At 34.2% G+C, this 144,179-nt stretch overlaps 3 protein-coding genes, 1 long non-coding RNA gene, 1 other non-coding gene and 2 pseudogenes across 5 annotated transcripts in view; 5 read left to right on the top strand and 2 right to left on the bottom strand.

Annotated features, from left to right (window-relative positions):
* The window catches only part of LOC105788912 (kinesin-like protein KIN-5D), a 7,301-nt gene extending 1,819 nt beyond the window's left edge, over nucleotides 1–5,482 (bottom strand). The window contains exons 1-19 of the mRNA XM_012615993.2: nucleotides 5,295–5,482; nucleotides 4,677–4,893; nucleotides 4,456–4,585; nucleotides 4,170–4,325; nucleotides 3,319–3,795; nucleotides 3,042–3,139; nucleotides 2,804–2,960; nucleotides 2,576–2,645; nucleotides 2,397–2,473; nucleotides 2,226–2,279; nucleotides 2,058–2,138; nucleotides 1,841–1,952; nucleotides 1,530–1,616; nucleotides 1,272–1,447; nucleotides 751–912; nucleotides 560–667; nucleotides 315–473; nucleotides 146–229; nucleotides 1–37 (exon numbers count right to left, since the gene is read on the bottom strand). The exon at nucleotides 1–37 is cut by the window's left edge and continues 169 nt beyond it. Of these exons, the coding sequence (XP_012471447.1) occupies nucleotides 1–37; nucleotides 146–229; nucleotides 315–473; nucleotides 560–667; nucleotides 751–912; nucleotides 1,272–1,447; nucleotides 1,530–1,616; nucleotides 1,841–1,952; nucleotides 2,058–2,138; nucleotides 2,226–2,279; nucleotides 2,397–2,473; nucleotides 2,576–2,645; nucleotides 2,804–2,960; nucleotides 3,042–3,139; nucleotides 3,319–3,795; nucleotides 4,170–4,325; nucleotides 4,456–4,585; nucleotides 4,677–4,846 (2,395 nt within the window). The 5' untranslated portion in view covers nucleotides 4,847–4,893; nucleotides 5,295–5,482. The remainder of the gene's footprint in view (nucleotides 38–145; nucleotides 230–314; nucleotides 474–559; nucleotides 668–750; nucleotides 913–1,271; nucleotides 1,448–1,529; nucleotides 1,617–1,840; nucleotides 1,953–2,057; nucleotides 2,139–2,225; nucleotides 2,280–2,396; nucleotides 2,474–2,575; nucleotides 2,646–2,803; nucleotides 2,961–3,041; nucleotides 3,140–3,318; nucleotides 3,796–4,169; nucleotides 4,326–4,455; nucleotides 4,586–4,676; nucleotides 4,894–5,294) is intronic.
* A 43,807-nt stretch (nucleotides 5,483–49,289) lies between these two features.
* LOC105789885 (chitinase 2) lies at nucleotides 49,290–50,660 on the top strand. The gene is made up of 2 exons (XM_052623066.1): nucleotides 49,290–49,350; nucleotides 49,815–50,660. Exons 1-2 carry the CDS (start codon nucleotides 49,290–49,292, stop codon nucleotides 50,636–50,638), a joined length of 885 nt encoding a protein of 294 aa, XP_052479026.1. The 3' UTR covers nucleotides 50,639–50,660.
* Nucleotides 50,661–51,630: 970 nt separating this feature from the next.
* On the top strand, nucleotides 51,631–52,725 carry LOC105788906 (chitinase 2-like; annotated as a pseudogene).
* On the top strand, nucleotides 52,684–54,515 carry LOC105788907 (uncharacterized). Its single transcript, XM_012615987.2, has 6 exons — nucleotides 52,684–52,828; nucleotides 52,944–53,236; nucleotides 53,434–53,474; nucleotides 53,578–53,683; nucleotides 53,775–53,830; nucleotides 53,939–54,515. The coding sequence occupies exons 1-6, from the start codon at nucleotides 52,753–52,755 to the stop codon at nucleotides 53,994–53,996; spliced, it is 630 nt and encodes a 209-aa protein (XP_012471441.1). The 5' UTR covers nucleotides 52,684–52,752; the 3' UTR covers nucleotides 53,997–54,515.
* A 124-nt stretch (nucleotides 54,516–54,639) lies between these two features.
* Nucleotides 54,640–55,519, bottom strand: LOC128039248 (uncharacterized). The gene is made up of 2 exons (XR_008193745.1): nucleotides 55,202–55,519; nucleotides 54,640–54,930 (listed from the first exon to the last, which is right to left on the bottom strand). It is a non-coding gene; the product is annotated as an uncharacterized LOC128039248 (long non-coding RNA).
* A 1,278-nt stretch (nucleotides 55,520–56,797) lies between these two features.
* LOC105789708 (chitinase 2-like) lies at nucleotides 56,798–131,643 on the top strand (annotated as a pseudogene).
* LOC128039383 (small nucleolar RNA R71) lies at nucleotides 126,327–126,433 on the top strand. Its single transcript, XR_008193888.1, has one exon. It is a non-coding gene; the product is annotated as a small nucleolar RNA R71 (small nucleolar RNA).
* Nucleotides 131,644–144,179: the final 12,536 nt, after the last annotated feature.

Here is a 144,179-nt window from a genome sequence, read left to right as displayed (position 1 = left end):
ATGCATTTTCCCGGAGATCGTGGACTGCCATTTGGACCTAAAAAGAAAACAGAAATAAAGGAATTACTCCCAAAATAATTATTGAGCACAGATCAAGAAAACACAGCTCATAAGAATGTTGAAATTAGAACTCGTGTATAGTTACCAGCTTTTTCTTCCTAGCACTTGAACCTGCAAGCAGTTCTGCCACCTTTTGCAGCAATTGCTTCTCTTCATTAGCGGCACATTCCTACATGTATTATATAATGAATTGAAGTTATCTTTAACTGGCTTTAAGAAAAGCAAAACTATCTGAACTAAGAACCATTAAGTACCTCAAACTTCTTTTCAAATTCAGACAATTTGTTGTCGTTTACTGTTTGAGATTCTTCCACAATTTTGGTCAGCTTGGATGCATGCATGTCTAAAGTCTCGAAGAAATTCACTGTTATTTTAGAAATTGACCTTGCATTGTCTACTGCCCTGGAATGTGCCTGTAGATGAAATAGAAAGAAGTGAGTCCGCTACCAACACCTCTCAATTACAGTTTAGCTGAGACATGAAGCAATGAGTTACGAACCTCTCGCTGTTGTTGAGCAAATGCAGTTAGCTTCTCCTCTTGCTTGTAAAGACTACTTTGAAGGTCATTAAGTAACGCTTCAGCCTCAGCAGTAATTCCTTTGTACAGCTGAACCACGTATAAATAACTTCATAAGCAGAAGTAGAAAAGGAAATTCCACTTAGAAACTTAGTGATGAGAATACTGTTTACATCTTCTAGGTCACATGAGTGCTTAGCAACTTCAGAATTTAGATCACCCGAAATTGACATAAAATTTCCATCAAGCTTTTTGGCTATATCGTGCAAAGCTTTGACACCCGAACCATACATGTTCTTCAATTTCCCTAACCTTCCTCGAAGTTCTTCTGTGGCCTGCAGTTATACAAAGGATAAGCTATAGAGGCTATCAATCGAGTCCTTAAATATGTTCAAATGTGTTGTTGAGACTAGACTTGTCATTTGAGTGGGTTAAATTCGTTTCGGATCAAGTCAATCTAGATTGGGTCAATTCAGTTTTAAAATTTTTAGGTTTGGATCATTGGGTTTCCTAGTCGAGTTTTTGTTCAAGTCATTTCGGGTTACTTGTTCAGGTCCTTTTTGAATTCAGGTTTAGTAGGTTCGAGTTGTTGATATTTTATGGTCAAAGCAGGTTGGGTCGAGTTCAGATTTGAGTTAATCGGATTGAGTAGTCAGGTTTGGGTCAGAAATGACAGTTCAAGTTGAAACCATACCTCAGACTTTGTTGATACAAAGGACTGCATGTCTTCCTCCATGTCTTTCAGTTGCTGCTCTTGTTGAGTCGCAGAAGCTGCCACAGTCTTGTGCAAGATATCAAGCTGCTGGGTCAACAGGGACTGAAACTTTTGGATAAGTGATTTGTTTTCATCTTCAATTTTATCCTTCCTTTCTGAAAGCATAACAGCATTCGGAAAAGAAACCTTTAGAGAACAAGCCTGCTAAAAATAACGTGAGGTACTAAGGATACTAACCAATCTTGGCAAACAAATCTGAGACATCTGATGCAGCGTTTTCAAGCTCTGCTCGGAGTTCAAAAGCACGCTCAACAAGTGTTTTCTCTGAAAAGTTAGCAACGGGCATATTTAAAATTCAACTATAAAAAGATAAAAAGCAGAACGATTATTCTATACATTATTTTCTATCAGAAATGTGCATGTACATCTCATGAAGACCTTACCATGTAACTGATGAAAAAAAGTGACAAAACAACCATCAAAATGAAGATAATGAAATGGTTAAAAAAAACAGACCAGACAAGTTGCCCAAGCAACCTCCAACTCACCAGATTTAAGGAGGTTAGATATTAAAAATTCCTTCTCTTTAATAGTTGCATTTGCTTGTCTATGTTTATCTTCAAGATCAAACAATGCAATTTCAGTTTCCTCGAGCTTTTTCTGGTGAAAAAGGAAACGAGAAAGAGAATGTCACTTCTGTCACGGTATAAGACAATAAAAGAGCTAATATGATATTTGTACGTTGACCGTCCAAAACTGTAATACCTCCTTCTTTTCAAGTTTCTCACTTAAATCCACAGTCATCAGCTGCTGTGAGTTGTAAAGCTCCTGAAGCTCAGTAATTTGCTGCAGAAAAGTAAAGAAAGAATAATTAGCTTGACCACTGAATCCTACATCAGAAAAGAACTAAAGGGTTGATTTCAAGAAATGGACCTTCTCCTTGGATTCTGATTCAAGTTCCATGCGCTCTATTTTTTCAGCCATAGCCTGAGGTAAAAGTTAATATTTATTAGTAATAGTAATAGTTTATTACTAATAAATTCAATTCTCCATGAAACTTGGGACAAACATTTCTACCATTCAATCACATGGTTTAAATCCTACCTTCTTCTCTGCTTCTTCAAGGAGAAAACGATCTCGTGGAATGTAAATGCCATTTTTCTCTCTTGCAGAATACACCTCTGGTAGAACATAAAAAGGGAAGCAAAAAATTATCACTTATAAGAACCAAACGATGAGGTAATTAAGTTTCTTGGCAAAAAATTTAAAGAACAGCCAACTACCTTGCTTCAGCCGATCAATTTCAGAATATAAATCTTTTATTAAAGCAGATTTCATCATCTTCTGGTTAATCTGTCATAGTAACAAATTTCAATTATTTCAGCATGTTGCAAAGAGATCAAATATTTTAACTTTGTATAAAAGAGAAATGGGACATAGTTCATTTGTATAATGGGAAAGAATTAGCAATGAAAAGCTCAAACGGTGATTCATAAGACTAATCCATTGACCTCTGGTTTGTTCTTGATATTCTTGGCACGATGCGCATAATCTAGAGTGCTGAGTGTTTCTTCCAGACAATGGATGGATGGTGATATGGTGGCAATTATACATGTTTTTGTTTTCCCTCCCAAAGAATCCCTCAATAGCCTTGTTAGTTTGCTATCTCTGCCATTTGCAAATATATATTATTTATCCAAACTAAAACAAGATGCTAATGAGAAATTTTCACGTATTGATAATCCATACCTATAAGGTACATGACCAGAGTGCTCAACAAGTGCATTGATAACACGACCAAGAGTGAGCAAGCTTTTATTAATTTCTCCAGCTTCCCTTGCTCTGCCCTGTAAGAGCCAATTAACTTGGGATCAACAATTAAAAGGTTCAAATATCCTAACATTGGCAACACAAAATCAGTCTTTGAAGAGGGTAACATAGAATTTTTTGTCCTTTTTTGTCATTTGATTGATACATAAGACTCATAGCCATAGAAAATTATACATTCAGGATCGTGACACAATACCTCTCTCGCACCAGAACGTGAAATATTCTCAGAACCAGCAAGATCAACGAGATTTAGCTTCCCACATTTAATCATTTCTTCCCCCTCTGGAGTACACTCCTTAATGTGGATTGTGATTGAAAATATAGAATGAGAACGACTACTTTGTTTGTTAAGTAGAGTTTCAGCTGTTCGCCTTTTAGCAGAGCCCTTTTCCAAGATTTTGTAAATTTCATTAGCAGTTGTAACTATCTCTTCTTCAAGGCCTCTGACAAAAACTCCCCCTTTCCCATCTTCCATAAGAGCAATGGGTTTCTTAGATTTATCATCAACGAATTTCATAGTTTCCTCTGGTGCCAGAAGATCTGTTATTTCCTCATTGTAAAGCTCTAGAAACGTAACCTTCATACTATATTCAGCATTCTGAGCTTCTAATATATCAAAAATTTGTTTAACAGACCTAGGGATAACACCTGCATCACTTGGGAATTCCCCGTTCTGCGTAAACCACAAGTTCATTTAGAACTGAAAGCAAGCAAAAGATTATGAAATCATTTATTCTATGCCTGAAAACATAACCTTGAAAATTTGGATTCAAATTTCATTTTTATACAAAAATTGTGAGAATAAAAAAGCATATATTCTATCTAAAATATTTTGTAATTTAATAAGATTATATTTTTGAAAGGCATAAAAACATGAAATTCATTTACAAAAAGAATTTCAAATTCACAACTACATAGGCATAAAAGAATCAATGGTTTTGAAAAATAATAATGAATGTTGCATTCATATATGCTTTACCACACTAATACGATTTTCTAAATTCAAGTTTCCAAATGCAACCTTAACAAACTAGAACAAAACCAAACCTTTTTCCTTGCTCCCCCCTCCATTGTGTATGTCTTTCCAGTTCCCGTCTGGCCATATGCAAAGATAGTGCAATTATAACCCTCAAGAACTTCATTCACAATGGGAGACACAGCTAGATCAAATAACTCCTTTTGCTGAGACGACGGACCAAAGACCTAGCAAAAAACAATTAATGTTTCCAACTTCACTCTGTCTACATTTTCTCAAGAGCCTAGCAATTAATTTTAACAAAACATAAAATTTAATCTCCGCCAATGAAATGCAAATTTATAACAAGCATGAAACCTTGTCAAAAAGAAAGGTCCTATCAATTTGCTTATTAGCAATATTCTGTACAGCACAAACTTCTCTTCTACTTTCATTACACGATATCACCACCGGAGTATGTATTCTCGTTTCATCTTCACTCAATGGCCTACAAAAAGGAAAAAGAAAACCGAAATTGTTATTATTAATTTTTAATCCTTTAAATAAATACTAACTGAACAAAAAATGAAAACACTGACCTGCAACGTAAAATAACCTGAACGTTAACGCCTTTATCTTGTTTGGAACTCGAATTGGAATCGGCTGATCGCAGATCTCGCACCGATTTATCGTTTGAACGTGGCGTTTGCGATGGAGATAGCGATACCAATCCTCCTCCTCCTCTTCTTTGCTGCTGTGCAGATTCCATTGCAGAGAGCTCTAGCGACTCTTGCGATTCGTGTAATTGTAGCTACACTGAGAAAACTCGGATTCAGTGTAAATGACGTAGTATTGCTTCAAGATTTAGATACTAGTACGTTTCTTTAGCGAATCTAAAACTTTTTTAAGTACACGCGGTGACTAAAGAAAAGCTCAAACTCAGTGAGTTAACTCGACACTAATGAGACATTAATTCAGTCCACAGAAGATCAAAATTTTGATTGAAATAAAAAACAAAAAGAAAAGAAAAGAAAGGTGAATTATACACAGATTTGGAAGAAAAAGATGTTTTACCTCTTCAGAGTAAAAAAATGTACATAAAAAATCAAGCAGAAAAATGTGAATGAAATTTATCTATAGATTTGGATCGGAATTACCGATTTAGAGTTTCTAAATTAAGAGAATCGGCGACGAAAAATCATTAAAAGAGAGCTTACATTGAATTAAAACAAAATGCCGGCGAGCTAAATGGAAATTCAAATGGCAACGATTGTAGAGAGAGAATAAGAAGCTGAGAGAGTTTTCGAACTTTTAAAATGTAGAGAGAGACTTAATCAAAATCCAAATGGCAATCATTTTTCGTTCTCTTTTTTAAAAATGAACATGTGAGAGAGCTTCACAAAGAAGGGGACTGTAACTATGATATTGGTTCGGTTTTCGGTTCGATTATTAAAAAAATTTAAGTTTTCGATTCGGAACAGTGGTCCACTTTTAAAAAATAATTTTATATATATTTTAAATAATTTATACATAAAAGATTTGTTTTTATATTATAAAAATTAAAAACAATTATGAATTAAACAAAAATTATTTGTTTTTATACTACGGGTTTTTTTATCAGCCCTAGACGGACGGAGGCAGGAGATATGGTTTGATTTTGACGGCGTTAGTATGGATAAACTGTGAAGGGACGGCAACGAAGTTGGGGGAAGCTCCGTACATCGTAATATCCGACCGTTACAAATGGAAACGAAAGGCTAAAAGCCAAAGGGGAGAACAAAAACCTTTTGAAAAATATGAACTAGAAAAAAACCGGATATTGGACATTAGCATAATTGCCTCTCACTTTCCCTAATATTACGAAATTATCCTTTTCTTAAACTTGAGATTTTATTTTTCTAGTTAAATTCTGCTGTAAGTGCGTATGTGAATTTAATATATGTATTCTTATCTGAGCATTGTTAAATTTATATTTTAAAATTTCAAAATTATAACCTTCACCAGAATGATTGTCACATTTTATTTTTAAAATTTTATGCTATAAACATATTATAAATCTGTAATGTCACATGAGTTTATTAATTCAACAAAATACTCATAAAAATCATATCATTTTGAACAATAGATTTAATAATTATCGTTTGAATAAAATTTAAATAATATAAGAATTAAAATTAAATTTGAAAATATAAACTAAATCTACAATTTATGTATAATACGAGATTAATAATAGAATTTGGGCAAACAAATTTGATTACTATCATTTGGGTCAAGATTGAAAATTTAAAATTAAAAAATACAAAGATTAAAATAGATTAATTTGAAAAGCTCATAAACTAAAATTATAATATTTGTATGTAGATTGTTTTATTTTTCTAAAATATTTTAAATAACTGTGATCTAATTAATTATTTGAAATTATATTATTCAGTAAAAATATAATTATAAAAATTATTTAAATATAAATGTTTAAAAGTCTATTCAAGATTATAAAATTTTCATATAGTTTTAAGCATGATTTTTTATTTCAATATACGTGAGTTAAAAATAATAATATTTATTTTCATTTCCATAAATGATTTAAAAATAAAATAATAAATATTTAAAATTTGCAATACAATTAAAATTCTAAAACTTAAAAGATTTTGAATAAAAAACATGCCATTGTGTATATAGAGGGAGAGATTAATTTACACAAATGTAAAATTAAAGTATTTTACATAATTCTTTGGTATGATTAATATTCAATTGAATTTATCAACTAAAGTAGTATCATTAAGTTCTCAATCATAATATTTAATATACTTTTTTATATTATATTAATATTGAAAATGTAATTATTAAATATATTTACTTAATATTTCCTTTTACAATTCACTCTTGGTTTCATCTTTTAAAATTTTCATAGTCAATTACAACTTTTGTATTCTCTGCTTATGTTAGTATTAATAGTTTTTCCAATTCACTTATTTTATTTACAAAATTTCAGATAATGTTTTTAAGATTTTACATTTTAATATATTAATCCATATCCAGTATCTATATAATATATATTTCCAATTTCTAAGGATTTTATAAGAATGAATATAATCAAAATTGACTTCTCCCTTTTACTTTATTTATAGATTAACAGTGTTATCAAATTGAACTTATTACGATATGAATCAAACTATGTCAAATTACAGCAGAGTGATTAAATTTCAAGTTTCAACATAATAGAGGGACTAAATCCATAATTAGTCCCCATTCGTTTTTACCTGATTAAGGTTATTATTATTTCTTAATGTGATTAAGATTTTGGGGGAGAGTGAGGAAAGTTGGGAGCCACTAAGAACCAATGAGAAAGGGACCCATTACAAGAATTTTGTATTTAACAACTAATTTTGTCTTCTAATAATTTAAAATTTTGTTCGCTTTCTTCTATAAAATTTAAAATTGTTTTTAACCAATAATCATCAACCCATTAGGAAAACCTTTTATTTATTTTAATTTTTTTATTTCGTGTGAATGGATGTAATTTTGAATTTCGAATTTTGAATTTCAACTCTTTTATTACATTTTCTAGAAAAGTCCTTTTCTTTTTATAATTAAAGCTTGCATTCTATTTTAATCGGAGGAGAAAGAGTTATATTGGAACCGAATTCTAGATAACATGTTAACCACGGATGAAGCAAGGAAGACATACAATTTTAAAAGTTTTCTGAGGTGAAAGAGAAATTTAAAAAAAAACTTAATGGAATATTTAATAATTGAGAGGGACTAAAATGTTATTATTTCAATCAACTACCCTTAGCTATGCCCCTGATGTCAGCACCTGAACCTATGTACAAGTTATCTAACTTGTTTGAACATATTTATCTAATTAATATATCTCTATTTTTTATTTTAAAGTTTTTTTCACCCACATAATAAATATATCATAGGAGTAGTAACATATAGTATTTCCAATTGAGTTTAAAATTAAAATTATTTTATGTATATTATTTTAAAATTTTATGTGCATATTCCAATTGAGCACTTAAGATTAATTTATCTCATTCAATGTACCTAATTTATGCATTTATGTTCGGAAGAGGACAATTACTCAATGGAGTTAAAAGGATTGTAAAACTGTTATGTGTCCTATAATAATAATAATAATAATAATAATAATAATAATAATAATAATAATAATAATAATCCGCTTGATAAATGTAACGAGTTTAAAAAGAGTATATAGACTTCCTAGTATACTCAGCAACATCAAATGGAAAATTGAATTTAGGTAAAACACATGGATATACAAATACATACATATCTACCTGAAAAGAAATAGACAACTTAATATTTTTGAAAAGGAAAGACAAAGAAAATTCTACAAATTGAAAGAGTTAGTGTACCAAACACCACTAATATATATATATATTTTGGACACTTACATGGAAAGGGTCAATTCAATCTCAATTCCATATGTTTCTAATATAATTTGATTTCGATTTATTTAAAATTAAATATTAATTTATCTGTCCTGAACTCAATTAAAAAAGATTATATTAAATTTTGAATCAATTTAATATGTCATAATTTTTAATTTTATATATTTTATTATTTTTAATGATGTTTTTATTTGTTTTAATATTTTAATATTAATATAAATTTTATTATCAATTTTAAACTAATATTATATATAAAAGAATATTTTGGTAATTATCTTGAGAAATTTTTTCTAATTTCAACCCAATCTAATTAATTGGAGAACTAAACTTGCATGATCCAAAACCAAAATCCAAGAAAAGAATTTATCAAATTAGATCGAGTAAAAACTCACCGAATTTGGATTTTTTCATCCCTATAGGTCACTAGCAAACTATTTAATCTCAAACATTTAGTTAAAAACTAGTTTTAATATTACATGTGTTGCATGTGATTTTATGTGTTAAAACATTTAATCAAATTTTTTAAATATTTTATTTTTAATTACAATAATTAACATAAAATAATTTTTATTTGAATTATTGAATATAATTAAAGCAATTAACCTATCCATTCAAATTTCATAATAGAAAATTTTCAAATAATAATTAAATCACTTTTAACATAATCAACCTATAATATAGTTTTACTTTATATAATTAATGCAAGTAACATTATTCAAAACAATAACTAACATGATTAACTCTAACAATAATTAAGTTACAATTAAGATGCCTAAAATTCTATTTAATTAATAACTCAATAATTAATTAACAAAATTAACTCTAATAATAATTAAGTTATAATTAAGATGCTTAAAATTCTATTTAACTAAGGGTAAACTACATTTATGGTCACTTTTGTTTACCTTAGGTTACGTTTTAGTCACTTATGTTTGAAATGTTACGTTTTAGTCATTTACATTATCATGTTGTAACATTTTAGTCTCTGAGCCATTAATCGTCGTTAATGGTGTAACGGTAAGCTGACGTGGCACGTTAAATCATCATTTCAAACAAAATTTTAGGTTAAATTATACAGTTGATCCTCATATTTTTTTTCGTTTTAAGTAATTTAATTTTTTTCTTTTATGTTCTTTAAACTTTCCTATTTTTTTCCATTCTCTTTTGTTTCTCCCTTTGTTTTCATACCTTTCCCATTTCTTTTAACATATTAGGAAGTCGAATTGGCAATGAAAAAAGAAGTAGGAAGTCGACTGTCATCATTTATCTATAACCAAAATCCTATAACCAAAACCCATAAACCCATACCATGCTTCTTTCTTCACTACCAATTCGACTTCCTGGTATGTTAAAAGAAATAAAGAAGGTAGAAAAACAGAGGGAGAAGCAGAAGAGAATGGAAAAAAAAGAAAAAAAAGAAAGAAATTTAAAAGAACATAAAAGAATTAAATTGCTCAAAACGAAAAATTATGTGGACCAATTGTATAATTTAACCTAAAGTTTTTATTTGAAATGATGATTTAACGTGCCACGTCAACTTACTATTACACCATTAACGTCAATTAACGGCTCAGTGACTAAAATGTTATAACATGATAACGTAAGTGACTAAAACGTAACATTTCAAACATAAGTGACTGAAATGTAACCTAAGGTAAACAAAAGTGACCATGGGTGTAGTTTACCCATTTAACTAATAACTCAAATTTACATCAATAAAATTAGCACAAGTTATCTTTTATATAAAAAATTTTAATTAATAATTTTAATTATAATTATCACAATTTTTCCTATGTTTTATGTTTAGAGTCCCACTCAAGTAATATATCTATTTTAAAATTAGCACAAATTTTTAATTAATAATTATAAATAAAATATAATTATTTTTAAATGTGTAAATATCACAGCTTCTATTGAATTATCAATTAAAATTTATAATTATCACAACTTCTATTTTAATTGTATATTTAATAATGTAATAAAAATAAAAAGTATTCTTGTTAGTTCAATTTTTTAAAATTCCTATTTTTATAAATTATAGATATAGATAAATAATAAATTCCATTTGTTTATTAAGTTAATTACGAGGTTAAAATGATTGCTAAATTCGGAGGTGGTTAAGTTTAGGTAAAATGTCAAAAAAGTTGGAATAGGAAAAATTAACCAAAAAATAATCGAAAAAGAGGAGAAAAAAAAATACAAAAAAAAGTGAGGTTTGTATGAGGTGGCAAAGACGCCCCACGTGATAAAGAGTGATGCGAGGAGGCACATGCCCCTCTACTTATAAACCTTTTCAACTTACCTTCTCAAATTAATCTAACCATTTAAAACTTTTAAAGCTTACAAGCCACTAGTATTTTCCATATTTAAATTTAGGTTTATTTAATTAATTAAAAAAACCAATAATAATATCTATTAAGAGAAGGATAGTTACAGCAGGTCCAGTTGTTTCAAAAAATACAAAAATAAGTATGACAAGTCAATCAAAAAAAAAGTCAAGTTCAACCCAACTCATAGTAAACACAAATCTCGAAAAATAAGAAAAATAACCTAAACTAGCAGGGGTTTGGAGTCTTCACCAACCACCGCTCGAATGTCTACCTCCAGCCAAGGTCATTCAGCGAAATAAACCTCAAAAGCCAATACCAGAAAACATCATGGATTAAACAGAAAAATGACAAATGCGTGCTAAACCATTATCAAACGTGGCTTCAACCATCAAACTCATAGGTCTAGTGCATTGACACTACAACTTAGTCATGTCCCATTCGATAGCTTAGATGATGGCAGGTGATACCAGGAGAAGTCAACTTTTTGGAGGCTTTGCCAAAATCCAAAAGAAGTAGCCTAGAGTTAAAAATTGGGCAATGAAAGCCAAAAAGAAAGAAAGAAGGAAGATGAAATGAAAATGCAGGTTTGGGAAAAATCTACTAATGAATCGAAAAATTACTTTCATTTTGAATGGTGATAGCATTGTTCAAACATTAGTTGAACATGTTTCTATTTAACAGAAGTATTATGACCATTCGGGTGAGCCTTCTCAAATCGAAAAGTTACGTCACTAAATCCAACGAATACTTTTAAAATGTTGAATTGGGATGGTTTCTTAAAACCAAAAAAGATACTTAAATAATAAGATCACTATTCTGGTATGAAATTTTCTAGTGAGAATATATAACGTGATAATCATATATTTGAATTCGAGATCATATTGTACATATTTATGATGGTGAATGTGATTTTTTATATGGCTTGGATATGATCTATCATCTTGAGGTTCTATGAAATTTTGAGATGTTGTAAATTTTGAAATTTACTTTGGAAGCCATGAATCAAAGATCTCATGAGTATAAAAATAACAATATGAATGCTATTTAACCCATTTAGGTGATGAACATTATTTTGATCATAGTAAAAATAATTGATAAAGTCCATGGTGAATGGTGAATAAATGTGTGATTTTATAGTCATTTGATTGGACAACCGATGATCCTCTAATGTGACTATATATGTTACACCCTTGTATATATATGATGCAATAAGAAAAAATAATATTATTTGACTATGAATACAGAAAAAAAGAGAGAGAGCTTTAAAGTCATGTACTGACTTTGAAAAGAAGCTATGACAAATAGCAAATATGTTGTTTAGTTTCACCAAGAGATTTGAGGCATTTTTTCAACAACTTGGTGAAAAAGACATGATGTATGGTTTCATATATTGGGTGTTTGTGAAATTAATTTCTTGGATATCAAGAAATAAATAAAATAGCCAAATATGGAATTGTCATGATAAGAAAAAATAAAGTGATCGCTGTAATTTGACAATAGTAGAAAGGATATCCTTGATAACATTCTTTTGCAAAAGAATGGATAATTGAACATGGTGGGGATGTTGGTCTTGTGATTTTTCAAGACACAAATAAATATAAAGTTTCACCATGTGCTATAAATAATTAACATAGCTATGTTGGAAAGTTGACAATTTGGGATGAGATACAAGCCCATAATATTTGAGTCACCCATGATGGAAACTCGACTCAACGCTTGGTATAATATCAAGTCTTGAGTTCAATGAAACAAAGTACATCATCAGTTTGTGACTGCTAACACTATAAAAAAAATCATCTCAGGATGAAAAGTCTAGGTACCCGTAATGATAAAGGGAATGATGAGTATTATACTCTTAATAGACCCATAACATAAATGTGTTAGAGTGTTATAATTATGAGAGCACTCTCGAGATCTACCTATGTGAGTGGAAGTGTTGCCGCTTTTAAGAGCTCAAGAGCTTGGCTCTGATAGCACTCATGAAAAGAGGTTACAAACATATGGCTATAATAGTGTCCCTGGATACTGTGCATTGATTAGTGTTGAAATCATTGTGTGAGACGTGTTCAGTTAATTAAATAGAATAGTTAGTTCAAAACATAGTCTACCATGCAATTTTGATTAACTTTAACATGTTTTCACTAAGTGAAGGTTCAATCGTAAGTCACTTTTATTTATGCAATTGATTTCCAAGATGATCAAAATATAGAATATTTTGAAAATGGGGGGAGATTGTTGGAACATTTTCAAAATATATATAGTGTTCTAATAGTTACAAATGAAAAGGTACAAGTGATCCAAAAATAATGTCATGGTTATTAAGCAAGAGTTGTCACTATTCATAGTGATCAATTATGTCTCTTGTCACCAAAAATTATACCACTTAATTAATAAAAAGAGTCATAGTTATGCAATAGGTATTTATTCAAGTAGATACCTATTGAATAATTATCTTTATGGTTAAAGATATGACTATCCGTTTGGGTAGTTATATCCCCATGAAGAGACATGAAGCCTTCTATAAATAGGAGAGAAATTTCATTTGTTGGACAAAAAAAACAAAAAACATAGAAACAAAGTTTCTTTCTATTCTTCCACTATCTTTCATATTTATAGATTGTTTTGTAAAGAATTATTACAGAAATTCTATAACACCCCAAAATACATAGGGTTAGAAATTTAATTAATCACCAAGAAATGAGTTTGACTTGATGGTTGTGTAGATAGAGAAATCCCTAAGAAAATCTTAAGTTTAAGCCCCATTCTTCCCATTTTCCTTTTATTTTTTTTAGCAACTAAAGAACAAAATCAATCTAGTATGCATATTAAATGAAGTAGAAAATGATAAAGTATGGGTAGTAGCCCAATGGTTAAGCAACACTCTGTTCTCCTTAGTTCCTAAGTTCGATAATATGGGTAATTTACCAAAATAACCTTCTAAAATTTGGTTAACCTAGCTAGTTAATACTTTTCCTAATCATATTAGAATATTGGTGTCCCTTTTCAACCTAGAGAAGAATTACTTTTCGTATATCTTCACCCCTTTTTTTTTCACCCTTTCTTTTTTGCAACTAATTTCTTTCCTTGTTGAAAATTTTTTGCACTTTCTCAAATCAAAGATCAAATTCGAACGTGAATCGTTCTTCCACTGATAGAAAATCTTGCAATTGTTAACCCCATTTCTCTCATCCAAGTTCGGTAGAATTTGTAGTTATCAAAATAGTATCAATCTACGCTAATCTTGAAACTTGATTTCTAAATCTTTCTCGATTCTTGCCAGATGTTTTAATAACGCTGTCGAATCTTGAAATCAAACGTTAACTCTTATCTATTGATGTTCGAAGGACCCGATTTAGGTAACATGGACCAGATCCAAGCACGATGAATGATGTTCGTGAACCCGGAGACAGATGTGTGCCTTTTATGAGAAAATCAAGGTAAAATCGGGCTTAGGTTAGACCACACGAGTGTGTGGGCCACCCGTATGGACCACACAACCATTATATTACGATCATGTCCCCCGAAACCCTAGGTTTTCGCTTCTCAAACAGTCGTGTCACCTTTGTAGGTTGAAATTTTGAAATGCCACATATGCACAGCCTCTCACACGACTTAGCCACACGGTCGTGTGCCCCATCCATACGACCATGTGTCACCTAAAACTCAAAACTTACAGTTTTGACCCTCCGAACTAGTTTTAGTAAACTAAATTATGCGATTAAGTCCCTAATATTATGAAGTATGTTAGATTCCCTGATTGATCGAGTTAATGTGGTATTGATTTGCTTTTATATATACTTGCATGAGTTATGAACAATATATGTTACTATTGTATCTAAATACTTGCGACCGTATGAACGACATACCTTATATTACTGTTAATCTGAATTCATGAAAAACATGATTTTGCCACTGATTTGCCATGTGGCAGTACATTAAATGTTACCATATGTGATTTGTATTAAATTTGCTACATTGTATTGCATGCGATGGGATGATATGATTGTAGAAAGTATTGGTATTTTATCTGCATTTATTTTTGCTGTGTACCCACAGCCATAGGCATATTCCATCCGTGACAGTCTTGTTGTGTACCCACAACCATAGCAAATTTCACCTGCGATGTTTTGCTGTGCATTCACAACCCTTTGACAACTATCATCTGCAAGCAAGTTGTGCTTCCACGACCATTGACAGATTTCATATGCAATACTTTGTTGTATACCCTCAACCATATGCAGATTTCATTTATGGCACTTTGTTGTGTGTTCATAGTCATTGGTAGTAAAATTACAAACTATTGGTGGTTAATATCCACATTTTGATGTGTTGGTGGTTGGAGTTTTGAGGAACTCCTATTGTGGTGTACAGTGGTGAGGTAAGATATATTCTGTTTAAAATTGAAACTGTATGGCATCACTTAAAACATGTGCATACAACTCTGGAAAAATTATGTTATGATACATATATGTATATATGTGTGTGGATATGATTATTGTTGGCAAATATGTGAATTTAATTATTCTGAAAATTGTTATTGTGAGTTCATATATAATAATGATGGTTGCGTTGTAAAACTGATACTATGAACTGAATTGCTATCTATGATTATTTTATGCAATGTTAATTAATGCGTTTTAATAATTGTCGCATTGATTTTATAGTAAATGGATTCACATTTATCGTCATAGCTCAATCCACCTTAAATCTTCATCCTTACACATAACCCACTAGATTAGGACGCGGACGTGGCATCCGGAGGGTCTCGAATCAGAATGATTTATTTTATTAAAGTATTTTAAGATTATTATTTTTACTTAAAAACTTTATTATTTTATTTTGAACTGTGGCATGGGACTTAGGATTTGAGTTTGTTTTTACTTTGCAAGACACTTATTTTAAATTTTTAGGACATCATGTTATGATTGATAATTAGTATGCATGAACCACAATTTTTATTAAAAAACCTATATATTACTTACCACTGCTAAATTACAACCAAATTTTAAGAATTAATAGAATGATATTTAACTAAGTTTTCTACTAAGTTAAAAAAAAATTTAAAACGACTGTTTCCAAAACTTCGACAGCTCTTTAGGTCACTTCAATGACTAATGTAATATTCCGAATTCAGGTCTAACGTCTAGGCTAGGTTAGGGAGGTTACAAATTCTTTATAGAAATTGATGTTTTTGTTATAATTCGCTCAATGCTCAATGGACTGTTTCCATCAGTGCAAAACGTCGACAGTCATTGAGCTTCATTGTATCCTCAAGGTTTAATTTCCAGTAACTCTTTTGCACACCATAAAATAGGTGGAGACGAATAGTACCTTAAAGAAAGCGACATTGATACATACTTGAAGTCTTCCTTAATTTCTCATAAGTTTATTTTTATCTCTACGCACCAATATAGATTGATCCCAAATTATTTCCGAAAAGGAAAATAACAAGGCCAAAGGAATCTAGAGAGAGAGAGGAAACTAATCAAGCTACCAGTCACGCAAGCATCAATTAGGTTAGAGAAATGAGAGAGAGAGATAAGGTTCAAGAGAAAGAAGAGTTGTCATAAGTATTCTAAAATTATTATTTATAAATTTAAATTAATTTTGAAAAGCTATATCAATGGAATATTTGAATGGATAAATATTTAAATTTATTAATTTTTTAAAAACAAAAAATTTAATTAAATGTTGATGAACCTTATGTATTGACGTGACAGTGATGTGGTGGCTAATATGGAAATTAAAGTGAAAAAGTATTGATGTGGAGGACTTAATTATTTTTATTATTTTATGATGGCTTAAATTGATTTTTAATTATTTTAAAAGGGCTTAATTGATTTAGGATTATATAAAATTCTCAAAAAATTATAAAAGAAGTAGTAATCTTAAATTTTTATAACATTTAATACTTTTAATAACTTATATACTTTTTATAATTTTCTAAAAAATTATAATATTTTAGTAATTTAATTTTAAAACTTTTTAATAAAATTACCACTCATTTTTGTTTCCCACGCATACAACCCTACATCATATTGTAAACCATTTTTATCAATATCTCCCGATCACCTCTCCTTAACCAAAATCATTACTCATTATTCACCTTAAACTGCCAAATTCTAAATCTGTTATCTCTCAAATCCTTTACCCGACACCCCATTTAAATTTGATTACCATCATACTTCATACTCTCCATTAAAATCTAATTCAAACATTGAAAATAATAAATATCCTGTAATTTTCTTATATATATTTTTTAGTTTTTACATCTTTTATACTTTTAATAAATTTTTATAACTTTTTTATTAATTTTATCATTTTAATTATTCTTATATAATTTTCTATAATTTCTAAAATATTTTAATATTTTAATAATTTTTATAAATTTTGAGAATTTTTATATAATATCTAAAATTAAATTAAGTTTCCTAAAATAATTAACAAAAAAATTAAATTAAATCATAAAATAATACAAAAAAATCAATTAAACCCTCCACATAAGCATTTTTCCACATCACCCACCACGTCATCAAAATTTTCATGTCAACTGCCACATCACTTGTTACATCACGTATTATGTCAACACTTAATGTTCTATCAGGAGTCCTAACAGAAGTGATAATTTGACGGGCCCAATTAATTATTATTTTTGAATTAATGGTGCAATTGATTGCATTCTTCAACTAGGGACCTAATTTATTTTCAAAGGACTTAGTACTTTAGCCTTAAGATTTTTTTAGAAGTATTTGATTAAAACTTAATCGGTGGTTTGGTTTAAATAAACAAGTCATTTTTTGTTTTAAAAAATGAAAATTATTAAAAAACATATTTAGTTGAAAACTTTTAAAATATTTTAAAATATATATATTTCACTTTGATTGTTTTTACTAAAAATATTTTATAAAACCAAGATAATTGTAAAATTAAATTTTTTCGACAAATTTTAAATATCAAATCTCTTACTCTAATTGGAATCAAGCAATTATTTTATTTTATTTTATTTCTCATGTGTCTATTATAGAACAATAGATACTAATAATGGTTTCATATTTTATTATTGAAAACAATTTTTATTTTTATTTGCCAAACATGATTTTTCAAATTCTAAGAAATAAAGCTAAATTATTTTAAAATAAAAAATATTTTAGAAGACAAATTATGCATAATTTTTTAATTAATTAGTTAATAATCAATTAGATTTTTTGGGTGAATGGAATCCATTACAAGAAACTACTTAAAAGTACATCCAATCCCTTTTAGGGACGTTTTAAAAAGTTGAGTTTTACCATTATTACCAACAGACATTCTGGCTAGCCTATCAATCTCTTTATTATAATCTCTGGAGCTGTACTGAATCGACCATTTCACCAATTTCGTCATGCGTATTTTGATTCTACTAACTAAAGCGGAATTCAAAACCTTTGAAGTGCTCCCTTAAGCAGTTTATATCGCTTTTTGACTGTCTAATAAGATAAAGATCCTATCAAATCCTCTATTAATAGCAATCGCAAAGCCTGTCAAAATATCCCATAATTCAGCATCTAAAATTGAACAAATTCCCACAAATCGGTTATACCCAAGAATCCATCTATCGTATCTATCGCGTAGAATTCCCTTAACTGTAGCAAAACCAAAATCCTCTTTTACAACACCATCAGAGTTTAATTGAATCCAATTCCCTAACATGGGTGAAGCTGATAAGGGAACCTGCAAGTTGGAAACATTTACCTTAAGAGAAGAGGTATATTGTTTAGCCCAACTATATGAAACTTTAATTAAATCCTCAATACTCTACATTATTCCTTGAAAGACAAATAGGTTCTGGGTCTTTCCAAATACACCAAGCTACCATTCCAAAGAAACATTGCCAATCTACCTCTTCTAGTTGAAACCTAAGATTATTCTATAGATTAGCTATAACCCAATCATGCAAGTCTCCTGAGAAAAATGAGTTAAGCTTGTCTACTGGTATAATCTGTGTCCATATATTCTTAGTTGTGGGACAATCTCGAATGGTGTGAAGGATGTCTTCATAACCATTACCATAAAGGCCACAAGAACCATCCAGCCCAATCTCCCTTTTCATATGCTCCGAATTAATAATGAGACATTTGAGAATGAGCCAAATAAAATATCTAACCCTCTGAGGACCTTGAAACTTCCAAGGGAATTTCCAAATGATATTATTAGGATTGCATGACCCCTCCCAAATTTGCTGAGCTCTTGATTGAAAAGGATCCGTTTGAGGATCAAATCCAAATGATTCTATCCAATTTGGCTTCCAACTGAGATGGAGCAACACCCATTATGTGCCTAACCAAATCCTTCGACACTCATAAACAAAATAAGTCTAGACTCCAAGCACCATTCTCCGTAACCATTTCACTGAGCACGTTATCTCTTTCCATATTCAAATGGGAAAGGATATGATTTGCCAGAGGACCATAATTCGGGATCCAAGGATCACACCAACAATTAATTAATTTACCATCCCATACAGACCATAAAAGGTTTTCTTTGACAAGTGGCCAAGCTTTAGAAAGACTTATCCAAAAGAAAGAGCATCGCCCCCGATGTAATGACTCAAGTAATCCATTAGGAACTTTATACTTTGACTTGAGAAGTCGGACCCATAATGCATTTGAGTTGGATACAACATTGAACCCAAGCTTCATTAAAAAAATGCATTCTGATCTTCCAACCACATAAACCCAAGGTCTCTACAAGATCGTGGCTGAAAAATAAATTCCCAACTAACAAGCGCTATCTTCCTTTCCCCTCTCGACGAACCTCACATGAACTGTCTAACCAATTGTTCAATCTCCTCACATAAACCTTTAGGGATCATTATCGGTTGCATGAAATAACTTGGTATCATTAACAAAATTGACTGAGCTAAGATGGCTCTACCAGTTAAAGATAATTTCCTAGCCTTCCAATTTTGCAATTTATTGCTAACCCGATCAACAATGAACTTTAAAGTACTATTAGCCACTTTTTCATTAAAGAGAGGAACTCCCAAATGTAAACCAAGATTATGTACCCTTTTGAAACCCAGAATATCACTAAGGTGCCTCCTTGCTTCTTCACTCACTCCTTTAGAGAAGAAAATGTTAGGTTTCCTCACATTCAGCCGATGACTGGAATAAGTACAAAAATATTTTAGAATATCGCTTAGCAACCTGGCTTGATTCTCTTCTACTTTCTCAAAAATGATAAGGTCATCAGGAAAAAAAAATGAGAGATGACTAGACCTATACATCTTAGACGGATAGGTTGCAACTAATCATCTTGAATTATGGAATGAATGCTGTAACCAATCCACTCTATACACAGGACAAATAAATTCGAGGATAATGGGCACCCCTAACGGATACCCCTGGTCGGTCAGAACTTTGGAGATGGAACACTATTCCAAAGTATTTGCATAGTAGAATTAGAGATAGCAATCATAATAACATTTCTTAAGAGATTAGGAATATCTACAAGTTTAAGAGACGCATCAATAAGTTCCTAGTGAACATGATCATAGGCGTTCGCTAAATCAATCTTGATTGCCATTCAATTCCTAATATTCTATTTGCATCTCATGGAGTGGATGACTTCTTGTGTAATAATGATATTATCAGTGATGTTATGCCCTGCTATAAACTCCGCTTGTTCCTGAGCATTGATATTAGGAAAAACCGCCTTAAAATGATTGGCAATAAGCTTTATAATCAACTTATATAAGACAGAGCATAAACTGATAGACCTAAACTGGGAAAATTTTTCTAGGGCATGGACCTTGGGTTAAAACACAATCAAAGTATTGTTCAAACGGGGTCAATAATTTCCCCATCGAAAATCTATTTAATCCAACCACAAACTGAACTACCAATGTGATCCCACTGACTCTGAAAAAAAGAGCATGAAAACCATCACTTCTAGGGGTTTTCAAAGGTTCTATATAAAAAAGAACACCCTTAATCTCCTCATTTGTAACAACCTTACCTAAGAAATGAACATCCTTCTGAGACATTTTAAGAAAAGAGTTAGGAGGTAATCCCAACATAGGTTACGATTGCTCATCATAAAGCTTTTGAAAAAAATATTGATCGCCTTAATCTGAAGGGCGTCATCATCATCAACCCACACCCTAGGTCATTTTCAAGGTCGAATCTTATTTTGTTTTTTACACTGTAGTGTGCGTCTATGGAAGAACTTTGTATTTTGATCTCTTATATGAAGCCAACTACACCTATCTTTCTGTTTCCATAAAAGTTTCTCATGATGGAGGACGTTTTATAAGTCTTCATTAACCTTCATTTCAGCACTGATCAATACTTCTGACTCTAACTTTTCCAACGCCTTCTAAATACCAGGTAATTCTTGCAACAAAATTTTTTTACGGGCACCAATATGCTCGTAAATGTTCCTATTCCATTGCTTTATTTTATTTAGAACTATTAAATAGAAAACCCTATATTACTGTTAAAACTCCAAAAGTCTTGTACAAATTTAGAGAAACCCGAGTGCTCAACCCAACCAATAAGAAACTTGAAAGGCCTACCTTTATTCATATTCGAATCATGCCTTAAAGAAAGGAAGAGAGGCCACTGATCCAATTTGAGCCTAGGAAGATGGGTCACCGAACAACTCAAAAAATTTGTAATCCATGCATCATTACAAATGGCTCTGTCAAGCCTCTTAAGGATTCTAGCTCTCTACCAAGTAAAGGTTGAACCTTTGAATATTAAATCATGAAGCTTAGTGGAATCAACAAAATTACCAAAAGCTGAACACCTTTTCTCTTCTCTTTGCCCTCCCTCTTTTTGCTAGGAGAGAGATTGGTGTTGAAATCCCCTATCGCCACCCATGGAACAAACATAGTTGGTATCACTTGAATTGAGATCCTCCTATAGAAGTTTTCTCTTTTGCTTATCCAGGCTTCTATAAACAAAAGAAACTAATAAATGGCCTTTGGAAGGAGTTATCTAAAAGCCGAATTAGAACAAATTGAGGGTGACAGCAAACCACTTCAACTCTAATAGAATCCTTTCACCCAATCCAAATACCTCAGGAAAAACTAATAGCCTCAACCTCATGGGAATACTAAAAATAAAGGTTAGCAATAATCTCATCAACTTTACCACCACTGACTCTCGTCTCAAGCAACCCCACAATATCTGGCTTAAATTCTCGATTATACTTTTGAAAAATCCAGAAAAACTTTCTATTGGCACATCCCTGGTAATTCCAAGATAAAATAGATAAATTCATAAAATCAGAAAATAAAGGAAAGACAGCTAACCTCTACTGATTAGAATAAGTCCCAACATTTCGTTGCTTGCTAACCAAAGCCAATACAATCTTGTTAGACGCTATATCAATTTGGAAATTAATAAGCACCAACATATAGTTCATTGATTTTGAAAGAGAAACTATAGAATTTTTAACAGTGTTAAAATGCTCCCTACAATCCCGTATGATTTTATTATGTACCATTCCTTTCCTACCAACAACACCTTTCCTAATTGTACCACATATTTTAGAATTTAAACTCCAGATTCAAAAATTAGTGAGTCACTAACCTTTAAAGAAATAGTTGCATTCGACCCAATATTATCTTTAAATACCACTGTCGAGTGCTTCGAGAGGTTAAAGCGCATTTGAATTTAAAGTAATCCTTATTTCAGTCGGACCTTCAAATGTTTGATTAAAATGAGAAGTTGTATTTAAAAGAAAACTAGCTGAATTGTTAGGCCATTTTCCACAACTTTCCAAAATAATTCTAGCTTGTTTCGATGCTATAGATTTATTAAAAGGCAGCTTATTTATGCCAACCCCTAATGTCACAGGTTGTAGTTCAAAGCCCGTGAACACTACACCAAATGCATTCGATGGAGGTCTATTGTGTAGATGGGGATTATTTAGCCTGCAAAATTGACCCAATTTGGTAACCTGTTGGAGAAGCCTATCAGAGTGAAGATGTAGATATGACAACTTAGGCTTTTTGTTGTTCTTTGTAAGCTTCTTTTGGCATAAATTGCTTCCGCTCTACAAATTGGTGCCTTGGAGGAGTTCTTAAGGAATCCTCACTTGAGTAAAGACTGGCTTAGGCAAGTTTGGGCGAACGTATCGCCTAAGGCCGCACAGATTGCGAGATGAAAGATTTAGCCCCGTGAAGAGTGGTATCAGAGCTATTAGTTTGAAGGCACCTTTGGGATGTTGAAAGAAGAGTTCGAACAAAAATGGGCCAGAAAATCTTTGAGGGAGATGCTGTTGGTAGTAGAGAAACGTGTGGGTAATCTCGAGGGATCCATAGAAGACGTAAATGAGGCACTCGATAGGGTTGAGGATCGCATAGACAACTGGAAAGAGTATTCCAGAAGCTATGTAAAGATGTCTCTTGATTCCACCATGGATAAGGTAAACGAGTTGTTTAATTCACACAAGCATAAGCTATCAGATATGAACGATGCTCTCGAGGCCATGATGATTGTAACACCCCTATCCCGTATCCGTCATCGGATTAGGGTTATGAGGCATTACCAGACAAAACATAGTTCATCACTATCATTTATTAAAATTCATACACGAAATTATAATGACTTCTTTACAATAGTTATCAAATTCAAACAACAACCATTCTCTCATTCATATATGTCAAATTCATATATATATATATAAAGCACATAACCAATTAATTCAAACAAGCCTTATTAATCATATCACAAATACGAACCATTTTATATACCTATGCACTTTCACATAACAAGTTAAACAAATTATATTATACCATTATTAGTTATCAAAATATGATTCATTAGCAAACATTAACAAATGTTTAAATATAATCTTTATACATTACCAAATATCAAAATCTCATGCTTATCAAAATGAACCAAATACCATAGCCGAATATAAATATGCATTATATATATGTATATCATAATTTATCTCACCTAATGATCAAAGAAATTTTCATCATTTACAAAACAACTTACAAGGCAATTTATACATCAAAACATAGGTCATTAACAAGCCACACCAAATATCCAAATTCACATGACATAGCATAGTCATCACATAGCAAATAGAAACACACACCAATATTAACCTTTAACCAAACAACTAACTACATAAATATATCCAATTTGCCGAATCACAAGATAGATTATAGACATCATCTATTATTTACCAATGAACAAAATAAGCTAATTTAAATAGTCAAAGTACTTCCAACAATTACATAGGATTCGAATACCTAAACATAATCAAACATAATTCATCTCATATATCGAGCATACATTAAGACATCCTTTAGTACAATTTCATGCCTTTAACTAGAAATTAAACATACCATTTTCATTTGCTAAGCACCAAGTCAAACTGTCATGTCCCAAATTTAAGGTTGTCGGAATAGTGGTTTCCTAACCACAAATCCGATGAGGAAAAAAATATTTTTCTTATATTTTTATGGTCTACGATTTTACAAAATTATTTTGTGAAAATTTCGTTCGAAAATTTCGACGTTTGGGCACTCAATTTAGTCCTCAATTTAGTCAAAAGGACTAAATTGTAAAAAATGCAAAAGTTGAGTTCTACATGTTAGAGGTGTCAAATTGTTATGAAAATTTAAATTGGAGGTCCTTATATGATAATTAGACCATTGGTTAAGTTTTTAGACAAAAATGAACATGAAATAAGTGAAATAGAAAATTTTTAAGTTAGGGGCAATTTGGTAATCTAGTAATTAAAATAATTAAAAGGGAAAAAGATGGAAAATTGTGCTCATCTTCTTCATTAGGCCGAATTTAGCAAGGGGAGAAGCCATAGTTAGGGTTTTCAAGCTTCCAAGCTCCATAGTAAGTGATCCCAAGCCCTGTTTTTAATGTTCTTTACGTTTTTAGAGTCCCGGTAGCTTAATTTAGCTTATTCTAGCAATAATTTAACCTAGGGTTTATATTTGGAAAAATACCCATAGGTGAAAAGTGTTTATTTTGATGTTTTGTGGTAGAATTTGAAGCTAGAAATTATGTTAAACAACTTTTGCTAGTCGATTTTAAGCGAAAACGAGTAAGTTGACATAATCGGTAAAAATCCCTAATATACACAAGTAAGTGTTAGAATGAGAATTTGATGTTGTCATAGAAGAGAAAAATGTTCAGCATGTTAGAAAACATAAGAATATGAGATCAAATTTAATATCCGAGCCTTGGGGCAAAAATGTAATTATGTAAAAGTTTAGGGGCAAAATCATAATTTTGACAAAGTTAGAGTCGAGGGCTGTTTTGATGAATGTGAGTATTAAATAAGTTAAATTTTCTATTTTAGATCAAGAAGAACGAAACTCGAGGTTAGACAAAGGGAAGAATAAAGTTGAAGACTAAGTTGGTGAATTGGGCTATAGTTGGTACCGATGTAAGTTTACGAGAAATAAATGCAATATTTCAATAATTATTATTAATGCTGCTATTTTCCAGCAACTATGAATTTATTTCATGAATTTATTTGATGATGACCCAAGCATGAAATGGTAGAGAATTAAAATTAAAAAGTCTCGTTGATACATAAGGGTGGTACTGGATACGAATGTCATGACATTTGGGTAAAGAGGTCCCATGTAAGACCATGTCTGGGGCATGGCATTGGCACCAAGATGAGAGGTCCCATGTAAGATCATGCCTGGGACATGGCATTGGCACCGAGCTGAGAGGTCCCATGTAAGACCATGTCTGGGACATGGCGTTGGCACCGAGATGAAAAGTCCCATGTAAGACCATGTCTGGGACATGGCGTTGGCACTGAGATGAGAGGTCCCCCGTAAGACCATGTCTGGGACATGGCTTTGGCATGTTATGATCAGAAGAGACCCAAGTATCCTTATTGTTCCAATGGAGCTCAACGGGCTAGTAACCGAATCATGTACATGAAAGTTTAGTTAAGAGCAAAAATGGCAAGCTCATGTGAGTTATAAGAGTTAAGAATTTATTATATTGACAATTGATAATCAACGATGCAGCAAGAGAATAGTAAGTTATGCACACAAGTATACTAAGTAAACAAGCAAGAGAACTAGAATGAAATTAACTAAAGAGTAAACTAGAGATATAGATACTTGAGTAAATTTATTTGTGTTTAATGTTGCTATTTATTTGCTAGTAAACTTACTAAGCTTTATGCTTACTTCTTTTATTTTTCTTTCTCTTATAGTATTGTAAAGCTACTTCAAGGATCCTAAGAAGTCGGAGATCGTCCACACTATCAACCACAACTGCTCGGTATTTTATGATGAAACAGGTTTGAGTTATGGCATGTATAGGGACTTAGTTATTTTGCATGTTTGTAATTATGATTTTGCTAAAGAATGAGGTGTAAGGATTTGATGATGAATGATTATTAAAAATGGTTAACTATGAAGGTGTTTGTTGTTATAAGAGTCTAGGTGATAAATTATGCATGGAAATCATGAAATGGGTAAAATTTTGTAGAGAAACAGAATTCAGGCAGCACAGTGACGTGACTTTGAAAAATTACCTAGGATGGTATAAAATGAATTATAGGGTGAATGATATATGGAATTAAATCTTGTTGAGTCTATTTTCATGGAAAAATAACGGTTTAGCAAAAGGAATTTTATATTTTGAGATATGTGAATTTTAGTGAGACAGGGTCATATCTATTTTAGGGGACAGTTTATAAAATCATTAAAAATTATAAAAAAAATTTTATGAGTTATATTTTATATTATTAGATTCCTTAATGAGTCTATTTTCTGTAGGAACAAGTAGAAACACCATATGGAAATCCTATAATGAGAAAATTTATTTTTAGTAACAAGAGGTCAGAACAGTCGAATGGTGAAACAAGGGAGACTTTAACTATTAAACTGTACTGATTGGCTGAACAAAAATTTCTAAAAATTTTATGGTAGGAATATATATGAGTCTAGTTTCAGGGAAAATTTACGGAATTAAATTTTGAGTCCCATAGCTCAATTTATAATCAATTTAGTAACTGCTACGCGATTGGACAGATTTGCTGTAAATAGTGAAATTAATTTTCAGAACAAGTTTTTATGCTCCGAATTAGTAAGATAAGCTAGGTAATGCCTCGTGCTTGACTCCGGCAACGGTCTCGGGTAAGGGGTGTTACACAAAATTTACATATTCACACCCAATTCATGGGCAATTTACCATAATTTCATTAACCATTTTCAGACACAAAATACAATTTATAGTATATCCAATATGCTCAATAACCAATCCAAGCTGCCTATACCAAGCCATTTAACTTTATCTATTCGGTCATCAATACAACCTCCAAAAAAATCAAACCAATTTCACAACTCAAATCAAAGCTAATTATACCATTTCAAAGCCTAATACAAACATCAAAATGTCACTTTATAAGTATCCATATAAATGACTAAACATACCTAAATCATATACTTTATTTACCATATAAAATCGTACCTAAATGACCGATGCTCGATCAGTATATATATATTCATCATTTACCTCATTACTTAAACCAAAACATATAGCCATGAAACATATAACCATGAAACATACTTCCCAAAATGAACTTTTACCATAACCGAATATATACAAACATTAGCATCATTATCAAGCCATTTTCGCATGGCTACAAATATACAGATCAAAACGAACCATATCGAAACTAGCCTATACATGCCATATGTCAAAAGTACAAACTTTTAAAGTACCGAAATAGCAATCGATAGTGTGACAATGTTCCTAGACGATCCCCGAACTTGAGCTAGCTTTCAAAATCTATAAAACAATGAATAGACACACAAAGTAAGCTTTGAAAGCTTAGTAAGTCGTAAGCAATTAAATTATCACAAGAACATTAATAGTTCAATTCAAATAGGCCAAATTTGATCAATTTCATACACATATAAAATCATCTTACTTATATAATTACATATTACCACATTAAATATTACACTTAACTTGATCTTTCATTAATATATAAACTTCATACGTACCTGAGTCATTTAGCTCAAATTCACATTCGGACTCATTTTGATATTGCTCGTTGAACCATTCAGAATCGTTAAGGATACTCGAAAACACATATATCACATACAATGCCATATCCCAGACATGGTCTTACATGTTATCACATATCGATGCCACTATCCCAGATAGGGTCTTACACGTAATCTCATATCGATGCTAATGTCCCAGACATGGTCTTCCACGAAATCATATATCAAAAATCCTAATGTCATGATATATGTATCCTATACTATTCCTATGGTTCACACGGGGCTTTCGGACGTCATAATTCAATCGATTCAAGCTCAAAACAGGCCATCCCATGCTCAAATAAATTTGGCAATATATATATCAATACAAACACTTCAATTCGACTACATATAATATATATAAATAAATTTAAATTTAACAACATTTAATTACTTATGAACTTACCTTGTACAGAAATGAACGGATCGAAACAACTATTCGACAACTTTCGACTTTCCCCGATCTAACTACGATTTCTTTCTTTCTTGATCTAAATAAATTCAAATTTAACTTATTTAATCACATATCCTTTTAATTTCATCCAAAAACACATAAATGGGAATTTTTCACTTTAGCCCCTAATATTTCACATTTTCTCAATTTAGTCCCTATTTCAAAATAACTTAAAATACATAAAATTTCATCATGATCATGTTAGGCCGAATTTTCCCTAGGTCCCTAACAGCCCACTAATTCCATTTATTTCACATTTTAACCCATCAATTTACAAATTTCACAATTTAATCCTTAATAAGCATTTTTATCAAAAATCACTTAATAAAGCATGATAATCTAACATCAAATATTTATTTTCCATCATCAAACAACAAAAAACTTGAATATTCATCGATGGCATTTCACCAACTCACCATCAAATTCGAAAATTAAAGCATGGGCTAGCTAGAATACAAAGCAACGATCTAAAAAACGTAAAAATTATCAAAAACCGAGCTCAAAACATACCTCAATCAAGACTTCAAAGTGCCAAACCGTAAAACTTCAAAATATTTTCCTTTTTCTTTGAGTTTCAGCCAAAATAAGATGAACATGCATGAATTTTTTGTTTTGTTTTATTTATTACATATTAATATACTATTTACTAATTTACCCTTAATGAATAAACCTAAAATTTATAATGCATGTCCATTGGAGTCCATTAACACTACCAATGGTCTAATATCATCATAAGGACTTTTAATTTAATTAATCATAGCAATTAAGCATTTTAAACAAATAATATGCACTTTTTATATTTTACGCGATTTAGTCCTTTTATCAAATTAACTAACCAATCGGTAAAATTAAATCACAAAATGTTCACACATATTAAATAACATACTCTAAATACCAAAAATAATATTAAAATAATTTTACAACTTCAGATTTGTGGTTCCGAAACCACTATTTCGATTTAGCTAAAACCAGGTTGTTATAATGATGGCTTTGAAGGAGGAAACAATGGCTACGATGAAGGCTTTAAGCACAAGAATAGAGGAGCTCGAGATAGAGCTGGCCTTGTGTCGAGCAGCCCTGGGGGAAGGAGTGTTAAGTGCAGCACTTAGTAATGAGGGTGTCCCGAAGCTGAAAGAGTTTGTGGGGACAATGTCTGCATGTGATGTGGATAATTTCTTATGGAGGATGGAAAACTACTTTCGTGCCAAAGGCATCGTGGATAATACGGTTAAGGTAAGCACTACTTCAATGTTTCTTACTGATATTGCACTTTTATGGTGGTGGGGCAGGTCCACAGATAAAAGGCAAGGTGAGATTAGGACGTGACAAGAGTTCTAAAGTGAGTTAAAGGGACAGTTTTACCTAGAATTTGCCGAGGAAGAAGGTCGGGTAAAGTTGCAAGGGATAACACAATGGGGCACAGTGGGGGAGTTGGTTCGAGAGTTCAAGGAACTCATACTCCAAGTTTCAGATGTGACTGAAAAAGAAGCATTGCTTGCTTTGCAGAATGGGTTGAAGCCGTGGGTCAGACAGGAAGTGGAACAAAGAGGTGTCCAAAAGCTGTCAGTAGCCATGACGGTAGTGGAATTTGTGGTCAAGCTTGGTCTAGGGAAAGACAAGCTTGGGTGTTCCAAGTCCGAGGAAAGGGGCGTATATGAAAAGGATCACAAGGGAGATGTTGTTGATGGCAATGGCAACGGCGACAATGGTGGTAATGGAAAACCACGAGTTGAGAAGACGAAACCCAACAAGAAAAGGGACAAGTTGAAATGCTTTCTGTACGACGTTCCACATATATTGAAGAAATGTTCAAAGAAATCCATGCTTTCTAAGAAAGAGAAGCCGGTGGGTAAGGCCTTGGGACTTGGTTCGAGCACAAGAGGTGTCAAAGCCAATAGGGCCGAAAGCGAGAAGAAGCTAATGGAGTGCTTTTTATGTCATGGCTCGTATAGGTTACGGAAGTGTCTGAAGAACTCTATCATCGAAGGTGATGATAGAGCAGGCAAGGAGTCCAAGAAGCTTGATTCGAGTAAGGGAAAAGCCAAAGCGAAGAGGGCAAAGAGGAGCAAAAAGAAGCGAGTAAAGTGATTTTTGTGCCGTGGTAAGAATGAGTTGCGGAACTGTCCAAAGCAAGCCGTAGTAAAAGGAAAGGCAACGTCTGAGCTTGGTAAGTTATCAGAGGGGCTTCCGCCCAAGGAAGAGGTGAGTTTGTCATCGAACTTAAGGGATAAATTTGTGATGAAAATAGTGAAGCTGGGACCAATGAGGCTCAATTCGAGTGAAACATTAGAGTTGGCTGAGTCATTGACAAAGCTTCCACTTATGAGAGAGGTGGGTGGTGCATCAGACTTCAACGGAAAAGAAGTGATGCAAGTGGGACAGTTGACTAGAGTAAATGCAACGAGTAGGATGGTTTGAGTTAAGAAGTGACGTAAGCCGAGGCAAAAGTCTCAAAGGAAGGGAAAGGCTAAGGCGTCGAAACGAGACTGAGGTGAATTAATTTAGTGTCATTTGGAAGCCGCAACGAGTGGGGAGAATGTCACAGACCGCAGTTGAAAGCCCACGACCATCGCACCAAATGCATCCGATGGAGGTCTATTGTATAGATGGGGATCATTTGGCCCCCAAGAACTAGCCTGATTCGATAACCTGCTGCAGAAGTCTGGTTCTCCCGATAATGAAGATATGACAACTTAGGCTATTTTGGTAATTAATCTTAGAAGATTGATAGAATCATATCTTGTAAAGATTAGATTAGATTTGATAAGACATATCTTGTAAATCCCTAAAATCAAAGGATATAGTTAATCTCGTCCGTCGATGTAAATGCATCTTGACCGTCGATTTTGGGGGAGCTCAACTATAAATAGAGAGTCTCCCCCTCATTTGTACTCACTCCATTCATTGTTTCATTATTCTTTGTGAATAAGAGAATATTGAGAGCATTTACTCAAATGCCTTGTGTGCGCTCTTTCTGTTATTCTTTGTAAGCTTCTTTTGGCATAAATCGTTTCTGTAACACCTCTTACTCGTATTCAACACCGGAATAGGGTACGAGGCATTACTAGAACACATACACTTGTAAACGTATTTAACCGAGTTATAAAAATTCATCTAAATTAAAACTTTCAAATTATTAACATTCTTTTAAAATTCTTCATAATATATCCTCAAAATATTATATTCATAATAAATAGGACCTACAAGAGCCGATACATATTCATGCAGTTTACAAGTCTTAATAATTCAATGCTTCATTTCCATTTCATTCAATTCACAAATTTCTCATGTTCACAATTCAAATCATTAAGTTCAATTTTAATACGTATTTACCATTTAACTCAACCTTTATCGATTGTACCATTCATTTACACATTTATGAGATTCTCAATTTTGCAATGAATATATCAATTTAGCTTAAATAACAACATCAATTCAACTCATCATCCTAGTATAAATTCACTACCTAAGGTAAAACCCCTTACCCGTGTTCCTTGTAGGAACAGAGTATGAGGTATTAATAGAACTCAACACTTATAATTTTTTTTTATAAAAATTTCGGCTGCATTTCTGCTTATTTTTACATAAAACCCCCTGCAAATTTTCAAAGACAATTTCAAACAACTTCAATATTTCCAACCAATTACAGTTATATGTTCAGACATAATTTATCCATTAATAAACACCAACATATTAAACCGAACAATACTGAATATATACATATTTATACCACATTACATAAAGTCATCTATACATGCCATGTTTCCAAAGTATTAATTGCAAAATACCCAAAAAGTTGATGATAGTGTGGATGATTATCTGACGTCGTCCAAGTTCCGAACGATTGATGTCACTATAATCAAGGAAAATAAAACAAGTAAGCATATAGCTTAGTAAGTAAACATATGACCAATAAATAAATTCCTCACATGATTACATAGTAACATAATTTTAATCACACATAAATTTCATTGTTTGTTCAATTTCCAACAAGCTATTTTTCTCTGTCACGGTCACTAATTTATATTTATCTGGAGCTACAGGGCTCCAAATTAAGTTCCGTAGCTCCAAATTAAGTTCCGTAAATTTTCCCCGAAACTAGATTCATATAACTTTCCACCATAAAATTTTCAAAATTTTTGGTTTGGCCAATTAGTACAGTTTATTCTCTAAAGATTCCCCTATTTCACTGCTCGACAGTTCTGACCTCTCCTTACTAAAATTTACTTAACTCCCTGTACAGAATTCAAACAATGTTCTTGTTTGTTTATATTAAAAATAGACTCATTAAGGAATCCAAACATATAAATTTTAGGCCATAATTAATTTTTTACAATTTATGGTGATTTTCCAAAGTTGGAACAGGGGATTTCAAAATCAATTCAACCCTGTCTCAATAAAAATTCAAATATCCCCAAATATACAACTCTTTGCTTGCTCTATTTCTTTCATATGAAAATAAACTCATCCAGCTTCAATTTCATATATTATTCAACCTATAATTCATTTCCACCATTTATGGTGATTTTTCAAAGTTGCCCAACTGTTATTATTCAAAACAGTTTTGTATTTAAATTGTTCTTTTGTATTTTTGATATTTCCTCCCATCTTACATATGGGTTGATTAAGTATCAAACCTAATATTTCTCCTATAAACTTGTCCACCATATATAAATATTCACCTTTCCAATTTCCTCGTTGAACACTCGGAATGTTATCCGTTATCGGTGGATTCAGCACTTAGCAACCACCAATGAGTCGGGGAATCAACACTTAGCAACCCCTTTCACATTTAAGATACGGTGGGATCAGCACTTAGCAACCACCAATTATTTGGGGAATCAGCACTTAGCAACCCCTCAGGAGAATCAGCACTTAGCAACCCCCTTCACATTTAAGATACGTTGGAATCAGCACTTAGCAACCACCAATGAGTCGGGGAATCAGCACTTAGCAACCCCTTTCACATTTAAGATACGGTGGAATCAGCACTTAGCAACCACCAATGAATCGGGGAATCATCACTTAGCAACCCCTTGGGGGAATCAACACTTAGCAACCCCCGTTATATTCAATGTAATTCGGCCTATTCCGAGTGTTCAATCGGAAACCGTGTTTTTCAACACTTTACCACCTTTCCCAACTTAACCACACTTTTTGAATCTTTGCCAAATATTTATTCTATGTTCAAATAAATATCAACATATATCAAATAATATAAAAAATATGTATTATTTCACATGTTTACTTACCTCGGTGCAAAATATCGTAATTTTGCAATTTACTCCACTATCTTCTCTTTTCCTTGTTTGAGGTAGTATTCTCATCTTTCTTGATCTATAATAGCAAATTTAATTCATTTAATGTTCAAATTTAATAAAATAGTCCTCCAACCAACTTTTTGAAAAATTATAATTTTGCCCCCAAACTTTTGAATATTTACACTTTTGTCCCTAAGCTCGGAAATTAAATTTCATCTCTTATTCAAATGTTTTACAACATGATGAACACTTTTCCCTTCTATGGAAACATCAAATTCTCACTCTAACACATACTTTTGAACATTAACTATTTTTACCGATTATGTCAATTTACCCGTTTTCGTTTAAAATCGCTTAGCAAAAGTTGTTTAACATAATTTATAGCTTCATATTCCACCATAAAATAGAAAAATAAAAAATTTTCACCTATGGGTATTTTTCCAAATATAAACCCTAGGTTAAATTATTGCTAGAATAAGCTAAATTAAGCTACCGAGACTCCAAAAACGTAAAGAACATTAAAAACGGGGCTTGGAATCACTTACTATTGAGCTTGGAAGCTTAAAAACCCTAACTATGGCTTCCCCCTTGCTGATTTCGTTCACCATGGAGAAGATGAGCACATTTTGCCATCTTTTTCCCTTTTTAATTCTTTTTATTACTAAATGACTAAAATACCCCCATTTAAAAAAATTCTATTTCACCCATTTCTTATGTCTATTTTTGTCCATAAATTAACTAATGGTCTAATTAACATATAAGGACCACCAATTTATAATTTCATAACAATTAGACACTTCTAACATGTAGAACTCAACTTTTGCACTTTTTACAATTTAGTCCTTTTGACTAAATTGAGTGCCCAAACGTCGAAATTTTCGAACGAAATTTTTACGAAAATTTTTCATGAAATTGTAGATCATAAAAATGTAATAATATTTTCCCTCATCAGATTTGTGGTCCCGAAACCACTGTTCCGACTAGGCCCAAAATCGGGCTGTTACAACTTATCCATTTACTATAATTCTTTTGGACCCATTTGTCACTTACCATCCTTAATCAAAGTAGGGAACGGTTACGGAAAATTGAGTACTTCACTTCCATTTTGCCATAGTATAACTATGGTCTTGCGTATGATCACTTAGCACTTTTCGAAGCCATAGCCCTGCCATGGTCTTACACGGATCACATTTATCACTTGTCACTTGTCACTGATCAAATAAGTGTAGCTAAAGCTACCACTTGTCACTTGTCACCGATCAGATAAGTGTAGCTAAAGCTACCACTTATCACTTTTCACTTATCACTGATCAGATAACTGTAGCTAAAGCTACCACTTATCACTTGTCACGTATCACTGATCAGATAAATGTAGCTAAACTACCACTTATCACTTGTCACTGATCAGAAGTACTCAAATCTGACGTTCTGCTAAATTTGATCATTTATTCGGTTTTCACATTGTTATTTTATTTTCAATTCATCAAAAAATATATCTCATCATACAATATATAATTCATGAAATTAACATGTAATCATTAAATTTCAACCATATAAACTTAATATTTTATTACCTTTCTACACTCGTTTCCTATGCATATCACACAAGAGATAAACATATCATTCGACCATAGTCGCAAGCTAGTGTATTTAAACATAACTCTTTTTGGAACTAACCACATGATAAACCATTTCACTAGAGATTACATAATTTAATCCTTACCACCCTTTTTTTTTATGATCACAAGCATATTTCCAATTAGGCACATACCATTTCAATGCATAACTTATAAATTTAATGTGGCATAATTCAACCACTACTTGGCCAAAGCCTAAGCATGTACACCAAATATGTTGGCTAAATACACATATAGCATAAGCATTATAAGCATGGATGAGCACAACATTTATTCATGTATCACGCTTATCAACATGTGTTAATTCATAAACCATTCATGACATTACTTCATGTCAAATCATATACCGAATTTACCATACATACATACTATGAAACTTTATTTTCACACATGAGCTTAGACCATGATCAATAATGCACAATTATAAGCATCATTTCTATTTCATCGTTTATCAATTATAATCAAGCATATGACCAATTATACACAAATCATTCATATATTTTCCCAATTTTCCTCCTTCTCTCCATTCCACATCCTTAATGTGTATAACACATTTAAACAACATTTTCCAAACTATCACTGTTTTCCTGTATGTAAATTCAAGTTGTCTATCTGCGTCAAAGTCACTAATTTATTTATATATCGAGTTACAGAGCTCCAAATTAAGATCCGTTAATTTTCCTTGAAACTAAATTCAAGTATATTTTTACCATAAAATTTTTAGAATTTTTAGTTTAGCCAAATAGTACATTTTATTCTTTAAAGTTTCCCCTATTTCACTGCTCGACAATTCTGACCTCTCTTCACCAAAAAGTAATTATCTTATTGTACAAATTTCAGATATTGTTTCCATTTTTTTATCTTAAAAATAGATTTATTGAGGATTCTAAAAATATAGACTTTATCCCATAATTATTTTTTGAACAATTTTTGGCAATTTTCCAAAGTCAGAATAGATGATTCCGAACTCATTCTCACTCTGTCTAACTAAACTTCAAATATCTCAAAATATATAACTCTTTTACTTGCTCTGTTTCTTTTATGTGAAAATAAACTCATTCAGCTTCAATTTCATATATTATTTAGCCTGTAATTAAATTTCCACCATTTTTGGTGAATTTTCAAAGTCACCCAGTTGTTGCTATCTAAACTGTTTTGTTGCTAAATGTACTATTTCATAATTTCACTTTTTCTCATTTTTCTTTTTATCGATCAAGGTCAATTTCTCGTCTTTCTTGATTTATAACAATACATTTAACTTATTTAACACTCACATTATTCAATTTAGTTCAAAAATCACTATTTGGAAAAATTACATTTTCGCTCCTAAACTTTTCATTAATTCCTATTTCATCCCTAGGCTCGAAAAATGAAATTCATGGAATTCAATCCCCTTTTCAAGCCTAAACGAAATTCATATGTATTTATAACAGTTCATAGATTTCACAAAAATCAGAATTTTTCCTTTGAATTTCACAAGTTTATCATTTAGTTCCTAAATCTCAATTTCACCCAAAATCACTTCGTAAAAGTTGTTTATTTGCTAACAACCTTTCATTTTCTACCATAAATTTTCAATTTTCAGCATGTTCATCCATGAAACAATTTCCATACCTTGATAACTTTTCAAATAAATCCTCAAAATAAAAAGAACATGTTATCTCGATATCAAAAATATAAAATTATTAAAAACGAGACATGATTACTTACCAATTTATGCCAAGAAAGTCTCTTCTCTCTCTCCTAGGGTTTCCATATAAATTTTGGGGAAGAAGATGATAGAAAAAGATGATATGTCCATGTAATTAATTACCATCTTTTAATTTCCTAAATTTCAATTTAGTCCTTTTCTTTTCTCAAATTCCACGGATGATTCATCGATAAAAATATAACATCTTTTTATTGATAGTCTATTTACCATATAAGGACCTCTAGTTTTGAATTTCATAACTATTTAACCCTTCTAGCTTCTAGAATTCAATTTCTACATTTTATACAAATAGGTCATTTCCTTAATTAATCACTAAATCAATAAAATTTTCATATCAGTATTTTCATGCAACCTTCCTATCATAATGCAACCCATGTCATAATTTTAAAATAATTTTTTCCTCGTCGGATTTGTGGTCTCGAAACTACTGTTCTGACTAGACCCAAAAATCGGGTTGTTATAGATTTTGCTCTACAAATTAGTGCATTGGAGGAGTTCTTAAGGAATCCTCACTTGAGTAAAGGCTGACATAGGCAAGTTTGGGCGAACGGATCGCCAAAGGTTGCACGGATCGCAAGACAAAAGTGTAAAAATTAGAGTAATTCTCTGTATTTCTATGTCTACTATAGAACATATTACACCTTTATATATACAAACTATTTCTCTAATCTAGGAAACTCTAAGTTAGGAAAGATACTAATATTAGGAGATATGATCCTTTAAAATAAGGGATTGTAATAAAAAGAATATTTTCAAAATCCTTTAACTGAAGGGATGGCATATATTTCTATAATTCCTACACTCTCCCTCAAGTTGGAGGATATACATTGTATAATCCTAGCTTGAATAGGAATTTATTGAAAATAGGCTTTGTCAAAGCCTTAGTAAGAATTTCTGCAATTTGTCCTTCTGAAGGAATGTATGAAAGAGTGCCTGTCTTTTTGTTGACTTGGTCAGCAATAAAATGCCTATCAATCTCAACATACTTTGTTCGGTCATGTTGAACTGGGTTCTTGGCATTTGAATTACAGATTGATTAGCACACAAAACTTCAAAGTGATCCTCCTAATTAGCGCCAAGTTCTTTTAATAATTTAAGTAGCCAAATTCCTTCACATATTCCTAAAGCTAGTGCTCTAAATTCAGCTTTAACATTACTTCTTGAAACGGCAGATTGTTTTTTACTTCTCCATGTTGTAAGGTTACCCCAAACAAAAGTACAGTAGCCACTAGCGGATCTTCTTTCAGTGAGATCTCTGGCCCAACTAGAGTCTGTAGAAATCTTAACAGTTCTGTCTTGTGTCTTCTTAAATATTAAGCCGTGTCCTGGAGTTTTCTTCAAGTACTTGAGAATTCTATTTGCTGCTGCCATATGCTCTTCAGTAAGATTAGTCATGTGTTGACTTATCACATTTACAGGAAAGGCTATATTTGGCCTCGTCAATGATAAGTAAATTAGTTTCCTAACTAATCTTTGAAATTCCTCTATGTCTACTAAAGACCCATCTTCTTTGTTAAATCTCAAGTTTGCCTCCATTGGTGTATCAGCTGTCTTACAACCAAGAAAACCAGTTTCTTTGAGTAAATCAAGTACATACTTTCTTTGATTGATCACAAATCCTTCTTTTGATCTTGCCACCTCTATTCCTAGGAAATACCTTAGCTTTCCCAAGTCCTTGGTTTCGAATTCTCTGTTTAACAACTTCTTCAAATTGCTAATCTCTTCCTCATCATCTCCAGAAAGAATTATGTCATCCACGTACACAATTAGGATAGCTTTCTTATTTGTAGAAGTTACCTTGATGAAAAGTGTATGATCAGTAAGGTACTGCTGGTAGCCATTTTTTAGAATGACTTTAGTGAACCTCTTGAACCAAGCTCTGGGTGATTGGTTGAGCTTGCAAACCTTGTTGCTACCTTCAATAGACTTTAAGCCAGGTGGCAATTTTATATAGACTTCTTCCTCTAGCTTGTTATTAAGAAATACATTTTTACATCAAGTTGGTGTAATTGTCAATCACAATTAACAGCCAAACTTAGGAGTACTCGAACAGTGTTAAGCTTTGCCACAGGTGCAAAAGTTTCTGTGAAATCTATCTCATATGTTTGCGTAAAGCCTCTAGCCACTAGTCTAGCTTTGTATCGTTGGATACTTCCATTGGAGTTATACTTTACAGTAAAGATCTATTTACAGCTAATAGCCTTTTTTCCTTGAGGAAGGTCTGTAACGGTCCAAGTGGCATTTTTCTCTAGTGCACAAATTTCCTCTTCAATAGCCCTTCTCCATTTTATAACCTTTAGAGCTTCAGCTATGCTTGTGGGAACCTGTTCTTTATCCAAGGTTGCTGTAAATACTTGAAAAGAAGGCATCAATAAATTATAACCAGTAAATTTTTCAATAGGATGCTTGGTGCACTGTCTAACCCCTTTTCTAATAGCAACAGGGAAGTCATCTAGAATAGTAGACTCACTGATTTCTTCTTCCATTTCGGCAACTGGACTGAAATCTAATTCTCGACAAGAATTAGATTGCAAAATAGTCTCAGAGATATGTTTTCTTTTTCTTGTGTAGACATGATGCTGTTTGGGTGGTGTTGTTTTTTGAAGCCTTTCAGTGGGAGTAGGTGTATTTTCAGAAAGGGTGTTTAAAGTAGGTGTAAGTGAATTAGTGATAGGTATTACAGAAGAATCAATGGGAGGTATTATAGAAGAATCAATGAGAGTAGTCACGGGTGGCAAATCTGCAGGTAAAGGCGAAAATAGTGGCGATTCTGAAGGTTGAGAATGAAGATTAGAGGGAGATACCTGATGTGGCTGAAAATCACTCTATGGCTCCCCCTGAATTTCAGCCGGAGTGAAATAGGGATCCTGCTCATAAAATGTTATATCCATAGTGGTAAAAAGCCGTTTAGAAAGAGGATGAAAGCATTTATAACCTTTCTTAAGTGAAGAATACCCAACCAGTACACATTTTAAAGACTTAAGGTCTAACTTGGACTTATTAGGAGCCATATTTTGGATAAAAACAGTGCAACCTAAAATTTTAAGTGGCAGAATAGAGGAGATAGGCTTAAAATAGGGAAAGTGCTAAAAATATAGATTAAGGTGTTTGAAATTTTAAAACCTTACTAGGCATTCGATTGATTAAATACGTGGCAGTTAATAAGGCTTCCCCCCGCAAATATTTGAGAACATTAATTGTAAACACAAGAGAGCAAGTGACTTCAAGGAGGTGCCTATTTTTCCTTTCGGCAATGCCATTTTGCTGTGGGGTTCCAACACAAAAACTAAGCTGAACTATACCCTTTTCCTTGAAAAAATCACCCAAAGACCTAGCAAAAAATTCACTGCCATTATCAGATTTAAAGAGCTGGATTTTAGACCCAAATTGAGTGAGAACCATGTTATAAAATTTCACAAAAACACCAGTAGTTTTAGATTTATCTTTCAGCAAATAAGTTTAAGTTATCCTACTGTGATCATCAATGAAAGTGATAAAACACTAACAATTATCAGCATTCTTCACCTAAGAAGGACCCCAAATATCATTATGAATCAAAGCAAAAGGGTGAGAAGGCTTGTATGGAGAAGGAAAATAAGATGATTTAGTATGTTTGGCAAGAGAGAAAACTTTGCAAGAAAAAAAATTTGGCCTTTTATTAATGAATAGAGCAGGAAACAATTTTGCAAGGTATCAAAAACTAGGATGGCCTAAATGAAAGTGCCATAACATAACAGTATCAACTTTTTTTTAAAGCAGTGAATGATTTGGAGATCTCAGTATTAGGAGAGGAAGGGAGGATGTAGAGGCCATTCTGCAAGTTGGCCTTACCAATCATCTTCTTCAAGTTCAGTGCCTGCAAAGTATGATTAAGATTATTAAAAATTGTGGAACAGTGCAAGTCTTTGGAAATTTTACTTACAAAAATGAGATTGCAAACCAGATTTGGTACAAAGAGAACATTTTTAAGTGCAATTTGTTCATTGAGAACAACAGTGCCATGTCCTTCTATTTTTCATAAGGAACCATCAGCCATTTTAACAGCTTTACCAAAGGTTTGGAATAAAGTACGAAACAAGGCCTTGTTACTAGTCATATGATCCGTAGCACTAGAATCGAGGATCCAATTAGGAGTCAACTGGGAGGAGAAAAATGCTATAGAAGAAAGGTTACCTTTTGGTTTTTTCATGACCAGATTACCCTCACAAGACCCCTGAAACTTTCCAAATAGTTTTTGAAGTTTAGCAATCTGCTCTTTGGTGAAGCTAGTGACAGATGTGGCAGCGACAAGGCTTGATTTATTATTTCGAGAGTTCTTGGAGTTCCAGTCTTGAAGCTTACCATGAAGCTTCCAACACTTCTCATTGGAGTGACTAGGCTTTTTGCAATGATCACACCAAGGTCTCCCCCGTTTGGAAGAGGGAGATGAGTGATGTGTTAGTAAGGCAGATTCTTCAGGAGTGGAATATGGTTCATCAAGTAGCATCACACACCTTCGGCTTTCTTCTTTCTTGACCATAGAGAAGGCCTCTTGAAGGGAGGGAAGAGGAGAAATAGCCAGGACCCTGCCACGAACCTCATCTAGGTCCTTGTTTAAACTTTATAGAAATTGAAAAAGCCTTCGCTGAGTGACAATTTACTGATAAAGAGCAGCATCTCTTGGATTAGGACAATCATGCTGTGCATACAAATCTAATTGCTGCCAAAAAGCGGTAAGGGTATTGTAGTAGAGAGTAATGAGCATGGTTCATTTCTTAAGGGTGGCTGCCTGATTTTCAACATGGTACAATTAGGCAATGTTATTAGTGCTAGAGTAGGTTTCTCGGACTGCACTCCAGATGCCAGCTTCTGTGGTGTAAAGAAGAAAGTTTCTGTTTATACTCGGGGTCATAAAATTAAGAAGCCAAGTCATAACCTAACCATTGTCACGCATCCACTTTGTAAAACCAGTGTCAGGCACAATAGGATTTTTGATTTCATCAGTAACATAGCCTAATCTTTCTTTGTCCAAGAGAAAAATCTTAACCGATTGGGACCATTCTAGAAAACTGTTTCCATTCAATCGATGACAGGTGATAGTCAAACCAGACGAATCTGATTGAGCATCAGAACCAGAAAAATTTTCTGGATTTGAAGTAATCTCCGGAGTAGAAGAAGGAGATGTAGAAGAAGAAGTCTCGGACATGGTCTAGGTTAGAAAGAAACCGTAACCTACTCTGATACCATGTAGAAATTAGAGTAATTCTCTGTATTTCTATGTCTACTATAGAACATATTACACCTTTATATATACAAACTATTTCTCTAATCTAGGAAACTCTAAGTTAGGAAAGATACTAATATTAAGAGATATGATCCCTTAAAATAAGGGATTGTAATAAAAAAAATATTTTCAGAATCCCTTAACTGAAGGATGGCATATATTTCTATAATTCCTACAAAAAGATTTAGCCCTGTGACATTAGGGCCTCCCTTTTGGGCTTGACGCATCATTAGCCCCAAGGTTGCTTGTAATAGGTGGCCCAACATGTGGAAAATCCATTTCGCCAGGTTCCAAGGCTCGATTACTAGTGAAAAAATTTCTAGTTGCTACCCCTATGCTACCTGCTAAGTGCAAATTAAGCCTAGGTGCCTTACCCATCTCAGCCCCTTTTGAATTAGCAACCAAATTAGCGACCCATACCTATAACCTATCCAAATTTCCATGACCCAACTTGACCACTCTCCTCTCTACCTTTTTCGATTGAACACCCTCGACCCCTTTCCTTTTTTAATAGCTTCATTTTCAATCAATTTAAGGAAATCCCCCCTTTTTGAACTAAATTCCCAAAAAATCATCCTTTAAATATTTTCTTTCCCCTTTTTCATTAACACCCGAGAATACCGCATTGCATTTAGACTCTTTTTCAACACTTACCAGAATTTTAACTGCCGATTTACGAGATTCTTTTGGATTTTGGCGAGGACGCCTCTCAACCACTATCCAAGGGACAAACTCAATCGCGTCCTCCGCCGAAACACCAACTGTCGAGTTTGCCTCCTTCAATCCCTCACCAACTTCGGCTACCTCTTTGTCACCGCACGAAAATGAGCATAGCTCCTTAACATGGTTGTATTGCCCACATGAGAAACAAAAGACAATAAGGACTCATACTCAATCCTCTATAATTTACCATTAATCATAATCTAAGAGATTAAGAGCTTATCTAAATTTAAGAGTATTACCGTCTAGGCGAACTGTCCCCTCAACCTATTGTCAGTATTGAAATCTAGTTTTGCGACCTTCCCTATCAATCCGCCAATCTTTTTAAGAACCTTTTTGTTATACAGATAACAAAGAAGTCCTGAGAGTCAAATCCATGCCATAAAAATCGTCGGGAAAGGCTAGAGTGGGTTGAAATCCAGTGTCCATGGCTGGACCGTAAGATATTGGCCGAAAACAATCCAGGGTCTCTAGGTAAGAACTTTTTCAAAATCTTATTTGCTTTGAAATTTAACCAAAAAAAAAAAAACACATTCTCCACATCCATAAGTTGAAAGGGTTTTGATGGCCACCACAGAGTCGAAATTCTATTTTGAATTTCACCCCAAAAGTTTAATCACAACCGTGGTTTTCATGTCCTTCAAAAGGTAATTTTAAACTCGATCTGAGAAAGCAATCACGAGAATTCCATTTACTGAGGATCTGGGGAAGTCACCTTCTACAAAGTAAAAAAATTCCCCCATCGGCTTCCCTTGTTTCCTACGAGGATTCGACTGAGTTTTTCAGAAGCAAATCTTTCCATGACACAGTAGAGGCTGGCATCACGTCTACTGGCATTTCTACAGTATCTACTCCGTTATCCTTAAACTGGACTTTTTTGGTATTACGACCATCTGTCGGACAGGCACCGTCGTCTTCAATGATACCAGAAGTTGACATCGGAAAGCAAGTTTATCTAAAAAAGCTATTCTCTAACAATTGCTTAATTCAAACCAGTTTTGTTTTCCATCTAGACATTGATATTTGGTTTTCAACAATTTTAATTAATGTTTAAGGTCTAGTTTTAGAGTAATGCTTGTACTTTGATTCTCATGCTTTTATAATCAAATGAATTTCGGTCTGTGATCGAAAGAGATATTTTAAAATATTCAATTTCGGTTAATTTGATCCAGCTGAGATTAATTAACCCACTAACCCGCTTAATCGATTAAACATATCCGCCTGTTGTTTTAGTAATATATTACATATTCAATACTAAGTCACTTTAGTTATAGTTTATCTAATACTTACCATTTTAATAAGTTGCTGTCTCCTTAATCAGCCATTAATTTAATTGTAAAATTATAAAATTATTTTTATTAAATTATAATTAATATTATTATGATGACACATGTATTTTTATATTATTTTTATCATTTTAAATAAAAATAAAAATCAAAATCAAAATCAAAATCAAACACATATTAACAATATTAAAATACAAATTTATTATTCTTCACCTATATTTATTATTATATAAATTTTAAAAGAAAACATTTTAAACATAATTTTTTTAATCTGCGATAAATCTAATATATATATAATTGTTTTGTTATTTTAGTATGTTGTTTTGGGATGATATAAGAAATCATGCATTGAAAAGGGTGAAAATCTAAATTAACCATAGTTAATGGTTTGGTTAATTAATTCACTTAAACGTTGGTTTGATTAACAATTAAAGGTTTTAAAATTTAGATAACTCGATTTATAAAATTTGAGTTTGATTAATGAGAATATCTTTAACTTAATTGACATCAATGTTATCATTTAAATTGACATCAATATTATTGTAGAATGAAATTGTAAAGCTAATGTAATATCTTCCTATGAATATAACTACTTTTAAGGGTTTGGAGATTTAACGAACATAGTTTTCGAAGTGTATAAAAAAATCCATGTTTAATATTTGTATCAAGTACATATACAGACATTGATGAGAAAATTAGGACAGTTCTAAATATATGAAAAAAACTTGGAAAAATTGAATATATTCATATTAAACGCATACTCTATAAAAAAATTCACACGATGATCATACACGTGGCATAGTTTGAGATGATGATGATGTAGAAGTAGGGAAATGCAGAAACAAGGGATATTGTTGTTACCTGTCATTGTTTGAGGGTGAAGCAGCTGTTTACTTGGAACATACTCTATGTATTTTGCTGCGTATGCTTTACTTCACTTCTTTATACACTAATACCCCCCTTTCTTTTCTTTCTTACATTTTGCATTTTGAAACAGAACATGATTCTTTCCTCTTTCCACTCTAAATTCTAATACAATAATGCCTTTTTCTGCAAAAGTTGTGTTTTCAGATGCTCTTGTTCCTTAGTATGAAACACCACGGTACTAAAAATATAAAATCTTATTATTTAGGTCTAATTTTGGTTTTAGTCCATCTGCTATTTTAATATTTATGATTTAATTCATTTACTTTAATTTCATCGTTTTTATCTTTTTTTTTTTGGTATTGAGTGAAGGTACAAATTAATTTGGAGGAGAAGGAATTACATCAAAAGGGGTTGAATTTTGATCATTGGGTGCCAATAAGGGGGCTTACGTTGTTAGTATGCCCCTCTATTTCTATAATGCGATTAGTTCAAATTGAAAATATTATTAGATGTTACCATTAGTCATGAAGTTGAAATTTTCTTTTTGTTATTTAATTACATAATCAAGTAACGCGAAAAATCAATCATGTACTATTGATAATGAATTTACATGCAATTTGAATGTTTAAGAATGTTTTTTGAAAAACTTTTAGGTCTTCATTTTAATGACAACAATTCTCTCTAATATTATTAACTTGTATATGTTAATAACATAATAAAATGGAGATTAAATTATACTAAATTAAACAGCAACTAAATTCTAAATTTCACCGTAATTCCTTTTACTAACCTTAATTAACATAAGATTTTCAATTAAAAACTCCTTTCCCACACTCTATAAAATTGCCAAAACAACCTTTTTTTTTCCCTCTATTTTTATTAATTAAACTTTGGTTGAAAGATAAGATTAAAATCTTAAAACTTTGAGATGAGTTTGTGTAAAGGTTACATTTATACAAGTGTTTGCAAAAAAATGACATGAGGTTGTCTCAACCATGACTTTACATTTATGCAACAAATAAAAGAAAAGTTGAAAAGAAACAAGGATGAAAATGCCAAGGAAAAAAATCAAGGAGTCTGATCTCCAATGAAAGTATAAATTTTTAGTTGCCTGGTAAGGGAAAAGGCAATATATGGTCCCATGGTAAAGTTTAAGAAATCATCCAAGTCCACAGCTTTTTGGCCAGCACAGCTAGTTTAATCATGGCAGCCCATGTTCAAAGATCCTTTGGCACCATCAGTCCTCCTCAAGAATATCAATTTTGTTTTGGTAAAGAAAAGAAATGTATTATTCACAAATGCGGATGAAAAGATTGAAAAAAATAATTTGAATTGATTCATTTTAAATGGGAGAATTTTTTTAGTAGCGGAGATGAGATAATTTTTTGTCGGAATAGGTATCTATTTCTATAGTTCTTTTTTGGGTTTAAATTAGGTATTTATAGTATACAATAATGACTAATTTCCTCGTAGTGTTCATCTCTAAAGAGGTAAACGGTTGGTCATGAAATGTGTTCTATTCTCATGAGTAGATATCGAACTCTCAACCACATGATTAAAGATAGGTGAGAAACGGTAACGGAGCTTAGTAGAGACTCATGGGGCATGACTTACCCTAAAATGGTAAAATTTTAATTTAGGCCCTTTATAATTTCTAAAATTTTAAATTAGTAATAGTAAAATTACATTTTAGCCCCCTAAAATAATAATAAAAACCTTTTAAAAACTATAAAAAGATAGTCTATTAAAATGATAAAATTATATTTTTACTATCATAAAAATGTATAATTTAATTCCGCCTCCTTCAAGAAAATTTTTTGACTTCGCTACTAATGAGTAACTACCATGTCACATCTCATGATTTCTTTTCAAAGGTTGATATATAACAATTTTGGTATGTACTTGACTTACGCGAATATTGTAATTACTATTTTAACTTTTAAAAGGATGAAAATGCAATTTATATGTTATATGATAAACATTAAAATATGTAGATGAGATATTCATATATTATTCTTCCATTCTATATATTAAATGTACATTTGAATTATTAGGAATAGCTGATAAATATCAAATGAGGTAGCGAGGCAATTATGAATATATCCTACATAGTTTTAACATTGACGACAAAGAGTGGCAAGGATGAGAGTAGAGCATGTAAAAATTTTAACTATTATTCAGTGGTCTAAAATTAAAATAATTTTATTTTGTATATTTTTGTATGATTAATATTTTAATGATCCGATTATCATATTTTATATTCTGTTTATATATATCATGAATGTCAATCTTAACATAAATTTAAAATTTTAACTATTTGTTTTATGTAAAATTTCAATTTAGTCCTTGTAATTTAAGATTTAAAAAGTCAATCTTTTATTTTTCAATTTAAAATCCTAATATAATCATTATTATTATGGGTAGTTTTCATCAAAATTTGTCAACTTAATATGTTTATTTTTGTCAATCATTTGGCATGTCATATGAAAATAGCTTAATGGATATGTCAAGTTGACAAATTTTGATAGAAAATACTAACAATGTTAATGAATAGATTGAGTTTTCAAATAAAAAAAGGGACTTATTTTTTATCCTTTAAATATAGGGATTAAATCTCAAATTTTGTCAAAGTATAAAGACTAACAATAATTTTAACCATTAAAATATAAAGGTTAAAACCGTAATTTAACCGCTTTTGTATAAGATATATGAGATCAATATTTGGATTTTACTAGTTCGAACTATTGGTATTATCTGAGTGGTCTTGGATTAAGCTAACTAAACTATAGTCTTATTAATTGCCACATGGATTGCCTAAGCTAGATTATTAATAAACAAATAGAAAATTAATTTGGAAATTGAAATACATGAGACAAATAATGTTAAAAAAAAAACTTTTGTTTTTGACATGTTCTTCTTTAGCTTAATTTTGAGTTGCATGGATAAGGTAGAATAATAATTTCTAGTCAGTTTAAATAATTAAATCCTGTTGTTGTTTCTTTTGATGTTGTCAAAGACAACATTTTATCTGTCTTGTTAATGTTACTTTCAGACTATTTTGGGTAACAGATAAACATGCTGCCGGCAATGGAATACAACTAGTAATAGTGCGCCAAGCTTCTTGGAACATCAGATTCTAAAGATTCTTATTTTGGTATTCCAACCGACCCAAAATTTTTAATTAAAATTTATTTGAATTAAAGTAAATTTTAATTAACTTGGAAATTCACACATCATGATAGTTGTAATTGTAAAATATTATTTAAATAAAAATAAAAAATACCAAACTTGAGAGAAAAATCCCATTATAATGAAATAAGTTGTAATATCACCGTGTTAGAAAGCCTTATTAGGTCAATCACCATGCAAAAGAATTTTGATTCATCAAGATGATCTCGTTGAAGTATTGCATGGCTTCAAACCTGTGGACCATACATGATCTATGTATGACTTTCTGCGTCTCACAAGGACTATGTAAATTACTTTTTATGACCCTTATATGACCTCAAAAAGGGAGACTCTTGTTCTCAACACAAAAAATACAGAATACCTATTCTTTTTCTTTTAGAAGATCATTTACGATTCTTGACCTTCGATCAAACGGCCATCAACAGTCAAATTAATATTTGATCAGCAACACAACTCTTATAACAAGTACATAATTATACTTTTAGCCATCAACAACCGATATAAAAATAAAACCTTTATGAGGTGATCTTAAAGTTCAAAATTACAACCAACTTCTTTAACTATTCTAAAAAAAAAAAAAATCTATTATTAAAATATAGAATTCAACTATAGTTAATTATTTAAATAACTCTAATTCTACAATTTAAATTTGAGCTTACCTATTTATTCAAGTTGAATTCAAGAAATTTGAATAACGTGAACTACTAAATTTAAAAATTAAAAATTTAATTGATTTTTTGAAATAAAATTGGATTTTACTCCTTTTTCTTAGTATCTAACTGCATATTGATGTGTCACATATCTTCAACCACATCGAACAATTCAAACAAGAATTCATTAGGTATCCAATGTCCAGAAATTGTTGTAAAAAAACACAAAATCTTTTGTTTGTGTTATAAAAACTAGGTGTGTGTGGCGGCTGTTAGAAGCTTAATTTAATGGCGGTTAAAACTATGGTATTTCATACTATAACATGAAGTGCAAAATGTTTAAACTAAATAACTTATACTGCAAAAAGCAAAAAAAGTTCGGAAAATGGAGTTCTATAGGATCCTTTCAGCTGCCTTGTTGTCTCTGCTGTTTCTTACATGCAATGGTGATTGATTTTTCTAGGAATAATTTCATTATAGTGTTAATTACACTAGATGTCTCCAAACTCTGGTTTTGGTTTTAAATTAGTGCCAAATTTCAATATGTTTTAATTGAGTATTCAAAGCATCAATATTCTATCAATCGAAATAATCTTTCAACTTAGTTGTCAATTTAAGCATTTAATGCTAGTTAAACACATTAGACCCAATTTGGCTATACAAGCATGCACGCGTTTTAAATATACTCCATATAAGATTTGAGCTGGTGTTAAACGCTCAATCTAATGGCTAGTATGATGGAAGAACCTGGTTGATACTTTGAGTACTCAATTAGAACATTTTGAAGTTTAATGACCAATTTAGAATCTTAACCATAATATGAGGATGTCTTGTGCAATTAACCCTTTTTATTATACATAGTAAATAAAATGTAAGCTAAAACTCTCTTGTTTCAACTGTTTTCTTGTAGCTTCTAATTCCAAGTTATTCCGGGAGTATATCGGTGCGGAATCCAACTCGATGAAGCTCTCCGACGTGCCTATAAACTCGAAAGTCGAATTTCACTTCATTCTGGCCTTTGCAATTGACTATACCAATGACAATCATCCATCACCTACAAATGGGAAGTTCAATGTATTTTGGGAAACCAACCACTTGGGTCCAGGCCAAATTGGCTCATTTAAAGGTAGCAACTCAAATGTGAAAATTGCTGTTAGCTTAGGGGGTGATAGTGTAGGTAGTGGCAAAGCCTTTTTTGCACCTAAATCAAAGACATCTTGGGTTCAAAATGGTGTTTCTTCACTTACTTATATGATCAATAAGTACCATATCGACGGCATCGATATCGACTACGAACACTTCAAGGCCAGCCCTGAAATGTTTGCAGAGTGTATTGGACAGCTTATAACAATCCTGAAAAAAAGTGGGACTATTTCATTTGCTTCAATTGCTCCCTATGAAGAGATTAATAGCCACTACTTAGCTTTGTGGAGGAAATATGGGCACGTGATTGACTATGTAAATTTCCAGTTTTATGCCTATGATAAGCTCAGTGTTTCCCATTTTATAAGTAACTTCAAAAAGCAAGCCTCTAATTATGAGGGAGGCCAATTGTTGGCCAGCTTTGAGAGCGGTGGCGGTGGCGGCCTAAAACCGGCTAATGGTTTTTTCGAAGCCTGTAATGAGTTGAAAGATCAAGGAAAGCTCGGTGGCATCTTTATATGGTGTGCTGAGGAATCGAAAAACAAGGGGTTTCAATATGAGAAGAAATCTCAAGATCTACTTGCTGCATGATGGACGTTAACACAGGGTCTAATTACTACCGTTTTTAATGTAATAATCATGGGAAATTCTGTTTTCCAGAGCATTGTTTAAGGTAATTTTCATGCAGTGATTAACATGATAACTTGAAAGCAATTAGTATTTCAGGGCAGCAGCTGTTATCTCTTGATATTTATTTTATGGTACCTTCACCATATCCATTGCTGCACAAAAATCTTATGTTGTCCCCAATTGAATATAAAGTCCAGGTTGACCGTATCCAATTCTTAAAAAGAAAAAATTTATGTAGTCCCCCATTTTTCATAAAAGCTCAGGTTGATAGAGTTGTTACCGTCAAAGGGTTCGGCCACTCATCCAAGCCTGGCCCATATTTAAAACGGAATTAATTTTTTATTCAAAATTCATTTTTCGAATTTAATATTTTTGTTAGAATTCTCCTAAACAACAGGTAAGATTTTGAGCTTGAGTAGATAATCGGCCCTCGAACAGTCCTACTTGAATGAGATATGGAGGTTCCACATGTATTGTATTTAACAACCCATATGAGCTAAAACCTACCCAAAGGAAGACGTACCCTATTTATACGCTAGGAGTAGGACCAGAACTATATTGAATTTGATATCTCATTGTTCATACTTAATATTCATGTGACAAATGACATTGACAACAAAGGCCTTTAACACATTAGTTGCAGATATTACTTCCTCACCCTCAATCACCAAAAATATCTTCTTTGACTGGTAAAAACTAGAAGAGATGTAAGGTTGACGAGTCAAAAATGAAAGTTTAGCCATTTGGTTAGAAAATTATAAGAGTTTAAGGATTTTTATGATTTTTTTTTCTTTCCATAATGTTCTCCAGCTGATATTTCTCCAGTCAATGCAGATTACTGTGGTCCAAACCATTTTGCAATTGGACCTTTTTGTTTGATCAGAATTCTCTGATCCTTAGTCTTCATATTGGTATTGTTTGAAAATTAAAAGGTTAAAGAAAACTTGGCTACTATATATGTATGTGTATATATATATACATATATCTGCATAAAATTTTCTCTCAATAGCAGCAATGGAATTTCACAGGCTTCTTTTCACTTTTTTCATTTTTCAAGCTCTAATTATCTCCCAGATATCAATCCTATGTACCGCAAACTCAAAGCTTTTTAGGAGCTGAGTTCAAAGATGTGAAGTTTTCTGATGTCCCCATTAACCCAAATGTTGATTTTCATTTCATTCTCTCCTTTGCCATAGACTATGACACCTCAACTTCTCCTTCACCCACCAATGGAAAATTCAATGTGTTCTGGGACTCCACCAATCTCAGCCCCTCCCATGTTTCTTCCATCAAATCTAAGCATCCAAATGTTAAAGTTGCAATAAGCCTAGGAGGTTACACTGTGGGCAGTCAATTTGCTTACTTCAAGCCTTCCACAGTCAGATCCTGGGTCGCTAATGCTGTTACTTCACTTACAAGCATCATAAAGAAATACAATCTGGATGGAATCGATATTGACTACGAACACTTCCAAGCTGACCCTCAAACGTTTGCAGAGTCCATAGGGTTGCTCATAAAGACCCTCAAGAGGAATAAGGTAATCTCCTTTGCTTCTATAGCTCCATATGCTGATAATGAAGTTCAGAGACAGTACTTGGCCTTGTGGAACAAACATGGGGACATCATTGATTATGTGAACTTCCAATTCTATGCATATGATAAAGGAACCACCATTCCACAGTTCTTAAGTTATTTCAACAACCAAAGCTCCAATTACAATGGTGGTAAGGTGTTGGTGAGCTTCCAAAGTGATGTGAGACGTGGGTTAACTCCAGAGGATGGGTTTTTTGATGCCTGCAATATGCTTAAGAGTCAGCAACGGCTTCATGGTATCTTTGTATGGAGTGCAGATGACTCCAAAGCAGATGGTTTTATATATGAGAAGCAATCCCAGGAAATATTAGACTAACTAGTTTATGCTGCCCTATGGGAAAGATGTAATGAGTTAATGTAGTTTAGGTACCAAAATATATATAATTATATATATGTCATGTAGTTTATATAAAATTTTAGCTGCCGTTTGACAGTTATAACAGAAAAAGAAACTATCTTATCTGCTTTCATTTCCTTTATATATGAAAATAAAACCCTTGCAATTGAATTACCTCACAATCAAGAATTTTATATCCATTTTCACAAGTTCCATAGCAGGTAACAACTCTCACAATCAAGAATCTTATATCCGTTTTCTTGTTGCTTTTTCTTCTTCTCCATTTCCTTATCCCTCTCAAGCCTCAGCTTTGGGTGTTTTGTTTCTTGGACTCAGCTCAAACAATCAAACGTACATCATTTCCGCGACTTCTTTCTTCGGTTCTAATGGCAGAGCCGGAGCTGAAGCTGAAGCCGGACTCGGAGCCGGAGCCGGACTCGAAGTCAGACTCAGAGTCGGAGCCGAAGCCGGACTCGGAGTCGGAGCCGAAGCCGGACTCAGAGTCAGAGCCGAAGCCGGAGGTGGATCCTCCAAACAACGTTAGATTTGACATGAATGATGGAAAGCGTATCTTCATGTGCCGTCGTTGCAGAAACCACCTTGCCACCTGGGAGAACTGCAGTCATTATGTATGAAAAACTTACCTTTCTTTGGAAATGAATATATTATATCAAAATCTGATTTCTTGTATGAATATATGTATATTACCTTTATAAGTAGTCATCTTTAACTTGAAATTGAGGTGCAAAATTCTTACTTATCATGCAACATTACGTGCTCTTGCCCACTTACTGACAAACTTGCTTACTTTGAATCAAATTCTTAGATAGGTGGTGGGAAGCAGCCTGGATATCTTTGCTACCCCGTGTAAGCTACTTTCTCACTGACCAACACCAAACTATATTCATTCCATTATGTAATAAAGTACAATAACTACAATCTAACCTTTGTGCTTGTTTGATATTTACAGTGTCAATGTGAAGACCGATCATGTATCGTCTGTTTGGTTTCTTTATAAATTTCCGGTGGTGAATGTCCATTGCAATGGATGCGACACACACCTTGGAGAGAAATTTGTAAGTTCTTCACATGTTATTTTCTGGTATGGCTTCATACTTTATATAAAATTAACAAATATGGTTTCTTTCTTGCGCTTACTATCTGCAGTTTGCACTTAGTAGCCCTTACTTTGAACAAATGCACGGAAGTATTTTGCTTCATCCGTAAGTTTTGTTTTTTCCTTTTCCCTTGAAATACTGAATCATATTACGAAATAAAGCTACTGCAACGAAATTAGAAGGTTGATATTTGAATGAAAATGGGGGTTGCAGGGACCGGATACTGCTTTGGGATGGAACAAAGGAGTATCATCCACCCTGGGAGAACTGAATCTCTCAGGTCAATGTTCACTCAGAATGCAATTTCTACTAGGAAGACAACTGCTGCTGCTTTTCCTTTTCCTTTTTAGTTTACAACTTTCTAAGGGTTCTCTGAATATTGTCATCAAAATACTGTAAAATCTGAGATTGGTTATATGATTGCTGTTGGGTTTGGTAGTTTGCATGGGATTGTGCAGATAAAACAAGGATTTTATAGCCAAAGCCAACAATTTGTGAAGGCAAACTAATTCAAGTGAGCATCTTTGATGTGCTCTTGAACGTGGTTGATATTTGCTAGCATACCCCTGCAACAAGAAAGAGTAACAACAGTTAAAGAAATATATACATATTTGACGTTTGCATTTACCCAGCTTCATTTATATTACTGGTATTTTGTGATACATCTCCAAGGCCGAAATAGAAGCCTACTTGTTATGATTAAGGGTGGGTTTGGATGGGCGATTGGGTAGGTACGGTACGTTTAGTTTACGTTTTGTCTCACGCTACAGTATCGCTACAGTATCTAATCTCACCGCCACCGCTGTTTTTACACTAACCGCAAGTAAATGCACCGTCCATTCAAACTCACCCTAAATATCCCAGATTCATAATTGTAACAGGTAAATTTTGCCCGACCCACTAAACAAAAATAATAACAAAATAAATAGAACTAAATAAATAAGAGTCCAAAGTCCAATTACAATAATTGCCTAAATATAAAAAATTAAAGCCCAAAATATAGCCTGATACAAAACCTTAAAACTTAATTATAGGCCCACAACCAAAATTATCTCTTAGTAAAACTAAAAAACCCTAATCCCATTTGTGCCGCTGCCCTTGGCCATGTTAGCGCTCCTCGTCCGGAAGCCTGATGCTCCTTGGCCACCATTTCACCAAAATGGCCAGCGCAGGCCTCTTTTCTCGCCGTTGACCATGCACCAATACTTGCAAAAAGGACGAAGAAAAGACAGAAACAACAAAGAGATAGCATCAAAGAAACAGTAGCGAAACATAAATAATAAACAATGTAAATATTATGGCTATAAAAGCCATGAAAATCAATGTATTTTAAGAACACGCAATCAGATATAAAAAAAAAAAGAGAAAAGAAATAGAAAAATAAGATTTCGAAAAGAACAGAAAGGTAGTGTTTTAATTTTTTCGTTTAAAAAGATATAATAAATACATAAAAAAAAGGAGAGGAAGGGTTCTCACATGCCGTTCCACCTTCCGCCGCAGTCAAGGACCACCTCCGACACCCCGAATATCTCAGAACCCATTACGGTCCCGACGAGGGTCTGATGAACGCAGCGAGGCTGAAGGTTTTCCTTCGCGTTTTTTTTTTTTTTGTTTTTCTTTTATTTCAAAAAATATTCTATTTAGATATGGGTTTAAATTTTTTTTTTAGAAAAGGGACTACAAGCAATTTTTATTTTTCAGCCACAGCGGAGGCTCGTCGGTGCCGGGGTCAGATGTGGGAAAAACCGAGAGAAAAAGGGAGAGCTCTCGATGTTTTTTTTTTAAAAACGCAGACGTAATAAATTTCTTTTAAGGATTTTTTGGCTTATATAGGCAAGGCAAAACGACGTCGTTTTGGCTAGTGTTCATAAGTCCTAAAATGACATCGTTTTGATATGACCCAATTGCCGACTTAAGACCTGACCCGAACCGTGCAGGATTCGCACGTTTTTGACATGGGGGTCTAATTGTTCCATGGTCCTTTCGCTTTTACAGTTGGTTTCAATTAGGTCCTATTTTATTCTTTTTATTTTTTAAATTTGACCACTTTATTTTATTTTATTTTTATTTTGGTCATTGGGCCATTTATGGGAAATAGACATCCAAAACGATGTCGTTTTGAAGCCAACCCGGAGACCCGACCCGATCCGTCCTAGGATCCGTGTGTTTTTGCGGTTATTTACGACCCTGGTGCTTCTGCTCTTGGACTCTTTTTCAATTTGGTCCTAATTCTTTTACTTTCTTTCTTTTTAGATCGTACCGTTTAATTTTATTTCATTTTCAATTAGTCCCTCGATTTGCCAAAGGAACGGTGCGATTAGTAGGATTTGGGATATTTTCCCAGTTAGTCCCTCCTCCTTTCCGCGCATTTCACTTTGGTCCTTTATTTTGTTTTATTATTTAATTTATTTATTTTATTATGATTTACACTTGTAATTTTATTTAAATTTCGATTCACTCCCTTATTTATTTATAATTGCAACTTCAGCCTTTCATGCATTTTTTTTATTTTACTATTATTTACTTACTTACTTATTTATTTATTTATTATCGCCTTACTTTTTATTTGAAAATTTATGTTGTTCATATTTGTACATTTTTCGCTCATTTGTACTCATATTATTTATATTTACGTTCGTTATTAAGCATCTTTCATTTTTATTTTTTTACTTATTTTAAATTTCCTCATTATTATTATTATTATGTGATTATTAATATTAATTATAATTATGTTATTATTATTACAGTATTCCTTATTTACTTATTATTTATCATTCTACTCACATATCTATTTTAAATTATTTCATTATCACTATAATCAACATTAGGTTTAAACATTTATTCATTTGTATATTATGCCCGAATAAGCTAAATGCACATCACCTTAAGTGTTACGTTCGTGTTTTTTACACGATGCATAAAAAAGGAAAATTTTTAAACCGAGGCAATGTTCATTAGTTTTGGAATTAGAAGGGTCGTGTTCCTAACTCACGAGATATGACTTCTTTCTAAAACCAAAATAATCAAATACCCATTTCAAAAATATAAAAACGAGATTCAAGTAACGATCAAATGACGTTTATTCTTAATTTCGAGGATTTAAGGCATTGTGTCCTAACTTACGAGACATGATCCTTCCTTTTCGATTAACTTGAAATAAGCCATTTTTATGAAAATTAATTTAGTAATGCCTTAATACAAAAAGGGATCGTGTTTTAAACTCCCTTCAAATTTTCAATTCTCGACACTAAGACATCAAGTAATCAACTAGGTACCAATTTTGGGAGTCACGAGGGTGCTAATCCTTCCTCATGCGTAACCGACTCTAGAATCCATTTTCTAAATTTTGTAGACCAAAAATCATTGTTTTAATAAATCAAACCCTTTATTAAAACGATCAAATTACGAGGTGATCCGATCACACCTCATAAAAAGGATTGGTGCCAACTCTCATTTTTTATTTTTTAAAATAAAAGTCGATTTCAAAAAGATTTTGACAATAATTATGGCAACGGCAAACAAACTCTTTCTTTATGACCTCTCCCTCCCTTCAAACATTTGTATTCTGCATTCTAATGCCTACATAATAGCCTTTTTTACGATACTAGTTCTTCTACTCAAAGCCTACAACATCACAGCAGCAATGAAGTTTCCCTTTTCATTTTCCATGGTTTCTTCCCTTGCCATATGTCAGCCCAAGCAGCTCCCGTGAATTCGGACCTTTTCTGAGAATACATAGGAGCTGAATTCAACAACACCGATGTTCCCATTAATTCAAACATTGAATTCCACTTCATACCCTCATTTCCCTTCATAATTATTAGCTATTTTCACTCAAAAACTTGTCCACTTACTGGCCAACTTTCTTTGAATCAAATTTTCAGGTAGGTGGGACGGTGCCTGTATTAGTCTGCCGGAATCCCTAAGATACTTTCTCATTCAAGAGCATTAATTCTATTATGTAATAAAGAAGAATAAATTACAATTTAACCTTTGTGGTTGATTGATATTTATAGTGTCAATGTGAGGAATGATCCTTTAACGTCTTATCGGTATGGCAACAGACACCTTGGCGAGCATAAGGTAAGTTCTTTACATTTTTCTTATTGTGTGCCCATATACCTTTAATAAAATTAACATATATATATATATATATATATTCACCTTGCGTTTACTGTTTTCAGTTTGCAACGGATGGAAATTATTTACTTAATCCGTAAATTCTATTTTCCCCTTCAAATGCTGAATCTTATCCAAAATAAAAGCTGCTATAATCAAAATAGAATATTGGGTTTTGAATGAAAATGGCTGTGGTTGCAGGGACGAGTTGATGTATTGGGATGGAAGTCCGTTGCAGCCTGCGCCCACCGAAACTGGCACTGCTTTTTGAATAATCATCAAAATATTGTATATGTGACATTGATAGTATAATTGCAGTTGGATTTTATAGCCAAAACCAATAATTTGTGCATCGAAACTAATTCAACTCAGCATATTTTGATGTGCTCTAAAACACAATTGATATTTCTTTAGCATATATGTTGCGAGATGGCAAATTATGCATTGGCGAGCACATATGGCAAACAACACAAATGATGAATAGTCCAAGTGTAAAGTCACATGGTCGATTGTCCATATGCGAAAGGGCATGAGGAAAGTTATTACACGACAGGTTTGGAGGATTGTCTAAGCACATTGGTGAATTGTCTAAATGCAAGTATATTTGTGGACAGTCAAAGTGTGAGCTATCCACCGATAAGGTGAACTGTAGGATGAAGTGCTAGCTGGCTTCTTAGAGCAAAAAATTGATGTTTTTGGTTTAATCTTTTGTTTAGTTCTTTTGTTAAGATACTTAGTTAGGAACAAACTAAGTTGATAATGACTAGATGCGTTTAGATGCTGATTTCCATAATCAGTTTGTGTACAAGTTAAGTTTTCTTATATTCAAGATGTTAGTAGGATTAGTTGAGCTCTTGGAAAGTCAAATGATATATATTGTAATCTTTTGAAATGAAAAAGGAGAGTGTTACAGATCAATTCATCTTGCTAGTTCTTTGTCTCATTTTTTGCTTTTTTTCTTAGTCTCAAAAAACCAATAATTAGTATCGAGAGCCAATTGATCATTGAGGGACATTGTTTCTGCTAGTATGCCTTCATCTAGCTTCTCACCACCTCCACCTCTTTATTTCACCGATGAAATTTAACACATTTGGATGGTAAAAATGAAGACTTATCTTCAAGACTTTGACCTATGGAAGGTTGTGAATACTAGTATAGAGCCACCAACTTTGAGAGTAAATCCCACCATTGCTCAAATGAGACAACATAATGAAGAATGTGTAAAGAAGCATAAGCAATGTCTTGCCTACAAAATAGTGTGTCAGAAGTCATTTTTACAAGAAGTATGACTTGTGATACTCTTAAACAAGCTTGAGATAAGCTGAAGGAGGAATTTTAGGGTTTGAAAAAGACCAGGCAGCAACAACTAATCAATCTCAGAAGATACTTCGAAAACCTTAAGATTAATGAGACTAAGACAGTAAAGCAATACTTAAGCAGAATCATAGCAGTGGTCAACCAAATCAGGCTGCTAAAGGACCAATTTAGTGACAGCAGAGTTGTGGAGAAGATGATAACCACACTTCCTGAGAGATATGAATAAAAAAAATATTCTCTCTTATGGACTTAAGGAATTTGTCAACCACCTCACTTTCAGAACTGAACAATACCTTATATGCTTAAGAGCAGAGAATAGCATCAAGGCAAGAGGAGCATTTTGAGGGAGCCTTTCAAGCTAAAAGTAGCTTGGCCATGCCATGTTGAAAATGTGTGCAAGAATAGAGGGCAATTACAACAGTAACCATAGAAGCAATATGCTTAGGCACAAACAGTTGAAGTGGATCAAAAAGATTTAATGTTCACTGCCTCATGTCCTACAACCAGCGGAGATGGAAAGCACTGACTTGTTGACAGTGGTTGTACAAGTCATATGACCTCAGATGTAAGTATCTTCAAGAGAATTGATAAAATTTCAACTCCAAGATCAAAGTTGGAAATGGCCAGTACATTAAAGAAGTAGGGAAGTGAGATGTTTTGATAAACATTTCATCAGGTACAAAACTTGCCTCAGATGTTCTTTTAGTTCTTGATATAGATCAAAATTTGCTAAGTGTCAGTCAATTGCTCGATGAGGGATATTCTGTGGTGTTCAAGAATAATAGATGCTTGATTTTTGATCCTAGTGGTTGTGAACTTATATTAGTGACTATGTTTGATAGAAGCTTTGTTGTAAATTGGAATCTGACAACTTCTGTATCCTATGTTAGTTCGCCAGATGAAACAAAATTGTGACATAGGAGAGTGGGACATCTTGATTGTAGATCCTTAAGTCAAATGTCTAGGGACAAGTTGGTTGAAAATTTGTCAAAAATGAAAAATCATGAGGATGTTTGTGAAGTTTGTCATATAGGAAAGCAATTTAAACTTCCTTTTCCAACCAATAAAAAGCTTGGAGAGCCAATGAAAAATTACACTTAGTGCATAGTAATATCTGTGGACCTATGAAGACAAGTTTGCTAAATGATAGTAAGTATTTTGTCTTGTTCATTGATGATTGTACAATGTTCTGTTGGGTATACTTTACGAAGCATAAGTCTGAAGTGGCTGATATCTTTCTCAAATTTAAAGTTATGGCTTAAAATCAGACCGATTGTAAGCTTAAAAGGATCAAGTTAGATAATGGGACAAAATACACTTCAAAAATGTTTCAGGTGTTTTGTGAATAGGCTGGAATTCACCATTAGCTTAGCAATGTGTACACTCCACAACAAAATAGAGTGTGTGAGAGGAAAAATAGAACTATGATGAACATGAATCGATGCATGTTGTTTGAGAGTAAGCTGTCAATTTTTTTTGGGCAGAAGTAGTAAACATTGTAGTTTACTTGCTAAATAGAATGTCAACTAAAGCCGTTGAAGGGAAAATTCCATTTGAGTCTTGGTTTGGGTTCAAACCTTCGGTTTCTCACCTAAAAGTGTTTGGTTGCACCTGTTTTGTTCATGTACAAGTGGAGAAAAGAAACAAGCTCGATAGAAGATCATAGCTTGAGATTTTTTTAGGATACAACAATGTCAAGAAGGGTTATAGAGTTTATGACCTTTCTCCGAGAAACTTATTGTAAGCAGAGATGTAAAATTTGATGAAGGAGGAATTTGGAAATGAGATGCAACTGAAAATGAGATACCCGAACAGGGAGAACTTGAATTGGATCCATATTGCATTAAAAATCAAACTGGAAATGTTGCATTTGATGATCCAATAAGGGGGTCCATGCCAATTACTGAAATCTATCAAAGGTATAATATAGCAGTGTTAGAACCAGTTACATTTGAAGAAAAAAAAAAGGAAGTTGAATAGAGAGATGCTATGAAGAAAGAGATTTTTATGATCAACAAAAATGAGACATGGGAGATGGTAGAGACTAGTTCATAAGAAAGTCATTAGGGTCAAATGGGTGTTCAGAACCAAAATGAAAACTGATGGTTCTATCAACAAGTTTAAGGCTAGATAGGTTTTTAAGGGGTATAATTAAAAATTTGGTGTGAATTTTACTAAGACCTTTTCCCCTGTAGCAAGGTTAGATACCATAAGGCTGCTACTAAACTTACAGCTCAAAAGAGTTGGAGAATACATCAAATGGATGTGAAATTAACTTTTTTGAATGGTTATCTGAAGGAAAAGATTTATGTAGATCAACCTTAAGGGTTTGTTGTACCAGGATGTAAGCCAAAGGTATACAAACTAAAGAAGACAATGTATGCCCTAAAGCAAGCCCCAAAGGCATGGTATGAGCGGGTTGATAATCATCTGTCAAATTTGGTATTTCAGAGAAGTATCCATGAGCCTACACTGTATGTGAAGAGAGATGTGAATGAAACACTTTTTATAGTATCTTTGCTTGTTCATGTTATGCTTGTGATTGGAAGCAATAATGAGCTGGTTGATGACTTTAAAATGCAGATGCAAGTAGTGTTTGAAATATTAGATTTGGGAGAAATGAAATTCTTTCAGCCTGCCAATACTCCAATTGCTCAAGGAGAGAATTTCGTAAGCAATGAAAATGTTGAAAGAGTGGATGAGACAAGCTATTGAATCTTGGTTGGATGCTTGCTTTACTTGATTGCATCTAGGCTAGATATAATGTTTGCTGTAAGCTTTTTGTCGAGGTACATGCATTACAGCAATATAATTCATTACAAAGCTGTCAAAAGAGTTTTGATGTATGTAAATGGAACATTGAACTACGAAGTGAATTTTATGAAGTCTGAAAAGCTTAAGCTACTTGGCTACTCAAACAATGATTGGGCAGGATCTACTGAGGACATGAATAGTGCCTCTGGTTATTTCTTCACTCTAAGGTCAAGTATTTTTTGTTGGAGCTCAAGGAAGCAACAATCAGTAGCACAATCCACAGCTAAAGTAGAGTATGTTGCAGTCGTTCCAGTTATCAACTAGGCCATTTGGCTAAGAAACTTGTTGAATGACTTGAACATAAACCAAGAGGAAGGAAAAAAGATCAAGTGTGACAATCAGTCTGTTGTTGCAATTGCAAAGAGTCCAGTATTCCATGGGAAAATGAAACACTTCAAAATTAAGTATCATTTTGTGAGAAACGTGAAGCAATCAAAAGAGGTAACATAAGTTCACAATAGTTCACAAGATCAGTTAGTAGATATTTTGACAAAAACTCTTGGGAAGATGAAGTTTGAGAAGTTGAGATATGATATTGGAGTTTGCAGTATGGAGGCCATTGAGGAGTGTTGTGAGATGACCAACTATGCATTGACGAACAACACAAATGGCGAGCAGTCCAAGTGCGAAGTCACATGGTGGACTATCCATATGCAATGTAACACACAGTTGGTGGTTTGTGTGGGTGGATTGTTGGCTAAGTATAAACCAAGAGAGGCTGATTTACACCCTATCCGCTAGGTTAAGTTAGTATTGGTTGTCGCGCCATGATTGGCGGATTGTTTGTCTAACCAAGTATGTTTGTAAAGACTTGGTTGAAGGTTTGTCTTTTGGCAAAGTGTAGGTTATTGATCTATACATTTTGACGTGGTCTATGTGGAGAACCCGCCAATCAATGGATTCTCTTGGTGAGTTTTTTTGTTAGCGGACCCTTCTTTTAGTATCCATCAAATGGTTTGTTTTATTTGGTATGTAGAGTCCGCTACTGGTGGATTGTTGGACCTGATATTTTTCTTTGTGAGCGCGGTGGGTAAGGCTGTAACTGTGGAACAATTTACCATGCTTGCTTGTGAAACATGAGCATACTGTTCAGTTTTAGTTGGTTACTTGTTAAAACCTAGTTGGATTTGAACTAGAGTACTGTAAATGACAACTTGAGGTGTTTAGGTAGCTGAATGACTTGTTTACTTGGTTACTTATAAGTACAAGAAAGGTGTACCACTCTGATTAGTGGTAGTAGGGATGTTTGGTAAAAAGGAATGTCTATATATTGATATGTCGGCCACCAAGGGGTGCTAAATCAACTCTAATTGTTGACCACGTGTAGGGTTATTCCGAGAGCCATGTGGGCTATAAATAACGATGTGGCTAATGTAGTAGGGTTTTTTTTCTTTCTTCTGCTTTGTTCTTATTTTTGTACCTCGATAAGAAGGAATAATCTCGTTAGAGAAGAACTAGCGAGTGTCCAAATAAAAAGTAAAGGCTGTGGAGTGTAGTGAAAGACTTGTGGTGAAACCAGCTTCTTTTGGATCTTCTGTGAGTATCCAATTTGTATGAGTTTTCTGTGAGTCTACTATGAGTCCCTATATACTGTTAGTTTTTAGAATGTCATAGTTAAAGGTTATGAATTTAGATAAAATCATCTCATTTGAACATGGTAAGTTTTTGTATGTAACTATATACATGTGCATGTAAGTGATAAGAAATAAATACGACTTCCTTAGTGTGAAAACTCGATACCCAGATATGATGGGCCACTGGTAAGGCATGTTAGTTGTTATCCAGATTGGCGTATGTCTTGGGTTACTGGTAGGACATGTTAGTTTCTAACCAGCCTAACGTTATGGGTGATGCCATCAGTAGGGCATGTTAGTTGTTAATCATGACAAAGAGCCATGATCTTGTGGGAAAACACGTATATGCACGAAATAGCATGGACTAAGAAATCTGTTATGATGTATAAATATGGGGTCCGAGGTTAGCACAAGGAAGGGCATGGAAAATGGTAATAAAATATTAATCTGGATTTGTTGCATGTAATGCATGTGGTGTACATTCGAAGTGGTGTATGAGATCGCCAAACAGAAAAGTTGATTATATAGTTGTATTGCATGCTATTATTGCATGATAAGTATCAAGTCTTTATCTTATTTAATGTGTTTTAGACAAAAGTATATGTTAGTTATAGTGTTTGGCGTATTTTGTCCACCAAAATAGAGTTATACTCAGTAGGTGTATAGATGCCAATCAACCGGTATGTTTGAGATGATAGAGTAAGTGTTGGTAGCTTTTGTGAAGTATTTGTTCTGTTGATGTTAATGAAATTGTTCCATGAGAAAGTAGTTGTGAACTGTATTTGAAAGATGATAGAGTCCACTAGGGGATACTATCTGCTAGGGATAGGTATCTGCCATTGTTGTATGTAAAAGGGTATAAGCCCAATTGCCTCAACGTGAAGTTTGTTGACTTATTGTTATTTATATATGTATATATACATTCAGTTAATATTGTTCATGGAGTTTGATTAGAAAGGGTTGAAAATTTTTATTTCTGGAGCTCACTAAGTTCTTTCGAACTTACTCATTTTCTTTTTCTTTTTCCAAGTGGTACCTCCATGCAAAGGGCTTATAGAAGGGACTCAACCAGAAAAAACACATTTTTTTTAGCCTCGCTTATGTTTTGTAACATGCATATGTATATTTTGGGGTGGCATGAAATATCATTCTTGTATTTTGAAATGATGTATATGTTTCTTACTATGAATATACTTTACAATATGTTTGGCGCACCCTGAATAACCTATTTGGCGAATAGCATTGAAGTACCTTGCTTTGTCAATTATGGTTCAATAGTTTCAACTATTTTATTACGGTGAATTGTCAAATGTTTTCCTATTTTTTTCTAAAATTATAAAAATAATAAATAAATCAAGTTTAAGCCTATTTTCTATTGTAACACCTTAGACCGCCAACTGGGGGTTGGGGTGTTACATGATAACTGCCATGTGGAGAGTTCTTACACGACAGGCTTAGAGGATTGTCTAAGCACATTGGTGATCTATCTAAATGCAAGCATATCTACAGGCACTCAAAGTGTGAAATGTCCAACGATAAGGTGAACTGTAAGATGTAGTGCTGGCTGGCTTCTTAAAGCAGAAAATCGATGTTTTTGGTTTAATCTTTTGTTCAGTTATTTTGTTAAGATATTTAGGAACAAACTAAGTTGGTAATGACTTGATGTGTTTCGGTGCTGATTTCCATAATCAATTTGTGAAAAGTTAGGTTTTCGTATTTTCAAGATGTTAGTTGGATTAGTTGAGCTCTTGAAAAGTCAAATGAAATATAGTGTAATATTTTTAACTGAAAAGGGAGAGTGTTACAGATCAATTCATAATGCTGGTTCTTTGTCTATTTGTTGCTTTATTTCTTAGTCTTAAAACACCAACAGTATAGTAGCTCATTTGTCCTGGTTTATTTATCTTTCTTTGTTATAAAAGTTGTGTAGGAAATTGGAGTGGAAATCTCATTAAGAGTGCAAAATTTTTAGTATATAATTTTCTAATTTTATCATTTCTTCTTATAATAATTGTTACTATGCATGCATTTATGTAAACAAAAATATCACCATTCCAGAATTTCAAGTTTTCGGGTCACTATCTTTAGCATACTACTCATTTAGACCAATGGCAAATTCAATATGTTTTAGGATTCCATCAATTTCAGCCTCTCCCAAGTTTTTTTTCCATCAAGTCTAAATATCCAAATGTAGAAGCTGTATTAATCCTAAGAGGTTACGCTGTGGGCAGTCAATCTGCTTATTTCTAGCCTTCCCCCAGTCAAATCATGTGTATCTAATGCCGCTATTTCACTCACAAGTATCACAAGCTGTACAAACAATTTCCCACTAATATTTTTTTATTATCTACTTTTATAAAGAGAGTGCTTGAAATATACAAGTCCAATAACCGATACAATGTACAAGTCGACATTGCATTCCTTATATTTGAAACAAGCTACATATCTTCATATATGTATGTGTATGTATATGTATATAGATATACACATATTTCCTTTTATACAGTAGCTTAGTTTTTTGCAGTTAACAGAAAAGGATTTTATAGCCAAAGCCAAACATTTTTGTGTAGGGAAACTAATTCAAGTGAGCATCTTTAGTATGCTATATCATTTCCTTTAGACTTTCACTATCTATATTTTCTTTCCTTTAGGCTTGCATGGCCTTGCTTGAATCTTTGCCTTTCGTGGGACTGCAGGAATCGACAATGTACATTTTGACATCACATTCCCCATATTTGAATCAACCTACATATCTTCGTTACCTTTTAGAAAAAAAAAAAAGAAGCAGCTAATAGCTTTATATACATGAATGTGTTAAAGCCAGAAATTTGGTTTTCCAAAAAGCATTGAGACTTGAGCTGCTTGTGGATAATGTTAATCCACACTTTAGGCTTGTGTATAATCTCTCTGATTTATATTGTGATCCACTTGTTCTAACAATTGGGGGTCTGTGTCATTGTCAAAATTCTATATCAAAGCTGAGTGTTCATTTTGTTGGAAAAATAGATGTTTGGAAACTTTAAGGTATATTCTCGATTAGTAAATGTGGAGATTTGAATCATAAAATTATGATTTGATATTCTACTCCATGAGACCTTTATAATGGTATATCATATGCTCAAAATGGTTGAGTGATGAATGAGAAATTGATACTCAAAGTAAGTGTAACACCCCTAACCCGTATCCATCGCCGGAACAAGGTTACGGTGCATTACCAGAGTTTACAGAACAAATAGACAAAAATTTCAAACATTTCACATCATATAATATTCGTATCATAAACTAATCAAAATCAAACATATTGTCCCTTATATGAACCCTCAAGGCCCAAAATACGTATTAGAAACAAGTCGGGATTAAATCGGATGCTCAAAGAATTTTTTGAAAAACACTAAAATTTTTCAAGCTGTAGGGGTCACACGGTCGCGTGACTAGGCCATGTGATTCACATGGTCAGGAGACACGCCCGTGTCTCAGGCCGTGTGGGCATTCAAAATAGGGACACACGGCCGTGTCCCTACCCGTGTAACTTTTTGACTTGGACCACACAGCCAAGCCACACGCCCGTGTGCTAGGCCTGTGAGTATACTAACTTGCACAATTTAAAAGATACAAGGGACACACAGCCGTTTCACCTAGCCGTATCTCACACACGGCTGAGACACACACCTGCGTGGACTAAAATAGGCCATTTTCCAAGCCATATTTCTCACCCAATTTGGTACCAACCTAAACACAACAATTTACACATCAATAAGCCATAACAAGACATTCAAAACAAGCCAAAATCAAGTCCTAAACATGAAATATCACCACATACAACTAATATGCCCTTAGGCACCTCAATTAACAATTTAAAGACATGTCAACAAGTATCTCAATTTACCTAAATGACCAAATTCATGTATGCATATTAAAATCATATTTTACTTTTTTTCATTCTACCATATCAAACACATAACAAATATGATAAGGCCACTTATATACACATCAAAATATACCAAACACAAGCCATTCAAAGGGCTAGTCTCAACAAAACATTTATATACCAACATTGGCCAAAATAACCTATACATGCCATTACAACCAGAATTAATTTACTGAAAGTACCAAACAAGACTGATGGATAGTGTGAAATAGCTCCGACTAGCTTCTAACCCGTATCAGCTTCCGAATTACTATAAAACATGGAAAATAACATAGAGTAAGCATTTAAGCTTAGTAAGTTCATATAAAACAAAATTTAACTTACCATATATCCATAAAATAGGTAAGTAAACAAGGAATATCTCAACCAATTTGGCCAAAAGCCTAAACACATGATCACGAACATATTAGCCATGAAAATTACATATAAAATCCAACACACATGGTTGAATTCATCAAATAATCATATTTCATGTATTTCATGTAAATACCAGTAATAGTTCATATCGAACTCATATAATCTTGTAACAGAACTGTGCTCGTTGAACCATTTAGAATATCGTTGGATACACGGGTAGCACACACGAGGTGTACTGAACTGTAATCCGCCAATTCATATACATGTATGCTCATATGAGCTGTAAACAGTAAGCTCTTCCAAGCTGAATAACGGAAAGCTCATGTGATCTGAATAACGGGAAGCTCATAAGAGCTGAAATCGGTGACCCTAATGACATGTCATTTGCATCCTACGGATTCCTAAGGTTCAAACAGGGCTTGGTAATTGTCGAATATACAACCGTTATTTATTCATGGGAATTGTACAATTCACAAACAATAATTCAATTTAACACATATAAATGTACAATTTAATTGCACGAACTTACCTCAACGAGTTTATGTAGATACGAAGACGACTAATCCAATATTTTCCTTTGTCTCGTTCTAACTCTGTACTAGGTTTAACTAGATCTATACGAATGAATTTAATTCAATTCAATATAATTCATATTCAATTTAGTCCAACACACTTTTTGGCAAAATTACTATTTTATCCCTATACTTTTAATTCATTTCCATTTAGTCCCTAGGCTCGGAAAATGAAATTCACACAATTTAATCATTACTCAAGCCTAGTCGATTTTTATACCGATTAATAGCAACCCATATATTTCATAAAATTCACAAAATTTACCATTAATTTATTATTTTCAATTTAATCACTAATTGATAATTTCATCAAAATTCTCTTTATAAAAGTTGTTTATCTAACAACAACCTTTCATTTTCTATCATAAAATTCAAAATTCAAGCATACTCATCAATGGAAAAACCCTAATACTTTAATTATTTTGCAAATTAATCCCCGAGCTAGCTAGATTAAGCTACTATGCTCTCTAAAACATAGAAATCATAAAAAACGAGACAAAAATACATACCTAATTGAGCAAAATAAGCTTGCTAATATTTCAAGCTTCCATGGATAAGTTTTCTCTTTTTTTTGGTGGTTGATGGTGATATTTGTTTGTTTTATTAATTTATTAAAATTTTAATCACAAATTTCCAAAATTAACCTTAATATTTCATTAAATTTCCAATGATGACAATTCATCCTTATCCACTAACCATTTTAATGGTCTATTTACCATATAAGGACATCCAATTTAAAATTCTATAGCTATTTAATACTTTTAGCTATTAGAACTCACCTTTTGCACTTAATGCAATTTAGTCCTTTTTATCAAATTAGGCATGTAAACGGTAAAATTTCTTAACGAAATTTTTATATGATATTTCTATCATAGTGTAAACCATATAATAATAAAAATAAATTTTTTTGACTTCATATTTGTGGTTCTGAAACCGGTGTTCTGATTTACTGAAAACGGGTTGTTAAGTAAGCCACTTGTGAATTATGTTAAGGAAAGTAGAAAGCGTAGTCCCACAGTGTTTTGATATCAAATGTGGAATATGTTTATATATATTAACCAACTTGGTGGTTATTGGATGACTAAACTAATGCTCTCCTTTGTGTGCTGGGGGTGCAAATCCAAACCCGTCGGGGTTGGGGGTGCACCTGCAGGACATGGGCGATGCGAAATGTTCGCGCCAATTGGGCCTTTCTATTGAGTTAATGGCTCCTTAATTCACAGACATGTTATTGGTTTTTTTCCTCAATAGAGCTTATCTGTTTGGAATTAAAAGGAGGTAATAGCTTCTTTAATTCAAATGCTAATTTGGGTTTAATGGCTCCTTAATTCACGGATACATTATTGGCTCCAAAATTTTCCCTGCATATTTTTCGAACATTTTTCATTGATAGACGAAGACAAGGCTACTATTCGTTGATCCTTGTAGCCGTGCTATTGCCATACTCATCTTGTTGTTGTATCTTGGGAGATAGTCGACCAACGTTTCTCCAGCACCAAAGAAGTGGCCGAATCTGTCTTAAGAAAACTGTGAAAACATGCCTCAACTACCAGTCTAGTTTTCCTGCCTACCTAAGAGTATAATATTTCAATCCAGTCTTTATTTCTATTTTTTTTCCTGATTACATATATATAATAAATCCCATGTATATATATATCATAAGTTCATGCATTTTTTTCACCATTAAAATCACACAGTGTATATACTCAAAGATTCAACCAAAATTGCAAGGATTTACACAAGGAAGAAGTCAAGGTTCGCATACCATAAGTGGGGGTTAGCATATTTACCTTAGCCTGTGTACTAAAGTTTAAATGTAGTATATCAAACCACTGACCTTAGCAACCATCGCTTCAACTACCATGCTCAATTAAACTTCTATTTGCCTTTGTCCATGGTTGTAGAGGCTCCCAAATGAATTGACACTTTTCATACACATCAAACACATTACAAAGGCATTACTAATATCAACAAACACTATTAAATCATTCCAAAATCATGGATCAAAGCCTATTAACCTCTATACTGAAAACTTAACTAGTTTTTGTCGAAATAGGTGTTTAACCACTCAAACCACACTTCTAAGCTTAGACTTTATAACGCCCTAAAAATCCCTTATATATTTATTTTTGTATGATTGTGATACAAATATCTGTCAGCTTTAGTGGTTATTTGTTTTGGGAGTGTTTGGGAGGTTCTAAGTTCAAGCCTTAGCTTGGGAAAATTTTTTGTTTTTATGAATAAATCCCTACCTCTAGTCAGTAGGTTCTTAATTAGTTGTTGGTAAATTTTTGTCAGAATGAGCATGCTGGTCTGGTGGCTAAGGTGTGAGTTCGCATGTGAGAGGTCTGGTGTTCAAGTCCCTACGCTAGCAAGGGGGATATATTTTCTAGTAGTGTCGTGGAGAGTTTGAGTGGAGCTAAAATGCCGATGTTGTAGAGGTGTAGTGGGAAGTGAATGGAGAAAATTAAGGGATTTTGGATAGAGAGAGTGTGTGTGGTGGACGATTTTGAGGTGTTTGAGTTGTAGTGGGGGAGTGTGGGAGCAGATTAAGGGATTGAGGGGTTATCTGATTTAGTTCAGATTTTTTTTCTCTCTTATTGGAAAATTTGTTTTTCTCTCCCCAAATCCAAATTTTTATTTTTTATGTGTCACTTTGCACATTGCCAAAATTCTCTGATCTCCTTATTTAGTCTTGTTTTTCTTTTCTTTCAGTTTTGTCGAAATTCTCCTTGAATCCTTTCTTGCCGACTTTCATTTTCTTCTTTTTGTTTGCTACAGACTACTTGTTGAATTTTTTTCTTCTCTTCTCTCTCCTTTGGTTTCTCCATTAGTCCATTCATTCTTTAATCTTTGTTGCCACATTTTTTCATCTCCGTTTTGCTTTCGTGTGTCAGTGGTTAAGGGCTGGAGCAATTCGGTTAGCGTTGGAGCAGTGTGGTTCTACTGTTACTCGTTTAGTAGAATCGTCAACAGCGAATTGTAGGAGTGGTGACCTATCTTGCTCGGATTTGTAGTTGAGAGTTTTCGATTTTGAGGGTGCTAGTGATCTCGGAAGTAAATTTTTTTGTCACGAACGAATCAAGTGTGTAAACACAACCCTAAAAACAGAAATCTACAAAAAGCCAAAAAATGTGATTGTTGACGCCACACGGGCGTGCGGTCGCCCGTAGTAGGCTGTGTGATCGACAAGGCTGGCTATATGTGATTCATGGGTCAGGCCGAATTGGGCCGTGTGGGCCACACGGGCTCGTAGGCCCCACATGGGTGAACTACATGGGCGTATAGAAATATTGGGCCAGGCCATGAGATCCATACGACCAAGGCCATTTTAGACCGTGTGGGCCACACGGGCGTGTAAGCCCACATGGGTATGCAACATGAGCCGTAGGCCCATTTTCACTGATTGACTGCTAAGGCTGCACGGGTCACCCATGTCGACTGTGAACCTACTGTAGGGTGGGTAAGTTTACCGAGACCCCTAATTGACTGAAATGATTGAAAGGCTATTATATGCCTATATAAGATAGATATGTATGTTTGTATGTTGAGCATGTTATATACACTATATTGATTATACATGATACCATGACATGTCTGTATGATGCATTGCATTGGGTTGGGAATTGATATTGATTGGAGGAAGTGTATTGAAAGGCTTTAAGCCTAACTTACTGGCAGCTCAACTGCAACTATTGTCTAGTACTGTATTCGATACTATTTGGAGTGTAGGGATGGGTGGGTTGATTATATCCCCACATGGAGTGTAGGGTTGGACGGAGATGGAGTGTAGATGCTGGTTGGGTAGGATTTTATAACCGCATAACTGTCATTGTTACTGTACTGTGATGGGCTAAGGCCCTAATGCTTATTGATACTGAAAAGGACTTAGGCCCAAACTGAGATTATCTGTTATTGTCTGTTTGTTTGCATGGGGATTACACACTGAGTTTATGTAAACTTACCCTTTCTGTTTAATCTGTACAAGTAATCCCCAGACATAGGCAAATCGGTTTAGCGAAGGACTTAGCGGTGGCCACACGACTCCTTTTTGCTATTTGATACTTATTTACGATTTTAAGTTTTATTTTGGGGTTTTTTTTGTAAAATGGCCTCTATGGATTTTTACCTAAAAATCAAATTTTATACTATTTTTTGGTTATGTCTGCTAGAAGTAGGTGAAAACTCGGGTTTCTAAGAGAGATGAATGTTTTATCAAAATACCATGCGCACGCAAACTATTTTAAAAGCTTCCGTAAAGTATAATGTTTTGAAAATGAATCGCGATTTGGGAATTTAAGAAAGATAATGATTTGTTCTAAACGGAAAATGGTTTTAGCAATGATACGGTTTTCAAACGGACATCGCTAGATTCGGCCATAACGTTCAGGCTGGGTTTAGGGTGTTACATTTAGTGGTATCAGAGCCAGGTTGCAAAATTCAGCTATGGATTTGGTTTTAAAGATTTGATTCTCTAAAAATTGATTTTTAAATGACGTGAAACGTTTTTACTAAATGTATGGCACATCGGGTCTTCGGCGTTGATCCTGTAAGTCCTCTAAATTGTTATCTACTTATAAAATTGAAAATTCTATAGACAGTATGTACCGAGATTACTTTAGATAGACTGTATTGAAAAAAACTCAAGTTAGTGTATACTAATTCTATAGTAAAACTTATAGACATTGATAGACACTGCGTTAGGCGAATACAAACTTTACATTTTTTATACTGCCTCTCATAAGATATCTATTAATAAATACTGAAATTGAAAATTGATGCATGAAACTGTTAATGCAGATTAACACGAATAGACAATGAGCACAAGAGGTACTCGCGGACGGGGTATAAGAGACCGTGGTAGAGGCCGTAGAGGTGCTCGAGCTAGGTCTTTATTTTTTGGCAAGTTGCCTAATTTGGATACAAGTGAGACACCGACTTCACCTGTGACTGAGACTGAGTCTTATGATCGAGCGGCTAGGGACGACGCACTATCCCAACCCATGTTAAAGTTCTAGAGAGGGTCGTTGGGCCCAATACTAGAGCTGGAGGCCGCGGGTCGGTTACAGAATGAATTCGGTCTAATGGAGCTGAGCTTTTCAGGGGTATTGTTGGAGTTGCTCCTAATGTGATTGGATTGAGGCCACAGAGAGAATCATGGACGACCTGGACTGCGCCCCTGAGCAAAAATTAAAGGGTGTTGTATCCCTGCTACGTGATGAGGCGTATCAGTGGTGGCTCACAGTTGAGGAGGGCACTCAGCCCGATCGACTAACCTGGGAGTTCTTTAAGACCGTTTTCCAGGAGAAGTATGTGGGGGCTAGTTATGTGGATGCCCGTAGGAGGGAGTTCTTAAATTTGACTCAAGGAGATAGACCGGTGGCCGAGTGTAAGGTCAAATTTCTGAGTTTCAGCCGCTATGAGCAAGGTATGGTGGCGACTGAGTACGAGTGATGTGTTCGCTTCGGGGATGGCCTCAAGGATAATCTGAGGGTTCTGATAGCTCCACAAAGGGAGCGAAACTTTGCTGCATTGGTTGATAAGGTGAAGATCGCTGAGGAAGTAAAGAGCGATGGGTGCCAGAACCGAGAAAGAGGTAGGAATAAGAGGGATTCGGAGCCCTCGAGTTCCGTTTAGAAGCCTAAGATAAAGGCCATAGTTGATGGGCCGATTAGTGTTGGGGCTCCCATTGCTGTTACTGGACAGCCGTTGTGTACTGATTGTGGTAGGCGCCATCAAGGCGAGTGTTAGAAAAGAACTGGGGCATGTTTGAGTTGTAGGTTTCTAGAGCACCGTATTAGAGAGTGTCCACAAAGGTCCGATCTGATGCAAGCTCTGGGTAATAATATTGCACAGACACCAAGAGTAGTTCATCAGCCACTGAGAGGCCAGGGTCAGGCTAGAGGTGGTAATGGTTTGGGTCGTGGTCAGAGAGCACCGGGTAGAGGTGCTGGTCATATTGAGGCGAGGCAGCCGGCTCTAGTTTATGTTGCTCATTGCCGAGAGGATGGAGATGCTCCGGATGTCATTACGGGTACGTTCTTTATTTATGATGTACCTTATACTACGCTGATAGTTATAGGATCCACTCACTCCTATATAACTTGTATCCTATCTGAAAACTTGGCAACGAGCTAAAATGTGTGAAGATCTCTTGAAGATTTTAATGATAAAAACATTAGCATTATTAAAATTCGAAAAGAGATTTTGTGTTTAGAGAGCTTAGGAATAAAAAAAAGGATGAACTAATTTCGGGAGAAAAGTTTTGATTTGGAGTTTTAAAATTTTTTGAAGAATAGGAGGGAATGAGACTTAGTTGTTAAATAAGCAACCCATTTTTTAAAAAAATTGGGCCATTGCCCATTTAATCAGCTCCAGTTTCTTCCTTTTTTCAAATAGGTCATTACTTTTCAATTAAAACCAATTTCAAAATTATTTTCAAACCAAACCTCGTTTTTATAAATCCTTTTTCATGAAATTAATTCTCGGACACCTAATTTTCATTTCCTAAACTAAAATTATTAATTCTAGTTATTCTAATATTTTATTTAATTAATTCCTAATTATTTAATAATATAATCTAATTATGGTTTCCAGTTCACTAACCCTTGGTTTACTTACTTGATTCTCCAAACCTGGTTTTTGGGATGTGAGACTATCCTTAGATTTGAACCCCTAACACTTGCATTGATAAAACTTTAACTTTGCTACTCAACCAAAGCCTTAACTTAAAATAATTTGTACATTTTAATTTTATTATGCACACTACATTACCTCTATAACTTGTATATCTATTTATACTATTATTTAAGCCTTTGACTAAATTGATACAACGAGTCAATCGAGCACCAACTCTGTTAGAAAAAATAAGAAAATGTCCTTTCATATATAAAATAGCTTATATTATTCTACAATGCTTTAGCCTTTTTTTGTTTTATTTTAAAAATAAATAAATATTTTGCTTATGGTGAGATTTAAACTCACGACATTTATATTAATAAAACTTTAACTGCTCCACTCGATCAAAGTTTTATCTTAAATTGTTTTGTACATTCTAATGTTATTAAGCATACTTTATTACCTCCATCAATTTTATATATAATAATATTATTGATTGAGTTGGTGTCACAAGCTAACTTGACATCAACCTAAGATTAATAACAACACCATGATAAACTATTGTAATATATTTAATATTCTTAATATAATGTGGTTATGTGTTTAATTTTTTAATAACACTTTAATCTAATTTTAATATTATACATATTACTTGTGTTTTAAACCACATGTTTCATTATTTATTGTATGTTATTTTTAAACACACATTTTATGTTTTAAATATGTAACATATATGTGTTTTAAATTTTGTAGTTTATAGAAATACCTTTTGTTAAATTTTAAAATTATATATAATTACTCCTCGTTCATTAATTTAGTATACTTTTATCCATAAACCATTAAATATTGAAAATTTTCTTATAATTTTATAAAAAATCAATTAAATTTTAGAGTTTAATGAGTTTATTGTAGGTTAACCAACTAGTTTTAATTGAAATAATTTATTTAATTTTTATTTTTTTTGATTATTTAACTAATCCTTTGCATTTTGTAGGCCCATTAAGAGTGTAGATACTGACCATGAGTTATTAAAGCTGCTCCATACTCAAGGTGAGGATCAAACCCTCGAGCACTAAAATAGAGAAAGTAGAAAGATCATTGAAAACGAAGCAAGCAATAAGGATTTCTTGGGCACCAAGTTAGCTTGAAGCAGAGGGAGCTTTGAGGACCTTCAAGAACCTGAAAGATTTAACTAATTACACCATAAATTAACCAATAAACTTAAAAAAAATAAACAACTAAAAATGAATCAAAAGATAATAGATCGATCGATGGATGTGATGAAAAGAAGAAATAATATGGATGGTGTTTGTGACAAAGAAGTTAGATAAATAGTCTAGTATTTTTTAAACTTGCATCAACAAAAAATTACAGTGAACCCTCTCAATTAATTTGAATTAGATAACCTAACATTATGATAAATCTCCTCTACAATATTAAAGAATTGAAGTAAATGTTCTATAAAAAGGAAACAAGATATTATATCGTAAATTTTTTGTTTCCATTAGAGTATTTTGTTATTAAAAATTCAAGCAAATTACAAGTTAATGTTGGCCAACCATGCTTAAGTATTTAAAAGCAAGTATAAGTATGTATAAGCACTCGACCAATATGTTACAACTTGGAATAAATCCTACTTGAATCCTAGGTAATTGCTAAACCTCTTAAAACTTAGTCAACTATCTTGCAATGTGGGAGAATGCCTCTTATTTTGACCAAAATTTATCTTGCAACTTGGATTATGCATGTTGAGACCACATTATTGATTTGATATACTGAAATGATAGAGGCACTTAAGATTTAACCTGCAAAAAGCTTACCTATTGAATTAACCCCTAGTAAACCCCTTTGATCCTAACACATTTTTTGCCTGACCCATTTCTATTAACCAATAACCCATATGTATGTTGTAAAACTATCCTTGTTATTGACTCTCTTTTTGTCGAGATTTGATTTGGTTAGATGTCTAACTATGTTTCATTCTTTTGTTGACTTGCTGAATTTTATTTTATTTTCTAAAAAAATGAAAAAATGAAAAAAAAAACAAAAGGAAAAAGGAAAAAGTATTTTTGATTGAGCTTGAATAGTTAGTTTGTAATTTCTCTTAATTCAGCAACCGATTGTTTTTCTAGTTTGGTACCTTATTGATTCCATCTCGATTATAACCAACTTTTCTGGCCTTTTCCATGCCTTAACCTAAGCTCCATTACAACCTTTTAAAGACATCTTGATTGGTGTGTCATCTCATTTTTTAGTGGTGGAAAATTGATTTTCAAGCAAGCATATGGTAATGACATTTCTTGTTTGACTGTTGAGTACATATTTCGTGAACCTTCAACACTTTGAATGCTTTAAGTGATCTATAGTGAGGATTTCAATTCTTATTGATTTTGAATTTAAGGAAATTATTTAGATAAGGGGAGACACCTACGTTTTTTTACTTTAAAAATTTCGACTTGGATTGCTTGCATCTTTAGTGTCCTTTTGGTTGAGTTTCCAATGCATGATTGTTTGTGAATCATCTTGAAACATTATTGATGAAAATGAAAAATTGAGAAAGTTAAATTGAATGTGGATTGATGATTTTGCTTGAGGACAATCAAACACTTAATTGTGGTGATATTTGATAAATGTCAAAAGTAACATGTTTTAGCCTCATTCTTAATGCATTTTTGGATGATTATTCAATTTAAAATGGTGAATTTTATGCTTCTAATCCTTTAAATTCATGTTTATATACTTAGGAGAGCATTTGAGAGTAAAAAAGAGCAAAAATCTGAAAATAGAAGCAAGTTTTAGGAGCCACATGGGTTGGACACACAACTGTGTGGATTTCGCAAAATGCACCTTAGAAATGCAGAAAAAACACAATTTTTAGGTTTTTCGGGCATTCTAAGACCTATATATACCAAATATAAGAATAGGGGAGTAAGCCGTCAGAAAATATTAAAGAAAACAACTAAAAAAACACCATTGAAGCTAACTCTGAATCAAATTCCCCTCAAGATTGAAGATCTCCTTTTGTTTTCTTTGAATTTTATTATGAGTTTCTTTATTTCTTGTGGTTATATTTTATTTGAGATGTTTTTATTTGCAATTATGAACTAATTTTCTAAATACCTAGGGGAGATGAACCCTATGATGAATTCTGTCTTTTGATTTTTGTTTTACGTAATAAATACTTGAATCTTGTTCTCAATTATGTGTGCTTAATTCTTTGTTTAATATTTTCGGACTATTAATCCATGTTTGATGTGCTTGAATCAGAGGAGAAATAGACCCTGTTTAATAGTAGATCTAACATAATTGAGTGGAGTTGCATGCAATCTTAGAAATAGGACGACATAAATCTATTAAATTAGAGTTAAATCTAATAGAGGGATCCATAGATCGAGTGAATACAGCAATAGGGGTTTTAATTTGAGAGAAATTTCAATTAATCAACCTAGAGTTAGTTTGTCTTAATCTTGAAGAGAGATATTAGCATAATTTAGGGATTTCCACGAATCAATATACTTAGAGAAGAAATTGTGTAACATAGATTGATAATGACAGATGAAGTCTAGGTGAATTCTTTCTTGGGTATTGTCTCGCTTCTTAGTTGTTTACTCGATTATTTTTTTGATTTTTTCTTTGTCGTGTTCTTTAGTTAATTAATTTAGTTAATTTTAATTTTAATTTTAATCAATCACTCCAATATGTCGGTTAAATAATAGAGAGACGATAATTACTAGTACTTTTAGTCTTCATGGGAACTATATCTTTGCTCATCGTAGTTATACTATTAATTGATAGGTGCACTTGCCTTTGTTGAATTTTTAGTTGGTTTACGACTGCAATCAGTGTCTCAAGCAAGGTGGAGTCAAAAGCCGAAACAGGGGCGATGTCATGATGAGAAAATGCCCAATATTGCAACAACGCAATGAACAGAGGCCTCATCTTGATGAAGAGTCACACAACGTTGCTACGACAAAAAAAAAATTCTGATTGTTACAAGTGTAAAGCTATTTCGGATCTATTTGGGGCTCCATTCGACCTTAAGGTACCCTCACCATTTCAGTTAACTAATTATAACTTGGCTCGTGATAGGAAAATGTGAGAAATCTGAACACCACAAAAATATTATGAAAGAAACCTAGTGGCTTATGCTCTAAGTGTTGCCGAGAGCAGAGGCAAATCTACGGGCCTGACATGGGCCCCGACCCTCCAAAATGGAAAATTGCTATTTAGGCCCTTTATTTTTTTAAAATTTTAAATTAGTAAAGGTAAAATTACATTTTGGCCCCATAAAATTATAAAAATTCGATTTAATCCTTTAAAATTTATAAATATATAGACTATAAAAATTTTAAAATTTCATTCGACCCCCTAAAAAGTTGTTTTGGCTTCACCCCTGGCCGAGGGTATTGATTCAACTGATCCTTCATGTTATTATGAGGTAGTTCAAGCCTCTAACTTTAGCAAATTGCTCATTTTAATGAAAGAAGAAACATAATCGCTTCAGAAGAATAAGACTTGCAGGCTAGTTAAACCACTCACTGGTAAAAGAAGCGTTGGTTACAAATAGGTGTTTAAAATGAAGGAAGGTTCGGGTCCTAACAACACTAAGTACAAGGCAAGATTGGTTGCAAAGGGCTACAATCAAGTGGGGGGAGTTGAATTTCATGATGTTTTCTCTCCAATTTTGAAACATACATCCATTTGGGTGCTTTTGGCCCTTGTTGCATCAAATAATCTTGAGTTAGAGTAGTTTTATGTAAAGACTGTTTTCCTTCACAGTGATCTTGAGGAGGACATCTACATGCAATAACTTGAAGGCTTCAAATTTGAAAGTAAAGAAGATTATGTTTGTCTCTTACAAAAGTCTTTGTACTGTTTGAAGCAGTCTCCTCAATAATTGTATAAAAATTTTGACTCCTTCATGTTGAGTAATGGTTTTTCTTGAAGTAAGTATGATAGTTGTGTTTATCTATAATGTCTTTGTAGCATCCCATTTTTAGTGGTGTCAGAAATAGTGGTTTCAAGACCACGATTTCGATGAAGGAGTAAATATTTTAATATTTATTTAAGGTCTATGGGGTTATATTAGAGTTGTATTGAAGTTTCGTTAAGAAATTTTAAAGTTTAAATAGTTAATTAGGTAAAAGGGATAAATTGTAATAGAAGCAAAATTTCAATTCTATTAGTTTAATGGGTTATTTGGCTATGGAAAGGAAAGGTAATGAACTTAGATAATAATTATACCATATATGTTGATAGTGGACACATTATGGACATGTTTATGCTAGTATTTATGTTATAACTTAAGGGTAAAAGAGTAAATAATTAAATAAGCATGAGATAAATAAAACAAAGGCTATCATCTTCTTTCTTTTTACTTGTTAAATCGAAAGCACCATTGAAGGGGGAGAAAAGCTTCAGTTTTGTTAATTCACTTGCATGGTATGTAGTCAAGTCCCGTTTTAGTAACTTTTATGTTTTTGAGTTCATTTTAGCTTAAACTAATTAGTCCGAGGGTTAATTTGAAAATTTATTAAAGGTTGAGGGATATTTTAGGAATGAAGTTGATGAATTTATGATGTTAATTGATAGATTATTAAACTTGGTTGTTAAATAAACTTGTTTTGTTAAGTGATTTTTGATTAATTTAGGGTTAAGGACTTATTTGCTTAAAGTGTAAAATTCCTTGGAATTTATGTGAAATTTGAGTAAATATGGGTTGTTTAGGTCTCATAGTAAAATCGGTTAGTATGCTTTAGTTAGAAAAATGGTAAATTTACAAGTTAAGAGTTTAGGGACTAAATTGTATGAAAGTTAAAATAGTAGGGTAACTTTATAATTTCTTGATAATATAAATTATAGATTGAATTGAATACTTGAGGTTATTTGAAGTACTTAACTGAATGAAATTATCTATTTAGATCAAGATAAACCACAACCGGATTTAAATCGGGGAAAGGCAAAAGTTTTGGATTAGTCTCCAACTCTACTTTTGCGACTATAGTTATCGACGTAAGTTCGTATGAATTATAATCTTACTAATGACATTTTGATTGATTGTTTTTTAAATTATGTTAGTTATAAACTGACTTGAATATATATATCGATGTTTTGAATATTTGACTGTTAAATAATCCCGTTTGAACCTTAAGAATTCTTAAGATACGAATGACATGTCATTACCGATTTCATGTTTTGGGTGTTGGTCTTGAATGTCCTATCGATGGTTGAGGTCCTACATCGTGTGAGTTCTTCACAACTCGTGTGAGTAGCATTGTGTAGCTAACAGTCTGACCCACAACTCATGTGGGAGGCCCATTTCACAGCTTGTGCGAGCAATATTGAGAAGGAAAGGTTATGGTTATATGGAAAGGCATGTTATGTGTAAGCATTCCCAAGTATCCAATGTAATTCTAGATGGTTCAATAGGTAAGTTGAGGTTATGGCAAGACATGTATGAAATTGTATAATTGTTCATAATCTTATGAAAAGGTAAGTTGATGAATGGAAATGAATGGAATGGAATGGAACCAAATAAATATGTGATGAATGATATGTACATGGAAATTCACTTATAATATGGTTGATTTTCTATATGTGATATGTATAAGCTTACTAACTTGTGAGTTTGGTGGTGTTTATAGGATTATATTAAGCTTATGAGTATGGTAATAAATTTATGCATACTTCATAAAATGAGTTTAAGAAGGGTAAGTTTATGTTTGAATTTATATGAGCTTACTAAGCACTAGTTGCTTACGTAGTTATTTTTCTCTATTTCGTAGATTGTCAGAAGCTCGACCGGTTGGAAACTTGTCGGAGTTCTATCACACTATCCAACAATCACTTTGGTAATTTTTGAGTTATTTTGGCCAATGTTATAAATGGCATGTGTAGGAATTTTTATAATGAAAGTATTTGAGTATGCTAATGATCAATTTGGTATGAGTATGTCTTTTATGCATACATTTTGATTGTGTGGGCTTATGGTGTAGTTGGTTTGTCTATATATTAAAAGCCATATGCATAAGGTGATTTTGGCATGTTTTAACGGAATGTGAATGGTTTGACAATAGATGCCATTAGGTAGCTAAATTGACTATGTTTTGTGCTTGAGATGTGACATTATAGCCTTGTTTTGATTAAAGTTATTTTGGTATAAATGTGGTGCCTTTGAATAACATATTGGTTAGGAGAAATAGGTTGATTGAATTGGTATGTTTATGAGTTTGAAGTGTGTTTAGATCTATTGAATGTATGCACTAATGAAGTAGATTGTTGGGCAAGTTTTGGACTTTAAATGGCTTGTTTTAGAGTTAAATTATGGACACATGGCCTGGGGCATGGGTTGTCACATGGCCGTGTGATACACACGGCTTGGTTACATGATCGTGTGTATCAAGTTAGTGAGTCACATGGTCTGGCACACCGTCTGTGACACAGCCGTGTGAATCAAGTTAGTGAGTTACATGGTCTGGCACACGGCCTACGACACGACTGTGTGACCTTAGTTAGTGAGTTACACGGTTTATGACATGGGCTGGGACACGATCTTGTGTCTTATTGTTCGAATACCACATGGTCTGGGCTATGTCACACGGCCTAGCCACACGGTCGTGTGACCCCTGTTTCAAAATTTTTAACTTTTTCCCAAATTTTTTGTATTATTTTAAATTAGTTCCAGATTGATCCCGATTTGTTCTTAGGGCCCCGAATGCTCGTTTTAAGGCCCAAATGTGTATGGTTGCTAGATTTGTAATGAGTTTTATATATTAATATTAAATAGCATTATTTGTTTTGAATTGTACAGTAATGCTTCGTAACCTTAATATGGCTACGGGGATGGGTTAGGGGTGTTACAGTCTTAATGGTAGTTCTTTTATATATTTGTTTCTTTACGTTGATGATATGTTAATTGCGGCTAAGAATCCATTTGAAACTGATCACCTTAAAATCATGCTTAACTCTAAGTTTGAGACGAAGGATTTAAGTGGAGCAAAGAAAATTTTAGGGTTGGAAATTTTGAGAGCTAAACATTTTGGGAGTTGTTTTTATCGCAACAAAGGTACATCAAGAAGATCCTTGATCAATTTGAGAGTAAGATGCAAAACCGGTAAGTACTCCTTTAGCTGCACACTTTAAAATCTCAATTTCAAATTTCCTACAGAATGAAAAAGATGAAAGGTACAGTCAAAAGTACCTTATTCAAGTGTTGTTGGAAGCTTGATGTATTCAATGGTATGCACTCGTCTCGATATTGCACATGTTGTTACTGTTGTTAGCAAATACATTGCAAATCTTGGTATGTTACACTGACATGCAAATAAGTGGATTTTTAAATATTGACGGGGTACTTCTAACATGTGCTTAGAGTTTGAAAGAACTCAAAAGAGTTTAGTCGGATATGTTCATTCTGATTATGCAAGAGACTTAGATCGAAGAAGGTCTTTCACAACTTACCTATTTGCTTTTGGGAATTGATTAGTTGGAAAGTGACACTACAAGCTACAATGGCTTTGTCGACTACTGAAGCATAATACATGGCAATTACTGAAGCAGTAAAAGAAGCAATTTGATTAAGGGGCCTATTCAGTAAACTGGTAAGTCAAAAATGGGTAATTGTCGTATATTGTGATAGTCAAAGTGTTATACATTTCACCAAAGATCAAATGCATCACGAGAGAACGAATCACATAAAAATTCGTTATCATTTTGTTCGAGAGGTGATCAATCAATGGGATATTCAGATTCTTAAAATTGGCACAGAACACAACCCGACTGACATGTTGACAAAGAGCCTTCTAGTTTCAAAGTTCGAGCATTGCTTAGACTTGGTAAGTATCCGATGAAGAATCAATTAAGCTCGTAACAGGGCTCGACAAGGGAGTTGGTCCGAATATGAGTCAAGGTAGAGATTTGTGGGAGAATGCCTCTTATTTTGACCAAAATTTATTTTAGTTTTTCTTCTCCTAATTAAACTTTGGTTTTAGTTTCCCACTTAAACTCTAATTAACCTAGAGTTGTTGTAGTCATATATGCTACGAATTTCAGCCTATAAATAGGCCTTAATTACTCTAGGTTTTACACAACAAAAATATTTAGATTGAGAGAATTTTGTTCTTTGTTTCGAAGGATTTTTCTTGTAGGGCTTCAGATTTTCTTTTAATTCTCTCCATCTTTTATACTCTTATTTATTATAGTAAAATCTCCTATTGCCTGTGATTTTATTTATCCTCTTTTGAGGAGTTTTTCTACGTAAAATTTGCGTGTTCAATCTTTTCGATTCTTATTTTCTTCACTTTGTTAGTTGTTTAATCGGGTTTATCCTCTACATGCAAAATAAGTAATATTGTCACATCCCAAAATTCTATTAAATGTCGCTAGTTATTAAACAAGCATGTGAAGTGGTGTAGTGGTTAAATAGCTTTAGTAACTCCTAAAAGGCAAAAGTTCTAGCCTTCATAATATCATTTTATTTTTTCAAAATTCATGCAAAATTTAGTAACCTTTTCCATGCAAAAAACCGTCCATCCTTTGCATGTAACTCCTACTCATCATTTTTTTTTTGTAATTCCACACTTTGAATTTTGAAAAGACAAAACTCCCAAAGTTCTTGTGAATTACTTTTCCTAACTATCTTATCTCACCTCTAGAATGCTTTGTTGGGACCTTACCCTTGGTGACCATCCATTCTTCCTCCTCTCACACTCTCATTTTGTTTTTTTACCATAAATTTTTCTCTCTTTTATCCTCCTTGTGCTGCCCATATTGGCTCTCGTCATTGCACTTTTATTTTATTTTTACTTAATTTTCCAACTTCAAACTGAAACACCACCCCAAACCACCAAATCACCACCATAGCACCACCACATCACCACCACACTGAAACCGAACAAATATTTAAATTTGACCACCCAAAAACACATTTCTTTACTTATTTTTCTTCTCTTTTATTTTTATTTTCTTTGATCATCTTTTGGAAAACTTCATTTCTTTTCTTCTACTGAAATTGCCAAATGCTTTTTGGAGTCTTCTTCAATCTTAGAAATATTCTCAAATTTTGGGTAACTCGTATCTTTTACTTTCTTTTTAATTTGTATTCTTTCATCTATTCTATTTTCATGTCATGAATACTAATCCAATTCTTGTAAACTTTTCATTAAAATAGATTCTCTCATCAATTCAAGTCCTCAACTATAGAAGTGTTCATTTTGGTTCAACTTGGAAATAAAGGAGTAAGTATTAAGTTGTGAAGTTGTAAAGTTTTGGATAATTTTCATCATGGATGATTATTTTATTGGAGAAAAAGAATACTAATTTTATGAACAATATCTTTAGGTGCGAATCAAAGCCTAATTCTTTTGGATTGGAGGCGATTAAGCATTAGTTGGATTTACAATTCAAATTAATTAAGGTGTGCATTTTATGCAAGTTAAAAACATAATGTTTTAACTAAAAGTATATCGTTTTATTATACAATTGAAAACATTATGTTTTGTTGTAACAAGTGAATGACTTTATGGTTTCAAGGTAAGTCTTCTTACTTGAGATGTGACAATTATTATTATGATTTGATAATTATTTTCTAATCTCATGTTGTGCAAAAATCATGGTTATTTGTTTATTGAAGTAACATGGATTACCATGTATATTGAAACCTACATGATGTATATGAAAGCATGATTATCATGTTTATTGTTTTGCTATATGATTTGTATGCCATGATGCATTATATGGGGTTGGGACATGTGTAAGGAGGAAGATGTGGCAGTACTAATCTACAAATTTAGTGGTTATCCACGACCTACAAGGTGGTTTATCCACAACCTACATGTTTTAGTAGTTTGCTTGCAAATTTGGTGGTTTCTTCCACATATATGTTGGTTTGTTTTGGATGGATGAGTTCTTGGGAGTTCCTTATGGTGTGTAGCAGAGATAGGTAAGATATTTTAAAAGAAATTGCACAATTGTTTTACAAAATTTGCATTGCCACGGACATGTGCATAAAATTGACTATTTTGTATGATATGTATGTGAATATTGTTATTTAATTTGTTATGAAATTCACACTAAGCTTAAAAGCTCACTACATTAGTTTTATAACCTTTTCAGATGATTCACGGATATAGGACTTGGATTCAACATGTGGAGGAGTCTCTCGGATGAATTCATTATTAAAAATGGTATATGAACTTTTCGAGTTGTTATTTTGGACATTGGACATTAAAATTTTAATGGGATATTTTTACTTTTAAAATTATAAATTATCAATGCTTGATGAACTTAAAATATTTTAAATTGTTGTCTTTGGAATTATTATGATTTTTATTTTCTTTTAAATTTAATAAATAATTTTCTAAGTATTTACAAAGTCGATTTAAAGCTTTTATCAAAATCACTAAGACTTATTTAAAGATATTACAAATTCTTTATTTCAACCTTTTAAAACGATAACTCGATAAACAATGAAATTTTTCAAATGTTGCGCTTTAATAAAAGTATTTCAAAACTAAATAAATTAGTATTTAAAATTTTAAGTTTTTCACAAAACTACTTAAACACAGATGCTTTTATCGGTAATAGTTTTTAATGGGTTTTAATGTAAGTTTCAGAATTTGACCGTAATGTCTAAGTTAAATTTGGGGTTACAAATATAAATTTCTTTAAACCCATTTAAACTCTTATGCTTGAAGCTAAAGTGAACACTTCATAATAAATAAATCTAAAAATATATAAGACCTAATGAATATATAATTGAATCAAATATAAAATATAATTTAAAAGCTAAAAGAAACTCTAAAGCTCCTCATTCACATTTTAATCTTGTTTAAATTTTTTTCCATTAAAATGACTATAACTTAAAATCTTGGACGTAAAGTGAAGTGATTCAAAGTGTTATTTGAAGTTAAGAGACAACTTTTCTATTTATCGGAAGATATCTCTATTAAAAAAATACTAGAATCACATTAAAAAATATGTCACAAATTGTTTGATTTTCTATTCTTAGAAAAATGATAAGATTGGTGAACTTATTTGAATGAGTTTAATTTAATAATATTTTCGCTTAAAATGATTGTGTTATCAAAAGTAAAACCATTCTTATAATTTATATAATAGCTTTTAAATGTAGAGAACTTTTATCCCTTTTTTAATGAAAAAATTAATTTAAAACTTTAAAACTTAATGATTTAATTGTAGATTAACAAATTATATTTTAATTAATTTTTAAAATTTTATCTATCATTTGAAAATAAATAAATTATAATTTCATATTAGCTGTGTTTGCCCGCGAGATTCTATTGACCCTTGACCGTTATAACTGAAAAAGAAGCTTTCTTTATGCTTTCATGTTGTTTGTATAGAACCCATGAAACCATTCCCATTTCTCCTTCAAAGAACCTTAAAATTCATTTCAGAAAATTATAATTGGGAAATAGCTACATTCAAGAACCCTCTTTGTTGCTTTCTTCTCCATTTCCGTATCCCTCTGAGGTCTGGACTTTATAAGATAACTATGGGTGTTACTTGGACACAGCTGAAATCATTTCTGAAAGTACTTGTTTCTTGGATTCCAATGGCGACACCTCCAAACACCGTTAGATATAAAATGAATAGTGGAAATCGTTTCTTCATATGCCGGAATTGCAGAAACCATCTCGTCACCTGGAACAATTGCCGTGGCCGTGTATGTCCATAAACTCTCTCTCTCTGTGTATATAAAGATTCTTATTTTACTACTGGAACTTCAGTTCTTGATTGTGTCTGTACAAGAAAAGAATGATAGGATGGAAGCTTATCGCTTAAGTTTTTAACCTGTTAGTGATGCGCTTTTAAAGTCCTTAAAGTTCCATTGTGACTTGTTTATCTTGGAAACCATATTTGCATTCCAAATGTTCACGTCATGTGAGGTTTTTTTACAGAATCATTGAATGAGCAGTGTTTGCTCTGCTCAAATCCTCTGTTTTTTCTTCTCCGATACAACTATACTCCCTTTATATGTCGTCATCTTTAACTTCAAACTGAGGTCCAAGATTATACAAACAATATACGTTATGTGGTCTTGCAAGAATAGTCAATGACTTGATTACTTTGAAACAAAATTTTCAGGTAAAAAAACGGGAGGCGAGAGGATTTCTCTGCCACGATGCGTAAGATACTTATCTCATTACATTCCATTAAGTAGTAAAATACTATACATATTACAATTTAGTCTTTTGTGGTTTCTTGGTATATGTAGTGTCAATGTGAGGACCGATCCTATATCGACTCATAGGTTCCTTTTTAATTTGCCAGTGGTGAAAGTCCGTTGCAATCGATGCAACATGCGACTTGGCCAGCAATTTGTAAGTTCTTTCTATTTTGGTTCTTGCGATGATCTGTCTGAGTCGCTTTATGTCTTTAATACTGATATTGCTGTTTTCAGTTTACACTTGATAGTCTAAGGCCTCTCCCTAATCTAATGGAAAGAAGTTTTTTACTTCAATTGTAAGTGCCTTTTTTTTTTGCTTTGAAATACTTAAATCATATTGCGAAATTAGAATGAAAATGGCGGTGGTTACATGTAGGGACCGGTTGCGGTATTGGGATGGAACCAAATTGATTGATGCACCGCACGACGATAGGCTACTGAATCTCTCAGCTCAAAGTTCACTAACAAAGCGATTTCTATTACTGCTTCTGGTTTCCTTTTTCCTTTTTGGTTTTGTACTTTATTGGGTTCGCTGAATACTCATAAAAATATAGTAAATGTGAGAATGGTAGTATAATTGCAGTCGGCTTTTGTAGTTTTCATGGATTTTATAGCGAAAGCCAACCATTTTGTGCTGGGAAACTGATTCATTTGAGCATCTTTAATGTGTTTTAAAAACATCATTTTACATTTGTTTAGTATATAAATTGCTCCTCTTTTTTCCTTTTTCTGGTTTTGTTGTCTTTCTTTCTCATAAAACTTAATATCTATGCATGTATTTTGTTGTTAGAAATATGTTTGATCAATGCCTAAATAACATTTTTACGAGAGTAATTCGTCAACCCAAAGCCTACATTATTTCTAAGCTTTTCATTGCCCTTTTCCTTTTCCAAGTTTTCTTCCCTTGCCATATGTCAGTCCAAGCAGCTCATGTGAACTCAGACCTTTTCCAAAAATACATATGAACTGAATTCAACAACGTTAAGTTCTTGATGTTCCCATTAATTCAAACATTAAATTCAGCGACGGAAGTGGCAGCTTGACACCGGAAAACAGATTTTTTACCGCCTGCTGTAGGCTAAAGAGTGAGAACAAACTCCATGGCATATTTGTTTGGTCTGCAGATGGCTCTAAAGAGAAATGGTTTCCGCTATGAGAAGCGATCACAAGCTCTACTTGCAATTTCCCACTAGTATTTCTCTCTTATCTACTTCTATAAAAGGATTGAATATGAGTTAAACAATTACATTAGCGATGTATTATAAGGGCATTGGTTTTCATTGACTGTCAGTATTGTTCATTCTACCATCAGCCTGACAACGATAGTTTATAATTATTATACTTGACTCTATAACATGCTAACTATATTCAACTCTACCCGAACAACTAACAAGGTAACCAATGTTTCAAATTATATATTATAAATCGATTCACATATCATGATCTCATACCATATTCATCATCAATTCATATCACATATCACATATCATTTAGCAATTTAAATCATGTTTGTTTCTACTATACTCAAAACAATTCAATTCTCGACATTCAGTACCGTTAAACACAAGGCAAGTAATGATATTACCTCAATAGTTAGTATGCAACAATCATGTATGTATGAATATATATTGAACTCGAATCATAAAAGTACAAACTGAATTTGTCACTCGTTTACAACTCTCGTCTTTTCTTTCTCTCATAATGGCCCGACGTCGTCTTTAACTACGTTTGATAATGAAATTACAAAACAATGTCAGTTCACATCCCAATTACATTAAAATACATAGCCAACATGTTTTTCATTTTATTCAATTTAGTCCCTATACTCAAGATACACATATTTTTCCATATTTGACATTGGATTAAAATATGATTTCAAATTCTTTCATTAGAGACCTTATACTTTTCATCTATAGCATAATTTTATGGTAGTTCTCAAATTATTCAATTTAGCCCTAATGTAAACAAGTTATCTAACAAGCTTAACTTAATTTCTAACTTAGTCTCTAACATCATCTAAGTTCACTATCTAATAATATCTTCAATTTCAAACCTAATTCATCAATTTCTATCTAATGGAAACTTGTTAAACATATAACAATTGAAGAAATTGATACATGGACTAGCTAAATCAAACTCTCACAATCAAGAATCTATAAAATTTAAACAAAATAATTTGATTACCTATAGAAATTGAATGGTCGAATGTGCTTGGTACTTAAGGTATTGGTGGACGGTGGAATGAAGAAGATGAATAAATTCAATTTTTTCATCCACTCACATCAATATATATATAGTTAGATTAGGCTTCAATTAATTTTGTTTGTTAACTTAATTTAATATTTATTTATTCATCAATCATAATTATAACCATTTAGCGGCTATCATCATCATTACCCATTATCAACATAAAGGACAATAGTTTCATAATCATTTAGGCCATATGGGTAGTTTTGTTAACTAGGTCCTCAAGCATTTTTCAATAAATCAATGTTATTCATGTATGTTTATTTTGTTGTTTACGATCTATGCACATAATTTACTTGCATACCGTTATAGAATATGTTTATTTACATGCAAACCATGAGTTTTTGTGAACTATAATTACAAGTGTAACCCTAGCTTTGCAAACCCTAATGTGTTTGCGAACTTATGAATTTATGCAAACCCTGCTTAAGTGTGATAATCTTATGCATGCATATTTACATTGTTTGCAAATCTTGTTGCTTAGTGAAACTAGGATGTATAAGCCTTGTAAGTGATAAGAGAACTATTAGATTTATTTCTCATGTGAGCTGTTGGATCTTGCGAACTCAGGTTTAGTGTAAGCTTATATTAATTCGCAAACCCATGTTTGTGAGTTGGTTTGTGATCTCTTGTGATAGTAAGGTATGCAAGCTATGTTTAAATGTTATGTGAAGCCTTTAAGTGTGATGCAAACCTGTAAATATTTCTAACAATTTGAAATTACTGTTTCACATAAATAGTGAACTTTGATATGTTTTGCTTAAAAACCCTTGTGTTTTGTGAATGTTTGGTTTTTTTTTGCTTTGTCAATGATTAACACTATGTTCGCATGCTATGTACAAGTGGTGTATTGGAGGATATGTTGGGAGTTAACAGAAAGTCACTTCGGTGGCTAGTGTTGCACGCCGGATTCAGGTCAAATCTTCTCGGTTGGGTTTGGGTTGTTACATCACATATCAATAAGGTGATATTAACATATAATCACATCATTTGGTGATTCTAGCATATATCAATCCAATTAACTTAAAATCATCATTTCAATACCATATTCATATTCAATTCACAACTATCCATTTGAACATTAATCACCTGCCATTCGTTTCAATATTTTCTTTTTACAATCACCACATAGCTCGATGAACTTTAGTCAACGAACTTGGATATACGGGTAACTACACCACACTAGATTGCTCGTTTGAGCAGTAACTACACCACACTAGGGCACTGAAGTGCAAAGCTCGTAGGCAATCATATGTGCAATTTTATAACAAATGCAGGATCCTGATAAAATCTGTAATGATTTTCGTACAAATACATATCTTGTACAATCACATACCCTGTACCAGGGCGCATATAATCCTATTGGCATGTCAATTGTATCCTAACCTTTACAAAGTTCACCCAAACATTTATATAACATATAAACATTTCTTTACAATTTAATTCAAATATCACCTTATAAGCTAATTTACCACAATTCAATCCACAAGCCAACATACAAACTCAATTCAAATACACAAAAATTTATACACATTCATACCAAATGAACTAACTAGGTCAAAACAACAAACAATGTGAATCCTTAAGGACTATTCGACAATTTTGGCTTTTCCACGATTATCCCCTGTTTGATTTACTTCTTGATCTAAAAAATTATTTTAAATAATTTATCAATACCAAACATTTCATATCATTCCATAATATGCATGAACTATTTAATTTCATTTTCAAAAGCCCATTAAATTTTTTATTTTATTCAATTTAGTCCCTAAAATCGAAATAGCCATAACTTTTGATTTTGAACTTTAGATTCAAAATCGATCTCAGTCACATCCTTTTAGGACTTTCTACTATCTATTATTACAAAAAAATTCACATAAAATTTACAATTTATTCATTTTTTTCCTTTTGAACAAAACTAACAATTAAACTTCACAAAGTGGTCTTTTTTCACATCTAAACTTAAAATCTATCAATTTAATATCAAATTCATCAAGAAATCAACAATGACAACTTTGAAAAACTTTAATAGTTTTAGAAATTGGTACATGGGCTAGCTAAATCAAGCTCCCATGACCTCAAAAACATAAAAATTACAAAAAAAAAAGACTTAATTGCATTAACCAATTGACAACCGAGCTTGAAATCCCTAATGTCGATTTATTGGTTTCTTCTTCTTGGACTTTCGATTGTGAAAGAATGAAGAACATGAATCCTCTTTCTTTCCCCTTTGTTCTGTTCATTTTATACATTTAATAATTTAATTATATTTTAACAATATTCATGCTAAAAACATCTCACCTACCGTCCACTACAATCTCTTCAAAATGGTTTATTTATCAAATTAAACCTTAGGTTAATTGGAATTTAAGTCCTTAGGTATTTGGTCAATTAAAAACCTATAGTGATAAAATTTTACAATTTAGTCCCTATGCCTTAATTAACTATCAATTCAAAAAAATTACTAGACCAAACTTTAATATATTTCTATAATAACCTCGTAATTATTAAATTTTGTTATTTACAGACTCAATTTATAGAAATGGGATTCCGAAACTGCCGTTTTCAATACTACTGAAAATCGACCTGTTACAAAGGATGTTTTCAGAGTGACGATTAATTTGTAGGCCATAATATGCAGTGTGTTTCAAGTATCGGAGGACTTGTTTGATTGCTTTCTAGTGATTTTATGTAGGAGAGTGCATAAACTAAGAGAGCTTATTTACAAAATATGAAATATCTGGTCGGGTGAAGGACAAATATTGGAGTTTTCTCAACACTCGTCTAAGTTAGTCTTTGACAAATACTGGAGCTTATTTCTAACTTAGTCTTTGACATCATCTGAGTTCACTATCTAATAATATCTTTAATTTCAAGCCTAATTCATTAATTTCCCTCTAATGGAAACTTGTTAAACATATAACAATTGAAGAAATTGATACATTGACTAACTAAATCAAACTTTCATGATCAATAATTTATAAAAAATTAAAGAAAATAGTTTAATTACCTATAGAAATTGAATGGCCGAATGTGCTTCGAACTTAAGGTTTTGGTGGACGGTGGAATGAAGAAAATAAATAAATTTATCTTCCCATCCACTCACATTAATATATATAATTAGATTAGGCTTTAATTAATCATATTTATTAACTTAATTTAATATTTTTTATTCACTAATCATAATTATAATCATCATCATTACCCATTATTAACAAAAGGAACAATGTTTAATAATCGTTTAGGCCCTTTGGATAGTTGTTAACTAGGTCCTCAAGAATTTTTCAAAATTAAAATTTAATAGCGATTGGATTTTTACAATTTAATTCTTGTGTGTTAATTAACAATTTTCTCGATTAAATTATTTAACTGATTTTTAGAATATTTTCATCTCAACTCTATACATCTTCCTATTTCATTCTTACAAACACGATTTATGGAAATCAAGGTTTGAAACCACATGACAAACCCACACTTATAATGACTCACTACTTTAATCCCATATTTAAATAACCCAAACTCAATATTTACCTCACTTAAAAAGCTCAGATTATCCCAACCCTCCAAGTCCACAAATCTAAGACTGTTTATTGTTTAAGAAATGGATTCTAAAACTAGGAGGTAGATCCGGACTAATTAAATTTTAACCATAAATTATAGTATTGTTATATTTGTATGTATATTTACTATGTAGTCTATAAATAATTTTAGCCGGTGTTTTCCCGCGAGATCCTTTCAGTGTTGACAGTTATAACTGAACAGGAAGCTATGTATCTATCTGCTTTTGTTTTCTTTGTATAAAACCAGTGGAAGCATTCATTCCCATTTCTGCTTCTCCCTGCAATTGGATTTCCTTCCATCCCAAGAAGCTTATTATATCCAGTTGGAAGTTGATAACAACACTCACAAACAATCAAGAAACCTCATTCAGTAATTTTGTTCTCCATTTCCTTATGTTAGAGTTGTGTGACCCAAATTCTAAGAGATTACTTGCAAGTCAAGTTAAACAAAAATATATTTTCTTTCTAGAAGATTTTGTATTTATTAGTATAATATATCTAGCATTTATTAGTATAGTTTATTTGACTTACTAATTTAGCCTATAAATAGGCTCTTTTACAATCTTAGAAATAATACCCATTAGATTAGAACTCATAACACATTCAGAGAATTTTGTGTTTACGTTTTGAGGGTTCTTTGTTTTTCGGGTTTTTGGGGTTTAGTTTTTATCTCCATCTTTTGTACTCTTTATTCTTTTGCCATTATAGTAAAATTATCTTTGCCCGTGATTTTTTTACCCTCTTTGGAGGGTTTTTCCACGTTAAATTTGTGTGTTCATCTTCTCAATTTCTTCTGCTATTTTTACTTGTTTGTTGCTTAATCGGGACGATCCTAACACCTTATAATCCGACTCTCTCAACTCTCATCTTCTTTATAACATAGGCTTTGGGTGTATGTTTCTTGGACTCAGCTCAAACAATGAATAATGAAAATGGTCAAAATAGTGGGTCATCATCATCATCATCTCCTCAAGCTCCTTCTTCGATTCCAATGGCGACACCTCCAAACGCCGTTAGGTATACAATGAATAATCAAACTAATTTCTTCTTATGCCGGCACTGCAGAAACCACATCAGCTGCGGGACCAACATCATTCAACATGTATCACTTATCCCTCTCTGTATATATACATATATCAAGATTCTTGTTTTACTACTGGTAGTGGTACTTCAATTCTTGATCGTGTTCTTCGTGGGACTACTTGTTGTAGGTTTAACAGAAAACAGAAAAGCAATTATGTGGTATATGATTATTACATCTACATAACATTATATGGTGTTCCAAGAATGCTTAGAAAATTTTAAATCAACTTTTCAGGTACCTGGGGTGATAGGGAATGCAATTCTGTGCTGCGACGCGTAAGATACCTCTTCATTGAAATACACAATCACCCCAACTACATTTCATTCTGTAATCAAGTACAATACTTACAATTTAATCTTTGTGCTTCATTGATATTTTCTAGTGTCAAAGTCAACACCGATCCTATATCGTCTTGTTGTCTTGCCAATGATCTGCCTGTGGTATTTTTCCATTGCAAAGGATGCAACAGAACCCTAGGCCAGGGATTTGTGAGTGTTTTACATTTTTTTTGTATGACTCTGTTTTTTCAGATGATTGTTTACAAACACTATCTGATTGCCCCTTTATTATACGTTTAATGATATTAACAAATATATGTATATATTATGTATTGCGCAGATACTGTTTTTAGCTCGAGCGCGATCGGATTGACCATGGTATATGCGAAGGAAATTATTTACTTCATCCGTAATTTTTTTTCCTTTTCAAATACAGAATAATATTCTGAAATGACGCTAATACAATAAAACTCGAAAGCTAGTTTTTGAATGAAAGTGGCGGTGGCTGCAGGGACCAGGTACTGCTTTGGAATGGAAGCCAGTTGCTTTGTGCTCACACAAATCAGCCAGTCGAAGATGACACAACCCGGTAAGTCAGAGTTCATTAAGAATGTAATTTCTATAAGGAAGAAACAGCTGTTGCTGGTTTTGTTTTCCATTTTTGGTTCACTACTTTTTAGGGTTCCCTGAATAGTCATAAAAATAGTGCGAGATTGTTAGTAAAATTGTTGTTGGCGTTAGTGTGATATTGTGCAGATAAAACAAGGATTTTATAGCCAAAACCAAAGAATTTGTGAAGGCAAACTAATTTAAGGGAGCATTTTTTATGTGCTCTAAAACATGGTTGATATTTCTTTGTTATATAGTAGGCTCATTTGTACTCATCATGTTTTGGCTTTCTTTCTTATAAAGTTTAATATATGGTTGCTCATTTTACCATGCACTATAATGCTATGAGTGCATTTTGTGTTTTGGTATAAGATCTACCTATGGCTGTTAAGAGTATAAAGAAGTCCTTAGTTGTTGGACCGGTTTGTTAGTCTATTACACTTAGATTGTTATACAGTTAGTAAGGTTGTTAGCAACAGTTAACTCATACAATGTTTATAAACATTTGTAGTGATGTACAGTAAAGAAATGAAGAAAGATTTTACAGTTTCTCAGTTTATTTTTTGTTTACCTTTGTATTTTGCTGAGTACTTTTCATGGTATCAGTCGCTTGATTCTTGGAGACCTGTCCTCTTGTGCTCTAATGGCTACCAATGCTTCTAGTGATTCCACCACTGCGCCGCCTTGTTCCTCTACGTTTACCAACAATCAGTTGGTTCAAACATTTTCCCGACATGAAACTGTAAAGCTTGATGATAACACGTTCGTGTAGTGGAGGCAATACATTCGTCTCATCACTGATGGTTACAACTTGACTGGCTTTCTTGATGGCACAGTAACTTTCTTGATGGCACAGTAACTACTCCACTGAGGTTCGTGCAGTCGTCGAATGGATCCTTGGTGGCAAATCTGGAATCCTTAGCCTATGTTCAACAGGATAAATTACTTACCTCGTGGCTTCTTTCTACTTTTTCTCCTTCTATTTTATCTAGTTTTGCAGATGTAAAAACAGCGAACGATGTTTGGATCACTGCTACTCGATTGTTTACGCTGTCTCTGGCGCAAAACTCTCTCAGATTCGTCATGATCTTCATTCGATCAAGAAGGGAGAGATGTCGATTAAGGAGTATGTTGTGAAGATTTAGAACAAACGTGATTTAATAGATGCAGCTAGATCTCAGATCTCTGAAATGGAGAAGGTTGAAATCGTTCTAGCTGGGCTACCGTCAGAATATGACGTCGTTTTTACTCTTGCATTGTTTTCATCTGAATCGCTGCCGTTTCAGCATTTGTTGGATGTTTTATTGGAGTTTGAGAGCCGGCAAGTTCGAGCGGTTCAAGAGGCGTCGATGCATGCTTATTTGGTGGAGGCCTTTTCATCACCAATGGTTGTTGACTCTGGGCGTGGGGGTCGACCGCCTGTTAATCGAGGGAGAGGGTTTCGGTCTCGTGTTCAGTGCCAAATATGCAGATGTTTTGGACATTTGGCTTCACGATACTATTACAATTTCAATCACGAGTATGGTGGTCCGGCTTCAGGTGTGAGAGTTTCAACAAGGATGGTTGACCATGGTTCGAGTGTGTCAGTAGTGGACGGTTCTGCACTGTATGTTGCTTCGGTGAAGGTTTCTATTGATGGTTCGTTGATGGCGTCACAACCGAATTCATGGTGGGATAGTTCGTCATTTTTTGTTGCGCTGTAGCCTAGGGTTACTCAATGTTTTGAGGATTTTGACAACAGGGCTGGTGTGGGTTGTACATTTGGGCCATCTATTGGGCCTGGTGTTAGGTTGCTTGGACGTTCAGCTGGGTTTGCTGCAGGTTATGGTGCAAGCTGTAGTGTATCCACTAGGCCAATGGTTGGGCCTTATAGTGATGTTGGTCCTTCCGCGGTAGTTGGGTCGTGTCCACACGCAGCAGGCCATCATTTTAATTCATCATTTGTAGGCCATGGTTCTGAGGGCCATTTTAATGCTGTTGGTCAAAATCAACCAAATTCAAATTGTGTTCAATTTACAGGGACTGTTGGTGACAAGTCTGGGCCGGGTTATGGGTCCCACATTCTATGGAGGACAAAACCACGTGCCCGTGTTTTTCCTATTACAATGCCAACAGGTGTAGGGTTGCCTCGTATTCCCAATATTAACACGTCTGATGCTTCGAATTCCAATGGCTTCAATGTTGATGCAACTAATTTTGGTGATGATTCCTATATTCATATGCCTGTAGGGACGTCATCCTGCTATCCAGATTCAGGGGCTACGCATCACGTTTATCGAAAGGCCTCTGCTTTGAATGAATCTACTCCGTACTCAGGTATATCTCCTCTTTTTATAGGTGATGGGACTCCCACCAAGATATCGAGTGTTGGTCATTCTATTTTGCCCACAAAAAATAAATTACTTCACTTGTCTAATGTTCTTTGTGTGCTGACTTTACGGAAGAATCTTCTGTCTGTTTCTAAGTTTGCTACGAAAAATAATGTGTTTTTTTGAATTTCATCCATCTTACTGTGTTATTAAGGACATCAAGACTCAGGAAATTTTACTACGGGCCACATTCGTGATGGTCTCTATCAGTTCTCACTGACTGCTTGTGTTCATCCTGTAATGGCTTCTTCTGTTGCCGATTCTGCACTTCTGTCTTCCTCTAAAGAATGTAATACTTTTACGTTGTGGCACCGAAGACTTGGTCATCCCTCAGTTCCTGTGGTTAAGTCTATTTTAGATAAATGTCAAGTTGTATTAAATAATTCTAGTCTTACAAGTGTGTGCATTGTATGTCAGAAAGGGAAATTTCATAAATTGTCATTTTCTTCCTCTACTACTGAATATAATGAACCGTTTGTTTAGTTGTTTCCGATTTATGGGGACCTGCATCTGTTACTTCTGGTGCTCAGTGGTATTATGTGTCCTTAATTGATATGTGCACTCGTTATACTTGGATCTATTTTATACAGCGTAAGTCTCAAGCCATTGATTGCTTTCTTCAGTTTTAGCGGTTAATTAAAAATCAATTTGGGCGAGATATTAAACAATTCCAGAGTGATTGGGGTGGAGAGTATCGTGCTTTCAAATCGGTTCTGGCAGAACATGGCATCATTCATCGACTTTCATGTCTACATACATCTGAACAGAATGGTGTGGTAGAACGCAAACATCGACACATTATTGATATGGGCCTTACTTTGTTGGCACAAGCTAATCTTTCCATGAGTTTGTGGGGTTATGCGTTTGTTGTGCAGTCCATCTTATTAATTGTCTTCCCACTTCTGTTCTAAAATGGAAGTCTCCCTTCTCTATTCTTTATGGCAAAGATCCCATGTATTGTCATCTACGAGTATTTAGATGTTGTTTCCCGTATTTACGGTCATTTCAGTCTCATAACCTGGATTTTCAGTCTCAGCCTTCTACGTTCTTGGGGTATAGTTCTCAATATAAAGAGTATTAATGTATCACTTTTGATGGGAAAGTTATTTTATCTCGTCATGTTGTGTTTGATGAAAATCATTTTCTATTTCCTAAGACTATTGCAGAATCCTTGTTCAGTTCATATGACTCTACGTATGTGCCTATTGTAAATAGTTGAGTTGCTGTTTTTTCACAGCAAGAGTTAGGCTTGTCATCTGTTTTGACTACATCTACAACTCCGTCTATTTCAGTTTTTTCTTCAGACAATTCAAGATCTTTACCTATTGCTCTTCAGCCATCCAATGTCTCTGATATTTCTCCATCTGGTTCTCCGTTTGCAAATTCGTCTGTGCCTCCGAGCAACACACATTCCATGGTTACTCGTTCGAAAGCTGGGATTTTCAAACCTAAAACATTTTCAGTTGAAGATTTCAATTATGAATCTCACGACATTAATGAAACTTTTGGCAGTACGGAATGGCGTCAGACTGCTCAAGCTGAATATGATGCTATTCTTCAAAAATCTACTTGGGAGCTCGTTTCCTTACCACATGATAGGAAGGTTATTGGTTGTAAGTGGATATTTAAGACTAAGAGAAATCCTGATGGGACTATTGCTCGTCGAAAGGCCCGTCTAGTAGCAAAAGGCAGTTATCAAATTCCTGGGTGTGATTTTAAGGAGATATTTAGCCCTATGGTCAAACCTGCTACTATTCGAGTCATATTGGCTCTTGTTGTCTCTAAATGGTGGCGACTTCGTCAAGTTGATGTTAATAATGCCATTTTAAATGGATATCTTACTGATGAAGTGTTTATGCAACAACCTCCAGGACATGTTCAATATGGTCCTCATGGTGAGCAATTAGTGTGTCGTTTGACTGAAGCCTTATATGGTCTTCGTCAAGCTCTACGTGCCTAGTTCGATAAATTGAAAAGATTTTTTCTTTCTGCTGGTTTTATCTTATCTAAATCTGATGCTTCTTTATTTGTTCATGCTACATCTACTTCCATTTTGTATGTTTTGGTTTATGTGGATGATATTATTGTTACTAGAAGTTTGTCCAACGATATTGATGGTTTTATACAATAACTATATAGTGAATTTTCACTTAAAAGCATGGGTGATCTCCATTATTTTCTTGGAGTTGAGGTTACATGATCCTCTAATGGCAATCTTCATTTATGTCAACGAAAGTACATTCGAGAGATTCTTGCTAAAAGTGGCTTAGTTAATGCAAAAAGTGTTCACACACCTATGGTCAGTTCTTCAGTATTATCAAAGGAATGAGGAGATCGTCTGAGTGATCCCACTGAATACAGGAGTCTTGCTGGGGCTTTACAATATATAGTTTTGACTCCACCTGATATTGCCTATGCTGTAAATCGAGTGTGTCAATTCATGCATGCTCTGACTACCGTACATATAGTTGCGTTAAAATGAATTTTACGTTATCTATATGACACTATTGATTTTGGAATAGTTTTTCGTTCTTCTGATAGGTTGTCCTTAGTGAGATAGGCCGATGCCAACTAGGGGTTAGATTTTGACGATCGACGGTCAACGACAGGGTATTGTGTGTATTTTGGGTGTGCACTTGTCTCACGGTTATCAAAGAAACAACAAGTAGTGTCTCGGTCTACAGCTGAGGCTGAATATAGGAGTCTTGCTGCTGCCACCAGTGATGTTACTTTGTTAGTCTCGTTGTTACAAGAACTCCAATTGAAGTCTGCTGATCTACCTGCCATTTGGTGTGACAATTCAAGTGCAGTCGCTGTTGCGACCAATCCTGTTCTTCACTCTAAGTTCAAACATGTGGAGCTCGATCTTTTCTTTGTTCATGAAAAAATTGCAAATGGGTCACTTGTTGTTGGTGAAGTTCCGGCTTGTGATCAGGTGGCTGACATTTTCACCAAACCACTGTCTGTTTCATCTTTTGTGCGCTTTCAAAATTGTCTTCAAATCTTACCGATAGAGAAGTTGGGAGAATGTTAAGAGTATAAGGAAGGCCTTAGTTGTTGGACTGGTTTGTTAATCTGTTACACTCAGATTGTTATACTGTTAGTAAGGTTGTTAGCAGCACTTAACTCATACAATGTTTATATATATTTGTAGTGATATACAGTAAAGAAATGAAGAAAGATTTTATAGTTTCTCAGTTTATTTTTTGTTTACCTTTGTATTCTGCGGAGTACTTTTCAACGGCTATCACCATAATTCTCTTGATCACTAATGATGATGTTATTTGTTGATTTTTTTCACTTCCATTTGCAGTTGTTTGGGTAGCCACAGTGGTTGACTATCAGAAGGCATGTCACATTCTGAAATTCGGCTAATTTACCAAAAAAAGCCCATTTTTTTAAAAAATTACGGAAATGGGCCGATTTTTTAATTATTTACCGGAATGGACCATTTTCCACGAAATCGCGTCCACGTCAGCGCGATGTCAGGGTACGTGACAGGACATTACGTCCACGTCGGTAGCGACTGCGATGTGGAAGGAAATCGCGTCCTTGAGGAAGCGATTTCCTTCCACGCCGCAGGTCGCTACGACGTGACGCGATGTGGACGCGCGCGTGAACAGTGCCCAACGGTCAATTTTTTGACCGTTGCCCCTAACTGTCAATTTTTTACTATATAAACCCCCACCCTTTTATTTTCACAAACAAATTCAATATTAATTTCCTTCAAAAATTCTCTCAATTCCGTTCAAAAATTCTCTCAAATTCCTTCCAAAATTCTCTCAAACTCTCAAATTCCTTCCAAAATCCTCTCATTTTCCTTCAAAAAATCTCCAAATCCATATTAAATTTCTTTTTCCATTAAATTTCATTATTTTAAGCAAATTTTAAAAATTTTTATTTTTTTAAAAATAATTTTAAAATTTTTAATATTTTCAACAATGGCGGGATCATTGATTCGTCTTGATAAGAATCACATATCGGTGGAGCAAATTAACATGGTAAGTATTAAATTTAAATTTTAAATTTTATTTAAGATATTTTTATTTATGTATTTTTAGATATTTATTAAATTATTTTTTGTTATAAAAGGCTAAAGATCGGGTATTGGAATGCAATATTCGGAATATGCATGCTCCTCCATCACCGTTAGTAGAGAACTACCTGCGGGAAGCGGGATTTTGGCACGTGGCGACGGTAGGCCGGGGATGCAAGTTGGAGCCGAAACTAATCAGTGCGTTGATCGAGAGGTGGAGACCTGAGACGCACACATTTCATCTTCCATGTGGAGAGTGCACTATCACTCTAGAAGATGTCCATCTGCATTTGGGATTGCCGGTGGACGGGCACCCAGTGACCGGGTCTGCCCAATCTAGCAATTGGGAGGCGGTGTGCTACGAGCTTTTGGGCGCCGTTCCGGATAAAATGGATGAAGGTAAGGTGGAGATGGGCTGGTTACGTGCCACATTCCCCGATCTGAATGAAAATTCAACCGAAATTGAAAGAATACGATATGCTCGATCATACATTCTTCAAACAATTGGAGGCTATCTCATGGCCGACACGCACGGAGCCGTATACATCTAAGGTGGCTGCTAAAACTCGTTGATTTTAGAGCAGCTGGTGAATTTAGTTGGGGGTCAGCCGTATTGGCAACATTATATCGGGAGATGTGTAAGGCGACCAAACTGAGGAAAGCAAAAATCGGAGGATGCCTGTCACTACTGCAATCATGGGCACGGTTTCGCTTTCCATTTCTACTTCCTCGAGTGAACCATCCATATACATTCCCACTCGTAACGAGGTAAATTTTATATTACATTTTGAAATTGTTATGTAGATTTTGTAAGAATAAAAGTATGCTAAAAATTTATTTAATTAGGTGGAAACATCTGGCGAGTTATCGTGGATTACCGTCTGAACTTGAAGATATACGGCTTCTATTGGACCAACGATTGAAGCGATAAGTATTATTGCAAATAGATATTTCCATACATTCGCTAGTGGATTGATATTTAGTATTTACTATTTAGTATTATGTATATAAGTAATATTTCTATCATGTTCATGTAGTTTCAATGGACACCATACGAGGATCCAAACAATCCGGCAAGTAATCCGGAAGAGTTTTTACAAAATCAGCGCAGCACGTGAAAGTGGTGTTGATCAACTATACAACCGTGGAGCCTCACCGATGCATGAGTCCTACGACGGTTTGGATGTAGACAACCGATTCTGCGGACCACGAGGTGTTTGACGAGCACCACAAAATCGACCTTCACTATTAGGTGCGGATTGGCCTGAATATTGGTCGAGTACACGAAATGTGGGAAAATCGGCATGAATATCTACCTACTCGGGAACAAATCATCGTTCCCGAGTTAGCGTGCGTTCCAGAATACATGCCATGGTTTAGGATCCATGGGAAGCCGTATCTACTTACGCCAGAGGAGAGGCAACGGCAAATACGTGTCGGAAGGGAAATGCGCGGGCCTCTAAATCCAAGGGGACAAGAGTACCAGGGTAGCCCATCAACGAGGCCCAGACATTCACTCGGCTCATCATCAGCGGCCATGCAATCACCGTCCCTAACGAGAGCACCGACGCAGTCACCTGACGCAGCAATTCAACAGATGATACCCACGCAATCGCCTTTCCCTATGATGCCAGGTATGTTTCCTAGCCCTTATATGTACCCTAACCCGTACATGTATCCTTTTCCGAATCCTATGGCAAGTTGGAGCCAAATGCCCGGATCAGCTCCATTTCCTGTAATGCCGAGCGGACCACCGATAACTACGCCATCCGCGCAGCAGGGGTCGCAAGGGGCCGTCGGGAGCTCTCCTTTTACTAATCGCCAAGAACGCATGGCTTTCAAACTCCGTCGCCGTTCATGATGCAAACACCTCCACATACACTATTCTTTGAAGGTGGATCATCGTCCCAAGTCGACAAGCGGATCTTTGAACCAGGAAGAACAACAATCACCACCGAGGAAGAACAACCGCCGCCGGAAGCTAGAGGAAGGAGGAATCTAGCGCGTAACCGTCGACGGCCGCCATGTGGAACCGAATCCCCCGGTCATAGACATTGATTACCGTGTTAAAATTTATCATTTGATGTAATGAAATAGAAGTTTATGACGATGTAATACACATAGAAATTTTTCCGAGTTATTTTGACATTATTTGATTAAAAACCCTAACCTAATTTAGTTAAAAACCCTAACCTAATTTAACTTAATTAAAACCCTAACCTAATTTAATTAAAAACCCTAACCTAACCTATTTTAATTAAAACCCTAACTTAACCTAATTAAAAACCTAACCTAGTTTAATTTAATTAAAAACCCTACCCTAATTTAATTTAATTAAAAACCCTACCCTAATTTAATTTAATTAAAACCCTAACCTAACTTAATTAAAATCCTAACCTAATTTAATTTAATTAAAAATCCTAACCTAATTTAGTTAAAAACCCTAACCTAATTTAATTTAATTAAAAACCCTAACCCTAACCGCATGTTCCGTTTCAAGGTCTGTGATGGCACCTGGGACGTATCTCTCTAGCACCTGACACCATTGCCATATTTCATTATATGAGCCGTCCCACCCACTATGCATCTTCTCCAATGCCTTTTTCTTAGCTATCCAAGCCTTGAGGTAAGAGGGCGTGTACCCCATTTGGCTACGGATATTGGCAATTATCAAACCTTTGAAGTCCGAGGATCCGCTTTTATCGTGGGCGGTATCAAGCTAGCCAACATAGCTGAATCCATTTTCGAATGATCTTCTAAAACACCTACAGAGGGAGGGAGTACATTAAATAATGCAACATTGGAAAATAAAAATATTTTTCAGACACATTCAATACTGTACCTGCAGCACATGTATGTGGACCTTTGTACTTTTTGATCTCCCACAACCCTGTCCTCTTCCTTAACGAGGCGACGATCTTCCATGAACATGTGCCGTCTTGCACCGCACACTTCGCTTCAAACTTATCAAATTTTGATTTAACGACGTGGTAATTAACGCCGTTTTTGATGCTATGCTGTTTCAAAACACCAATAAAACTATCCTTATTGGTAAATTGATTACCAACTTCAAGATCACTGAGATCTACCCCCGAACTTGTACGATCGCGCACCCGGTGTGGTAGATCTGGAAACTCTAACGCATCATCATTTGACAGATCGACATTATGCATGTGGGCTAGAGGTGAGTATGCTCTGAATCGTGGATTTTCTTCATCATCTGCACTCCTATCACCATCTTCACCTTCTGTTGGAATAGGCTCCGGTTTAGAAAATAATCCCACCTCTGCACCATCCGGCCGGACTCTCGAGGTGGATCCACATCGGAGTCACCTCACCGGTTGATGTCGTAGGTAGTACGTCATCCCTTCTTCTGGGCATTTGATAACGTCCCCAATTGGATGTAGATTTCCATCCAGTAGAACTTGATGCAGTTCCCCAGCTCGTATTTCCAGCGTCAAACGTCAAGCCACCGACGTACATGTCCCATCCACCGATAGAGTGTTTTGGGGGGATGTGCATTCGACACCGCTACCGAACATGGGCTGTTCCGTATTTTGTAACACGCTAACTGAGTGTCGTCCAGGGGTCGTGTATACATCTCGAACACCGGACGAAAGTACATCAGTTGGCGACGTAAATTGTACATATAACTCAATATAAATTGCTCCGCTAGCAAGATGAGTCTGCACCATTGCCTCCAAGCTACGAGCACCTTTTATGTCGAATGAGTCATATGTCACCGGATCAACAGAAGAACAAAATCAATACGTCATTGACAGAACTTTCATTGGCGTCGTTCCGAAGATTTTACGCCTAATTCTTTTACGGAGTTCTGTCAAATCTATGTTTTGGCTAAATGACAGTCGCACCGTATTCTCCGACAAAAAAACAACACCATTCTCGGTGTGGCAAACCTCATCATCGTAGTAAATAACATCACTAATACGTTCACTCATTTTGAAACTCTAAGTTTCTTAGCCTGTCTAAAATGTTTCTGCTGTGAGTTATGCATTCTAAGAACATTTTCGCCTAATTTATAGCCTCATTAAACTTGTTATCAGAGCAAAATCGCGTCCACGAGGTAGCGATTTGACACTATTTGCTCAGAAACGTCAAAAAATTATTTCCTACATGACCAATTGTAGCGAAATCGCGTCCACGAGGGCGCGATTTCACAATTTCTTCTCATATAGCATCCTGGTATCAGCGATTTTATACTATTTGCTAAGAAAACGTCAAAAAATTATTTCTTACATGACCATCAGGCGAAATCGCGTCCACGAGGCCACGATTTAACAATTTCTTCTCAAATAGCATCTGGTAAAAGCGATTTCCCACTATTTGACCAGATCGTCAACTCGAAAAAAATTTTCCGGACCCTAACCCTAAAAAGCTCGCACCTAAACCCTAAAAGCCGAAAAACCCAACGGAGTATCGGCGTCAAAATGGCGTCACGTCAGCGATGTCGAGTGCGTGTGAGGACGCCAGCGTCCGCGTCGGTAGCGACTGGCGGCGTGGAAGGAAATCGCTTCCTCAATGACGCGATTTCCTTCCACGTCGGCAGTCGCTACCGACGCGGACGCTGATGTCCCGCCACGCACTCGACATTGCTTGACGTGGACGCAATTTCGCGGAAAATGGCCCATTCCGGTAAATAATTAAAAAACCGGCCCATTTCCGTAATTTTTTTAAAAAATAGGCTTTTTTTGGTAAATTAGCCCTGAAATTCGTATTAAATAATGATAAATCTTTAGCAAGAATGAGCATGTTGGTTTAGTAATAAGGCTTTAAATTACCCCTTTCATTCACAAATATTTCTTTTTCTTTTTTAAGCAGTGTCAGCCACCTCTGTCAGATATCAAATTTCAGTTTGACAACTCTGTAAAATTTGATCAAGTTGATTATCCTGGGATAAGAAAAGAATTATCTGATTTACCTGGTAAGTCATCAGTTTTTTTTTTAATTGATTAAATTAATTAAGTGAAAAGTTTCCTCCTCTTTTCTCTCCTTTCCCACTGTGCCGTCCCTCTTCTTTCTTTCCGTCTGCTCTTTGGGTCTTTTTTTCTTTTTTTTTTTCTTTTCTCCTCCTCTGAGCCGCCGCCACCTTTGTCCACCATTATTGCCGCCCTAAAGCTAGTTTGTGCCATTTTTCTCTTCCCTTCTTTAGTTACCGTGGCTGCCACATTTTTTCACCATTATTCTCTTCCCTTTTGGTCTGTTTTGCTACTGCCATTATCATCAAATTGCAGCCCCATTGCTGTTTTTTCTCCCCTCCTCCCATTGCCGCATATTAAGCCTTTGTTATTGTCGCAATTTCTCCTAGTTTCGCCACCTCTGTAAGTTTTTTTTCCATCTCTTTTCTTTTCCGTTTCGCTGCTGGTTTTTTGTGTTTTCCTACCCTTGGCCGAACTTCTTTAGCCAATGTGGTGGTTATTCGGATCATTACTTGTCTAGCATTCGTTATAGAGTTGAACGGGGTAAAGCGTATGTGCCGAAACTATCAAGATCTAAAGTTGTTTCTCCTTCTTTTATTTTCTGATTTGACTGGTTATTTTTGATGCCTTAGCCGAATTTCTTATTGATCTTGTTACTATTTTCGTTGAAGGGACGAATTTGGACATTCGGGATCAGCAGTGACATTAGAAGCTGTTCGTAGCTCTATTGTTAGCCGAAATAAAGTAGGTAGGAAATCCGAATTCAGATCTAAGTGGACACTATAATTTCTCCTATTATGTCGAACCTTATATGGGTGATTAAGGGGCTGATTTTTGGTGTTTAATCTCTAATAGGTACAGATTTAAATTGTATCTAGTTAGATCTAAAGCACAGGAGCTACTGAAAAGCGGTAGAGTTTGGTTTTGCATTAATCAGGTGTGGGTTCTGACTAAGTTTAAATCACGTAAATTTAAATTTATAAGTTTAAAAAATATTATTTGCTTGATGATTTAGTTTGGAGCCGAATGGTCCAATTGCTAAAAAGTGGAGGTATGCAATTAATTACAAGTTGACTGTTAAATGTCCGTTTGGATTATATTTTTTTTCGACATTTATTACATTAGTGACACTTAAACCCTTGGTATAGGAACTCGTACCTATTTCGACAGTCACATTTTATGTTGGTAAAACTGTATATTAATGTTACTCCATAATTGGTAAATATTCGGAAGTATTAAATATAAATTTTTAGGATAAATATAACAATAAATTGAAATATAGAGTAGTAAGATTGAATCCACAGGGACTGTTTATCTAATTTTGTCTTTTCTTTTGACCAGATTCGTTGTCACGGCCATAGTCGTGTTCACGAATTGTGCGTAGTAGTGCTGAAAAAAATAAAAAAATAGAGGGTTTAAATTGATTAAGATAATAAAATAAGGAAGTATGAAGTGTAATAAAATAAAAATAGATTTGAAAATGCAAAAAAAATTTAAGAAAATAAAATAAATTGGTAAATAAAATATTTTTAAGCTTAGCGTTAACCTTAGTGTACTCCAATCTTGAATCAATCCTTGAAATAAATTTTCCCTTCCAAGCAATAAGTTGGTTATAGCGACCAAGAACGTCCTGATCACCAACTTTTCCTTATGTAGTCAATCCCGGTACGACCTACAAACTGACTTTTGCCAAATTTCTAACTGCGATACACGTGTTCATAATTTAAGATTTCGACAGTCTTGTGATCTAAAAAGCCCAACTAGAATCAATGGCCTCAACCGCATGGGTCGTTTAAATCTGATCTCTATCTCCATTGACGGAGTCCAACTGGATTTTCCCACCTAGACACGCCAATTTGTTCGCGGGAATTCGAACACAGCATGACCGATTCGTCTTCCCAATTGTACGCCAAACAACTCCAACCCAACGTGCACTTTTTGAATTGAAGTTGAATCAACTTTAAGGGATAAATTTGCACTATCCCATATACTGAAGAGATAGAAAATACTACGTTGAGAGGTTTTTTGAGCGAATTCGAATCTCACGATTGTTTTGTTGGAGTAATTTCCGAGCTAAAGCTAAAAGGGGTTTAGTTAATCATGGAAAAAGTCATGCTTTGAAAATAGATTTGTGGAATTATGGAAAGTGGGAAGGGTAAGAGCCTTGGAAGATAATTAAACCAAAAGTTTAAAGTAAAGAAAAAAAAGAATGAAACAACATAATATTAATAATAGGAAGGTGACGCAGGAAGGGAGAAAAAAAATAGAGAATTTATTAAATGCTAAAGGCAAAGTATGTGTTCAATTGGCTGTAGCCAGTAGGTATTTATATACACTTTTAATGTTAAAATTTAGCTACATTTTTCCTAAATATTATCACTAAATAATTCAAATTTTAAAAATTAAATTTAAACTAGAATTTAAACTAATTACATAATTGTAACAATATAAAAATCTTTTAATCTTTATCCACCACTTTTTAAAAATTCTTCAACTCTTCAATTTTTATCTAGTAATCTTTGAATCTTCAATCTTTTAATCAAGCCCTCCTCTTTGCTTTTTGTTCCAATTTAACCCCTTTTTGTAAGAGTTTGAATTTAGCACACCAATTTCATTACTGATAAGAAAAATTCAAATTTAATAGCATTTTATCCTATAATTAGCCAAAATAAATGCATTAAAAATATGAATTTACTTGCTATCAAATACCTACCTACTTAGCCGATGCTTGTCCTCAAGCATGATATCTGCTAAAAATAATTCGTCAATCCCTTTTAAAATCAAAACCCCCTTTCCTAGTCAAGCATACTTCAATTAATTAGGTGAATAAAAAATAAACAATTGCTAAACTCAATTAATAAGCATCTTATAAAATCTTGAACGGTATGTCAAATTCAACTATTTCACTAGATTTAGGCTTAGTCAAACATGCAAAACGATCATACCTAATATATACTTTCATTTATATATATATTTTTATTATTTATTTATTTATTTTCAAACATAGTCGAGTCTTTTGATGTGAAGTGAGATGACAATCCAAGCACTTCATCCCGGTTACTCAACCCGACATGTTCTCTTTATTTAATTTTTTATTTTTAACAAATTCAAGACATAATCAAACCTTTTGACGCAAAACGAGATGACAACCCAAGCACCTCATCTCTGTTACTCAATTTCACATGTCCCTAATCGATTTATTTTTTCCTTTTTCTTAAGGCAGCTCGGTTAGCGGAGTGTTACAAGCTTCAGCTCATCACCAAACCTTTTGACGCGAAATGAGATAACAACCCAAGCACCTCATCCCAGTTATTCAACTTGGTCACATTTCTGAATCTTCACTCTTAACCAAGCTATTAACAAACTTATTTATTTATTTAAATGGGTATTTTCATTAGGCAAGTTCAACAAAACCAAAAATTTTCATGAAATATTGACTAAGGCATCACATTTTCAATTCTACAAAATATTCATTGATCAAGCAAGCAATAGATACTTATGATTCACCCACTTATTTAAGTAAACTAAACATAAGAATTGGAGGTTTATTTCCGAAATGAATTAAAAAAAAATATTCTTAGCAAAACACATGCAAAAAGAAAGTATGGCATGATCCAAAATTCCTCCTACTTAGCCCACATTGCCCTCAATATACAATTTTAAAACAATAATGAATAGAAGGGTCAAGTGTACTCCCCGTGTATATTCAATGGGTCGGAGGACGGTGGGAGGGATCACTTTGTAGCATGTTGAGAATGTTTGAGATGTTGGCTTCCATTGTTCCAAGTCGAGCTTAAATGCGATGAAGTCGTTCGTCTAAAGTAAAAGGTGGTTGCTCCTCTTGTTCTCTAGTAGCCGGATCGTGTCTTCGTCGAAAGACTTTATTGCTTTGAGCGGTTCGTGTACCTGAAATATAATGCGAGAAAATGTATTAAACAATATTTTATTTAATTCTCAAATTAAACTAGAATTTAAAATTAAATAAAATAAATAAAGATAAATATGTGTTGCCTCCCATAAAGCGCTTTTATTTAAAGTCGTTAGCTCGACGACCTGAGTATTATTTGTTTGGTTCCTTAAGAATCAATTCTTCCATTACACACACTTGAAAGTTCTCATAGAAATATTTCAACCTTTGCTCTTTAACCTTGAAGCATTTTCCAGATTCTTTCATCATCGGTGGATTGAAACGTATTCGAGCTTCTTCACTCGGGTTTTCTTTTTCCTCTACCTGAATCTTTAAATGTTCCGGTAATGGTTTGAGTTTCAATTCTCGGGCCTATGACATGGAAGGAAAAAGTTTAGTTTGAAAAGGAGACAATTCAAATTCTTTACCTTGACTTTTGGGAAACTGTGGTGCCTTTATGAAAACGATAGTTTCACGAATTAGCTCTTTGAATGTCATTAATTCCTCCAGTTTATCCATTGTATTGAGGTCTAAATTCCTGCAAAACACAGTTTGTAACTCATCCTCTTCATCATACTCAAAATGAAATTTCGTTAGTGGTTCAATAATATCAACACTAGAAATATTCGACATTGTACTAGGTTGGCCCATCGCCTCATAATATTAAATTTTACCACCTCATGTCGAATTCCATAGTGATGGTTCCACTTCGAACATCAATCTTTGTACGCGCGATACTTAGGAATGGTCTCCTGAGTAAAATATCATAAGCATTTTTTGAGTAGTTGTCCTCCATATTGATAATGTAAAAGTCAACATGAAAAATTAGTTCATTTACCTTTACGAGGACATCTTCCAGCACCCTTTCTAGATATACGCATGACCTATCTACTAATTGAATAATCACCCCTGTTTCTTTCAAAGAACTTGTGTTTAGCAATTTAAAAATAGATAAAGGCATTACATTAATAGATGCTCCTAAATCACACATGGCTTTATTTATGCCAATATTACCTATTTTGCAGGATATAGAAAACATACATTGGTCCTTACACTTCAGTGAGATTTTCCTTTGTAGCTCTGCAGAAACGTTTTCTCCCACATTCACCCATTTATTTCCTTGGAGCTTCTTTTTGCTGGTACATAATTATTTTAAAAATTTTGCATAGCGTGGAACCTGTTTAATTGCATCAAGTAAAGAAATATTAATTTCTACCTTTCAGAATGTCTCAAGGATTTCTTTTTCCTTTCGTTCCTTTTTAAATTGGGCGAGTCTTCCAGGGTATGGGAGAGGTGCAACAAATGGTTTATGACGTGTCGGCTCAGTGGGAGCTGCTGGTTCGGCTTTCTGTTCAACGTCGTGGTCAGGACTCATGCCAGGCACTAGTTCTGACTCTGTTCCATCTTTTAAGGTCACATCTTTTAAGGTCACAACACTTGCATTTTGACGTAGGTTTGGCTCGGTTTAAAATGACAATTTCCTTGGTTCTCTAAATGACTAACTGTAATTGTTAGCTTACTTATTTGCTGATCTAGTTCTTGGAAATGTGCTTCAGTCTTTTGTTAGAACTTTTCGGTGCTAATGGCTAACCTCTCCACTATAGCTTCAAGAGATGACTTTGGAGGTTGATACTGTTGAGGCAGATGTGGTCTTTGTTGATATGGTTGATTGTATTTAGGGTTTGAACCATAGCTTAAGTTTGGGTGATCCCTCCACCTGGCATTGTACGTGCTTGAATATGGATCATAATGCATTTGAGGTGTCCTTGGGAAGTTCCCAACGGTGTTTACTTGTGTAGTCCTATCCTCAAGTAAAATCAGGCAATCGGTAGGATAATCAGGCTTAGCACAAATCCCACACAATCGAGCTAGCTTCGTTTGTCCTGCGAGTATATTTTTAACCGCATTATTAAGTTTGTCAATCTCATTTATACGGAAAGAGTGCTTAGCTCATGAACCCTTCTTGTAGGTTCCATAGGTGGTCGATACTATTGAGAATTTGCAACCATGGTCGAAATTAATTCCCTAGCTTTTTGGGGGAGTCATGTTCATAAGATTCCCTCCACTAGCAGCATTAATAATCTTCATTTCCATTGGAAGTAACCCCTCATAGAAATACTATAAGAGCGGTTGTTCAGACAGACCATATTACGGGCAACTTGCGCAAAACTTCTTGTATCGCTCCCAATATTGATAGAGTGACTCTACTTCCTTTTGTTGTATTCCGACTATACTCCTTCTTAATTCGGCTGCTCGAGCCGCTAGGATAAACCTGTCAAGAAACAATCGAGACATATCAATCCAAGTATTAACAGAACCCGAAGGTAAAAAAAAACAACCATTCTCTAGCAGAGTCAGCTAATGAAAAAGAAAAAGCTCATAGTTTTATTTGATCCCCAATTAATCCTTTTGGTTTCATGCTTAGACAAACCATGTGGAACCCTTTCAGATGAGTATGACGGTTCTCGTTTTTCAAACTGTGAAAAGTAGGAAATAAATATATTAATCCTGACTTTAACTCGAACGGTATTTCACCCGCCGGATAAGTTATGCATAGCGATTGTTATTCATCTAGTGCAATTGCAAGTTGGTGTGTAGTTTGATCTGTCATGCCGTCTGAATCTTCAGATGAGTAAATATCTTCAGTGTAAGATCCCTCTTCAAAATCAGGTTGTGGTTGTTTACTGCGCTGAATAGCTTCTTTTCAAAGTGTACGAGCCAACATTTCTATCTCCGGTTCAAATTCTAAAGTCCCCGATTCTGAGCTAGTCATAAAGAAACAAACAAAAATTAGAAAATTTCACCAATCCCCGGCAATGGTGCCAAAATTTGATGGGCATCGAAACCACCAAATATAAATTCCTACAACAAATATAACAATAAATTGAAATATAGAGTAGTAGGGTCGAATCCACAGGGACTGGTTATCTAATTTTGCCTTTTCTTGTGACCAGATTCGTTGTCCCGGCCACAGTCGTGCTCACGACTTGTGCGTAGTAGTGCTGAAAAAAATAAAAAATATAGGGTTTAAATTGATTAAGATAATAAAATAAGGAAGTATGGAGTGTAATAAAATAAAATAAAATAAAAATAGATTAAAAATGAAAAAATAAATTTAAGAAAATAAAATAAATTGGTAAATAAAATATTTTTAAGCTTAGCCATTGCCTCGGAGTACTTCAATCTTGAATTGATCATTGAAATAGATTTTCCCTTCCAAGCAATAAGTTGGTTATAGTGACCAAGAACGTCCTGATCACCAACATTTTCTTATGTAGTCAATCTCGGTACGACCTGCAAACTTACTTTTGCCAAATTTCTAACTGCGATACATGTGTTCACAATTTAAGATTTCAACATCCTTGCGATCTGAAAATCCCAACTCGAATCAACGGCCTTAACTCGAATCAACGGCCTTAACCGCGTGGGTCGTCTAAATTTGATCTCTATCTCCCTTGACAGAATCCAACTGGCTTTTCCCACCTAGACACACTAATTTGTTTGTGGAAATTCGAACACAGCACGGCCGATTCGTCTTCCCAACTATATGCCAAACAACTCCAACCCAACGTGCACTTTTTGAATTGAAGCTGAATCAACTTTAAGGGATGAACTTGCACTATCCCATACACCGGAGAGATAGAAAATACTGTGTTGAGAGGTTTTTTGAGTGGGTTAGAATCTCACGATTGTTTTGTTGGAGTAATTTCTGGGCTAAAGCTAAAAGGGGTTTAGTTAATCATGAAAAAGGTCATGCTTTGAAAATAGATTTGTGGAAAGTGGGAAGGGTGAAAGCCTTGGAAGATAATTAAACCAAAAGTTGAAAGTAAAGAAAAAAAGAGAGAATGAAACAACATAATAAAAAGGTGACGCAGGATGAGAGAAAAAACAATAGAGAATTTATTAAATGGCAAAGACAAAGTGTGTGTTCAATTGGCTGTAGCCACTAGGTATTTATACACACTTTTAATGCTAAAATTTAGCTAGACTTTTCCTAAATATTATCACTAAATAGTCCTAAATATTATCACTAAATAATTCAAATTTTAAAAATCAAATATAAAATAGAATTTAAACTAATTACAGAGTTGTAACAATAGAAAAAATCTTTCAATCTTTATCTAGCCACTTTTTAAAAAAAATCCTTAACTCTTCAATTTTTATCTAGTCATCTTTGAATATTCTATCTTTCAATCAAGCCCTCCTCTTTTCTTTTTTTCCAATTTAGCCCCCTTTTTGTAAGAGTTTGAATTCAGCACAACAATTTCATTCCTGATAAGAAAAATCCAAATTTAATAGCATTTTATCCTAAAATTAGCCAAAAATAAATACATTAAAATATGAATATATTTTGCTATCAGTAAATATCTCGTCGGAATAGCTCTTTAGATTGTCGATATCAGGTTGTTAAACTTATAGTGACGAATATTTCATTTTTAGTGACGCTTTATAAGCCGCCAATATAAGCCAGTTTGTTTGTAGTTGTATTAATTTTATACTTTCAACTGATACAATTAAAATAAATAAAAGGGGATTTTTTAAGGAAAAATTTAAATTAAAACTAAGAATTGAAGAAAAATAAATTGAAAACATTTTAAAGAAAACGATGATTAAAAATTGAGAGAAAATCAATAAGATGAAGCTCTCATCAAAGTGAAATCTCCATTTGATTCAAGGGTTTGATCATTTTTTACAAATATAAATCTCAATGTTCTTTAATAAATTGGTTATAATTGTTGAAGATCACTAAGCAACCTAATCTCTTGTTGAAGATCACTAAGCAACCTAATCTCTTTTTATCTTCTCGCTAATTAAGACAATCACCATTGATTACTTCCCTTATTAACAAACAATCCTATAAGAACCGCTTAGGATCTAATCTATCAATAGCATTAAGAAAAAAAAAAGACCCAATTCTAACCAACAAAAACATGATCAAGGTTTATTTAAGTTAGACTGCATGCCCACACTACATAATCATAAACTACAACATAAACAATTATGCAATTTGTCTCTAGTATTAGAAATCAATCAATCAATTAAACCTTTAATTGAAAAAGAAATCGTTCTAAACTATTAAATATCATTTGAATAGTTAATAAACCTGAACAAGTGTAATTAAATCAAAAGACATGCAAATACCAAAAGAACAAAAAGAAAAGATTAAGAACAATTCGATCTCACAAACTTTACAAAATCAAACTTTGAATATTATTTAGACTAGAAAGAAAAGTTTAGCAAGCCATAGAATAATATAGTACTGCCAAAAACAATAAGGTTTCTAGAACTTCCAAGTCTCTCCTAAAATATTGTATTTATAAAGTTTATTTGACCTAAAAGTAAGGTGACAATATTTGCTTAAACTTAAATATTCGAAAAGACAAAATTAGTCTTACGTCTAAAGTTAAAATAACATTCAATCCTACATGACACGGACAACGGGGCCATAGCTTGATAGAATGGCATTGGGCTAGCAGTGCATGAGGTGATAAGGTGTGATAGACTGGGCTGGGGTGTTGTTGGTTGGGCTAGACCCACACCGTTGTTGTATGGGGTCGTGGCCCACTCGTCTTTACTCAAGCCTCATTTTGAATTGTCCCTTTCGTTCCCAATGAGTAGTGATATTGCATCCCAAGCTCATACGTAACTAATTAAAGTCACGAAAACAGTCAAAATAATCACTTGTAACTAGCCAATTAAAGTAAATATAGAGAAGAATAACTATGCATGCAAAAAAGACACTTGTAACACTTTAAACCCGACCTAATTCACCGGGTTCGGATCTCAGGTGTTACTACACAAACCACTTAACAAAAAATTTAAAACAGTTGACTGATTTCCTCTTACTTAAACCATTTCTTTTATTCGAAGATTCATACACAGGAAAATAAAGGAAAGTATTTAGAAATAAAATATTACATCATGCTTTTCACTGAATCTTTTACAATATGAACCTACATTAAAGACAGACTATTTAGGGTGAAATCCTAATATGCCACTTTTCCTCTATATGTACAGTAACCCAGTACGCTGCTTTCATGGCATAATACTGACGTCGTCCCTCCAAGCGCAACCCTTATCATCATTACCTGAAACATAAACATAACATTTGTAAATTTAGGAGAACTTATTGAAAGTTAATATAGAGTACCTTGGTAGATACTTTTATAATATTTGGAGAACATTTGTACTAGCTACCCTTCTTAATCACTTACTTCTGTTTTGGGCAGATACTATCATAGTTCCAAGCTTACACTTACATGCCAACTACCTTACTCTTAGCATACCAATTCTCTATTGACTACTTGATTGACTTGCAATCCTTCAAAATATTACGTTAATCTCTTCATTCTCTTAAGATCACAAAAGTACTCTTCAAAAGAATATACCATCAGAGCCTACTTTATACATACCATCTCTTCACATATACACTTATTCTAAGACAGTTGTTTACGAATACTGTTTACTGATGGGTTCTTTTCACATTAGGTGGATTCTCGGAAAGAGTTGGATATCATCAGCTTACCAAATCAAAACATTACCTAAATCATTTAAAATCATTACCCACATCTTTGTTATAAAACACAAATCTACCTAATGTTACAGAGTAAGACATACTGCTACTTAGATATGGCGGATACCAGGGATTTAGATTTCAGCCCTATGTTACACAAATGAACTCAAATTTCCAATTTCTTATGTCTTTCATAATTACAAATACACCCATATTAAAAAAAAACAAATTACCATGGAAAATACCCTTTTTGAACATACAGATTCACACTTCTTTTCAAGAACTTCCCTTAAAACTTATTCAATTATATCACAATCTAACTCAACCAAATTAACTTCAGATGTATCAAAACCTTACCAAAGTTATACCCATCACAGAATGCTTAGAATTTATCCATAACCTACCACAAGGACAGATAATCACATCCCGCCATATAGGCTTAGCAGAGTATTCCACAAGGGTCAAACAAAATACGCCATAAGGGAAATATACATACTCATGTGTTTATTGTCCCGACAGACTGTTACAGAAGGTGTCATACGCTTCTCCCTCATGAACTTATACATACATTTCATGTATCGTGATATAGTTTGATCTACATATTATTGAAGGCTACACCATGAACATTCATATAATTATATATTGCCATTGGTTTTAACCATGGATTTACACACTTTCATGTATTGTGATTTGCCAATCCAGTCTTCATCTTACTGGAGGCTACACCATGACTGTTTTCATATCATACGAAGCCATGAGTCTCAACCTCAAGGTCATACACTTGTTTTCGTATTGTGATCTGTCAATCTGGTTAGCAATATAATTGCCCTACCAGAAACACCATAGAAGAGCATTTACATAGCATTCACTTACCTGGATTTGTTCACACATCTGATTGATTTATACTTTTCTATATCAAGATATACTTGCATACTTACCCAACAACAATCTATTCTAACAAAGCGTCATTCATATCATCATAACACGCATGTCATTTTTTTATACTATACTTCTCATGTTTACCAATTAGTAGAAATATCATTTACATTTATTTATACTTCTATTTGAACAGTACACATACAAGAGTCAGAATAGGGACTCACCTGACACTTACCTACTGTAGTTTGAACCTCCAAACCTAGACATCCTTCTTGAACCAATAGCAACAACTGTTTACAGAACATGGGGTCACCATTAAAAACTCATTTATATACAAATTACTATCATCTCATTCACTGGTAACCCCCATACAAAGCCTTGTACTTAAAACTTACTGTTCATATAACACTCATAGACTTACTCTTTCGGAACTGAACATGTAGAGCTATAATACTTACTTGGAGATGGAATGACCACTAATTAAATCAAGAAGCTTAGCTTTCATCCTATGAGGAAGAGATACAATTTTATTTAAGAAAATAACCAAAGAGTAATATTTTGAAGAAAGAAGAACCTCCTTTCAAAACCCTTCTCACACATATATCTAACTAAATCCCACTTAGTGGAACTTAATAAGTGTCACTTAATTCAAAATTTTCCCTTCTTAATGGCCTACAGATTTCGAGAGGAACATAAATGAGAATCTTGCATAATGGTTATTAGACTAGTAGAACCAGTTGGTTCCTAACCAGGTTACTTTACAACCTAACTTGCACAGTACCCAGACAAACAAGGCGTACTATACATTTGGCGACAACTCATGCTATAATTACTTTTTCGCTTAGCACAATCTTTTTCTTTAAATAGCAGAATAACCTGAAGTAGAATTTTCACTTACTTACATGGCGGTTACTATACACCCACACATATACGCCATAAGAAACAATTGTGCAAGCTACACTTCGTCAAATAGATAATTTTACTACTACACGCCTTAATCTCAGATTCGCCAGACTTGGGGCGTGACAACACTAAATGCACAAATAGAGCTAAAACATGATATTCCACTCAAAGAACTAGAAAAAGTAAAATAATAGGGGGAAAAATATACAAATTATGAGTACTTATTAAACCCTCACACTTAACATTTTGCTTGCCTTTAACCAAAATAAATTATTATGCTCATGCAATCCTAAAAATCCCCTAACTTGAATAATTGGTTGACAATATCCCTACACATCAATGGACAAATAAACATGGTTCATGAATGCAATCAAAATTCAACATGCTAATAGAATTATAGAAGCCACAATAACTCATAAACCTATGTAAATAAAAAAACCAATAAATTCATGTGTAAGTAGGATCAATTGCTCATTCCATCAATTTACAAAGTAAAAGTAGTCTTACAACAATCAAGAAAACATAATCAAGTTTGAACAAACCTTTTGAGGTCACTTAGGTATTTGAGGTTTAATTTATAAGAAAATTTTATTCGTATCTTAAGCCTTTGGTTTCTTTGTAACACCCCACGCCCGACCCGATCACCGATTTTGAGCAATGGGATGTCGCATTCGTTGCCGAAGCAACTATTGACAAAAAATCATAATAAAATCATCATACATGCATTTAACAACAATACAAAGCTGAATATAAAAAATATTGTTTCTTAGGTTTTAATAAAAACATACAAAAGTTTTAATTCAACTCGAGATCAAATAGGGACCTTTTTGAAACATTTTTAATTTTAGATCAAATACATATTAAAAACATTATTCAAATGTTTAAGCATATCATAAACATCTATGTATTATAATACAAAAAGAAATTCAAGCCTTAATCAAGCTTACGAAAGCTCTTTTGTAGATCCAAGCATGACCAAATACCAAATTGCAACGTTTTTAAAGTTTCCTTAATTGGTATCCAGACCCCTGATAGTGCCGATACCAAATTTAGCTTCGATGTTTCATAAAATCAAATTAAATAAAATGGTATTGATACTAAGCTTGAAGTACTGATACTTTCCTTTAGGTATCGATACTTTTATTTAGTATCGATATTATTTTAGCATTCTGTTTGTTTGAAAAAGTAATTGAAAATACTAGGTATCGATACCTTTACTAGGGTATTGATACCATAGCGCCAAAATGTCAAAATCTACCTTTTGGTTCCTTTCCATGTCAAAAACCAAATTTGGTTTAAATGGTGCCTTAAGCACCAAACAAAACTTGCGTATAACACTCCAAAATATATACCAAGCATTGCATAAACCATTATCAGTTCAATACATCTCATATTGGCACCAAAATCACTCCAACTTAACTTATACAAATCAAATTCCTTAACTATAAACTTAACCATTTCATACCATCATTCAGCCTACTTTATCTATTTGAATATACCTTTGTTGGAGGACTTCCTCAATTGGTTCTTGTTGTGGGGTTTCTTCTAAAATTTCTGAGAAGTGTGGCGACGCCTCCACACTTACCTCACTAGAGTTGGAGATTTCTTCAATAACGCTCAATACTTCACTCAATTCTTCAACCTTTATCTCTTGTCAAAAATCGACCTTCAAGTCATGCTATTCAACAACCGTATAGGAGGCCCCTCAACTTCAATAGTGTCTGACTCGACACACTCGTCCACCATAACACTTTTTCTAACTCGACGTCAGATGGCTTCTAACACAAGATCCAACTGACTCTGTATGATTTCCAAATTTTCCTGGCACTTAGACATGCCATTCTCAAATGCGCTACCCTGAATGGTTAAGTAGTGATCTTTATTAGGCTCTTCCCATCCTTGGTTGTCGCTATTTGCTGCATAAGCATAACCATGAGAATCATAAAAGGGGTTATACCATTTCATCCCATAGTAGCCCTCTTACTCCCAACTAAGTGTTGAAGTACCATTTTCATTAGACACGAACGGACCTTTGGACCACCTATAATCATCATTAGACATGACTATCAGTCAATAATTAATAAGAAAAAAACATGAAAACTATAAAAAAAAAGTTGTATCTATAGACTTAATTTTTGCTAATTATCTCTCTAACAAGCACGCAATATAAAAAATCACTAAATCTTGCACTGACTCCTCAGTAGCAGCACCAACAACTTGACCTCATTTTCTTGTCCTCATGAATGAAGAGAGAAATCAAAACTAAAAGAAATATAACTATCCCAACTTATTGCAAGTGTGACATGTCAGTTGTAATATTTGAAGTGTTACAATGGAACTCAAGAGTATTCTAAGGATCAAACCCAAGAGAGTTAGCGATTTAGTGATTTCTATTCAAGAATGCATGCAAGAAAGGAGTCTAGCTAGCTACTCACTTATTTCTATATTATGGCGGAGTGTAAATTGAAGTTGAATTAAACTAATTAATTACCCAAAATAGAGAAGGAATAAATAGTAAATAAAGAAAAATATAAAACTACAAAATACGATACAAAAAGTGCTTGGTTGATTTCCATATTGTTAACTAACCATCGAATTAGAGATCTAAATTGTTAACACTCCTAAATTGGCTCAATTTTACCTATTGGGCACAACTTTACCAACTTAAACAAATTAGTTCGACTTATCTCTTGACCTCACCTAACTATCCCAAGACTGATGAATTGGTTCCCAATAATATTACCTCTCGATCTCACTTATCTTGATTTTCCCTTAGGTGTGTCAATCTTAAGTTTTGAAGTTTATTCGATTTAGTCTAGTTTTGCAATTTAATTCTTGAACCCATAAACTAACTAAACAACATATTCATCAACCAACCACCTACGGTTTAGTTTCACATTACCATATTAAAGCTAACACACATGAAAGAAACAACTATGGAAGCCATTAACACAAACTTGAACAAACACATGAAAGCTTTGATTTTTAACTTAATAAAATTAAACGAAAAACAACTAACACAAAGATAAATAAACAAGAACACTAAAGAGGAGAACTTTAACAGATGAAAATAAAGAAAAATGAAATAACATTAAACTAAAGGTTAAAATGTGATTACTAACCACCTTTGGATGTACCAACGTCCAGAGTAAGAATCCTGCAGAAAATATATGAAATAAGTGGTGTCCGCAGGTGTATGGGTTATGTTGTAATATAGTTACAATGAAGTATGTACATACTCCGGAGATCATACTCAAGGGAGGCGAATACTAAATTAATCCTAACTTAAAAACAAATAGATCTAATTAGTACCGTAAATAAATCATAGTATGATAAAAAATAAATAAGAGATTTTTAGGGTTTTTATAATACTGAATAAAATAATCTAAACAAAAGAACTTTGGAAAACTAATTGTATAAATTGAATCAAATCTAAGAATAGGTGATTAGATCGCTTTGGCAATCATAACTATCTGCTACATCAAGTTTCTATTCAATCAACTAGTCGTTACACTAGCAAGATATCTCAATCTTCCACTAAACTAATGAGTCGGTAAGAAATACTTATCTTTCGACCTCGTAGTCCAGACAAATTCGGGGATAAGGTGTTCATGGATAGACCATAACGATTTTGGGTTAATTCCCACCTAAATGACTTCCTAAGGTCGTCAACCTTAGGGTTTAAGTTCTTCCTCTCCTAAACAGCTGATCCGCTAAGAAAACCTTATACAACAATTAATCAGTCATACCTCCACTCAATAATCCCCCATAAAAGGATTAGTTCCTCATGGATTTTTGTAAACACAGTAAACTTGATAAAGTAAATAGACATTAGGAATAATTCAAGAGTAAAGTGTAAAGACAAATCTTGATTGTATTGTATAGATAAGCGTTGTCACATCCCAAAAATTAGGTTAGTGACACCAAGAGTGGTCACGTCTTGTTTTTTAATTAAGGTTGTGGAAATTTTATTAAGTGAATTAATTTGGTTCAGTGGTTAGGTGTTGTGTTTGTGTGTGACAGGTTTTGGGTTAAAATCTTTTCCCTTGAAGTTTTGTTATTTTTGTCAATCCTTATCTTTAAACATTTGATTTATAAATTATTTTCGTTCATCTAATAACAAAGATGAGCCTACTGATTCAATGGTAAGGCTTCAGTTTACTTAGAGGTCCTATGTTCAAATCCTGTGTTTGTGTGAAGTGGAATTATTTGTGTTTTAAACTCTAGGGAGAATTCTGATAAGGATACCTAATTAGATTTGAGTGGGGGAAGTAGGTAGTTTTTTTTTAATTTCTTTTGCAAAATAATCTAATTCCCAAATTTTTTACAACTTTTCTTTCATGTTTCTTTCTTTCCACTTCCCCTCTTTTACTGTTCTTTTTCCTATTTTCCTAAATTTCCACAACCATTTCTTCCTTTTTAGTATGCACCATCTTGGTTTCAAATTTACTTGCAACTTGGTTGTTCTTAATCACATATTTTCTCTATTTAGATTCGCCTTCTTGCTGTTATTTATTCGCCATTGTTTTTCTTTAGCAATCCATTCCTTAGTTTTGTGTTGCTCGCGCGTAGGTAAAGAGTTCGACATGGTAAGTGAAGTTTATTGTTGACATCATTCGTTCTTTGCGTAAGTGGGTGGTTCTTGGTTTGTGTGAGATTTTGGATGATGATTTGATTAATCGATTTGGCATAGATGTAATTATATTTTGTTCGAGAATATTGTTTAGGTGGGAACCTTGAGACGAACACTCCTTCAGCGACTTAGTTCGGTAAGGAGTTGCAGGATATTCGATCAGGGTAAGTGCCTGAATGTTTTGGGGGCTGAACGTTGGCTTTTGTCAATGGAAACTTTGATTAGTTTGCGAGAGTTGATGCTAAATAGTTTATTTTAATGTTAATTTTAGGGTTTGGAAAACAAGTGCTTGAGTTTACATCGAAAACTGTCCAGGGTGTGACTCAAACTCGTAAAAAAACGAACGACAGAAAGCCAAAAAACTCACTTTTGACATCACACGACTGTGTGAGCCACACGATCTAGGCTATTTGGTCCGTGTGGGCCACATAGGCGTGTGTTAAGTTATGTGGGTCTATTTTCTAAAAATTTTGTCTAGGGTCGTATTTATGTTTAATGTGTAGTTACTCACTCCATAGGGTCCATAATGTACAAAAACGACTTGAAAATATGATATCTGATAGTGGGATGCTCCTTTTTTACCTCATTCTATTGATGACGACATTTAAAATTTTCTGTTTCACTATTAATTCTCATAGTTAATTCATTGTTTTCTAAACCAATATTAGATCTAGATGTAGCTAAAAAATGGTCTACCTAAAAGAATGGGTATCTCACGATCCTCTTCAAAATCTAAGATAATAAAATTAGTTGGGATGATATAGATCCTCACTTTGACTAACACATCTTCAAGTCCCCTTTCAGTCATACTGAAGACCTATCAGCTAGTTGTAGTGTAGTATGAGTATTTTTAAGCTCCCCTAACCCGAGTTTGTTATATATGAATAAATACATTAAATTAATACTGGCTCCTAAATCACATAAAGCTTTGTTAAAATATACGTCCTCTATTTCTATAAGTATTGTAAAACTTTTCGGGTCTTTTAATTTTGGGGGTACCTATTTGTATTTAATAATGCTACATGAGGCGCTTCTGTTAACTTGCTCTCCTATTTTTATTTTCCTACGCCTAGACATGATTTCTTTTAAATAATTGGCATTTTTAGGAACTTTTTCAAGTAAATCAATTAGAGGCAACTTAACATTCAAATATTTAAATAATTTTAGAAAACTTATAAATTCTACCTCATCTCATTTCTGTTTTTCTTCCAACTATGAAAGGAATGGCACCATTGTCAGTGTAGGTTCCTTGGCTTATTCATTTTCTAGCTCAACGATCGGCTCGGTTATCTATTCAAGTTTTTATTCAGTCACAGCTTGTTAAGGTTCCTCTTGAAGATCTTCAGTATCTTTTTTTCTTTCTTTTGAGCTGGGTTCTCTGGGCTACTCAGTACTTTTCCTGATTGGAAAGCAATTGCTTTCACATGCTCTTTCTCTTCTCTTCGAGGATTATTCTCAGTGTTGTTTAGGATACCAGTGCTAATTTGTCTCCCATCATGCTCATTAATTGGCTCATTTAATCTTCAAGCTTAGTCAATGTTTTCATTGCATTAGTACATTCAGACTGCACCTGTTTCACTTTCGTCCACATTGATTTCATCTCGCCCTCGATCTGATCCAAGTGTTGATCACATACAGTATGGTCATTCGGATTGGCCCTTTCTTGAGGTTTCTATAAATAAGGATGTTGTAATTAATATTTTTAATTGGTTGTTCATTCTTACCTCCTCCTTGATTTTCGTCCCATCTTAAGTTCCGATGATCTTTCCAACTAGGATTATAAGTGTTTGAATATGGGTTTCCACATTATTCCCAATATAGTTTACATCATCGGTTGGATTATTGATGTAATGGAAGAGAGGTTTATCTCTTCCATTTATAAATGACATAATGGTTGTGAATTCTATACGGTTGATTCTGTCCACAATCTGTTGGTATCTGTCATCCTCATAGGCTGTCTTGATCATAGATGGTTTCTGGCCATATGTGTAGCATTCAATTGGCCACTTGTAAGAATTAATTTCCATATTCTCTATAAATTCATACACATTCTCGTATGTTTTGTTTATAAGGGCTTCTCTTGCGAGTCCATCTAATCCTGGTCGTACGTGTGCATCCAAACCATTATAAAACATTTGCAGCCTTAGCCACTCAGGTAGTCTGTGATGTGGGCATCTCTGGATTAGCATTTTAAAACACTCCCAAGCTTCATGAAAACTTTCTCCCTCTAATTGTTTGAAAGTTGCGATCTCCCTCCTTAGTTAGACCGTCTATAGGGAAGAACTTTTGTAAGAATTTTTGTCTGAGTTCGTCCCATGTTGTGATAGATCCTGGTGCCTACGAGTCTAACCAAGAGAAAGTGTTATCAATTAAGGAGAAGGGGAACACTCGAAGACGAATAGCATCATCGATGACCTCATTATATTTATCAAAAAGTTGAAGGAAGAATTTAGATGTTGATTTGGGTCTTTCATTGTTCCTCTGAACTACAAATTATTTTGGATCATGCTGGGTTTTATTTCAAAATTGTTAGCCGTGATGGCGAGCATTGAAATGCTTCATTGAACCACCTCCGGATTTGGTAGCCCATAGTGCCTTAAGGTTCTTTCGTTACGTGCCATAGGTATATTTGTGGGTAGTTGTAGTTGTGGTGGTATATCTTGTGGGTTAGCTTCTTTAGTTATTGAACAACGAGTTCTTATGTAGTGGATTACCTATAGTAAGTGTTGATTTTTCATCTACTGTTGCTATCGATGGTTCATGCGTATTAGTCTTTCTGGATCAATGGTACGCTATATAGGTGTTCCCCTACAACAAGTCATACATTGAAACCACAAAGTAAAATAAAAATGCTAGTGAAATAAAATTAACAATCGTAGCTAGAATTTAGAAATTTCCTAATTTTTTTATTAAATACAAAGATAAAAATAAATTTAGTGACATTTCCTTCTTGGCAACGGCAACAACAACTTAACCACCTCCGGACGCACCAACGTCCAGAGTAAGAATCCTGTATAAAAGATATGAAATAAGTACTATAGTTACAACGAGTTATGTTGTGTTATAGTTACAACGAAGTAGGTAAGTACTCCGAGGACCGTACCCAAGGGAGGCGAGTACTAAATTATTCCTAACCTAAACAAAAAAAGATCTAATTAGTATCATAAATAAATCATAGTATGATAAAACATAAATAAGAGATTTTTAGGGTTTTTATAATAATGAATAAAATAACCTAAACAAAAAGAAATTTGGAAAACTAATTGTATAAACTGAATCAAATCTCTAAGAATGGGTGATTAGATTGCTTTGGTAATCATAACTAACTGCCACATCAGGTTTCTATTCAATCAACTAGTCGTTACCCTAGCAAGGCCTCTTAATCTTCCACTAAACTAACGAGTTGGAAAGAACAACTTATCTCTCGACTTCACAGTCCAGATCAATTCGGGGCTAAGGTGTTCACGGATAGGCCATACCAATTTTGGGTTAGTTCCCACCTAAATGAATTCCTAGAGTTGTTAGGCCTAGAGTTTAAGTTTTTCCTCTCCCAAACAGTTGATTCGCTAAGAAAACCTCATACAAAAATTAATCCGTCATACCTCCACTCACTAATCCCCCATAAAAAGATTAGTTCCTCATGGATTTTGTAAACTTAATAAACTTGATAAAGTAAATAAACATTAGGAATAATTCAAGAGTAAAGTGTAAAGAGAAACTCTGATTGTGTTGTATAGATAAGTGTAGAATCCACAAAGAGTTGATCGAATCTACAAATCAGATCTCTCGATGAATGCAACTAGAAATAAATTGGAAAGAAATCTAAAACCTAAGAAATGGAAAAATAACTAAAACTTAAAATTACAAAGGAAATTCTAAAGTATGAAAAGTTGTCCTTTACCAAGTGTTAGGAGCCTATTTATAGAGTTAGGGTTACCGCCGTCCTCAACCCTAGGTCATTTGATGTCCTCATGTTTAACTTTTGATTGTGTGGACCAAAATGCCCCTAGCTCGTAAATGTTTCTTGTATAAGGCCAATGTTGTGATACCCTAATGCTTGTGTCGCAACATCAAAGGATATATGCTCAAGTTTGGGGTAGCTTTAGGGGTATGTCACAACATCGAAGGTAGTTTCAAGATTCATGCATTCTGCTCCCTATGTTATGACATTGAACTTCCCGTGTTGCAACACAATGACCAGTATTGAGTTTATACGCCCTCGAATGGTCTCCTGAACACTATGTACATTATCTCACCTTTAGCCCTCATTCGGCCCCTAAGGTCAATAAAAAACTCAAAATACACTTTTTATTGAATTTAAATTAAACAATGAATAGTTAACTAAAACGTAATGAAAATGATTGTATTCAAACTCCTCAAGTACGAAATTTAGTTTAATCTGCTACATCGTATTATGATAGATCAATTACAACCAAGTTTAAATTATTAGTTATGTAAATAAACCTAGCTATAGTAATAACCAAACTAACTAACTACCATTAATAAGAAGAAGAACAAGAAAATGTGCAGGAAAAGTAAACCCTAAGCTATGGAAAAGAAAACCACCCTAAACCTAAACTAAAGGATGAAAGAAACTTTAAAATTAAGGAGCTTTCTAACCTAAACTACAACCTCATTTCTTCAGCCAATTTTTGGCTTTTTAAAGCTAATTAAAACCCGAGTTTTAGTGAGCAAAATGCCACTGGATGTTGTATATTGATTGGTGTTAGTGTTGGACAAAAGCCACCCTTGCAGTCATTTTTCTCCACGTTAGGCAGTGATATCACAAGAACCAGGCTTGGGTATAACAATACCTATGACAATATTGAAATGGGGGTTCTTTTGGGCGTTGGATATTGTGATATCACTGTGAAGGGTCTCGGTCCTCTTCAATTCAGCACTGTCAGGGGTACCACGACTTTTAAGCTTTGATGACGTAATACCTCATTTCTAGGTGATGTTTTAACTCACGTTCGGGCCTCCGATGACTCCCTACAACACTTAATCGATTGTTAGGTTTCAAAAAGAGTATAAAACACATTATTTCATTTTATTAAGACAAAGAATGAAAACTAAATAAAACACAACAAAAAAAATAGAAATTGCTCGAAAACAAATTCATAAAGTGTAATGCGGAACCTAATTTGACATATCAAATTTCGGTAGATCACTAGGCTATCAATGAGATCTTTGTTGATGAATAGTTAGTCTGGGTAAAATGTTTTCAAGTGAATGATGTAAAACCATCAATGCTTTGGTATGCAGATATCGTTAATTACTTAATATGAGATGTATTTTTTTTTTTAAATGCTTCAAGCCAACAAAAGAAAATGATTATGCTTGAATCGAGAGATTATATTTGGGAATAACCATATGCCTTCCAATAGTGTGTAGATCAACTTATTTGACAGTGTGTGGCCGAGGAGTAAATTGATGTTATATTGGTTGGATGTCATGTCTCGCTTTGTGGGGGACATTTTGGAGGAAAAAAGACTACTTAAAAGATTTTGCAATCAGTGTTTTATTAGCCAATCATGACTTAGGATGCTTATTATTTTGCAAGAAGATGTAACAGTTGTGAATGAACGAGAAAAACTTCTAAAAGTGATGAGATGCCTCAAAAAAGGATTTTGGAAGTTGATGTTTTTTTATGTATGGAGGATAGACTTCATGGGGCCATTCTTGAATTCATTCGAAAATTAGTACATTTTGTTAGTAGTGGATTATGTTTTCAAATCGGTAGAAGTAGTAGCCTTGCTAGCGAATGATACTAAGGCAGACAAATATTTTTTGCATAAGAACATTTTCTCAAGATTTGAAACTCTTAGGGTGCTCATAAGTGATGAAGGTTTGCATTTCTACAGTATACAATTAGAAAATGCTTTATCAAAGTATAATGTTAAGCATTGAATTGCAACTACTTATCATCCATAAACCAGTGGTCAAGTAGAGGTTTCAAACCATGAGATTAAGCTAATCCTGGAGAAAACAATGAACCCATCTTGGAAAGATCTGTCGGTTTGGCTAGATGATGCATTGTAGGCTTATCGAGCAACTTATAAGACTTCGTTGGGGATTTTTTTTATATTGTATTGTTTATGGAAAGAACTATCATTTGTTAATAAAGTTAGAAAGGTAAACATACTGAACAATTAAGAAGTTTGAATCTTGATACCAATTAGGTTGTTCCAATTGCTTGAATTGGAGGAATTCAGATTTCTAGCATATTAAAATGTCAAACTATACAAAGAGAAAAGCAAACTACGTCATGATGTCATGTTTAAGAAAAAAAGCTTTATGCCATGACAATATGTGTTAGTGTTTAATGCCCAAAATTAAATTGTTTCTAGAATTTCAAATTCTATAAAAAAAATTCTACATTTATTTTGTTGGATTTGATGCACTTAGTTTAGTATTTTCGTCTTTGTATACTTGTATTTTAACGAATAAATTTTTTTAATTAAATAGTTGCTAATATATTAATATCCTTTGTATATTGTCCTCAAATGAATTTTGCACGCAAAGTAAAATTGAAACAAATATTGGCCCTTGATTTTCTAAGGTTTAACTAATAATAAGCGGTATTACGTGGTCGAAACGTAATACAAAAAGACAACTTATATTAATAGATAATCTACAAATGTCTTTAGTCTAATAAAAAATTGAGCAAATCGATTGAAAGACTAATATGTCATCTACCAAGTCCCATTGGAGAGATACCTTGTCTTAGGTATGAAACAGATGTCTCTAGAAGATAAAAATATAGATGTGACTGACTGGACTGATAATACATCGGACATAACCCAAATACAATAGATTCTAAATTCCTTTGTAGGTTTATCCACTTGTGATATTAATAGTATAACATACTTTAATCTTGAGTGAATGATGGACTATATATGCATGATTCATATATTTGGTGTAAATGAAAGTTTGAATTCAAATAAATAAAAAACTAAAAGCTAATACGTAGATATACAACTTGGATTTCCAATGCGGTTTCTTCACTCACAACATCATCAAAAGAGTACAACTTGGATGGGATTGATATTGACTATGAGCACTTCAATGCTATACTTGACACTTTTTCTAGGTGCATTGGGAAACTTATAAAAACCCTCAAGAATAATAGAGTCACCTCTTTTGCTTCCATAGCTCCATTTGATGATGTTCAAAACCATTAAAAGGCTTTGTGAAAAGTTATGGTGACCTTAAAGACTATGTCAACTTCCAGCTTGATATCTATGATCAAGGAACAACGGTCTCTCAATTCATCAATTACTTCAACACCCAAAGCTCTAACTATAATGATGGTAAGGTTTTAGCCAGCTTTATGAGCAATAGGTGCAGTGGCTTGACACCGGACTGCTTCTTTACCACCTACAGTAGGCTCAAGAGTGAGAACAAACTCCATGGCATATTTGTTTGGTCTGCAGATGACTTTCAGAGAAACGTTTCCCGCATATCTGAATAACTTTGATGAAGTCAGCTCCCATGTAGCAACCAAGGTGGCCATGCAGGGAACGTGCAACAAAGCAGCAAAGTGAAACTGTTTTTGTTTCATTTGGTTACTCCAATGAACATTTTGTATTTTAGTTTGTTTTAAACTTAGTAGGTAGCTGCATTTTGATGTAATTAGGTGTTGATTGACTGATAATTCAACAATACAACTTAAACAAGTCATGTTAACAAGTTTCAATGTAATTTAGTGGTGTTAGGTAGTTGATTAGGTAAAAGCTTGTTTGTTTTCTTTTGAAGTTGACTTACTTATGTAATGGCTCAATGCCTTATTTTCAAGTTAATGATAATTTCAAATAATTTTTTGATTAAAAACTCTCTTTTTGTTTTTCCACTTGCAGAAATTCTGTTCATCATCAATTGTTTCTTCTGCAAGTCTCGAGGCTTGCTGTTGAAGTAAGATCAAAGCAGCTTGCTACTGCCTTCAACACTAACAATTGGTATCTGGAGCTACATTCTTAGAGGACCTGTGGGAGATCAACACCAAGAACTATGGCTTCTTCAGGATTTTCACCAGTAGCCCCACCTGTCTTCAATGAAGAAGGTTTCCATATATGGCTGGTCAAGATGAAGACTTACCTGCAGGCCTTTGATCTGTGGGAAGTTGTCAACACAGATGCTGAGCCAGCACCACTGAGGGCCAATCCCACAGTAGCTCAGATAAGGCAACATGCTGATGAGAGGACTAAGAGGCACAAAGCTATGTCCTGCATTCAGAACTGTGTATTAGATGTCATCTTCACCAGAATTATGGCCTGTGAGACTCCAAAATAGGCCTAGGACAAGCTTAAGTAGAAGTTTCAAGGCACAGAGAGGACAAGGCAACAACAGCTGTTGAATTTGAGAAGGGATTTGAAAATCTAAAGATGAAGGAGGAAGAGACAGTGAAGTAGTACGCACACAGAATAATGACAGTGGTCAACAGTATAAGGCTCCTTGGTGAGCACTTTGATGAGACAAGAATTGTGGAGAAAGTTCTCTCCACTTTGCCTGAGAGATATGAAGCAAAGATATCCTCTTTAGAGGACTCAAGAGATCTTGCTAGCATCTCTTTGACTAAGCTGATTAACACCTTCTATGCTCAGGAATAAAGAAGAGCTAGCAGGGCTGAAGACCACCAGAAAGGTGCTTTTCAAGTCAAAACCAGAGAGGTCTTGAGCACCAATGCTTATAAAGGAAAAAAGCACTGGAAAAACAGGCCTAAGCCTGATGCTGCAAGAAGCAGGGACCAACCCTGGAGGCATTGTAAAAGGGCTGGTTTTCCAGAAGATAGATGCTGGTTTAGACCAGATGTAGTATACCAACACTGCAAGAAGAAGGGCCGTGTTGAAAGGGTTTGTAAGAACATAAACAAACCAAAGCAGAACCAATTTCAGCAACCAAAGGCTGAAGCTCGAATGGCTGAAGACACTAGTGATCAAGAAGAGCAAGTTTTTGTTGTTTCCTGCTTAGTTGCTGAGAGGAAGTGCTCTAAAGGCTGGCTATTGGACAGTGGCTGCACTAATCACATGTCACCAGATGCATCCTTGTTCAAAACCTTGGACAGAAGCTGCAAAACCAAGGTTAAGGTTGGAAATGGTCAGTTTATAAAAGTTGAAGGAAAAGGGGATATGCTGATATGCACTCCTACAGGCAACAAGGTCATCTCGAATGTGCTATTGGTGCCTGAGATTGACATAAACCTTCTCAGCATAGCTCAACTGCTCGAGAAAGGCTACTCAGTTGTGTTCAAGGGCAAACAGTGTCAGATTACAGATCCAAGTGGATCAAGTCTCATGACAGTCACCATGACTGACAAATGCTTTAAGGTTCACTGGCCAAGTGACTCAAAGTCAGCCTACACAGCCTCTTCTGATGATTCCAAGCTCTGGCATCAAAGGCTTGGACATGCCAACTTTAGATCAATGGCTCAAATGGTTAGTGAAAGCCTGGCTGAGAACTTCACCAACTCAGTGGAGCATGATGAAGTTTGTGAAGTGTGCCAGATGGGAAAACAGGCAAGACTGCCATTTCCTACAAATTCAGCAGGGAGAGCTACAGAAAGACTGCAGCTGGTGCACACTGATGTGTGTGGCCCAATGAAGACTGAATCACTCAGCAAAAATAGGTACTTTATCCTTTTCATTGATGATTATACTAGATATTGCTGGATTTTCTTCATGAAGCACAAGTCAGAGGTAGCTCAAGTGTTTATGAAGTTCAAAGCTGGTGTTAAAACAGAAACAGGTTGTAAGCTGAAGTCAGTGAGGTCAGATAATGGGACTGAGTACACTTCAGCTCAGTTCCAAGCCATTTGCAATGATGCTGGCATCAAACACCAGCTAACAAATGTGTATACGCCTCAGCAGAATGGGGTCTTTGAAAGGAAGAACAGAAGTCTGATGGATATGACCAGGTGCCTACTGTTTGAGAAGAAACTATCCAAAACCATGTGGGCTGAGGCAGTAAACACTGCTGTTTACCTTCAGAATAGGCTCCCAACTAAGGCTCTTACTCACAAGACACCTTTTGAGGCTTGGTTCAGATTCAAACCTTCATTGGCACATCTGAAAGTATTTGGTTGCTTGTGCTATGCACAAATACCAGCAGTGAAGAGGGGCAAGCTTTCAAGGAGAGCTCAGCCTGGCATTCTAGTAGGCTATAGCTCAGTTAAGAAAGGCTATAGGATCCTGGACCCCTTGAAAAGCAAAATTCAAGTAAGCAAGGATGTGATTTTCAATGAAAAAGCATGCTGAAATTAGGAGAAAAATGAGCCAGAAGCTCTTTCAGAAGAACTGGTGCCTAACCAAGCTGAACTCGAGCAGATTGGTCTTGAAATGGACATTGATGATGTGCCTGTGAGAGGCACAAGGTCCTTGGATGAAGTTTATGAGAGAGCAAAGATTGCTATAACAGAACCTACCAGTTTTGAAGAGGCTGAGGAAGATAAAGGTTGGAAGCAGGCTGTGGTTGATGAAATCAACATGATTCACAAGAATCAAACATGGGAGCTGGTTGATAAGCCACTTGGAAAGAAAACCATTAGAGTAAAATGGGTCTATCGAGTCAAGCATAATGCAGATGGGAGTTTAAACAAGCTGAAAGCTAGATTGGTTGTGAAGGGCTTTAGTCAAAGATATTGGACTACTTGGAAAAATGTGCTCCAAAGAGCTGACTTGACACAATCGGTGATCAGTTCTTGTGGTGCTCAAAAGCGATGAGACAATTCACCAATTGGATGTGAAATCTGCATTTCTTAATGGTTTCCTGGAAGAGGATATAAACATTGAACAACCTCCAGGTTTTATAATGCCTGGTAGAGAACATATGGTGTACAGGCTTAAAAAGGCCTTGTATGGCCTGAAACAGGCTCCTAGAGCCTGGTATGCTCGAATTGACTCATACCTAGTCAGTTTGGGATTTGAAAGAAGTCCTAGTGAACCAACACTTTATGTTAAGAAGAATCAAGCTGAAACACAACTTATTGTGTCTCTTTATGTGGATGATCTCTTGGTGACAGGAGGAGACAAGACCAAGTTAGCATATTTCAAAGCAAAAATGAAAGAGATGGTCGAGATGTTTGACCTGGGTTTGATGACATATTTCCTTGGAATAGAGGTACAACAAGCAAAAGAAGGAATCTTTTTGGGACAAAGAACATTTGCTTTGAAGGTTCTATCCAAGTTTTCAATGCAAAATTGTAAGCCAACAAGAACACCTATGGCTGTTGCCATGAAGCTATCGAGCCAAGAAGATCATGAGCCCATCTATGAATCTGTTTACAGGAGCCTTGTTGGTTGCTTGCTATATTTAACAGCAACAAGACCTGATATTTTGTTTGCTATGAACATGCTATCAAGGTTTATACATTGTTGCAACAAGCAGCATTACCAAGTAGGGAAAAGAATGCTTAAGTACATCAAAGGTACCTTGAATCATGGAATGCATTTCAGCAAAGCTGAAAATTTGAAACTGATAGGTTACACTGACAGTGACTGGGCTGGTTCAAAGGATGATATCAAGAGCACATCTGGTTATGCATTTACAGTTGGTTCAACCATGTTTTGTTGGAGTTCTAGAAAGCAATCAATGGTGGCTCAATCAACAGCAGAAGCAGAGTATGTTGCAGCTGCTAATGCTGTTAACCAAGTTGTGTGGCTAAGAAAAATTCTCACTGATTTGAATCTACAATAGAGTGAAGCAACTAAGATTTATTGTGACAACAAATCTGCTGTTGCTATTGCTAAAAATCATGTCTTCCATGGTAGGACAAACCACTTCAGTATCAAGTTGCATGTGATAAGAGAAATGGAACAAGCTCGAGAGATTGAGTTAATTCACTGTAACTCTGAAGAACAAATTGCTGATATCTTCACAAAAGCTCTTGGAGTATTGAGATTCATGAGCTTAAGAAAGCAACTGGGAGTCAACAGCATGGAAGCTGAGGAGGAGTGATGAAGTCAGCTCCCATGCAGCAACCAAGGTGGCCATGCAGGGAACGTGTAGCAAAGCAGCAAAGTGAAACTGTTTTTGTTTCATTTGGTTACTCCAATGAACATTTTGTATTTTAGTTTGTTTTAAACTTAGTAGGTAGCTGCATTTTGATGTAATTAGGTGTTGATTGACTGATAATTCAACAATACAACTTAAACAAGTCATGTTAACAAGTTTCAATGTAATTTAGTGGTGTTAGGTAATTGATTAGGTAAAAGCTTGTTTGTTTTCTTTTGAAGTTGACTTACTTATGTAATGGCTCAATGCCTTATTTTCAAGTTAATGATAATTTCAAATCATTTTTTTGATTAAAAACTCTCTTTTTGTTTTTCCACTTGCAAAAATTCTGTTCATCATCAATTGTTTCTTCTGCAAGTCTCGAGGACTGCTGCTGAAGTAAGATCAAAGCAGCTTGCTACTGCCTTCAACACTAACAAACTTGAACTCAGTTTTTAATCATAAAATATATTATTTTTATATATAGTTTTAGCTGGCGTTTTGCCGCGCGATCCCTTTTAGTGTTGAAAGTTATAACTGAACAAGAAACTATGTATGTAGCTGCTTTCATTTTCTTTGTATAAAACGATATATAAAAGCGGTGGAAGCATTCATTCCCATTTCCCTTGCAATTCCATTCCCTTCCATCCCAAGAAGCTTATTATATTCAGCTCAAACAATGAATAATCAAAATGTTCAAAATAGTGGATCGTCATCATCTCCTCGTGCTCCTTCTTCGATTCCAATAGCGACGTCTCAAAACGCCGTTAGGTATCCAATGAATAAACAAACTAATTTCTTCTTATGCCGGCATTGCAGAAACCACATCAGCTGCTGGACCAACGGTATTCAACGTGTATCAATTCTCTCTCTCTCTCTCCCCGCCCCCTTATTTATTACATATATATATGTATATCAAGATTCTTGTTTTTCTACTGGTACTTCAGTTCTTGATTGTGTTCTTGGTTGGACTTCTTTTAGTTTTACGAGGATATATTTAACAGAAAACAAAAAAGAAATTATGTAATATAAGATTATTGTTTCAATGTAACATTATGTAGTGTTCAAAGAATGCTTAAAAACTTTTAAATCAATTTTCCAGGTACATGGGGCGAAGGGGAATGCAATTCTCTGCCGCGATGCGTAAGATACCTCTTCATAGAAATACACAATCACCCAAATTACATTTCTTTTTGTAATCAAGTTCACAATCACCCAAATTACAATTTAATCTTTGTGGTTGATTGATATTTACAGTGTCAATGTGAACACCGATCCAAGACCGTCTGGTTGGTATTTCAATGATCTGCCTGTGGTTTTTTTCCATTGTAAAGGATGCAACAAAACCCTTGGCGAGAGACTTGTATGTGTTTTACATTTTCTTTATTGTATGACTCTGTTTTGTTTTGTTTTGTTTCGTTTTTTTTTTTGGATGATTGTTTACAGACACTACCTGGATGCCCCTTTATTATACTATTTTCAGCTCGACCGCGATCGGCTTGTCCACGGTATACGCGAAGGAAATTATTTACTTTATCCGTAAGTATTTTTTTCCCCTTCACGAACAGAATAGTATTCTGAAATGAAGCTAAGACAATGCAATTCGAAAGCTAGTTTTTGAATGAAAATGGTGGTGTCTGCAGGAATCAGACACTGTATTGGAATGGAAACCAGTTGCGTTATGCTCACACAAATCAGCCAGTCGAAGATGACAAAACCCCTTAAATCAGAGTTCATTAAGAATGCAATTCTTACAAGGAAGAAACAACTGTTGCTGGTTTTATTTTTCATATTTAGTTTACACCCTTTTAGGGTTCTCTGAATAGTCATCAAAATACTATGATGTGAGATTGTTAGTAAAATTGCTGTTGGCTTTGGTAGTTTGCATGAGATTGTACAGATAAAACAAGGTTTTTATAGCTAAAACCAACGAATTTGTGAAGGCAAACTAATTCCAATGAGCCTTTTTTATGTTCTCTAAAACTTGGTTGATATTTCTTTGGTATATAGTAGGCTCATTTGTCCTCATTTTGTTTTGGCTTTCTTTCTTATAGAAGTTCAGTGTATGATTGCTCATTTTACCATGCACTACAATGCTATGTGTGCATTTTCTGTTTTGGGATTCCACCAAATTTCATGTTTCTTCCATCAATTCTAAACATCCAAATGCAGAGTACATTGACTTGCTTTCAAAGATTTTTTTTCTCTTCTTTTGTAATTAATATATCTTTATAATTTCTAAGAATCTTATAAGAAAGTTGAGAATAAAAAATTACAATAATAATACGACTTTGTACTTTGTATTCTAATGCCTATATAGTAACCTTTTTAGGATACTAAATCTTCAACTCAAAGCCTACATCACAGCAGCAATTGAGTTTTTTAAGCTACTCATTGCCCTTCTCATTTTCTAGGTTTTCTTCCCTTGCCATATGACATGCCATCTCTTTTGCTTCCATAGCGCCATTTGATGATGATGTTCAAAGCCATTTCAATGCCTTGCTGAAAAGCTACGGTGACCTCATAGACTGTCAACTTCTAGTTTTATGCCTATGATCAAGGAACAGCTGTCTCTCAGTTCATCAATTACTTCAACACCCGAAGCTCTAAGTACAATGGTGGTAAGGTTTTAGCCAGCTTTATAAGCGACTGAAGCAGTGGCTTAACACCGAAAAACGGATTCTTCACTGCCTCCAGTAGGCTAAAGAGTGAGAACAAACTCCATGGTACATTAAAAAATAAGCATATATCCTTCACTTTATAAAGAAGCTTATTTTTTAATGTGTTTGCTTGTAGAAAAGAATAGCACGGATCTAACTCTGAAATGGCTGCTTGATTTGAACCCTGAAATTTGCTTTTCTAGAAAGCATCCAGACTCGAGAATGCTACTTGTGGATAATGTCAATCCACGCTTTAGGCTTTCAATCACTCATTTACATTATAACTCAGTTTGAATTAGCTGTTTGTGGTGTATGAAGAAATTGTTCTACCTTTTTAGCATTCTGAAAAGCTTGCCTCGATTAGCGTATTTAATCTATTATGCTAATCGGATTCTTCATTTTCGTTAAGGTATTCTTATCCGATATATATGTCTCTGTTGAGTATGTGTAATTTTTTAGTCCAATTTGGGAGATAATTTCTTAGTTAAATTTTATTTATTTGTTTCAGTCGAACTCGAATTAGTCTAGATTATTTTTGACTTAGTCTGTAAATAGGTTATTTTACAACATTAGAAAATAAATCCATTAAAAGATTAGAATAACGCTTTTAGAGAACTTTGTATTTACGTTTTGAGAGTTTTTTATGTTTAGGTTTCTGTTGGAACAATGGCAGCAGCAAACATCAAACAAAGTTACAATACAGTGTTTGCAAGACTGAAGCAAGAAGAATCAAGCAAAGAAAAGCAAAGCAAAGCAAAATGAACAAAAATTGAATACTCAAGAAAGTTGTAATCGAACATTACATTTTTCATTCAAAATTTGAAATAAAAGGAGTTACAATTTGTTCATTTGATGATTACCTACTAATCTAACCGCCTCCACTAATTTTCAACCAATGTAAGCTTAAGTCAAATACAAAATGAGTGACATATCAGCTTTTACATCAGCTATCTAATCACTAACTTAATCTTACTAACTATTAAAGCTAGTTGCAATTAAACTGAACTAAATTACAACAAAACAAAACAGCAATGCCAGTTGCTTCATTTGGTCCAAAAACCATTCGTGCGCACCAAGCAAAATGAGCTGAGCTCGATAGTAGCATGCTTCTGGCTCCATGTTGCATTGCAGTCCAGCTTTCAACACTCCTCCTTGGACTGTATGCAACACATTCCAATTGCACTTCTCAAAGATTCAAATCGAGCAGCCCCTAAGGGCTTGGTCATTATGTCAGCCAATTGTGCCCCTGAGCTGCAATGCACAAGGCTGACTTCCTTTGCTTGTTCAGCCTCTCTAACAAAATGCAGTTTGATTTTAAAATGCTTAGTCTTACCATGGAACACTGGGTTCTTGGCTATTGCAACTGCAGACTGATTATCCACCCAAATTTCAGTTGCTTCATCTTGAGTTTCATTAAGGTCATGAAGCAGCTTCTTTAGCCAAATGGCTCGATTAATCGCTCTCGCTGCAAGAATGTACTCTGCTTGGTGTGGATCGAACAACGATTTGCTACTTTTTGAACTCCAAAAAACATCCCGATCCAAGTGTAAAGAAGTATCCCGAGGTACTCTTCATGTCATCAAGGATCCCCTTGATCCTTTGTCGAGTAGCCTTCTAGTTTCAGTTGGTTCCCACTTTCAAACATTACACCAAAACTAGCGATTGCCCTTGATGTATCTAAGGACCCTCTTTGTCGCTTTCAAATGTGCTTCATTGCAACAATGCATGAATCTCGATAACAGTGACACCAAACATGATGTACGGCACGGTTGTCGTTAGATACAACAGACAACCAACTAGGCTTCGATAGTGCCTCTCATCAACCCTCTCGCTTATCACTACTGCTAGTCGACTTTTCTCCTTGAGCCACAGGTGTCTTGACTGCTTTACAGTTATGCATGCAAAATTTGTCTAGGATCTTCAAAGCAAATGAGTGTTGGCTGATGAAGATACCTCGATCAGACTGGTGCACTTCCATGCCAAGGAAGTAAGTCATGATCCCCAAATCATCATCTCAAACACTTGTCGATTTGGACCTTGAACTCATCAATGAGCTCAACTTTGCTCCTGTCACAAGCAAATCATCTACATACAAGGAGACAATCAGCAAGGTTTCATGTTCGACCTTTTAACATACAGGTAGGTTCACTAAGACTTTTCACAAATCCAAGATTGGTCGTAAGCATCAACTCTGTCATACCGGGCCCTTGGTGCCTGTTTGCACCATAGAGGCCTTTCTCAACTTGTACACTTTGTCTTCATGTCCAACAACTTCAAAACCTTCAGTTGCTCGATGAAGATCTCCTCCTTGAGAAAACCATTCGAAATGCTGATTTGACATCCAATTGGTGAACTCTCCATCGCTTCGAAATTGCTAAAGCAAACAATGACTTAATTGTATCGATCTTGCCCTTTGGAGCAAAAGTCTCTAGGTAGTCAACACCATATCGCTTGATTGTAGCCCTTCACCACAAGCCGGCCTTGTGCTTGTTCGATGAGCCATCAGCATTGTACTTGGCCGGTACACCCATTTAACTCCTATGACCCTCTTGTGTTCAGTGCGCTTACTAACTCCCAAGTCGATTTTTGTTGATCATTTCCAACTCGGCTTCCATAGCTTTCATCCACCATTCTTAGCGACCTCTGCAAAGTCTGAAGGTTCAATCACAACAACATTGCACCTCGATAGACATCACCAAAGTTCTAGTGCCCCTCACTGGTATGTCATCTACAACATCTTCTCCTGGTCCCTCTTCTATGGGTTCAGCAACCAAGTCCAACTGGTCCATTTCAGACATGTCAGCTTCAACACCATTCCAATTCCACACTTTTTCCTCATCAAACTTTACATCCCTGTTGACTAAGACCTTCTTTGCTGTAGGATCATACACTCTATAGCCCTTCTTGTTGCTGCTGTAGCCAACAAAGATTCCTGGAGTTGCTCGCTCTCAAGCTTGGTCCTTTCTCTCTTGGAATGAGTGCATAACATACACGACCAAACACTTTTAAGTGTGTTACCACAGGTTTGACTCCATGCCAAGCCTCAAAAGGAGTCTTATCCTTGACTGCTCGAGTTGGCAGTCTGTTGAGCAGATACACTGAGGTGTTGACTGCCTCAGCCCAAAACTGGCTTGGAAGCTTGCCTTGAAACAAGAGGCATCGGCCATGTTCAAGACAGTCCTATTCTTTCTCTCACAGACTCCATTCATTGAGGAGTATAGACTCATTGTGGTGATGGTGAATCCTTGCACTGTCACAAAGCTTCTGAAATCTCTCAGACACATATTCAGAGCCATTATCAGTTCTCAAGGCTCTAATTTTGCAGCCTGACTGATTTTCAGCATAAGCCTTGAATTTGCAGAAGGCTTCAAACACTTCTGACTTTAGCTTCAAGAAGTAGACCCATCACAACCTTGTTAAATCATCTATAAACAGGCAAAGTACATTCTCACCGATTGAGGTGTTCTCATAGGGCCACAAACATCGAGTGCACCAATTCGAGCTTGTTTTGAGCTCTCCAAGCCTTGTCGTGAGGAAAAGGTAGTCTAGCTTGCTTACCAAGTCGAGACCTCACAAACATTCCCACTAACCTCAATTTTTGAAATGTCATCAACTAAATTCAGCCTATGTAGCAAATCAAGAGATCTAAAATTGGCATGGCCTAGTCTCTTATGCCACAAATCAGTGTTATCAGCAAGGCTGGTGTATGCCTTTCTTTCTACTTGGCTAACATCCAACATGAAGCATCTATCAGTCATAGAGACTGAGATTAACTCCAGACCATTCATGTCTTGAACAGTACAATAACCATCCTTGAAAACTAATGTATAGCCCTTTTCAACTAATTGGCCTACACTAAGCAAATTTTGGTCTAAATCAGGTACAAAAGCACATCGTGATCGACATTACACGAACCGGTGCTAACCAAAGACACCGCCCTTGCCCTTAGCCTCAATCACTTGCCATCTCCAATTCTAATCCTCGAGTGGAAGCTTCATCAGGCCCTTGAGCGACTTCTCTGCTGCACGCCATATGGTGTGAGCAACCACCGCCTAGTAGCCAATCATTCTTGGCCTTGGTTGTGCCAACAAAGCAAGTTCTTTGTGAACACATGCTCCTCCCGAGCTTGAATGTCCTCAGCAGTCTAGCTTGTTGCGAAGCAGCCTCCATTGGTTTGCCCTTGCACACCTTCTCCACATGGCCAAACCGCTTGCACTTTCTACATTGAATATCCGCCTAAACCAGCAATACTTTTCTCGAATGTGTTGTCTTCTTGCAATGAACACATGGTGGGAACACCCTTTTGCTTCATCTTTTCCGACTTGACCCTTCTATTATGCCGGGACTTCTTGCCTTTTGCACTCACACTCGAGCCTTCACCGGCTTTAGCACGAAAGCGACTTGATTCTCCTCCCGCCTATTTGCCCTCCTTTGCTCAAGTGCATACAGGGGAGTTTATCACTCGAGACAATGAAATGGTGATAAGTCCCTCGAGTCCTCAAGTGAAGAGATTTTGACTCAAATTTCTCGGGAGAGTTGTAATGACCTTTTCAACAACTCGCTCTCTGTGAAGTCCACTCCCGAGAGCCTAATGTTGTTGACAATGGCCATTATCCCGTCTGAAAATCGCTTGATGGTCTCAGACTCCTTCATCCTCAAATTCTCAAAGTCTCTCCGAGGTTGATCACTTCTTTGTTGCCTTGTCTTATCGGTCCCCATGAACTCCTCCTTGACTTCTCCCAAGCCTGCTTTGGTGAGTCACGAGCCATGATGCGAGTAAAAATCACATCAGAGACTCCATTTTGCAAGCAGGCCATAGCCTTATGCTTCTTGGCTCGCTCCTCAGTATGTTGCCTCATCTGTGCAATGGTGGGATTGGCTCTTAATGGAGGTGGTTCAGCATCATTCTCGATCACACTCCAAAGATCATGTGCCTGGAGATAAGTCTTCATTTTAACTATCCAAATGTGATAGTTTTCACCAGTGAACACTGGTGGAGGTGGTGGAGTGAAACTCATTCTGCTAAACTGATTTTAAGTGCTTGATCCTTTCGATTTTAAGCTTTCTTGATGGTTTTGATTTAAACTCAACAAAGTATAAAAATGGCCTCTCAAAGATTCGGCTCATGATACCATTTGTTGGAACAATGGCAGACAAACATCAAACAAAGTTACAATACGGTGTTTGCAAGATGAAGCAAGAAGAATCAAGCAAAGAAAAGCAAAGCAAAGCAAAAATGAACAAAATTGAATACTCAAGCAAAGTTGTAATCGAACATTACATTTTCATTCAAAATTTGAAATAAAAGGAGTTACAATTTGTTCATTTGATGATTACCTACTAATCTAATCGCCTCCACTAA

Source organism: Gossypium raimondii, chromosome 2 (assembly GCF_025698545.1).
Source record: "Gossypium raimondii isolate GPD5lz chromosome 2, ASM2569854v1, whole genome shotgun sequence".
Classification (NCBI taxonomy): Eukaryota; Viridiplantae; Streptophyta; class Magnoliopsida; order Malvales; family Malvaceae; genus Gossypium; species Gossypium raimondii.
This window is presented reverse-complemented; position numbering and strand designations above follow the sequence as displayed.

Excerpts from the sequence above, each read along its gene's own strand:
- LOC105789885 (XM_052623066.1), top strand. The coding sequence starts at position 49,290 with ATGGAGTTCTATAGGATCCTTTCAGCTGCCTTGTTGTCTCTGCTGTTT. Across the intron at positions 49,351-49,814 it reads GCTGTTTCTTACATGCAATG|CTTCTAATTCCAAGTTATTC; the intron begins GTGATTGATTTT and ends GTTTTCTTGTAG.
- LOC105788907 (XM_012615987.2), top strand. The coding sequence starts at position 52,753 with ATGAAAATAAAACCCTTGCAATTGAATTACCTCACAATCAAGAATTTT. Across the intron at positions 53,684-53,774 it reads CACACCTTGGAGAGAAATTT|TTTGCACTTAGTAGCCCTTA; the intron begins GTAAGTTCTTCA and ends TACTATCTGCAG. Across the intron at positions 53,831-53,938 it reads GGAAGTATTTTGCTTCATCC|GGACCGGATACTGCTTTGGG; the intron begins GTAAGTTTTGTT and ends TGGGGGTTGCAG.